Raw genomic sequence first — 144,179 nt, 5'->3', positions numbered from 1 at the left:
GCAACTACCTCTTGTGCGTAAAATAAAGTTCTAGTTTTGCTGTGCTCTTTGTTTAGACAGCGGGAAGTTTGTCGGCCCCAATTTTTGCGCCTGGACTCTCCGCTGTATAGATGAGACAGTTTGCCAGTGCAGTACCACTGCTAGCAAGGGTTCTTTAACATGCCTCGTAATACGCGACTGCACGCCGTTACGATGCTCATCCAGATCGAAACGGGCAGGGGAGGGGAATCGAACTCAGGATCCCTAGCTTCTGCAGCGCCATAGCTTTCGTTCCATGCGTGCTACAAGATGTGGTGGTGGTTTAAAACTTAAAACACACGCCCCCCCCCCCCCCCCCCCCACACACACACACACACACCTTATGAGGAAAATATCAAAATTTTTATTTATTTATTTATTTGAGAATACTGCCGGCCAACTTTTGAGGGCCAAGGCATGGTGGTGGAAAGATAACGCCAGGGAATGCTAGTGCGCGTACATACAGGCATGAAAATAAAACAAACAGGTAACTTATTCATTGGCAACAAAGAAAAGATCATCGATTGCACTAGCAAACGAAGCTGCAGAAACAATAGTTGTCACGTTGTGGGACAACGCATTCCACTCGCACACGGTTCGAGGAAAAAATGAATATTTAAAAACATCTTTCTTGCAACGGAACTCACGGAGTAGTTTTTCATGTTTCTGCCTTGTATCACGGCTATCATTATACTGTAGATACTTACCAAACTTCATACCAACTTTATCATATATTATGCTATGCAAAAATTTCAAACGTTTTAATTTCCTTCTACGTGATAACTCGGTTAGACCGGATGCTGCATACAACGGTGTCACATGTGAATCTTTGCCGTATGAATTATGAATGAATCTAAGAGATTTTTTTAATGCTTCCTAACTGATCAACATGCGATTGTGAATAAGGATCCCATAATATATCAGCATATTCCAGCAGAGGTCGGGTTAGAGATTTATACGCCGTGAGCTTCGTCTCAGAAAAACAGTGGGTCATAGTCCTTCGTAACGACCACAATTTACTGGACGGTTTTGCAATAACCTGCCGAATGTGATGAGCCCAACTTGAGTTTCACGTGATTGTAATACCTAGGTACTTGTACTCATTAACTACTTCTAAAGCGTTTGAGTCAATGGTATAGGAAAAGAAAAGGGGAACCTTTTTCAGCGTTATAGTCATTTGCACACATTTCTTAACATTCAAATTCATTTGCCACTTCTGACACCATGAAAAAATAAATTTAACGCTGTCATCTAAACATTTTTGACCCGACACGCTAGATATCTGGGAAAATAATACACAGTCATCAGCGAAAGAAAGACACTGTATAAAGGGCTTATCTACTCGCAAGTCGTTTATAAAAACCAAAAACAGCAGCGGACCGAGCACCGAGCCCTGAGACACTCCAGAAAGATCAGGTAACTCGGTGGATTCAGCTTTGCACACAAAAACAAACTGTTTACGGTTCGTAAGGTAACAATCCAGCCACCTCAGGAGACATTCATTGCGAAGTACTTGCTTCAGCTTATGTAATAACTTCCTATGCGAAACTCTGTCAAACGCCTTAGCGAAATCTAGAAAAATAGTGTCAACCTGACCGTCATTGTCGATGGCTGAGGCAAAGTGTTGGATCGTGTGAAGAAGTTGAGTCACTGTCGAGTATCCTCATCGGAACTCGTGCTGTTCATCAACTAAGAACGTTTCTGATTCTAGGAAAGTTATGATATGCTTAAAAATAAAATGTTCGAGAAATTTGCTGGCGACACTGGTCTATATAGTTGCAACCACTCTTTTTCTCGCCACTCTTATATATGGGCAGTACGTTAGCTACTTTCCAGTCTAGTGGCACCTCACCCGTTTTTAAACCGAAAAAGTAAATCCAAAAAAGAAACTTGGAACACCATTCAGCATACTTATGTAAAAAAGCATTATGAATTTCGTCCGGGCCGCACGACTTCCTAATGTATAATCGCAAAAGACTGTCGAAAATACCTTCTACTGAGACCACTAAGTCACCGATCCCACAATTGTTATAAGTAAATGACGGCAAAACAGAGTTGTCGACTGTTTACACAGAAGAAAAAAAGTAATTGACCTCGCTTGCGATGCTCTCTTCATCGACAATCGCCCTTCCGCTATGACTAAGCTCCTTAATCGTCACACTCTTATTTGTCAAGTGCGCCCAAAACTTTCTTGGGTTTTCCTTTAGGAAGTTGTGCGTTGTGACATTAAAATAACGATATTTAGATGTGCGCACTAAGGTTCGTAACTCTTGACGTAGATGTGGAAGCTTAAATTTTAAACTTTGTTGGAACCTTTCTAATCGATTTATTTTTCGTTTTAGATGTAAGATATCTCGCGTCACCCATGGATTGTTTTTCTTTCTTTTTGTTGAACGCTCTGGAACAAACTTCTCAATACATGTAAAGACAACCTGCTTGAAAAAAAGCCAAAGCTTATCTACCGACTCCTCGTTTTCCTCGTAAAAAACAGTAAATCTGTCAAGAGCAACTTCCAAGAAGTCGAGAATATCGTCATCGCTTGCCAGGGTGAAATCACGATAACGTTTAACCTCGGGCACTTCGTACGAATAATGCGGAGCCGATAAGTCACACACAACTATTGCGTGGTCAGATATGCAATCCGCGATTAATACATCAAGAACACTTCTGGCAACGACCTCAGATAAAAACGCAAGATCAAGTAATGACTCGCAACCGTTTGACACCCGTGTGGGACATTTGACCACCTGGCTTAAATTATTACTAAAAGCAATATCAACAAGCAGTCTTGAATGTTCACAGCTCCCTTTGGGCATCACGCGGTCCCAGTCTACGTCTGGCAAGTTGAAATCATTGGCCAATACTACTCGTGAAAATTGCTTAGTTTTGAAATGAAGAAACTAAAATAAACTACGTAAAACATCGATACTATAGCTTGGGGACATCTGTACATTCCTCCTACAAGCATTAACTGGCTACCAAAGCATATAGTAGCCCAAACCATTTCACAGTCATAGTTGTGTTCAATGGACGTGCACTGAAGTGTCTCCTTGACCAGAAGAGCGACCCCTCCCCCTCTCGAACCGCGTTCACGCCTGAAAACTTTAAAACCATCAGGGAAAACACTACTATCAGTTATTTGACTATGCAACCAAGTTTCTGTTATAATTACAACATAAGGATCAAATGCCAAAGGAGCACCTTCCAGCTCCACCGCCTTATTGGCAGCACTTCGTGCATTAAGGTTTAGCAGTCTAAAAGGGCGATAAGTTCTTCCCCTTGCTTTGGTTTAAGCTTCGGAGCGCTACGCGCATCGTCCAGCCTAAGTCTTCCTAAGAACGGCCGAAAAAGGCGGCCCTCCGGCCACAAGTCAGGACAGACCAGCTCGTGTCGTACCTTGAGGCCAGCTTCGTGCATTCGAAACCTTGGATGTCCAACACAGTTCCCACGATTTTCGAGACTTCTTCACAAGTTGTCTCAGGTTGTAGCCGAGAGCCGAAAAGAGCCTTCTTCCTCGGAGGCTAAGCCACAACACGTGACTTGCTCTCTTTGGCCGAGCCGACTGAAGCTTTCACGCGTCGGCGTGGCACGACCTGCAAGGATCCGTCAGCGTCCACGGGTTGGTTGACGGTCGTCTTAGAGCCGTCGGCGCCTGTGTATCCTCGCTGGTCCGAGAGCGCTGGCACACTGCCCCTGTCAAAACCACGCGAACCATGACGTTCACCAGACAGTTCCAAGTGACGTTTATCAATTCGAGGAAGTCTCGTCGTTTTCGAAGATAATGGACGCTGGTGAAGTTCGCCTTTCGATGGACGTAGAGAGGCTTCGGAGACAGACGGCCAACCTGTGGTCGCCGACAAGGCGGATGCAGTGGGCTGCATTGCTTCAGACTACGTTGGTGCTGGTTCATTCTGTTGCACTTGACGAGGCTCGCGAGCAACAAGGGAACTCCGAAGAAGGCCATGTCAAAGACCTTGCTTACATTCTCTTTATATAATACCTAATATTGGAATGAACAGACATGTTCGGCGCAACGAAGTCACCTCGATATTGTTAAAGTCTATGACGAGGAAAAAATAAAGAAACAGCCCGATGAATTTATCGCTTTTACTATCTATTTAATTCGTATATTGCTACTCGTCTTTGAAAATTTATCTAATTTTTAGGTGAAAACGGATCGCTTGGAACTAGTTTTGATGCCAACTCGTTTCCTAATCTAAATGCATTTAAGAAAATTAAAGAAATAAAATAAAGAGAGGATAGGCACACATACTGGTGTACACAAGCAAACATGCGTGGTAGTCAAGGGAAGTTAAATCCTGTATCTAAAAAACAAAAAAGAAAAGCTTTTTTTTGAAGAGCGAAGCATTTGTTTTTACCGTGTTTCATAATCAGTGCACCGCCTTTTTTACGTGACGCCAGAAACATGAACTGGTGCCTAGCGAATAATTGCGATGTATTACTTGCCAGCGAGCACGACTGGTGGCTAGCAATGGCGCGTCAGCGAAGTTTCTGTCGCAAAAGGATTGCTTTGTGAACGCTGCGTTAAAGTTGGGCGGGACATTCGGAGGCCATGGTTTCTAAAAGCGGGCTCCACGAACGCGACCACGGCACATCTAACGCTGCCGGAAGTCCTCGCCAGATAGAGCTACGTGCCCAACTATAATTCTAGTTGGGCTGGTATATCTCTCTATCCAGCGCCAACTTTAATGTTGCTGACTTGAGCGCCAGCAGCAAGGTCAGCATCGTTATCTTGTTCCTCGCTGTGTTCCTTCCGTCGTCGGACAGGAGGCGCGCGCGCCTTGCTCGCGAATAAAATGTTTCGAGTACCTACTAAACTCATTCGCCATTGCCGTCTGCTCTGCTGCTCGTACATCATGCAAAAGACACGGTGTTCGTTGAAGACACAATGACAGAATTACTTGCGTACACGTGTCAAACATGTTTGCTTCACACACATGTACGATCATGTCTCCAGGCAGTGTTAGCATGATTGTATCGTACAAGGAAGAAACACGTCGCAGACAGTGTCGGCAAGCTCTGTCTTTCGTACAATGTATTTGCAGTGTGACTTGCGGTTTTAATAATTATAGGAGAGCGACAGGGCTCCAATGAAATGTTATAATGGGAAGCAGAGACTGCACGCGGGATGAAATAAATATAATAACACGAATACTAGCTCCAGCTGACTGTGCCATCAATTGTCCGTTCGATCAAGAAGGGCATCTAAATTGTAGGGTAGTATCGAATTCTTGCCGGACATTTTTGTGACACCCAATTCTGCCCTGAAGGAGTAAGAGCGAACAGAGAAGGGCAATTCAAATTTTCTCTCTCCCCCCTCTCCTTTCCGCCAGCTGCCTATAATAATCATATACTACCTTGTAACACTTTCTGTAGTCGGCAGTCAAGCTTTGCGAGAAATAAATGAATACCTGATAAATTTAATGAAAGGTGGAGAGCTGTATATCAGGTGTTGAACGTGTGAATCTGAAATCATGCACAATTTAGAAAAAATACGTTAATAAACTCTCCGTAATAGGCCATAAAGGCATTGCATCATAGGTGTTTTTTTTCTTTTTCTTCTCATTTTTAACGTTTCAGATGTTAGCCATGAAAAAGTGCAACCAAAGCAATGGCTTGAATCACGAGGCATTAAAAAGCTGCCCCAATGAACTGTAGACTCTGAAGGATAACTGAAAGGTTCCGGCATGCTTTTGAACTGTATATAGTTGGTGCAAGCTTCTTCTAAGATGTTTTCAAAATAACGCAAAAAAATATTTCGAACTTGAGGTACGAAATGTTCGATATTTTCATTTTTATGACCTCATAGCGTGCTTGATACTCTGGCACTATTAAGGTTTTGCAGTTTTTGGGAAACCAAGAGGGTCGACACCGAACGGAAAGTTACCACGTCTTAGGGTGAACTTCATGAACATGGTGATTAGTGTGGGGTAACGCGTGCTTAGTACTTGAAAAGATGCAGAGTGTAATTGAGACTTGCCAAGTCTAAGTAACGTTCGTTTATAGGGCAGATTATGCAGAAAAGTCCCACGTCTGTCATTGTCCAAAATTAGTCTCCTTCTGGCCTTGACGCAACATGTATCGCGCGGTGTATACTACCATTATAAACTTTGCCCTTTGATCGAGCCTCATGTACGTAGTAAATAATCGTGCATAAAATCCAAATAAATGTTGAAAAATAGTCCGGTGGCTGAGTACGTCGGCGCACCGCGGCTCGAAGCACAAGGAACCAACGCTCGCGCTGCAGAGCCTATACGGAGAGCAAGTCGATCGTCTTCTTCTTGCGCGGTGGTTGCGGTGACGTCAGAAAGGTGCCGAGCTCTGATTGGCTCTGATTGGCTCTGATGGGCCTCAAAGCAAGCTGCCTCAAGGTCTACCCACTATCCTTCAATCAGAGCCAATCAGAGCTCGGCGTTTTGACGTCACCACAACTCCTGCAAAAGGAGCAGACGAACTTGCACCCTGCATTCCTCGCTGCGTTACGCGCGCTAACGACATCAGGCTATCCATGCGTTTCACTTCAATTCCAACCGCAAAAACTCTACAATCCAACAAAGCCAATCAAGCGGCACCAAAAGTGCATCGTCACGGCGCTCGTTGTCCTAAGTGCGTCTACTATAACCGGCTAAACCAATCACACCCATTAAAACAAAGCGCAGGATCGCGCAGCACATTCTCTGTGCGTGTTTTTGTTTAATGAGTGATATTCGAAACGCACAACGACGACGAGCGCTGTGACGACGCACTTTTGGCGCCGCTTGCTTGGCTCCGTCGGATCGTACTGTTGGCATTCGGTCGGGCCTAGAGTAAAACGGAGTATAGACACACTCAACTCACTGACGTCACGTTACTGCGGTGACGCTGCTGTCGGTACTGCACATGCGGGGACGCTTCACTCCTCCCGAATTCGGTTTCCGCGCACGCGCAGTGCCCACACCTGCTGTGGGCAAAGTGGGCTTGTTTGGGAACGCTGTGTTGGTGTATAGAGGTCGTACTGCACTGGCTAAATTTCTCATCCACACGGCGGAGAGACACACGAGCCGCCCAGTGGGGCCCAGCACTGTCTGGACTCTCCCGTACGCCAAATGACTTTTTGCTCGATGTGACTGCTCCCTGCGCTGGAGACAGACCGGGTCCCTGGAGGGCCAGTACGCGAGGAAGACCGGCAGACTGGTGTCCCTGAGCGAGCAGAACCTGGTGGACTGCTCGGACGAGTTGTACAACAACCACGGCTGCGCGGGAGGCCTTATGGACCGGGCCTACGTGTACATCTTCGTCAACGGGGGCATCGACACCGAGGAGTCCTATCCGTACGAAATGAAGGTGCGCCGCTTGCATCCGCAGTCATTTGATGCTGTGATGCGTTTGACCTGAAATCACAAAAACCGTCGATAGCTAAAAAAGTAATAATAATAACCAGCGACATTTATTTTTAAAGTTCCAAAATCCGTGGAATGCATTATTTAAGGAGAGGTCGCTTAAATTTGACTTAAAAACATCATGCAATCGTTCCGGGTAACGAAGAAGATAATAATTATTGTTTTTCGCGCTATATTTGTTCACCTGACCTGAGGTCGCACGTCACCTGACTTGAGGTCGCACGATGTGGTCACGTGACGCGATGGCACAGTATCACGTGACGTCAATTAACGTTCACGCATTTCCCTGGTAGATTGAACGGGGAGATGCACGGACGTACAGGCGGATGGACGGAAGAACCGACAAAAGTTTGGGACTACAGGTTGCATATAAAGCATTCCATGTTTAACAAAAAATATTCCTGGTTGCTTGCCGTGTTTTGGAAATAGGCTGCGTCGACAGCCGAGGCGTTGCACAGTCTGTTGTACACAGACTGCGCGCAATGACACCAACCTTGACGTCAGGTAACGTCACAGTGTCGCGTGACGTCACGTAATTTCACGGTGTCACGTGATGTCACGTGACTTTTAACGATCACGTTTTCCCGTGAAATTTAGCGCAGAAATTTCTCAGCCACGACGACCCTACAGGGAACAATTGTGCATCCTCTGCGAAACCCAATCAATAACAACTGCTGCGTTAAAAGAAATAGCAATTTTGTTTGCAGGCGTACTTTACAGGTGTCATTCTAATGCGTAAGGACTAAGGGCTAGATCTAAAATTGGCAATTAGGAAGCGCACTGGAAAGAAACACGTGGCCTCAACTATTTTCCGTCTTTTCCGCATGAAAGTAGAAGAGAGGGTTTTTGGCATGAAAAGCTCGTGTACTAAACAAAAATAACATAAAAAAGAACTCGGTCGGCACCGGTTCTTGTTTTGACTAGACGACTCTTTCGGCTCGACGTAACGCTACACGAGAGCCGAAGGAATCATTTAAGTAAGAACCGCGACTGTGCTTGTTTGCCGTGCGGTTTGTGGCGTTGGTGAAACGACTCCTTCAGTGGGGCAGAGCATCTAAAACTGTACATAGCTTGCTTTGATGTCAGATCACATTCCATTGTGATAGCCACGCTGCTGAGTATGTACCTTTTGCAGCATACATTTTGCACCACAAAATTTGCTTTTCCCGGCAAGAGCAAGTAGGACATCTTATACAATCTTGTGCGCAACAAAGACGAGGACAAAAGCAGAGTAGAGGACGCAACAAGCGCCTTGTTGTGTCCTCTACTCTGCTTTTGTCCTCGTCTTTGTTGCGCACAAGATTGTATAAGATGTCAAACCAACTCGCCCAAACAACCACTCTTCTTAACAAGTAGGAGTGATCAGGAGCATGGTGCTATATGACGTCACTTGCAAGCCACATGTAAGCATTGCAGTCGAGCGTGATTTGTGCTGTTTTCCTTGGTCTTGGGTTTCTTCCAAATGTCCTAGGTCTGTGCTCTCCGTACGCGTGACTCAGAGTAAACATGCGAGAGGCAAATGTATTGTCTGATAACTTGCAGAAGCTTTTGTTATCGCCTGTCAACAAGGTCGATTTCGATACTGTGTGACTGTAGGACACGGGGGTTGCTAACCTTAAAGGACAAAAAGCCAGCAAAGAGGATAGCGACGTGGAAGCGACGCTGCCCCGACTTAGAAAACTGCGGAAATCAGTTCGAAGTCGCGTTTTGTATATTAATCCATGTTTGTTTCAAAAGAACATCCTTTTGTCTGTATGTGCCTTTCTGAGTTCTCTGAAGGCAGGGAAAGACGGAAATGTTGATTTACATATATTCTCGTTCCATTTAATTCTAAAAAGCTTAAAAATAAAACACAAACAACGGAAGGGGTACGTGTGCCAAGGGAGCGCATTTGTTCTTTCATCGTTTGCCTCCTCACGTCTGAAGAAAATAAATTCTACATTCACAACAGATTCTATGCATTTATACTTTCGTACTCTCGAATTATAAAATCAAAGTACTCCGTTAATCATGCACAATTGATTTCAAATATAGGATATAACTTAATCTAAGGTTCAATACCTTTATTTGCATGTTGGTTACTTTTCTTCCCAGAAATACGTAGTAGTAATTTTTTTCATTGAAATATGGTTTAGAATCATTGCAAAGCAAGATTTATGTTAATAAGAAGGTGACAATTAAGGTGTTAAACTTTTAGTATATAAGAAACCCGAGATAGAAGAAGCGCCAATATACGCAATGCAGTCGTAACAGTTTTGTGTTTCGCTTTCGCGTCGTATTTTCACCAGGTTACCGTAGCCATGTGAAACATTCCTTGCTAAAGAATATCTGTCTTACATTTCATCGGTTTGGGGATTGTCACATAACGAGAGAGGGCCGCTTCTATGCCTGTTGCAGGTTAAAAAAAGAAGGACAAGCAAGAACAAGCCCCTCCCGCGAAGCCCCCCATCCTTTCCACTTATAAACCTCAAAAATTCTGGCACGTAATCAACCCAAGTAAACTAATGATTTTTTTTTTTTTTGAGGTCGATATGTAGTCACAAAAATATTACTTCAGCTGCTTAAATAATGTTTTTGGCATATTCATGCCTGATATAATTATTGAAGAAGTCAAATTTGGGGTTTTACGTGCCAAACCAACGGCGGGCATCTGGCACGCTCCAGCGGAGGACTGGGGATTAATTTCGACCACCTGGGGATCTTTTGACGTGCAACCGAAAGCTCGGTTACACGGCGTCTTCTCCGCAATAAGCCTCCGTCAGATTGCGGGCACCTCGGCCGGGATTCGAACCCGCCACATGGGGATCGGTAGGCCGACGCTTTCGCCTCGGAGCCACCGAGGTGGCTATAATTATTGAAGAGACTGGCATTTTAGCTTTGCTCCCATACTCTCCTCTCTGGCGTTCGCTGCTCGGTAAGTTGAAAAGGTGGAGGGCTCAGGGTTTAGGGGCTTATTCAAAATTGTCAAATTGAAACAACCCCCCCCCCCCCCCCCCCCCCCCCCTAAATCGGATTTCCCAAATTTCTGGTAGGTGCTTCGTGTGTGTTTGTATGTGTGTGCGTGCGTGCGTGCGTGCGTGCGTGCGTACTGCAATACACTATAGGCTTGTATATTTTGTAGGAAATTACTGGGGGTGGGGAGGTTGTGGCACTCATCCTAGGGGTGTGTTAACGGTCTTTGGGGGGTGTCTAAATCGCTGGTTCGTGCCTCCTTCTCTCGGTTTCAGCAAGGCAAGTGCCGCTTTCAGAGGAAGGACGTCGGCGCCTCTCTGACCGGCTACGTGAGAATCGTACCCCGAAACGACGAGAAGCTCCTAGAGAAAGCCGTGGCCTTCCTGGGTCCGGTGTCCGCGGCCGTGTTCGCCAAACTACCCAACTTCCGCTTCTACGCCGAAGGTCTGGGCAGCTCTTTTGTTTTCTTTCTTCCGCTTGTACACCGAAACTATTAGCTTTTGTGCACATGTTTCTTTTCTTTCTTTCTTTTTTTTCGTCTTGCTGACGTGAGTTTTATTAGCATTTATTTCACACCATCAAACTTCTTGTAAACTGTCGGCAAGAAACTGTACTGCACACATTCTGCCCCATATTAGAGCATCTGACATCACGTTTTAGTATGGCCAGTAAAGCGTCTGAGCCTCTCAGACCAAATTGAAAACTTCAATAGAGAGTTTTAGCAGACCGTTCCGATACCTCCAATCGATGCCCCCGATGACGATACCCGATTACAATACGATGCATGCGCAAAGGCGGCGGCGGAGTGTCGGGCATCGCATCGGAAGGCCTACGCGACTGTTAAAAGTAATTTCTTTTGCTCTCCGCGAAAAGGTGTTTACGACGACCAGGGATGCAGCGATTTCGATGTCGACCACGGCGTGCTCATCGTGGGGTACGGAACAACGGAGAAGGGTCAGAATTACTGGCTCATTAAGAACAGGTATTGTGTAATATCTTCACAAAGTGCAAGCTGGTTTTAAAAAATAGTCATGATGTAGCGCCGCTAGCGCAACAAATCGCCAATTTTCTCAGGCGACATAACCGAAGCAACCTCCTGGCACTCCGACCAATTTTCTACTGCATCACTTGTTCACGAACATGTTCCTTTGTGACTAATTGGTTTCACTTAGGCGTAAAGTAGATTGCTAATACGTTGCATTTTAATCTTCAAGAAGTATTAGTGGTTTGTACGCCTCTAGACGTTTGCACGCCGCCATCTTGCAGATGGTGTGTGTAAACCGTCTGATGATTCAGCCTTGCTAAAGCCTGTCCATGTTTGTCAGACTGGCGCTTCCATAAATCGTTTTTCATCCATGGTGGTAAACTTGTAACATATAAGACTCATAGAAAGGCTCCGCCTCCAAATCTAAGAGAAATCACGTCACTACGCAATCAGTACCGGACAGAATTTTCCTGATGTCACAAAAACAAAAGAACATCTGTCACCCCTTTTTTTTTTTTTTTTCAAGACTGACGCCTAGAAAAACAAAACTGATAATGCTCAATGCGCCTGGATCTACTGTTCATTAAAGGAAACGTTGGTAGTCGTGGGCAATGTCTCTCCCGCAGTTCTTATGTTACAACATTTTATAGTGGGATCAGGCCCTCGAGAGATCCGTAACCAGAATATATAGGGTATCTCCAATGGACCTTGGTGTAGTAAAACGAGCCAAAAAACTCGGCGCCGGCGCACAGAAAGCTCAAAGTTGCACCGAATGTTCACTAAGGTGGTGCATTTTACATGTTGAATTATCAAGGCGTAGCTCCCATTCTGCAAAAAATGAGGCCAACAAACTTGCCAGATTCAACAGCGGACTTTTCCCGGGACCAAGACAGCCATGCCTGTAACTTGTTGTGTCATTTCCCGATAGACACATCGAGCAGACAACGCACTTATTTGACTTCTCGCTGATCCTATAGAGGGATGGCACCGCAATTTACGACCATCGCCGACTTGGCAGTCTGCCAACAAATCCGCCGTTTTCTTTGGCAATTTTCTTGGTTAAATATTTTACAGGATGAAAGCTACGCCTTGCTATTTCACCAAGTGCACATTCGGCGAAAGTTGGAGCTTTCTTTGTGCGGGCGCCGACTTTTCCTGCTCGTTTTTCAGCGTCAACAAAAAAGAAAAAAAAAAAAAGAAATACCCGCGCGTTCATTGTTTCGCAGAGCACCCGTAAAGCTAATCATTGCGACCTACAGGGGGAGTATCACAAATGACGATGCCAAAAATAGCTCTATAAATGAAGCCCGCGTCACTGAGTATAAAGTTCCACACGCTCTCATCATGCTCACTGTCACCTCGCAGGCTTAATTTTTACGTATTCGGCTATTTTCGAAGTCGTCATTAGTCGAGCTCTCTACGTAGATCGCAGCCGACCAAGTGCCAATCTCTTTCTATTTATTTTTTGTAAATTCGTCTTTTGTTTTTTTTTTGCAGCTGGGGCACAAAGTGGGGGGATCACGGTTACATGAAGCTTGCGAAGGACGCCAACAACGTGTGTGGAATCTCCAGCCTGGCCAGCGTCCCGCTTGTGTGACGCACGCAGACGGTCGGCTATGCCTCCCTGGTGCTTCGGCCGTGTGGAGTGCCAGGAGCAGCCAGAACCTCAAAAATGAACACGTCCACGACCGTTTCTGAAGGGTCAATAGCAGCTGAACCCGGATCGCCGGCTTTTTCACTACGTCCTCTGGATGTCGCTTTTGCTGGTTGTACGTGTTGTGTTGTAACTAGTAAATAATAAATAACACGATCGGACCGATGCAGTACCATAAACAATCCGTGGAAAGTTTCCAACGCGGAATACTCAAAAAGCAGACAAACTGGTGTGAAACATTTCATTCATATTAGCACGGATTAACAGTAAATTGATACAATGGTTTAGGCCCTGTTGAATGCGTAAATAAAAATATAAACTAAAAACTTTGTTATTAAGGACGTGCTGTTGTTCTTTCTCTGTGGGTATAATAAAGGCCTCTTCACACATGCAGCGGAGCGGTACAAGCATAGCGCTGACCTCACGCTAAGCGCGTGCTGACGGGAGCGTTCACCAACTTTGTATCGCGCACCGTCAAAACTGTTGCTCATGGCAGACGATGAGTAGCTGGCGACACATGAGCAGCGCTACATCAGCGCTTCGCCGCATGTGAGAACCGGCCTAAGACTGTTGAAGTTTTATAATGACTTATGTGTCTACGGGGGGACCATTATTAGACTATCAACGTTATCACCATCACAGAAGAAAAAAACGAATCTTATCAGAGCGTGCACGAGCACCCACAACCAGGGGTCTACTCAACCTTCTCATTCGGTAAACCCAGGATACTACACTAGGGAGTTTAAACTTTTCAAAGGGTGTTACAGGGGAGTGTGTGCCGTAGTTTTGTGTATTCGCATCTCCAGCTCGTTGCTCGCCCTCTCGTGGTGGGAGCGGGAACTGCTTTAGCGAGAGTTGCCCGGTTTCTCCGTTCGTTGTGCTGCAGCCTGTATGGAAGTGAACCTTTCTGCTTCACCAGTTGTCCAATGCTAACGATACGTGATGCAGTGAACAGACTTGAAAGCGTGCATAGACCTTTGCATCGCTTATCACCCGGGCGAAAGATGCTTAGTCACTGAGCTGGGGACGCATTTGCGACGTTTGATATAAAGCACGGCAGAGTTACAGCGCATGCTCAGAAGGCGTTTCACAGCCCAGCAGACAAAGATGGCAGCGCGCAGAAGGCGACTTTTGAAAATGTCTACTTCGAACTGGAAAAGCTAAAATCGGCAAAACGACGGAGTGTAAAAATTCAGGAAAATAAATTTCCTGGTAAATTTTGTTTCGAAGAGAACTACGCTACCGGCCGTTTGTTTTTCAGAGGATTTGATCCAGAAGGATTGGTGGCAAATTTGGAAGTTTTTCCTCTCGTCAGCGGTCGAGACTTTGACAGCACTCCCATTTGCTATATCTATTAGTATTGTGTTTTATGTGGCTGCGTCATAGCTAGCTCTCTTTCGTTGATTTTATACCGTTTTACTTGATAAGTCGTTAATAAATAAATAAAAAAAAAGCCACACTTGGCACTCGTGATGATAAAATACCAGCTTTAAAGGTTCGCGCGTTTGAGATTAGATCATAAGCAATAGGTAATATAAATATCTTAATTTTATTATATTGTGGTAATATATAAGGCTGCGAATAAACGCCAGAATCACAAAAATCATTTGTTGAACACAACTATTTTTATTGAAAATCTCCGTTTTCAGTACATAAAAAAGTAGTAGGATATTTATCAAGATACGATAGCCATAAATATTGATTGTAATATATGTTGTTCCATTCGTTACGCGCTGCCTTCAAAAATTATTTTTGTTTTGTGTGTTTGGTTCCGCTTTAGGATTTTTAAGATTTTCATAGTCAGAACACCGTTGTTTTGAATTACGCGTTTCTTGGAAGTGTTCTAAACTCCTCACACATGATGACATTTTAGAAAATCTGGATTGCTTTTGAAACTTTTTGGCTAAGGGGCCGGATCGGGACCTGTCGCTGTCTCGAGGGCCAGAAAATAAATAAGCGAATATGAATGAGCGAGAACGAAATGTGTAATCCTAGATAAGCATATAAATACTACATTAAATTTTCAAGTGAAAATTAAAAAAAAAAAAGAATCTATGTTAGATAAACACATATACTTTATTTTTGAATAAATATTTTGCTAATTATGATATTGCACAATAATCGGGACCCAGAAAACTCGTCTGGTATCAGCCAAAGCGCATAGAAACTTTGGCATGTTCACATTTTGCTCATGTGCAGCGCATTAACAGCTAGTGACTCGTCGCAACTTTGAAAGGGCTGACCAACTACACGCTAAATAAATATCCACACAACCCTCCAATTATTTGGGCATGTTCACACAGGGGACAAGACAATATGCAATAAACGCTACACATTTTACATTGTAGGTTTACATTGTATGATTTTTAACCTGTACCTTACTTGAAGTGCATTTTCTATGTACTTGTAGATTAACTATATTTTTCTGGTACTTTCCGAGGAAAGTACAACTCCCGACTTCAAAGTACATTCCCCGAATTTGGTTTTGTTAGATTTGTATAACAAAATTATGCCTTTGTCAACTCTGAACATAAACTGAGATGAATATTCTACTCTCACCAAAAATGCGAGCACACGACGCATCGCTCCGCTTGTACTGGAGCGGCTTTCCCGCATCATTTAGAACTCTGGCTACTTCTCGCTCGCTCTAAAAAAATTAAAACACATGAAAAGGCGTATTAATTGTTATCTGAAAACGGGATGTCTTTCGAGACGTCGTCTGGTCATTATTCTGGGTGGAATTAAAACGGCCATAGTACCGGTACAAAAAAAAAAGAAGAAGAAAGGTTCTTTTTAAGTTGATCGTACTAAATACTTAGTCAGCAAGAGTAAAATTATCTTCAGCCAATTGACTTTATCCAATATTAGTCGCCATTTTATAAAATAAGATGTGCCCGCAATTACCCTAGGGCAATGCATACCAGTTAAAGCAACAACAACAGTGTACAGGGGAATGAAAGCGCATCAAGATTATGCTAAAAAGTACTTGTAACTAACCTTGAAAGTACACTGTATTTAAAGTATGTTACTTCAAGTACATTGCGCCCCGTTTTCTCGCTATACTTTACTCGGAGTACATATAACCTCGCATTTGGTTTGTACTTTACTTCAAGTACTTTTTAGCTGCACTTCACCCAACACTGATAGTTACCCAGATAAAATAATATAATAATTATAATAATTCTTTATTTTTTGTGCTAACAAAATCAATTTTCTATCTTCAAAGCTGTGCACGTAATTTAGTAAGAACAGCCATAGATTCCTGAAACAACACAGCACAACACAAACCTTCTGGCCCTATTTAGGCGATAGACATCCATTCGCGAACAAGCAAGGTACTCCCCAAGGCACATGAAAATATCCAAATGCTGTTTCTCATTGAAGGTCAACTGAATCGGCGACAAAGGAAATACAGGAGACTTGCAAGATGGATAAAACGTTGATAAATTTCGACTGACCCTTGACGGAACAAAGACGTCTATGTATCGTAATAGATTTATTGAATTCAAATGGCCGGGGACAACTTTGTGAATAATGTTAAAACCTATAAACTGCCTCCTCGTGTCAAGCTATATGTAACGCTTATCGTCTAAGTAACGTTTCATAATGATAAAATACCCTCTTCCAATATAATGGTCCTATAATATTCTTATCATTCGTTTCTGTAAGTTTTCGATTGCAGTTGCCCGGTGATATAGATAAAAAAAATTCAGGGTAACCGAGCCGAAGTGTAACCGTGATCCCACTCTAGTGACTTAAACAAAGGGCGATGAAAATTGGCGACCTAATCGAGAAGTTCCGCCTAGCACGCTCTAAGCGCAGCATTAACGGCTGTGGGCACGTGTTCTTTGAAAACCAGTGCACTATCAATACGAACACCAAGATCGCTGACAACTGATACGCGGGGGATCGAGGCGCCTTCAAGACTGTAAGAAAAAGAAATTAACTCACGCTTTCAGATAGCACGTGTTTAAATTTCTCGGAATTAAGTGCCAAGCAGTTTTCGACGCACCAATTCGAGACACGCTCTAACAGCGACTTCTAAGAGTGACTTCACACTTAGAAACAGCTTACCATCATCAGCAAGGAGAAGAATATTTGCATCACTATTACAGGAAACAATATCACTTATAAATAAATGATCGAACCAGGGGACTAAGAATAGTGATGCTTATGATGACAACGTCCAATGAATAACATGATGAGAGGACGCCCATTACGATGGCAGTTTTCTCTCGTCTTTGTTTTTTTTTTTTTTTTCTTTACGTTTTTGCGTTGGTAGCTGCGAGCTTGTTTGGAGCGGGCCGCGGGCCGCGCTTCATTGGAAGGACCACGGTCAGTCACGGGCCGATCGAGAGACCATCGCGGGCCAGATTTAACGCGCGGGCCGGGGTTTGGAGACCCTTACCGCCGAATTCAGAAACCTCACTCAAACTGCACTCAAACTGAATGGCCCCTCCACTTCCTCGAGGAAGGCCCGAGGGCCGGCGCTGGCCAATCGCGAGGACGGATCCGCCGTCGCGATTGGCCAGCGCCGGCCCTCGCGCCTTCCTCGAGGAAGTGGAGGGGCCATTCAGTTTGAGTGTAGTTCGAGTGAGGTTTCTGAATTCGGCGGTAATCTAATCACCCAGAAACTCATTAACCGAAGTTTATTATTTTCGATAAAAGAAAAAAAAACTCTACTAACCACCCCCCCCCCCCCCGAAAAAAACACACACACACACACACACACACAAAAAAAAAACACATTTGTGAGTGTTTAGACAGAATACATCTGTCGCAAAAAAAAAAAAAAAAAAAAAAAAACAAATTCCTGGCCAATTTTATTCAGCTCGATAATTACGCAGTGTGACACATTTTTCGTAAGGAGTGAAATCAAAAGTAATATCGACATTGAAACATAAAAAATAGAAGTTAGTTTCGTTTTCGCTGCTGACTTAAAGTGTGCCCCACGGCTTAAATATAATCCTAAACGCCTCATCTGTTCTCGGGAGAATGAGGAGACCTCCCTGCGTCATACCCCTCTTCCTCGTAGATGTAGGAATAATTTTTGTCGCTCAGTAAGGCCGCCGTACACCACGCAGGCTCAGCAACCGGTATTGCATCACGCATCTCGGAAATTGGAAAGTAGGGGGGGGGGGGGGGTTGTCAATCACTCCTCCTAGCACGGCAAGACAGCGATGACTCATCTTTCTTCACCGGGTAGATCATCGCTCGACCATTGGTGCTGCACATCGAATACTAGACAGGCCATGACACCCTACCCGCACCTGCCAAGGTGCCTGAACCCAAGTCCGGTTCACAGTTCGCCTATCAATCCACTGGGCTCGGGTTCCAAGTGGGTGCAACTCTAGCGTCATCTTCATGAGCATCCCGGCGGAAATGCGCTTGCAGTGGTTGTTTTTCGAGTAACTCAACGCCGAGCGGTGGACCTGTGGGAAAACAGCCTATCCAGAAGTCTGCGTGACTTCTTGGGCTCAGCGATGAGTCGTTATCACAACCCCCTCGTCTCTACACAGAGCGCTGGGATGCGGAGGGAGACCGAAATGCGACACCGGAGATAGACGCGTCGACACGGTCCGTCAACTAGATTCTCGGGACGGGGAGCTGAGTGACCCATCCACTCGGAGCTTGGTCCAAGTGCTTGCCCCGAAGAGACAAACAAAATCAGTCGGCCACAACTGAGCTTCCCTTTTTATTCATTCTTTTTTTGGTTCAGGTTCGTTCACTTCGTCGATGTGTCCGCGCGCACTTCTATAGGGAGAATTCACTGGCGGCCATAGCTGTGTGCGCGAATGCTGAGCGCGTGCCGATGGCGAGCTTCCACAGTTCTTTTGCAACGTGCATTCCGCACCATCAAGAGTGCCGGTCTTAGCAGCGTATTGATGTGAGCTCGTTCTGAGCATGCGCTCTAAACAGCACCCACAAATATGGCGTCCAGTGAATACTCTCTATAGACACAATGGTGTCGCGATCACGAACGCATGCAGGCTTTTGTTTGGATCTGCCATCACGAGTTTTAGTGACGCAGTACCTCGTTGAAACGCGGGTTTGGTGCCGATGTCTGAAATGGAGCCCTTCGTATGCCTGCGTGATGGCAAACATACCTGTACTTTTATTATTATTTTTAATAGGGAGTACACTCCCTATTTTCGCTTTTCCGTGCGTCAGTTCTATAGGTCTAACGCATGGAAAAATGAAAATACAAAGGAGTTTGAAGTTCGAGATTATATATGACGTTCAGAGATACCCAATGTATACGCACGTGGCCAATGGGCCAAGCTTGGCACCTTCCCTGACGGAGGGTACACCGTGTGCTTATCGGAGATGGGTACACCGCGTGCTTATCGGAGATGCGTACACTTACGAGTGTCTTGTGCGCTTGATTGTCTAGTGTGGAGGCTTGCTTCTGCCAGCTCTTGTGTTCTAACAGGAAACTCACACCGGACGTAAGCACGAGCAGCGTTATAAGTTCTGCACCGCTACGAAGAATGGCGTTGTCTCATGTTGGCAAGCGCGAGCTTCATCAGTCATAAGTTGCAAAGAGGCTATCACCCGCTTTATTACAGTATCTATAGACCTTTCCAAAAAAGAGCGTGTGGCCGGTGCCATCTTGAGTGTTCGTGCGTATGGCGCATGCTTTCCTCGCTTTCCGAAGCGACGAACACGCACGTGCTGGGCTGTGAAAATCGCACGCTGGGCTGTGAAAATCGCACGCTGGGCTGTGATTTTGTAAACATTGGAAAGGTTTATATCTAGTACAGGCACGTAGCCGGGATTTTGTTTCGGGGGGGGGGGGGGGGGGGCGCCCATGACAAAATGCTGCATGAGGGGGAGGGGGAAAGGAGGTCCCAGCAAAATGGAAGATTTCGGGGGGGGCCCGGGCCCCATGCCCCCCCCCCCCCCCTGGGCTATGTGCCTGATCTAGTACTACTATAGACAATTGCAAGCATGGTGCCCCGACTGGTGCCCCATGCGCTGAAGCGTGGAAGGGTTTCCCAGGGATTAAAATTAGGGGGGGTGTCAAAATTTCTAGGGGGGGGGGTTGGGAGGGGCATAGAGAATAGAGGAGTCGTTGCGAATTAAGAGGGTGCCTTCAGAAAAACAAGGGGGAGGGTGTACAGCCCCCCCCCCCCCCACCTCTTAGCGTGTGTGTAGGGAATTCACTGAGCACGTGCAATGTGCGCGTGAACGTGTAGGGCGAACCAACGTACGTAGCGCCCGCACGAGCAGAGGCATGCGACGGGCCATCAAGGTCGGCATCCGACGGGCCGGATCTGGCTGGCGAGGCAGTCTCATCCGGCGCAAACTCGAAAAAAGCCCTCCTCCCGCCGTGCCCACTGTCCCCGATGGTAACCCTGACTAAAACTCTCGCACGACGTGTGCGACGATAGACTCAGCGTTGAAACTTCTGGAGCTCCTTCTTCGGACCAGTTTTTTATCTGATCTTTGGACCAGTTCAACCAGCAGAAATATACACAGAATCCGTTTTTCTGCACAAGGTAACTTTGCTGAGGCGGTTCTGTTAGGAATAAACAACTGCAAACGATGGTTGGGCACTCGGGGACATACAAATAAGATACGCGAAAAATTAAAATAAAGTACGCAGCTTCTCAAAAACGCAACTTTAACGATGTCAAAGGCATCACTGATGACACGACACAAGTTCCATGCGCGTGTCTTTTATTAATTTTTTTCTGGTCTGATTACCGGCAGAAATGGCTCGCACCGAACGTACTGCGCAAAATCTGGTATCCACATGCTCTAACAATTCCACCAGTTTAGGAATTATACGCGAGCTCCTCAACTGATCGATGCCCAACCCAAGTTCCGGCTCATTGGCACTCTTGAAAGCACGTTTCTGCGTCTCCTTCCGCCTTTTACGCCCGATAATTCTCCACACACTGTTTCTCGTCTTCTGTTCGGCGAGCGTGGCTTCGTAACACGGAAAAAAGTGACGCCACGATCACACTGCTAATGTACATCATACAAAAGACAGTCTACAGAAGATTCTCACATGCACAGTTCGTACACCGGACGGGCCATCGTACCGCATCGGATGCACAAAGACGGTTCCCTAAAACTCCCTATACTAGGGAGATTTAGGGAATTGTTTTTGCACATCCGATACAGTACGATGGGCCCTCCGGTACAAACTGCGCATGCGCTGCCACAGAAGACTCCCATATGTACAGTGCGTACCGGAGGGCCCATCGTACCGTATCGGAAGTGCAAAAGCGGTTCCCTAAACCTCTCTACTGTCTGATGCGTGTTCCTTTTTTGTATGACGCTGACATTGGTCGGACAAAAACTGTCTAGAGACATGCTCAAAGCACGCGTATGTAAGAAGCAGACGTGCTCCGAAGGTGCTTGAGGCTTATCCGCAGACAATTCCGTCATCAGGTCTGCAGAGGACACAGTGTCTTTTGTACGCCATATGTGCAGTACGTGACACAGCGGCGTAAATGGCTAGACATTTTATTTCGCGCAAACAGAGAAGCTTTGTGCTCTTAAAAATGCTGCCTCTTTCACTTCGTGGGCAGTCACGAGGACGATCGCACTCGAACGATTGTGTTATCTGCGGGAAAGCGAGCCTCGACCGGCCACTTGAGCCTGCGAGGAATCTGGCACGATGGCCAAAGACGTGTGTGTGGGCGCTGCCTGCGCGCAGGCTGCTGCATACACGAGGAAAGCGAAGATATCGGAAGGGCCGATAATGGCGTGTGCTAGTTCCAATAGCTAGATTGCTGGTTTCCCCGAATGATTGGAAACGTTCTAGATAAGATTTCGACCAACATCTGCATATCGAAAAAAAAAAAAAAGACATAAAAAAGCGATATTGCTACAGCTTTTTCTTTTCTTTCTTTTTTTTCACAATGAATCCGCGAGAGACCGTTAGAGATGTAGATATAACGTACCTTGGGGGCCGGGGATGGGGGGTGAGGGGGGGGGGGGGGGGCTCACAAGTGCGCCGAAATAAATCTCAGTGGCCCAACAAGTAAATGATATACACACTGCACGACACAATTGAACCACGATGTCAGCGCTTTTTTTTTTTTTTTGCACTGGTGAAGTATAAGGAGTATAAGGTTTACTGGTGAACAAGCAACCTTATACTCCGTTTCACATGAGAGAGTTCTAGGGAACCGTTTTTGCACGTCTGATACGATATGATCGATCCTCCGGTACGCACTGCGCAGGCGCTACCACAGGACACTCGCATATGCGCAGTTCGTACCGGAGGGCCCGTCGTACCGTATTGGGTGTGCAACAACGGTTCCCTAAAACTTTCTATTAAGTCCGAATGCAACCAACACTACGATCGGAGGGAGTCAATCAAGCAGTGCCAAAAGTGCATCGCCATGGTGCTCGTCTTCTTTGTACGTCTGCTATCACCGGCCTAACCAATCACGCGCACGGAACACGACGTGATTGCGCTTTTATCTATGCGTGATTGGTTCATCGAATCGTAGCGTCGGCTGCTCTCGGTTTTAGCGTGAAACGGAGTAAAGATAAGATTTTGACCATAATTTGGATCAGTGGTTCTCAACCACTGATGTTTCGCGGACCCCTTGTGGATCGGCGGAGATGATGGAGGACCCCGCTCTTGGTAAAGGGAGGGGAAACGTATATGTTAAATATAATAATGATTTAATTAATGGATATAACTAAGGGCTGGGGTGAAATAGACTTCTTTTATTGACGTATACACGCGAAAACTCGTCAAAGAATTGGACCGTTTATTCTTAATATGAAAATAGACAACTTGTATTGCCAGGAAACAGCGCTTCGCGGACCGCTAGGATGACTTTGCGAACCCCAAAGGGTCCGAAGACCCCCATTTGAGGACCACTAACCTTGATATTGAACAGTTGGAAAGGCGATATTGCAGCGGTATTTTATATCTCCACCACACTGAATTGGGTGGAGACGTTAATTTGGTATCCTTCCGGAGGGGCTCGAAAATCCGCCGAAATAAATTAAAGTTACCTATACAGCACTGCGCGACACAGTTGAAACAGATCGGCGCTCTTTTGTACTTTATTCATAAGGCTCCGTGGGCAAAAAAAAAAAAAAACTTTAGCTGGGACTGGGACGCCACATAAGCACATCTCACGTCACTAATAGTTTTGATAATAACCTTTCAGTTGAGAGATAAACAAAAACCATAAAACCAGAGATTGCGCGTCTGTGCTGAGTCACATTGTGATCTGTACACGTGGTGACGTGAGGCGAGCCCAAAAAAATGGGGCACGCGAATCAGAGCTGCCGACTTTCGTGACAACACAGTCAAACTGCAGACAACAGCTGTTTAAAAAAAAAAAGTATGAATATACACATTTTAAAGTGAGATTAAAAAATAGTCCAACGGCGTGCGAATGCCCTTGCTTCAAGGGAAGAAGCATGCGCAAAACACCCCAACATTTATGATGGCAGCTGCCAGAAACCCTTCAGTTAGGTCGTACTCTGGCCACTGTATAGGGAGCACTATAAAACTTAATCATCAACTATCTCTGGCCCTAACTTATGAGCAACGACATTTGATCTGACATTTTGCCACGCCTGCAGTTTTCGAAAAGTAATTTGTTTGATCCAGGAGTTCACAGACTGAAACACAACCTTCGCGTTCCAGTCCTTGTTTGGATCAGGGGTTCTACACAAACTGGAGGATACGCGCCAGGGAAGAATGGAAAGCTTTTCATGCTGATATACTGTCCGCTGTAATATAAGTGAAAGCTCTGCAAAGTTTGATTTTATACTCCTCGCATAATATTTTGTCGATTTATGAAAGTCTTTGTTTAAAACGGCATGTCCACTGTCATCGAACTCGTTGCTTCTAGCTGTGGAAGCCTTCTCTCCCTCGGCAGGAAATCGGCAACTTCTGCTTCGGAGCGAACTTAACATTGTGAAAAGCACTGCTATGCGGACGGTTTATGCAGGGCCCTTGTCAACGCAGGTGTCCAAGTATATATATTTCCTCTGGAGCATACACTGCCGTTAAGCGTGTTTTCGCTGACTGACTCGACAAGTTCTGCCATCAAAAATGAAGACTTTGATTGGATCGTCAAGCTTCATCTGTCAGTGTAGTTCACGCGTGAAATGACACTTCAACGAGCGAATAAACGCACGTATCAAGCGCGTGCACATCGGGACGGTACATTTTTGGAAAAGTTAAGTTTCTTTTCATTTGGAAGAATGGCGCGGGGTCACGGTGATTTGCTTGTGACCCAGCAACCCAATAGTAGTCAACTTTGTGTGTGTGGCGTATGCCGCCCCTTCCTTCGCTTTCTATTTCCCTTTCTGGTTTACACCTGCAAACTTTAGCTTGTAATAATAACTCCGTTACTCTAACACGATGCGCACATTGACTGTCTGATCTCAAGTGCCCGAGTCGAAGCAGAATTCATTGTGGGACACGTCGGCACTCACGGAGATGTCCGACTTGAGGGGGTTTACTTCGCAAGCTCGAATGTAACTTCTAACTACCAGTTCCGGTATATGGAGGTTTCGCACTATTGAAAAGGAATCTACACTCTATGAAATGCGGAGACGACGAAGTGATCTCGGAGTGAGGTTTCCCCACTTCGAGCTCCGCGAGAATTCCTTGAAATTCTGGTCTAAAGACCGAATCCACCCTGAATTCACACTGAAGAACTTACCGGTACACCACCCGCAAAACCGCCGTCGAAATTCCGGCGAAAGAAGTGAGTCTCCTTGATTATTCGAACACTTTCCGCCCAGACCACGCAGTCCGCCGCTAAGACTACATTGAAGCACAGGCCCTCGCTGGCGCGGCGCGCGTTGCGCACCAAGTTCGCCAGCGTAGCTCGCCGCTAGGCACCCAGAAGCCCTCCAACTCAGGCTCTATCGACGACACTCGCCGATCGGAACCCCTTGAATTCACCCCGACCAACGTTTTTCTGCCGTCATGGCTCACTTCGCAAACGAGCACTCCCAAGCCCCGTGGAGCAGTCGCCTGCCCACCATGGCTGATTTACGCGACACCACGCCCTGGAAGAGCGCCCCATCAGCCCAGAAACGATTAAATCAATACGATACCGTTATAATCAAACCACAGACCGGAATTGACCTCCGTCAAGTACCCCAGACCGAACTCGGCTTAGCCGTTATCACGACCGCTAAGCTCACCACAGCCGAGCGCGGAGAAACCTACATCAAAGTCAGAAATCAACAAAACTTGATCGCCGTGGACACATACAAACCGAGTGCCCGGGACAAGATTCGACTGATTGAATCGCTCCCTATACAAGGCAGAGACACGCGACCCGCACCTACTTGGCCATGAACAGGGACCATGCCCGCGGTGTAGTACATGGTGTTCAGGGATGGTCGAACGAGCGGCTACTCGAGAACATCGGATGCAACGGAAGAAAACTCATATCCGCCCATACCATCGGCAACAGCAATACCGCTCTACTTACCTTCGAAGGACTCTACCTTCCAAAATACGTCACCATAAACTGGGTAGTTACAGGCGTGTACCCCTATAGGCCTCGAAGCCTAATATGCGGCACGTGCTTGAGCATCGGACACAAATCCGAGGTCTGCCCACAGAAGAACCACCTCAAGTGCTGCCAGAAATGCAGCAAGGAATTTCCACCCGACACCGAAATTGACGGGAACCACCAATGCACCCCATACTGCAAGAACTGCGACGAGGACCATTCTCCACTCGACCCCAGTTGCCCGGCCCGGGTCTACGCCGACAAACAACACAACCAAGGTATCTTATACCGCAAGAAAAGACAACTACTTGCCTCAAGGCCGATGCCCCGACGCCCAAATGCAAGGGCACCTCTCCAATTGCGCCACTACCTAGAAATAGCCAACCGGTATGCAGTACTAGAAGACGAATACCCGATGCTACCGCAGAAACAGGAGCAAACCAACCCTCCCGGCACCGACCGCAACGCAGGCCAGGACAGGCCCAGAAGACCACCTACCCAGAAGCCGACCCACACGTTGGGGGACAAACTTCCAAGAACCAACAGACGCCCCAGGGCCCGGGCCAGGAGCCTGAGTCTGCCGAGGAGGAGTGACCCATTCCTTCCTCCTCAAGACGACCCCAAAAGCACGTTTACCAAAACACAGTCGTACAGGGAAGCCCTCATCAAAGCGCGCAAGAACCCCACAATTTGCAATCAAGCCCGAGCGATCGCTATGGGGATCCAACAGAGACACACACAGACCCCCAAACCCCTAATAGCGCCAACATCACGAAACGAACATCACTCCATGAATCAGGAGAGCATGGAGGAAGCGGACTCGGTAACGACACCGTCACAACCCCAGCCTGCTAGAGAGATAACCCTAACCGCACTTGTGCAAATGGTGCACCAACTAACAATTCAAAATCAACAAATGCAACTACAAATGAACCAAATGGAAACGAAGATTAATCTTCTCATGAGCCGCAAAAGAGGCTACCAAGACCAAGAGCCACAAGAGGGGACCAAAGTGCATATCCAAGAGACCACTACCCCACAAGAACGAGGACATGAATAAAACAACACAAAGCAACAATAGCACCACAATATGGCAATGGAACTGTAGAGGCCTTCGAAGAAAAAAAGCCGAACTCGCTCTTCGCATACAACAGAAACAACCCAAACCCGACATTATCCTCATACAGGAAGCCAACGGACACCTCAACATCCCAGGTTACCAAAAGTTCACTCAACCCAGCATCTGCGTCACACCTAGGAAAAACAAAAAGCTACAACCGCCCAACAAAGCTATTGCCCCAATAACCACGACAGCTACCTACGTAGCGAGGCAAATTCCATCCAACCAAATCAACACCGATCACCTCAACGATCAAAACCAAGAAATAGTAGGCATCGAGTGCCAGCCACCAAACCAATCCCAACCAATTACATTATTCAACGTATATTGGCGACCAAATACCAAGATCGCGAAAACGCAGTGGATCCGAGACCTGGCTCAAAAAACAAAAGGTCATCGAATCATCATCGCAGGTGACTTCAATAGTCACCATCCACTCTGGGGATACGAGAATACAAATCACAACGGCAACACACTACACAATCAAACAGCACAACACAAATTTCACCTAATCAACAATGTCACTGCCACTACAAGAATCGGCAACAGCGTTGAGAAGGACACCAGCCCGGACCTCTGCTGGTCGAACAACCCCACCGGCATAACATGGTCAAATACCGAAGAAACCCTAGGTAGCGACCACTACATTCTCAAATCGAGGTCGCCCAACCCACGACCAATCGCAAGAAGTCTGACAAATCAAAACAAAACCTTCCCAAAGCGACCATCACCAAATGGGAGAAAGTCCAAAGTGACTTAGAAAAAAACGAACCCCCCGACAACTTTAGCGCGTGGGTCAAGGGCATTGCAGAAAGCATCAAGAAACACACTGCCACACCTACCAAGACAGAGGAGTCACCCAGCATAGATAGACATTTACTCAATCTATGGGATACCAGACACAAGCTGGTTAAGAAATGGAAAAAGAAAAAAAAACAAATCGGAACCTCAAGAAGGTCATTCAGAAGATCACCGAGGAAGCTGAAAATTACGCCCAGAAAATCGCCGACGACCAGTGGATTGAACTATGTAACGGATTCAACGGCCAACTCCACACCGCCAGAGTCTGGAGCATACTGAACGCACTGCTCGACAAAAAGAAGCCAAAACACTCATTAGAAAAGATCAAACTTAAACAGGGCTACACAAATGAAGAGTTGGCGACCAAACTCCACACACTCTTCTACCCCTATTCTGTACCATACAACCCGGGACCAGGTCAAACCGCCCTCACTGATGACACGCGAATAACCGAAACGCAGGAAGGATCAGACAGCCCCTTTAGCAAAAACGAGCTGTTGACAGCCCTCTACTCCATCAAACGAAACACCAACCCCGGCCCAGATAGCATAACGTATACGATGCTTAAGAACTTGCCTAAGAACTACATTGATGCCCTCCTTAATCAGATTAACCAAGCCTGGGAAAGTGGCAACATTCCCCATGAATGGAAGACCGCTGAAGTCATCCCCATACCCAAACCAGGCAAGACACCCACCGAAATCACTAACCTAAGGCCCATCTCTCTCACATCTTGCGTCGGAAAACACATGGAAAAGATGGTCCTCCGACGACTGGAGTGGCACCTGCACAACCAGGGAACCTTCCACCAGATCATGACCGGATTCCGTAGACACGTGTCCACACAAGACACGATGCTTCGAATCAAACAAGACGTCTACGACTATCCAAGCACAGCTCAAACTCGCACGATAATTGGCATAAATATCCGCAAAGCATTTGACAACGTCAGTCACCAAGCCATTTTTTACAAAATCGCTGAAATCAGCCCAGGCAAACGATTAGAAGCCTACATCAGAAGCTTTCTTTCCAACCGCACCATACGGATCAAAATTGGAGAATATAAAAGTGAAGAGAAAGTAATTACCACCGGGGTACCACAAGGCGCCATACTATCACCCACGCTTTTCAACATTGCCATGAAGGACCTACCTCACAAACTTCACGATATCACGGACCTCCAATCAGCAGTATATGCGGATGACATCACGCTATGGTGCTGCAGCGGCTCCCCAGCACAGCAAGAACATACATTACAAGAGGGCCTAGACGCTGTCCATAACTACATCCACACACTGGGACTGTCCTGCGCCCCAGAGAAAACCGAGTATGTCGTCGTCCTCAACTCCAACCAACCGCAGGCAGAAAAAACCCTCGACCTCATCCAACTGAATCTATCAGGACACATTAAGGTATTTAGCGCACAAAGTAGAAAGAAGAAGGACAAGACAGAAAAGAGCGCTTGTCCTTCTTCTTTCTACTTTGTGCGCTAAATACCTTAATATGTTAGACTACCAACTAGCCCAAATGTCAACTTTACTATCAGGACACGCCATCCCAAGAAGGAAAAAAATAAGAATATTAGGATTTTGGCTAGACCAGAATGGCAAAGCCCACGATTGGGTCCACAAAACCCTAGTACAGATACACCAGATTACACATATGATCAGCAGAGTCACCCGAAAAAGGCACGGACTAAAAGAGCACGAAATCAAGAAAATCATAGAAGCCTTCATTATCTCCCGGGTAATGTATGGACTCCCATACTACACCCTCACTAAAACGCAACTTTCGAAAATCGAAATAAGCATACGTAAGGCCATCAGGATCGCCTTAGGCGTTCCAAAATTCACCCCCCTTCACCTTCTACAAGCCACAGGACTAATGAACACGCTAGAAGAAAAGACGGAAATCCACAAAATTGGGCAGATACAAAGGCTCCAAACATCTCAGCACGGCAGAAAAATCCTTCAGGCACTGGGATATGACATCCCCTCACTCCCCCCTATCCCACCGAAACCGCCCCCCTGGGACACCATACCAAACATCATGGTCAGACCCATTCCCAAAAACATGGACCCGGAGCGCCACCAAGAACGAAGACAAGAGAGGGTCCATATGCTCTCAAAACGACCAGAACCCACCAACTGCATCTACACCGATGCCGTCTACTTACACCACACTCAAGAAGGTGCGACGGCCACAGCCGGCCCTACGAAGAAAACAAAACGAAAACACCGCGAGGCCCCATCACCCACTAGCTTGGAAGTGCAAGCCATCGCGGAGGCCATTCAAGAAAACGCCCAGCTACAAAACATCACAATCCGCTCTGACAGTCAGGGCGCCCTGAGAACATTCAGAGAAAACAACCTACCACCTCATATAAAGACTAACCTCTCCAAGATCATGAAAGACCACCCAGACCTCCGAGTCACATTGGAATGGGTTCCAGGCCACACAGGCATCGAAGGCAACGAGCTGGCCCATCAGCTCGCCCGTGAAGCTATTACTGAACCGGGACCTTCCACTCCATGGCCACAAACATACGACCCTTACATACACAGGAAGACACTTCACACCAACAGAACCAACACACTGTTGGAATGGAGAGAGAACAGGACCACCCTCCCATCCCCCTCACAATTTCTGACCCGACTGCACTCTACATTGGTACGAAGAGCCCAGACTGGCACCCTCCTCACACCACACAAAACGCATCATTTGTTGGGACGCGAAGGTCAACCGAAGTGCGCAAAGTGCCACAGATACCCTAATAATAAACATATCCTTTGGGACTGCCCTCACATCCAACAAGCACTACAAGAGACCCTCAAAACAATACCGAAAACACTTCACCCGAGCAGCTGGGAGGAATGGATCGCTCCCCCACCCGCACACAGCACTCTACTCTGGAGTTTGCTTGTTAAACATATAGTAAAATGCCGGGAGTTTATAGATGACGTTCTGGACTAATAAGTACCACAATAAATGTTTAATTCTCTCTCTATGAAATGCCTGCGCGTCTACTTACCCTCAAAACACTCAAAGAGTCAATCTCTGCGATTTACGAAATAAGCTCAGCGAATGATGGGACGGAACATTCGTTTAGACCTAAAAATGAAGCCTGCGCTGTAGCGTTACGCAATGCAAAGCGTCATGCTTGCATTGCGTAATGCCACAGCGAAGTTTCAGTTTTGAGGTTTAAACAGATGTTCCCCCTCATAATTCGCTGAGCTGATTTAGTAGATCGCACAGATTGGCTCTTTGAGTGCTTTAAAAATAAGGAGACGTGCAGGCATTTCTTAGAGTGTACGAAGCATCTTAACCTTCACGTGCACAGCCGCTGAGTACCACGGCTGTTGCGAAGAACGACATCTGCCCGATCTCGCGTTCTTGTTAAGGTTGGTTCACACACTTGCGTGAGCTCAGCAGAGTGTGACTCCAACGGCTTGCGACGTCCGGGGTGGCTACGGCTAGAGCTGCGTCGGCTTCGAGTAAACGGGGTAAAAACCGCTTTTGTTGGAACCGACGCAGCTCTCGGTTGGACTTGACGCAAGTGTGTGAATTGCCCTTTATCGTATCGTATGCTAACTGCGCAGTCGTCCGGCTCCACAAAACAGACGGAAGAACGTGATGCTGATGAATGATGCCTTTTCGCCAGAAAGTTGACTCGTCGTCGTTTCCGAAACTGCCTTTTGAAGCAGAATGGAGGTGGTTTGTTGTTACCATAAAGCATCGAGTATACAAGTTCCTTAATGCAGTTCATGAATTCGAACGGATCCAACAAGTGAAAACAGATAGCTCATTCTAAACGAGCTGTTTGTTTTCATGGTGCTTACTGATATGTTGAGGGCGCTCTACGAAGAATCCCATCTTGATATTCATTTCTCCGTCTTCGCCGTAAGTGTATCACGATATTTTATATATCTGGTGTGTGGCCGGTTATTGATCCAGCATATATTTCCGCTTGCGCGCGTGTCAGTTCAAACTGAACCATCAAGCGTACCCCAACGACAACCGTCGTCCCCCAACCTCACGCTGACCTCATTTTGGGGTAGCGCGAAAGCCTCGGTAAGATTCGCCACAACAAGCCCCTATCATGCATTATCTCGGTTGTTTGTTACACGCATAGAGACATCTCAACAAAAACTATACTCAATAGAATCACCGCGCAAGCAGATATGGAAAGGTTTTGCCGGCATACTTATATGATAATATAGTTAGAAGCACACACGGCTGTCGATTGGAATGCCTTTGTGAAGCCGTCTCCCTATCTAAACACACGCACATTGAACTCGGCAAAAAGCAAAACCTTTCCATGCATGTGCTTCTCTTACATGGTGATTGTCGCGGCGTACACACCTTACGATCTTCCTCGTGACGATTGATAGCAGATCACATAGAGGCAACTAACCGCCGTACAAACGATAAGAGCGAGTGAACGCGGTGTTTCCTTTGTCCATAGGGACAGCGAGACAATGGTACCGACCAGATAACCGTGCGAGCACAACGGAGCGCGTGACTGCGCATCAGGAATAAGAAGCCACTTGGCGCACGTATCGGAAGAGATTTTCGGAAATACGCCCGTCGGCCGTGCGTCATGATTCACGAAACAATGCAGATATTTTAAATGAAAACGTATACGTTTAGAGCATTCCAGGCCTATAGTGAATGCTAGCGTATCGGCTATCGAAATAAGTGTCGCGCTATCGATGCCCATAACACGCCTGACGCGGAGGTGAAGGGTCTTCACTGTAGCCGGTATCGCGCAGATTAAAAATCTTCCGAGGGCGCTATAGTGACTTCAAGAAACGCGGGGCGTGGCCTATGTTCGCGCGCTTTGTGATTCGCTCTTCGACGCGAATGCCCCAATACAATTGGCTGCTGAGCTATAATAAGATGCTCCGGATTCGCTCCCGCCCCGTGTTCCTTAAGCTGCCAGTGACTGTACACGTTTCGGGTGTAGGCGAAGCATGAAGAAGGATTCGTCGAATAGTTTCATGAGAGTTAGTCCATTTACATTTCTGAACAACCAGCAATGATCCAGTGCTCAGTCTAACTCTGAATTGTACTTGTCCCTCATTTTGTCCTTCATTGTGCCTCATGTGCCTGTCCCTCATTGTACCTCCTTTACACGATCATAAAGGAGCATTTTAGCTAAGGGACCAAGCTAAGGGCATGCGTTCGGGTCCAAAGAGTAAGGGGCTGATTCGACGATTGCAAAGGAACAAATCAAATCAAATAAAAAATGTTTAGGTGTGAATAAAGTATCAGATACAGTATTGTAGATACAGCCATAGCCTTCTCGAGGGCTGTGATACAGTTATTAAAATACTTCTGTTGATAGTTTAGTACCGTGAAGGCACATCTGAGGGAGAGTAGATATTGTACTCTACTTTAATTACATCGCCAAAGATTCTATACTCAGAATCTCAAATATATTTGTTAACCTTTGAAACAGCAGGATCGAGCGCTGGGGCGAGACTGACTTTGGACCGCCCCTCGGAGCAGCTTTTGTACCCGCGTGTGTTTCTGGAACATTCGGCTTAGAAAGTTCGGCGCGTAGAACATACGTCACTCGATCAGACGACAAGGTTTTCGAACTTACGAGAATGTCGAGCTGAAAGAATACATAAAAGAGAAGTCCGCTCCCTGGTATCGAACCCGGAGCCCCCGCGCGAGAGCCTCCGCGCGAGAGCCAAGCGCGGTAACCATTTGGCCACGCGGTCGCTGTGCAACGCGCGTTGCAATATCACTGATATATCTTACAAAACATTTCTGGGACAACAAGAGATCGCTTTAGCTATTGGGGAGGAGATCAGCCCGTGGCGCTTTAAGCGGTTAACTTTAGAACTAGATGGATGGGGACAACAAATACAATGGCTCAGCGCTCGGCTGACTTAACCGAACGCGGCGTCAGCGTTCGGCTGGAGTTCGTGTTCTCCGATAAAAGGGAGGAGGGGCCCTTTTGTTACCACTCCGGCCTGCATGAACAATGCAGCATGCACGGTGCCCAACTCAGCACGAAAGCCCAAGTGGATCAAGCTCGCATCCTCTGACGACTGCTTTCGGGAGAGATCCGGCACTTAACGTTAGTTCACTAATTGTTGGTATTTTTTCATTACAGTGTGCCGCGCACTCTTTTAAAAAAGATGACATGAACATGCCCACAAGGCCTGTGGGCATGTGCAAAGGCCTTGTGTTGGGTAAACACCGAGGTGTGGGGGTGACAAACTGCTCAGAGCGCTTCGCCAGTAGTTACATCGCTCAATATCACGTCCTGCGGCGCACCTTAGACGCATCGTTTAACTACAATCTATATTCCCTATATGGGGAGTTCACTATAAACGAACTCTGGATACGGATACGAGTGAATGGATAACAAAGAAAGCACACATAATAGCCACGGCAGTGGTCGCACCTTCTTCAAGTAGGTTGCGTTCAGACAGGCACTCAACGTTGGGGGACACTTTTTTGGCATTTTGAGAGGTCATCCAGCTCGTAGTTCGTTTCCTGCTGCTGCCGAGCCTTGGATTCCTGCTGCTGCGCGGGCGCTGGAGCGAGCTTCTAAAGCGTTTATTTGGCACCATGAAACGGCTTGTAATCAGTTGGGAACAAATTCTACAGTCCGAAGAGTGAACCACTGCCTCCCCTCACGTCACTTTTTTATAGTTGCCAGCAGAGACTTTCATTTTGAAAAAGACGGTGAAGACAAAAATTGTAAATTCACGAACATCGCAAAAAAAAAAAAAAAAGATTTTAACAATAGCTTTTAGCGATGCTTGTTTGTATGTTTAGAAAGTTTTCAGGTAAATCGGAAACTATGAAAAAAATGCCGGAGTACCCTTTTAAGGATTCGGAGATGGTCAGGAACAATAGGAGATTGTCAGTGAGTTCATCTTTGCGTGTCAATGTTGTTGGTCGGTGCCTTCAACAGGAACATTGCAGGTGTCGTCCTATAAGTATAACACGAACCATAATTGTTTACCATTGACAATTTCGTAAAAAAATGGTGTCCACTTGTACCAAAAGACCTGGGAGATTCAATCGCCGCATTCGATATGACGGGGTTGAAAATATGATTAGACCTAACAAAATCAGTATCTCTGTAACACTGAGAATGATGCTTCACGTGCTCACGTCAGGTTCAGGGACAGAGCGCGAACTACTTTTATTTTTCCAAGTCTAAGCATACCCAGCCTTGCTATTTTCCGACCTCCCTCTGTATACGCTGCAGCGATTGGCTCTTCCTATAGTGCTCTGCTTGAAATAGACGCACAGTATTATTTTAAGCTGTGTATACAAATAAAATAAACTGGAGATGTCGCCTGCGTGCCTGGAGTGAGAAAAATATGTGTTGGTGATTTATTTATTTAATCACACGGAGTGTTGGACTCCGTGCACATATTACGTGCACCCGCACAACAATGTTATATTTGCTAACGCGCTTCCCATGACACGTATGTTTTGTTACGCTCAATGATAAAACCCACTTAAAAGAGTTTAGAATGAAGAAAATACGCCCTCCCACTGGGCGGATTTGACACCATCTTAAGAAAAGATATAACGGGTATCAGGAACGTTGACGAGAAAAGAGATTGCTTGACCTCCGGGAATTTTTGATAGGCGAGGTCCACTTGACACTGGCTTTTGGCCTGCTTTAAAATGCGCAGTTCGCCGAGGAAAGGTTGCTGGAAGGGGACGGACTCCGAGAAGAAGCGGCTGGCACGTGTGTAAGCAGGAGCTCAGTGCCTCGGCGTGCCAAGGAAGCTTTGAACACGCCGCGAGACCGGCGAAACTTGCTTTCGACGAGTTGTGCCTTTTTCCTACGGCACTGCGCTTTCGTAAAAATTTCCACGTGTTCTCAATGGCAAGTATCACGCGTCACACAGGATCTTAAAGAACGTCTTCGGCGAATGTCGACGAACGAGTAGAAAACGTGTCTATATCACGCTGGAAAACCGCAGCAAAACGCTAGCAAAACGAAACAATTTACCATGCAAGATGGCCGTCCGACCGGTGGCCGCACTCGCGGAGCGGGGATGCGCGATCCAGCAATTGTCATTGAGATCAGTGTCCCCAGCCAAGCTAAAAAGACGTTCCACCAACGCGCTGAATGAAATGACACCGTTGAATTTCAGAAACAGGCTGTGTAGGGTCGGGTAGGCGGGTGTCGGCATCTTCGGTGTCCATGACGAAACATATGAGGTTTGCTTCGGCTAGAGAGTCTTTTACCTGTATAACAAACTCTCCTTTTTTCTTCGGCAAGTTGAGATTGTTATGAAGGGCCTCTTTTTATTCCCACGACGTTCGGAGAGTACGCTGAGCGAGTGCACCTGACCGTCAAGGGTTCAAGTCTCGCGCCACGACGATGAGATCATCCAGACGACTGCGCGTCTCGTTGCAGTGCTAGTGCTACGCTACTGAAAGAAAAAAAAATTGTTTTGGTTTAACAGAAGATGAGACGAAGTATACTTCGCCGCTGATGCTGGGTCCAACAAACGCATCTCCCAAGGGTGACTCGCAGTCCTCGCCGGCGACCACGGTATCCTGACGCGCCTAAGCATCGTCGCTCGTACAGTTGCAGCTGGAAGCGGGAACGTGCTCCCATGAACGGATTATCCGTGTCTGCGTTTGTGCGCGGGAGAGTCAGGCTTTGCAAGGGAGTATGCGCTGACGACAAGGCGACCATGGGAACAGGCGCCCCGCTGCGAGGCCATTCCGGTGGCGTCTCTCGAGGAACCCCCAAACCGTTTGAGTCAAAACTCACTAAAGGCAGAAAACATGAAACCAACAACCCTCGGAGTGTCCCCGTCTTTCACGGCATGCAGCTGGAGGCGCGGCGCCTGCGTGCATTACCGGATTAGGACAATACCCGACCTCCTTTTCTGCGTTCGTGCGCGCCGTTGTTATGTTTTGGCTGCTCGTCGCCACCTTGGCCCAAGGACGGTTGTGATGGAGTTTCTACTGCTGCCGAGTATAAGTGCGTGGGAACGGGATGTAAGGGGGCCCCTTGTTCGGGAATGCCACTTCATCTGCCGGCGTCTTATTCATTTCTGCGCTCAAACTTTTGTGATGAGCAAAATTAGCACTATATTTCGACAGTAGTTAGTAAGTTGAGTAAAAGTTACCCGAAAAACGTAGTTAACTTAAACTGCTAATTACCCAAATAAAGTTGTAATTAAAAGTTACCAAGTTATTCGGAAAAGTAGTTTTTCTTTTGGATATGGATTGAAACTTGCACTTTTTTTGGTCGCGTGTGTTGTGCCACCAATGACAGAACAATAACGAACCACCGCGCCGTTTTCGAAAGCAAGCTATGGCGCGCGCGATGTAAACAAACCAGAGCCGTTTATACTGAGAGAGTTTGGCCAATATGCGGAGCTTGTCGCCCCCTAGAACCGACGCATTTCGCGATAACGTAAAATGGCTTTACTACTTTGTCTTCTTTATTCCTGAGAAATTGCATAGAATTCCTATGAGTCAGAGCCACATGTTTACGGACGGAAGTAGTCATCTCCCGGTTGTCAGACTATAGGCTGCTGCGGTTGCAAGAAGGCCAAACTCTCTCAGTATAAGCGGCTCTGAAATAAACCGGGCTTCCCCACATTCCGGGAATCACGTGACATTCACGTGCTGCTCAGTGGCGCCCCCTAGCATTATTCTCGCCGCAAGTAGGTCACGTGACGCCACTTTCCCTGCTAAATTTAGTGGAAAATGCACGGACGTATACAATTTTGGGACTGGGGGTAGCGTTAAAAAGCATGTCATGCTTTAAAAAGGTGAGGCAGTAGGCTCCGTCTCCGAGGTGTCACGTTAGAAGTGTTTTCTGATGCGACCCCGAACCAGGAGTACAACGTCCGGATGACAAAGGGGAACTTAGTGCCCCTGCCGAACGCCAGAAATAAAGGAGGACGAAAGCAAGTGCAAGGAAAGACTTCACGAGGCAATGCAAAAAATAACGCAAAATAACGGTGCTACAGGCGGGTTTTAGGATTGTGGTAGGGCAATCGAACTTTCAATCGCGCTTAAAGGGGCACTGACACCCCAAAGGTCGTATTTATTTTTATTGTCTAAAACGATGCAAGTTGCAGTCATAGACACGCAAAAAAAAACCGCATCGCGAAAAAAACTTTTCCCGCGCGCGCGCGCGCCTTTTTATTTTTGGCGTTTGATTTTCCCGCCTCTCGCCTCCTCGCTTCTTTTGATCGGTGACGTCAAAACTCAGGAAATTTAGAAGCTTTGTAGGCGACATCTCTATAATATTTAATTACGGCAATCCTAAAACATGTTTTTTAACGCAATCGCGAACGCACTACGGCCCTTCTTTTTGAAATACCAAAAATCGGGAGTTCGTTGTGGTGCCGTCTCCTGGATTTGTATCCTCCAACGGAAAACAGGCGACACCGCTCAAAACCGGTCCGCCGCAACGCCGCCGCTCACTCCTTTCCTCCTCGCTTTGGGTCGCCATGGCAACAGCAGGGAGTGGTGAAAGAAAGTCGACTCTCAGGTCTCCGCAATTTTTGACGTCAAGGCACCGGCGCCGATTGCGCGGGAACTTCGAATTCGGCATTTGGAAATTGTTTTTTTACTTCACAAATACTGAATTCCCAAATTTCAAATTTTGAGGGTAATGTCCCGGCATCGTTTTCAATCGTTTCGGATAATAAAAAAAGATATGATTTTGATGTGTCAGTGCCCCTTTAAGGACACAATGTGGAACATTTTTTCTGCGATCGCACAACCTTTGACCGAGATTTTCTTGTCAGCTGTTATTTATTAACAGATTTGTTTTGGTGGAAAGCACGAAACGTAAACAACCAGTATTAAAAAGAAATATTTTGAAAGAATGATAATATCAATTAATATTTTTTGTTTCAAAGGGGAAAAAATAGGAAAAAGAGCACATTGTTGGTATGTCCTCCACTAAATTTAGACATGTCTGAAATGTTGAGCAAAAAAGATTAAAAACACAATTTGATTAACTTTAATATGCATCAGTGTTTTTAAACGAAACTTGGTAAGTAGCCAGTGGAAGCACATAAAGAAATGGCCTGAACAATTTAAGTTTGTTTTCTTAAAGAGAAACTGAGATATGGGCAAGACAAATTGAAGTTCTATGTCAACCTAGTATTCCACCTTATTCCACCTACGTGAATTCCACCCGATTAGAATCGAGATTAATGGTAAACGAAAAATACCTGGTTCTGAGCGTGCACTGCGAACATCAACCTCAAACATGGTGTGTCCGGTGAGTTATTTCCCGTACCGGGCGCTTTCTGCTACACTGGAAGCAATTCTTCAAGTGTAACGTTTTCGATCGAGGTGGCCGTTATGACACGAATTCACTGGTCATCAGCAATCTAATTCCTTTCATGAGGTCCCTAATTTAGCTTTTTTAGAAGTAATTAGTCTTATAGTGACAGATTTCATAATGAGGGAATTGAGGTCCTTCAAAATAAATCGCACCAGTTGTCAGATTTCAGAAAACTAAATTCGGCTTCGTGCGCCCCATTCACATGTACAAGATAGCGAAAGTGAGGCGAGCAATATACGATGTGCCTCCCCAGAGAGACGTCTCGACACAGAGTTGCCGGCGCATTTTGTTTTTATTTGTTTGTTTGTATATTTTGTATTTATTTGTGTACTTTGTACAGCCTAAATTCAGCACTCAAAAATACCGTCGAACAGATTAAAAAAAAAAAAGGAAAGAAAATAGGGCTCCGATTGCTAAAAGAAAATGTTGGCGAGCTTACTGTCCTGCACAACACGAGACAACGAGTCACAGCGAACAATGGAAGGGTCCCAGCCAACATGAAAGCTCTTGCTCATTGCGCACTAACGTAATTCCCATTTTTCAGGTGAGCTTAGTCATTCGCTGGGATTGTTTTAAATCTCGCCTTGATCGGTTGATTCCGTGTTCTGCGGAAAGGGAACTCGCATATTTTTCTCGCAAGCAGCTTTCCCCTCTCTCTATTCACTTGTGGTGCCAAATGGATGATGTGATGTCGGTGCAAGGAATGTAATGCAAACCTTGCCACCGACGTCACATCAGATCGCAGTCATCGGCTGTCCAAGCATCGGGTTTCAACGCACGAGCACTGATTCACTTCTGCCAAATCGGAGGGGTATAGTCACGGTTGTTGCCGGGAAACAAGCATGCCTCTTTTATTCCTCGAACCTCTATCGATTGGAATCGCATTCTCGCACCCACAGTTCTTATAACCGACACTGCCGATTTTAAAACAGAGTTACTAATGTCTTAACATACGTTCCATTGCATTTGGTTATTGTGTATTTTTGGCTTTCTGCTCATGTTTAATTTGTTTATTTATTGCGATGAAACCGCTGGCCTCTGTGATGCGCGCGGGACCTAAGGAAATAATAAATGAGATGAAATTAAAATAGTGTGCCTCGCGCACTATTTTGTATTATATCGTTATATTATATCTATTATAATATATATTATATGTCTGGCTGAGAACGATATAACTATTATATCGTTCTCAGCAGACATATAGCACGAAATAATTATCTGCGTGATTACTTCATATATGCATGTTTCCGCTTCCAGCACAGACAGTTTTTGCGTGACCAATGTTATACAGGGAAGGCCTCACATAGTGTCTGCAGGCGCTCTTTTGTACGGGGCCTTACGGAGGTCTGTCGTAAACATTCTAGAGGACGACATTGTGACGTCGGTATGTCCTCCAGTTTTTCAAGATTCGCCGTCGGCTTTCGATGCATCTATTTTTAGGAAACATTTTCATCCGATGGAAAAATGACTTACTACCACAAAAAGAATGCACAAGAAAAAAAGAAAAAAGTATATTGTAAACGACTTAACTTCGCGAGGACTTAGTTTTTGCGAATCTCGCGACTTCAAAGCTACTGCGAAAAGGTTCGTCGCGCGAAAATCTAGCCCTCTAGAGTAAAGAATACATTGTAGTATTCTGCAATACGTTGGGATTTGTCACCTGCCAAGCCAGGTGCACAAGCCCTTGAGGCTTGGTCAGCTCAATAATGGGCTTTGTAGAAATGTATATCTGCGGCAAATAGATATGTTCAATTATATTCTGTTTGATATCTCTCAGGATCGAGAACTTTTGTGCCATTGAAATATTTCCTAAGCCCGCACTGCAAACTTCGCGAAATAATGAGCTTGCGAAAATAAGGTAATTTACTGTAAGTGAGGTTTGCTCTCGTCGGGCTTTTCCTTTGATGTATTCAACGCACGGAGCGCGACACTGTTAGCGCGAACAAGCGATCGCTGGTTCTTCCAGTTTTTCTTTTTGAAACCAAGGGATGTCATCCAAGTTATTATTGCTACGGAAAGAGCTCATTTAGTTCTATAATGTAAGCGATAAAATTTCGTGCTCGCTATTACTATTCAGAAGTAAAATGCGAAAATGCGCCGATGTCGTGTTCGCGCTAACAGTGTCGCGATGTGTATACAGTACACCTATTCAGAATTTTAGTGCCATATTGTATGGGATATGACGGGTGCGAATCCCGGATAAAAGCTCACCCACTTTTGTACGGGTCCGGAGAAATGCTCACCAGTATTTTGACTGAACCGGAGGAAAGCTCACCTCGAATTAATTTATTATGTAAAGTGGTCGATTTGATTCAATAGCAGCAGTGCTACCAAGGTTTTAGGCGCCTTTCACGCGGGCGGTACACCGTGCAACTGAGTTAACACGAAACGATTTTTCGAATTAAAGAAGGGGTGGATCAGCGTCAAACTTTTATCACATAAGTTTGTCCCCCGAATGAGCCGTTGCAACTCAAGAAGGTAGGGCGACGGGCCGGGGAGGAGAAAGCAGACGAAACGCTAAAGAGCGAGAAAGGTTACCCTCTCTCTTCTCCAGCGTTCCGTCTGCTTCCTCCTCCCGGCCCGTCTTACCCCCGCCCGTTGAGTTCCGGCAACCACTGAAATATAAGAAAAAGAAAAAGACCATTGTTCGTTTATGCTGGCAGTGTCACGCAGTGTACACACTTCACATAAGGTCGCTTTGTTGTGGCCGAAATAGTAAAAAATAATAATCAAGAAAAGATTAACCCAAATTTGTCAGATCTATCTTAATTAAATCAGTCTAATATCAGTGTAGTTAGAAAATATTGATTATCTATTTCTATATGCGTTTTTAAATACGGCAAGTTGTTCGATCAATTCTTCCAATCAGTGAAAACAATGCAAAAAAGTATAATTGGAATTTCAACAAGTTTTTGTTAATGAAAACCCCGCCATACTAGAAGAAAAACAGCTTAGCTTTTTTTTGTTTACGAAAAAGTTACATTGGTTTTTCTTTTTCGCGACATAATTTTCTCGCAATACGACGTTGCTTTCCAAGTTTTCGTTAGTCTTTTGCGTCCTGATCTGATTGAAAAAAAAAAAAAAAAAAAAAAAAAAAAAGAAAAGATGGGACGTAACTGACGAACTAAGTCGGAGGTAGAAACGAAGCTCAACGCATCGAGTTGCACCGAAGCGCACTGCTTTTTGCTCGTGTTCAGTCGAATATTGATATTTCTTTTGTGTGTTTTCATATTGAAAACATTCAATAATAAACAAACGGAAACAAATTATTGGGGGGGGGGGGGGGGGGGAGTTTGATTTAAATCAATATAGTAAAAACGGTCTGATTTAAGTCACTATTTCAGTCATCTTGATTTTTATTTTTTATTCTGGCTGTAGCCCTAGTTCTGCTTTGATGTCAACCCATTTCGCGTGAGTGTTACCATATTTCATTCTGACGTAGCATATGAAAATGAACGCAAAGCTTACAAGAACTCTACGGACGCTCTAAACTGTAGGCCTATTGATCTACCAAACTTCTCGGACCTTGGCCCGATAAGGAACATCGATGGGCCTAAAAAGCATTGACCACAATAATGGTTTAGGCGGCACCGCTCGAAAGTGAAACTAAGACATATGACAAATATATATTTATTGTTTCAGATTGGTTTACACGAGGACACATTAATATTTTTGGTTCACTAAAATACACGTAGCCAATGAGTCTCTTCGTTGTTCTCTCGCAAGCTTGCAGTGATTGTTGTTGTTAAAGAGAAGAATGTTTAGCGCCGTCGCACAAATGGACCACACAATGCAAGGAAATGGAGTTCAGTAACCCCCCGTGAGAAAAAAAAAAAAAAAAACAACATATTCGTGCACATAAATTTCCTTAAACTTCAAAGTTTACCGCTTGCGCGCGTACATAAAAGAACCAGCTGGAAACAATGAATAAAACGAACCTTCCCCACGCGACGTATACGCGTTGCGAATCTGTTATTGGCAAGCTGCGCGGAAACTCACGCACGTATGACAAACAAAACGAATTCTAAACAATGAAAAAGAAGAAGACGCTGCTGACTGTTTATCACAAGGGATGACCGACGGACAACGCATCGTGTTTTGCTTCCTTCGAGGGACGTCGCGACTGACCCTTCTGTGGCGGTATCCTCGCGAGCACTCAACGCAAATCACGAGGGTATCGTCGAGCACCTGGAGAACAATCAGTCCCCCCACCCCATATCATTTCGATATCTAGAAGAACGTCAGCTCCCGTTATCACGTTTGAGCTATCACCGCTCAAACTCCAAGCATGCCCTGGCAAAAAAAAAAAAAAAAAAAAAAAAAAAAAGTTAGTTGGAGTAGCCGACAAAGCGACCGAAGGGGTGAGCGTCGTTCAAAGTTTCAAGGACGGTTTCGGCCATTCCGAACCCTTTCCATCTGCGCTCCTTTCTCCGCCTTGGGCATTTGGGCAACACCGGCGACACCACAGGCGACACCATCTGCGAAGTTCGTGTTTTGTTGGCGCCAGCGCACGCGCACACCGGCTTCATTCTCACGTGATGGAGGTGAGGAGGTTACGAGTCACGTGATGCTGATCAGCCTCAAAAAGTTGGCACGGGACGGCTGCTGCGGGCAGTTCGCTTCGGGAGTTCGGTTGGAGTCTTTTGTTGGGTGAGTCAGCGTTGGATTTTCGTTTTACAGAGCTTCATCAGAGCCGTCCAGCTACGCGGAATCTGTCATTGACGAATAGAGGCTTTTTGTTGGGGGAACGAAGCATCCTTTTGCTGGCCTGAACGGTTTTCCCGTGCGGGCTGCAGTCTTTGTGGAAGTTTTTAACCATCGAACGTAGATTTGGGAAGTATTTATTAGTGCCTAAATCTCGGGATTTGCGTTGTAGTGGCGGGAAGTTTCGGAATGTTCCATTTGTTTTATTTCGTTGTTTTACTGTGTCTGTCGATCACCGCGTCGTTGCCGGGCCACCTTCTTGCAAAATTGGGAAATGAAAACGATAAACTGCGAGGAGTAGCGCACGGAAAACTGCTTGATTGCATCACTCGCGCGACGCGTTTCTCGGCGTTCTTCACCGTTTTTTTTCTTTTTTTGTTTCCCTTATTTTTGTTGCAAGTTAAACTTTCACAACAACAGCTTTGTGTTTTATTCGAGGCCCGACGATTTCACGATTATTTGTAATGGAAAAATAAAATAAAAACAGACTCGGGTCGACTAGTTTCCTGTTTGTTGCGTGTCCTACGCTAATTTTGTTGTTTTTCTCTTTTACAGAGTGTTAACCAATTGTGCAGGTCATGCTGCGGTGCCTCGTGCTGTGTCTCGTCGCTGCTGCCGCCGCTGCGGTCAGCTACCAGGAAGTTCTTGGCGCTGAATGGTCGGCTTTCAAGGCAAAGCATGGTGAGCAACCGACTAGCAACTTCTAGTTGTAGGAATTATGGTCTGAGGTTGGGGAGGCTGTTGTGGAAACCCAGGCAACTAACACTTTGTGTCTAAGCGTTAACGGTTGCCGTAGGTTTTGTGTGTGACAGCCATATACTCTGCTTATTTGCACACAAAATCTCCATTTCCTTTTCCTCTACGTAAAACCTCTCTGATGGATATTAGTAGAAATTGTGTGCTTGACCATCTTGAGAGTTGAGAACTTAACTGTAAACAATTAATTTGGGTACGCTACGTTTTGTATACCCTGTTCCACCTTATGATAGACTGCAGCGGATGCTTCAAGCCAATCCAGCGAATCCAGCACTGTCAGCATATCATAGGCCCAGTCGCATAGTTTTTTTCGGGGGTTGCCGAGGTGGCTGGATGTCCATGACTTGAGCTGCGGGACATGGGGCGGAGGAGGAAATGATGGATAGAAATGCATGTGCATAGTAGAGAGTTGGCTGAATTTTGGGGCGGGCTGCAGCCCCATAAGTCTCTCCCCTGGCTGAGTCACTGCACACATCTTATCTTATCTGCGTTGTGTGTTGCTGTGCCCCTCCTGAAGGTCATGTGACACAGACAGCATTAGATTGGTTTCGATGGCTCATAGCACCCGCTGGGGTCCATCGTTAGGTAAAGTGAAGTATATATCAGGTTTCAGGAGAAATTGGAATACATTTTAGCGCTCAAAAAACGGGGACAAAGAGGCGAGAAACAGACAGCACAGTGCGCTTCTGGAGAAAATTATTTTCAGGAGAAAATAAGAAAAGCATTCGGAGGTTAGATTTTTGTTCATTTGGGTGTGTTTGAAATGTGGATATTCGAAAATCATAGTGGCACACAAAAAAGAAGGAAAAAAAAAAAATAACCTGGGAGTTTTTAGTTTTAGTAAGTAAAATGCTGGGTTAGTGCAAGGAGAGACCATTCCATTCCCCTTGTTAAAGAGATGCTGAACCGAAGTCTGCATTTCACAAAACGCGGCGGCAAAAGTATGCAACGGGATGCTACAAACACCAAAACATCGCTCATACAGCATATATCTTGAATGGATGATCATATTTTTAAAAAAAAAGCAGGCACATTTGACAAATATGTTTGTCTTGTTTCTCCGAGAAGGAGAGGGAACGGCCTCGCGTCTTCTCCGCCTCGCTGCCTTGAGCGGGTGAAGCGAAGGGTGGAGGAAGCAAGATATTTTAACGTCGCGCCTCGTCGGCCTCGTTCAATCTCAACCTTTTTTTTTCAAAAATGCAGCCGTCCATTCGAGATATCGCCTTACAAGTAGTGTTGTAGGGATTGCTGCATCCCGCCTACATCTCCTGCATTGTCTTTTTTTTGTTAATCCGAATTTCTGTTCACCATTCCTTTAACCTGACAATTATCAAAGGGCCATTTATCATGAACATCCATTCACTTGTAAAGCACAGCTGGCTGAGGTTCCTTCTTTTCTAAGTTATCGTAGAAGCCACTCTAGAGATGGCATTGTGTTAGCCACTGTTCCGGTGTCGGGCTTACACTAAACACCATTTGGGCATCTTTCTGAGAGGAGGAGGAGGAGGAGGAGGCAGTGTTCTTATTACGTGGGCATCATATGCCACAGGTTTCATACATGTTCACAATTATAATGGCTTCCTTTGTCGTTTGATGTGATTGTGTGTGGATTTTCTTTCTTTATTGCAAAAGGTAAAGAATCAGCAAAATAGGATAATTAAACTCTTATAAATAGCAAATTAAAAAAAAATGTACAAAAGCAATAAACTTAGAATTTGATTGAGCACAAACTCTGAAAACGCAGTACGCTTCTTGCATTGCATGTCGAGTGCTAATGTTAATCCACTGATGGCACTCAATGGCACATGTGCTCCAAAAAATGCAAACTGCAATATCACAATGAGAAGATGCTTGGTGTTGATGTCCACTTATTTTTTGAGCATGTTCACTGCTATTGGGTAAGTTCTCTATTAACAGGTTGTCATTGCCACTTGACATGCACTGTAAGTAGACCACTGCTTTTTTTCTTCTAATCTAACTCAACCTTTTCATGAACCAAGCTTTTGCATCTACTTTCCAACACAGTATGCAGACTGCCATTCATTGCAATGATGATACAGAGATCACATTAGACCCACTACTGCATTCATGAGCTATATGCTGAGGACGTGAATTCCATACTCAGCATCTTGTGCAGGTCTCTGATTCTTGTCCCTGCATGTTCTCTCAACATCTTCATTTGGTCTTCTCCTTTTTGATAAACCCAAATAATTGTAACATTTGTTGTTCTTTGTTCAAAGGAAGATTCATAGGTTTTGTTGGTAGAGAGACTGCATTTGGCACATCAAGATGAGACAGGGCTAACCGAAGACACAGATCTGTTTTCTCCAATTCGCTGAGAAAAGTTCCCCAGGCAAATTTTCAAGCATGTGTTTAAAAATTTGCAAAACAGCACCACCACCAGTGCCTTCCATGTCCAACAAAGATTAACAGATTGGTTCTCTAACTCTGCATTTGTTATATACTTCTGTGATTTCGCGTAATGTGCTCAGCACTTGACTTGTTTCATTTATTTCACTTCCAGGATTTTGACTTGCGAGTTTTCCTCTTTTTATGCAAGTCAGCAATGATGCAATCTATCTTTTTTCTTTTTCATTTGCAGGCAAGTCTTATTTGTCTGAAACTGAAGAAGTGTTCAGGCTAAAGATCTACATGGAGAACAGGCACAAGATTGCCAAGCACAACGAGAAGTATGCCAGGGGGGAGGTGCCCTACAGCATGGCCATGAACGAGTTTGGAGACATGGTGAGTTTTTTTTTGGAAAGCATTAACTTTTCTATGGAGCGAGCCGACATCGTCAGTTTGAAGCGCAAAAACGGCCCGGCCCCTTAAATCCTTTCTCCAAATGTAGCCAGCTCCCAGCTATGAAATCGTGCGAAAAGCCTAGACACGGCATCTAGTTCCCCCAATCCCAAAGCGAAGCAAAGCTGATGAATTTTCGGCTTCAGTCCCATTGGCTGGCGCATGTCGACGAGGCTTTCATTGGCCGCTGTGCGTCAGTTTGAACGATCGCTCACCCGATGGCGCTGCATGTCCGCGAGGCGAAGGGCTGCGTGCGTGCTTTCGCATTCACAACTTGTAAGAAGTGCTTAGGTGTACCTCTAGCCCTTTAAAATTCTTGTTTAGACAAGCCCAAGACTTAAGATATCTCGTATGTCTGCGGCAAGATGTTAAGTACAGACTAAGAATGTTAAATGACTAAGAATATAAACTACTGTAACCAATTTAATTTTTTGAAGGACCTAATTTTGATACTTGAATGATATTGAGAAAACATTATCATGGAATTTGATCTCAGTCGCAGAAGTTTGTGCTTAAAAGTATTCCAGGAACCCACACTTCACAAATTGAGGACTCTTGAGCAGCCCATAAAAATGGAGGTTGTGTCAGTATTCATTTGGAAAGAGCTAATTGTCCCGAAAATAAGTTTGTGGGCAGAACTAAGTTTAGCAGTTTGCGGTTAGGTCCTACACAGAATCGTAAGCTTGCCATAAAATGTTGAAGGTGCTTGTTCTGTCATTTTTAATTGAATAATATAATGTGCAACACCACAAATAGCATCCGAAAGTCAAGTTCGGGATTTTTACATGCCAAACCAATGAAGGGCGCCTGGCGCACCCCAGCAGAGGACTGAGGGTTAATTTCGACCACCTGGGTACCTTTTGACGTTAACTGAAATATACGCAATAAGCCTCCGTCAGATTGTGGGCACTTCGGCCGGGATTCTATCTTGCCACCTGGGGATCTGTAGGCCTGCGCTTTGCCTCAAAGCTACTGATTTAGTTACAAATAGCATTCCAAAGAAAGTAATGAGTACACTAACTCAAATGCCTCCCAAGTCTTTTTCTTTTTTTAATTATTTTTTGTTTTGTGTAGCCAAAGTGCCTCTTTATTCCAAGCGTTTTGGTGCACAACGTTTTGAGCCCAACTTATGAGAGAGTTGCGCCGCATTGCAGATGAATTCCCGATTCTTTTTGCGAGCTTGGAAGTATTGAGCTTTTCTCTGACCTGTGTTTTGTCGCTGGCTCTTTAAACGGGACTCGTGGACTTCTTAAATTCAGTCTCTGGAGGTACCCTTAGCACGAGCAGCACGGTTTGTGACTGTCTTCTCTGCCCCATCCACACAGCTTCACCACGAATTTGTGAGTACCCGCAATGGCTTCAAGCGAAACTACAAGGATCAGCCCAGGGAGGGATCTACATACCTTGAGCCAGAAAACATTGAGGACTTCAGCCTGCCCAAGACCGTGGACTGGAGGACCAAGGGTGCAGTCACGCCTGTCAAGAACCAGGGGCAGTGTGGATCCTGCTGGGCCTTCAGTGCTGTGAGCATCATTATCACTTTTGATGGGAACTGGCTTTTGCCGCACAGTGTAGCCGATGGCCTTGCTGCATACATGCCATCAGCCGTAAAAAGTCCTGAATATATCAGTAATCATATCCATTACTAAATACATGTTTTTGCTTGCTTATCCTTTCTGCCCACACAAGGCCCTTTTAATTGGGCGCAGCTGATGAGTGATTTTAGCTGTGAAAGTTTTTAGGTTCTTGTGCAGTGCTCGTTGCCTTGAGGAGGTTATGAAAATTGTCGAGAGATAAGTAAAAGTCGGCTGGGCGAAATTCATTGGCCCCTTACCTTTTCTTTCGATGCTGTTTCCTTTACAGTGATCTTGGAAATGATTTTAGTTGGTGGCCAACTGATTTTTCGGACTTAGCAGGGACCAAAACGACGTCCAAACAATAGAGCAGTCTGAAAAACCAGCAGATTTAAAAACTTGTCTTTATTACGTCTAAAAGGGCTTAAAAAAACGTCAATAGTGCCTTGCTTCAGGTTACGCCTGCACGCCTTGTTTTGGGTTATTCCTCAGTTTGTGTTTGGCCACTTTTTATTAGCTTGAGAATCGCTACCACCTTTTCTAGCATTGTGGTCGAGTACTTTCTGCGCTTCTTAGTGACACTTCGCAGCGGTGGAAGAACAAATGGGGAGTCATGATGTCCAAGCCAGCGTAGTCCGAAAACATATTCGCAGAGACGAGATGAGAGGCACAAGGTCCATGACTGCAGAATGGCAAATGAACAGAGCTAAATGGCAACGATGATGATGATAATGACTCGCAGCTAGAAAAAAAAAAAAAGCCGTAGCATAGCTTCAGCTAGCAACAGGGTACTCAAGTAGCACTGCCAAACCAAATAAATCCATGTGCAGCCGACATAGAATCTAACATGGCTTCTCGGTGGTGTTTCCCGCCGATTGCCTGCAACGATTTTGTCCGAAAAATCTAACCTTCAGATTTAAGCTGTCTGAAATATTGGTCGTGAATATGCACTATTTATATCGGGTAGGCCACGGTTCCTCCTTTGGGTCCAAAATATCAAACGAGTCATAATCATCAGCATCAGAAAAATTGGTTGGCAACTGTACAAGGACTTTTTTGAAGTTGTAGTGTTCCTGTAATACTTGGCACAGCCATTTTGAGGGACTGACAGCATGCATATATTTCCTGCCAAAACCTGGCTTTGTAGAAGTTTTGCAGTATTGAACATTATAATGAAACTCTCACATATGATGTTTTTTGCTGACATACATATTCTCATTGCACTATTTAGAGGTAATTTGTATTGTTTCGTGCCAAGAAGCTGTTGCTTGATGGCTGTGCGAGGCCAAAGGGTAATTCTTTTTCTTTGTCCATTGGCATTTTTATGAAGGCAGCTATAGACATTTGAAGACAGTCTTAACTCTAGCCAGGACATCTGGGACCTTGAAATCCAGGAATTGTGACCTAGTGTAGGCCCTTCTTTCCCTCTGAACGAGTCTGAAGAATTTGGGAACACAGTTGGGAAAACCAGAAACATTCTGAATTGTGAATATGGTAGATGTCCCGCTAGCAAATCATACCTTGTAAGGCTGATTTACTCATGTGTTGCAAATCAGGTTTGTTGAATTCGGACCCTAATGAAAGATACTAGGTGTTCCTCGGCATTTCGTGCATGCATCCCACACAAAGACGAGGCATGGTGGTCAGGATTTCAAATGCCGTGTCTGACGATGAGTTGCAGAAAATATTGCAGCAGTTCCAACATACCTTGCATTGTTTCTTTTGCTGCTGTTGTAGACCGGATCCCTGGAAGGACAGCACTTCCGCAAGACTGGCTCCATGGTCTCCCTGAGCGAACAGAACCTGGTCGACTGCTCGGCTGACTTTGGAAACAACGGCTGTGAGGGCGGTCTCATGGACAACGCCTTCAAGTACATCAGGGCCAACAAGGGCATTGACACCGAAAAGAGCTACCCCTACAATGGCACGGTGAGTGTGTGTAATTCAGTGACCAGTGCTCCGTCAATGACTGGTTCATCAAGGCAGCGGGGGCTTATAATGTGTTAGCATTAGAGCCCTAGTACATTCTGACCTCGGGCTGGTTTGGAGTATCCAAAGTTTGCAACGTCGCCATGAGATGGCTCTGTAGTGTCGTTTGTGTGTTGCCGAGGGAGACGACCGGGTAACGAACCAAAACTCAAAACTTTATTTTACGTCGTAAGCCTCGTGCGTCTGATCTCCGACGCACCGCCATGCATTCTCCCCCTCCGTCACCCCCTCGCCTTTGGGGCTCTTCTCACACATACCGGACAGCGGGGATGTGGCGCCATCTGGTTTCTAGACACCACAGGCTCCACAGCCCCTCTGTATCTGCAAACTGGCTAGGAAGCCCTTTCTGCAAGCGCTGACAGATGGTGGCAGTGTGCATATTTTGAAAGGCTAGGCATAGCAACGGAGGCTGCACTGGATTGGCTGGTTATAGGGAGTGACGCCATGACGTATTGCGTAGCAACCAGAGGTTGCCAACGATGTCCCATTTCGCTGCTTAGTGGGGGACGGCGGGTGTATCACTGGGGTGCGTGTTCTTCCCTGGCTCATTACAAAGTAATAACCTACCTTGACCCGCCCGCACACGCCACTTTGCAGTGCCCCCGCTGGTGTTCCAAGTACACCGCAGGCTGCAGTTCCGTTCCTCGGCCTGCCATGCCATTCTTGGCGCGCAGTCATCTCGTCGTGTCACCGGGCTGTAAGCCCATAGTGTCGTCGCACCTGTATGGGCAGCAACAGAATGGCTATATCATTTTCTGCGCGTCACATGCACGTCCTTCATGTACACGTTGAGTGACCTGATCTGCTTTCACCAGGGAGAAGAGAAAAGTAATGTGTCATCCTTCCTGGAAGGACGGTTGTTTTCCTAGTCCCTGTCGTCTCTCCCGGGTTTCGATCAGGACCGGGCGACCGTGGAATACTGTGCAGTGCTGTAGAGTCTGCCGTTTTTGGCAATCAGGAACTGAATGACTCATGATGGTCGTTTTGATAAATATATTTACACTGGAGAGCGAATATCATACAGGGGCTGTCACTATGCTGCTGTCGCTCGCGTGCAGCCTAACGCCAACAATAGTGCCTCGGCGCCAGGTCCCTTTCCACGCAGGGCAAGTTCTTTGTCCCGCAAGACAGCATAACGTGGGGCCCTCGGGCTCCGCATTAGTCTGTTGCCGAGAATTGCTATCCGCACGGGTCTAAACGGTTATGAGCTTGTCATGGCCACATGCCGCTCATACTTTGGACACGAGTGCTAAATCACCGATTGGCTTTCACTTGGCAGCAATTGATTAATTGTCAGATATTTGGGTTTGCATATGTGACCATTCAGTGCAATGATGAAAATCAACAAGCTCTTAAGAGTCTCTGGATAACTGCACATGCTTCAAGGATTCCAAACTCTTGTGCATGGCCACAATTAAAATTGCTGGTGCCAGCGAAATAACATCTGAAACCGACGTTCCTGCTAAAATCTAGAAGAAAATCTAGCACTGCTAGAATTTCTTTGTTGCTTTTTCTAGCACACATAGCTAGAAAAAAAAACACCTCCTACGTATTATGTAAGTCGGAGATTATATCTGCACAGTATTTAGACGAAGGAGAGGTCTTAGTGGTCCCTTTAACACTTCTAAGTTGCGAGCTATACTCGTTTTCACCTAAAAGAAAAAGGCAAGTTTTGTGCATTTTTCCTACGTGGCACGAAGTAGTTCGTACGAGATTTTCTTGTTGTCGTAGGAAAAAGTAATGCCTTTGTCCTTTAGAATGTGTATGTCTTAATAAGATAATAAATATCTACTCTAAAATTCGCCTTTGTATATCTTGATTATTAATGTCATAAGAGAAATTAGTAATATTCCGCGAGGACCCAGACTTTTTTTACCACGGTTCTTGAGGTGAGAACAAGTGGAGTTTCAGTGCACGTTGCAGAATGGCGTTGTACGACGACAAGATTCTGCTATAACAGGTGAAATTTGGTTGCATTATAAACTAAAACAATGTAATTGCGGCCAAGTTAACCCTGTCCTTTTTATTCTTTGTGTCTCACTCGGTTACATTGTACAGGATCGGTGGGCTGAAAAAACCATGCATCACCCAGACTAGAACGTTGTGCTTGAAATTACAGTTTCTGAAACTGTAGTCACTGACAGAATGAGAATGGGAGGGAGGGGATTCAGCACGAGCCTCTTACCTTTGACAATGCTTAGGTGTCTTGTGCACCTCTACTGCACGCATGCAGCAAAAGTGCGGCTAGAGGCATAGAGCGCGTGCTGGAGGCTGGTTGTTCTGAAAACATGCCCTGTCATTCTCACTCTTTCAGTGGCTTGAATATACTTTTGCTACATGCATCATGGTCGCCACGAGTACTACTGGCTTGAGAATGAAGTCTGGCGTTTCTCTTTTCAGGACGGCACTTGCCACTTCAAGAAGAGCACTGTCGGGGCCACTGACAGCGGCTTTGTGGACATCAGGGAAGGCTCGGAGACGCAGCTGAAGAAGGCCGTGGCCACCGTTGGACCCATCTCTGTCGCCATTGATGCCAGCCACGAGTCCTTCCAGTTCTACTCTGACGGTACGCCTTTGGCTAATTGTTACAATCTTTGGGCAAAGTTGGTGTGCTTTACTGTGCTGGTGTGCTTGCCTGCGTGTATTTTGAGAACCCCCATACTAAAACATACTTTCTCTAGTGTTGGGGTTCTCGGTATGCAATCGCACCGGCTCTTGCATACTGGAGGCCGTGCGATTTTAGAGCAACCTGTATGAGCACCTTGATGAGGTTTGGTATTCGCTAAAGCGGTGACTACTCATTGTTGCGAAAACCCGAGGATTGCGCAGAAAGGGACACGCAGGGTGTTTATCCCCTTTCTGGTTTCCTCAGTTTCCAGTTCCAGGGAGTCTTTGATAACATCTCATTGCAATTCTGGTTTTTCCGGAGTTTGTGTTTAGGGTGTGCTTCCGTTGTGCAAGTGTTAAGGGGTGTTCAAACGGGGCACTACAAAACTCACCACTCCGACAAATCGTGAAAATTGAAGCGGACGCTCCCGCTTCAATTTTCACGATTTGTCGGAGTCTTGCGTTTTGTAGTGTCTTGTTTGGACACCTCTTTAGGCTTTCTCATTCTGCACTCTGTAGAAATGCGAAGCAATTTTCGGGCAATAGTTCATTTCGCGTGTATGTCCGCAGTCTTGTAATCAGTCGTGTGAAAGCCAGAGCAACTCTTGCCAGGTGCTTCAATTAACCTTTTGTTGCGTACCTAGCAACCAAGCTGTCGCCCACACAAACCGGGCAGCGCGAGCCATGCTCTCGAGCAAGGGCATGCGCGAGGCAGCGAGCTACTGGGAACTGATCTGGGCGCCATACCGGTCCTGCCCGTTCCGTAGCAATAAAGAATGTGATGAATTTAACACCTTTACGACAGTAAAGGTTCCTATGTGGCTAGCTGCAGCTATTACTTGCTGTCTGTGCAGCTTTTTGATAAGTGTTCTGGTGTCTTTTTTTTTATAAGTGACACGAGTCCTGGCTTATACCAGGCTCCTTTAGCTTGTACAGTAAAAGCTGGATAATTTGAACCTCCTGGGGATGTTAAAAAAAAGTGAAATAAACAAAGCTTGACCTAATGAAAGTCAAAGAAAAATGACTGAATCCTGCACTTAATAAAGGAGTGGGAAATGCCGAAAACTGACAACTTTATTCATGAAAAAATCGGTCATCACCTTCTCATCTTGGAGGGCAACTTTCATCAGCTCATATTCGAGTGTGCGAATGTTGCGGAAGGTGTCTTCACCCTCTTCATAGCTGAAGATGTGCACAATATTGAGCACCTCCATAAACTGCAATGCACTCCGCCGGGCAGGTGTTTCCTTGTCTTCCTCGTCGTTCCTGTCTTCCACAGTGGGTTCTTCACCGGCAACCTGCATGATGATGTCCTCATCTTTTGGGGTACCACACACCAGTGCCTTGCCGTGTGCGTCGACGTAATCGGCAAAACTTGCTTCTCGCAGCACCTCAAGCACATTTTCAGAGACAGCCACGTGCTGTTTCTACTTAAGCTTGATCCCAGGCAGGCACCAGCACGTGCATCGCAGTGGGGAGTGTGCCGAATTAGTTGCTCCAGTTCCTCAAGCAGAAAATCAGCCGTTCAGGCATGTGACTAGAACGACCTCATATTCTTTATGAAACCGTGGTCCGTCGGTTGAACTGTAGTTGTCGTGTTTGGTGGAAGGAAAGCTAATTTAATAGCCTTCAGATCTATGTCAACCTTGTGAGTTCAGCAGTCGTCCACAATGAGCGGGGACTCTTTGATTCCTCAATTTAAACTTTCTGTCCAACTTCCTAAGCGACTGCTTGAACAACTCGCTGGCCATCGACGCCTTGCTGTTAGCTGCGTAGTCTGTCGGCAGGGAGCGGATGTTCCTAAAGCATGGAGGCCTCAGCGACTTTCCTATAACGAAGGGGGGAGCTTCCTCGTCCTCGTCGTGTTTTGCCGCAGCCATGACAGTGACATGCTCTTTGCTCCGCTCGCTACCTGTACACTTGGGCAGAAGCTTGAAAAACAAAGCAGCGTAATCGGCGTTGAAGATGTCATGCGGCGAGTAGCTATGCAAGTTGTCCTGTGGGATTTCACTTTTCCACTTTCACGTCTTCACTTTTTGCCAGACACCGCACAATAGACAAAGTTGTGCCTTTTGCAGAAGCAACGAAACCGCCCTTCGGAAGTGGCAAAGTTGTGGTTGTCCAAACGTACAGCGAACTCGGCAGCCTTTGCCACGATGACGGGGCCGCTCAATGGGAGATTCTGGCTTATCGTATGGTTAACCTGTGTGATGAGGGCTCTTTCTAGTCCAGCTGCTTGGCAGATCCAAGTCCTTTTCTGTGAAAAGCTTCAACCTTGTGGGCGTCTTCGATTGCCTTCTTGTTTCGATTGTACTTTGACAACATGCTCCCGGGGATCTCAAACTTGTTTGCCTTCCCAGTCTTGAGTTTGCGCGGAATTTCTCGTTTTTTCTTCAACGTTTTGACAAGGTGCTTTCCTCGAACAGATGACATTGCGAAGCTGAAGGTAGCGCTGCGGCACAGTTTGCAGTCTGATCTCGATGCATCTTGGACAAATATGCTCGGACCCACACACTAACCGGAGACTTAGAAGAACAAAGAAAACAATAAATGGAGATTACAAAAAAGAAAGCGCAATAGCATGTGGAGCGTTTTCTGCAATTTAATGGACGACAGCTCCCGTGCCGATTGGTTGCAAGTACACATGCACTGCATCGTCGTGTGGCGAGGCGGAAAGCAGGGGGAAAGGTGAAGATGAGCTGGAGATGTTCCCAGACCATCAACGCGTTGGTCGCCTTCTCGCAACTCGTGTTGCAAACGTGGGCCATAAGCCGCGTGACCCTGAATGAGCTGTTGGAAACTATGTAAGTAGCACAGCCTCTCTATACGTGTCGTGATAGCTGTGCCACTTATGACTCAGTTGGATAAGCTGCCACCGGCAGTCCACAAAGCTCACGCATGGCGGCTTCATAGTGCGGCACGCAGTTTGAACAATTATCTATGCCGAAACTATTTTGTGAGCGAATTAATGATTTTTTTTTATATGTAAATCTTTATGCAGCGTGGTCAAACCATAATACTGTTTGTTCAAATTGTATATAAAAAAAAGATTGTGTTAATGAGGTTTGAATTAACAATCTTTCACTGTACTATAGCTCATGTTCTTCCTTGTGGTGGTTCAACTGGTGTTTGTGTCCAACCTTACAGTGGCAGTAAGCACAGTGTCACTAACTCGGTCCAGTTAACAATGTGCATCACACTCAAGGTCTGAGGTCACGGTGGTTTGTTCTCTGACCATCCAGGTGTGTACGACGAGCCGGAGTGCGACAGCGAGTCCCTGGACCATGGTGTTCTTGTGGTTGGTTACGGCACCCTCAACGGCACCGACTACTGGCTCGTCAAGAACAGGTTCGTTGCGAATTATTAGTTTGTTTTGCTTAGTTTGTTTTGCAAATGCTAGGGTATTGCAAGTAATTACATCTCAAAACAAGTGTGGTTTTGTGTGCCCTTTCTTCATTCTGGAAAGGTGTGCACGCATTGTTTTTGCAGTTGGAATTTTTATTAAAATGTAATAGCATTTATTTAGACAGCGGGAGGTTACTCACGCTGTAGTGATACACGGCAGCATGTCTGTACGATGCTCATCTAAATCGAAATGAGCAGGGCGGGATATTCCCAAGATTTCTGGTTTCTGTAGCGTGAACTTTTATGTTAATTTGGGGGAGTTTTTTTTTTTGGGGGGGGGGTTTGCAGATTTGGTGTCTATTTTCGGTTTTAAACAAAAAGTCATTGTTTATGAGGGCTTTTTTTAAACAAAAAGAGGACAAGGGCATGGGATTTCGCAACCGCCAGGGAACATAAGTGTGTCCCGAACACTTGAAAAAGGTCCCGGAACCTATCAGGAAACAGTGTGGTTCTCAAAGAAGAAGCTGCCTCGCAAACATTTCAGTGCAGGCTGTGTTTTTTTTATTTTTTTAAATTATTATCTCAGATTTTAATAAGATTCGAATACACCAAAAGCAGAGTTCCCTACTGATAGTCATTGACAGGTTAAGAGTAAGGCGGAAGCTCCTCCACTTCTTCAGTGTTTGCTCGGCTAAAGTGGAAAGAGGTGGCAAAAGATTCTACTTTCATCTTTCCTTGACATATTTTGTGTTAAGGAAAATTCCACAAACTACTAATGACCGTTGATGAGAGTACTTTGCATTGGCAGGCTGTAAAATTGTTTGATTCTGCTACTTCAATTTTATACTCGCGTGGTGAAAACTTTGGAACGAAATGCGAAACCTGAAGTCATATATGTCTTTGTCTTGTACTTGAATGGACATGGAATGTCTCTTGCTGCAGTACCATTTAGTCAGGGTGTCTAGCGACCGGGAAAACCGGGAATTGTCGGGCAAATTTCAATTACCAGGGAAAAATCAGGGAATTGTCAGGGATATTGTCAAGAAACGAGCCCTGTCAGGGAAATGAGTCGGAAACGCCATTGAGTGCTTTGAGCAAAGATTTGAAAACTTGGGGGCAGAGAAATAGGCAATAAATTCTGCTCGGAGCGGAGCGTGGGCTCTGCTCACCCGATGTAGAGTACTACCTGCCACAAAGCAGAGAGCTACCTGACGCAAAAGGAACAGCCGAGAAATCCAGTCCAAGCTTTGGATTGGATTGGATTGAGGGCGCTACACTAGGCTAGATCTAGTTAGACTACTAGATTTAACAACAAATGGAAAAGCCGCAGACCCTAATCCAATCTAAGCCTTAAGCTGAAAGTATCTGAAAGTTTGCATCTGGCGACCATGCTGCCATTCGGTTATTGCCGTGTGGTTGAGCATAGTGTTTCCGGAAGTGGCCTCTTCACTGACGATGTAGGCGGCAAGAAAGTGCTCGTTTAATCTGAACTCGACAAACCCGAATATTTCGGAATATGCAAGTGGAATTAAGCCAGTGCAAAATTATCCTCGCAGTGCTCAATGCCTTGTGTTGTGAGGGTCTTGTATATTTAACCACCTCTACGGTGGTCAGGGAATTTAACCTGAAATCGTCAGGGAAAACCTGGAAAAGTCGGGGAATCTAGAAATAATAATTTGCTAGACACCCTGTTAATGTTTTGATGCAATAATCATAGCAGATTGTTGGGTGGCACTATGTTCTAACAGCATCTTAAATTTTTCAGTTGGGGAACCACCTGGGGTGATGAGGGCTACATCCGCATGAGCAGGAACAAGAAGAACCAGTGTGGAATCGCCTCCAGTGCTAGCTACCCTCTGGTGTAACCTTCCATATCTGCACTTTCACCCCATTGTCATCACTGTCCTGTTGTGCATTCAATAAACATCTCTGTACAGTGCCCCAGCAGTTCAGTTCGTTGTCTCTTTATTGTATTGGGAACTTGCCTTGAATATGATTGTTTTACTTGCATGAAGAATGATTGCCTCAGTTGAGGTAGGGAACCTGAGACGGGAGCCAAGGAGAAAATGCAGCGGCCAACACAAAGTTGTCTGCGGTTTGGCATTAGCAAATGTCTGTGGGTTGTTCCACATTTGTGCGATAACGCAGAAGTGGTTTTGACTTTTGGTGATGATAACAAGCGAGTGATCCTGGGTCATCTCATAATGCATCATGTTTCTTCAGTTTGTCTGTAGATCTCGCTTCCCTCAATGCCTCCATGTTTTCTAACTGTCGTAAAGTTATCATAATCCTCTAGAGCCGAGAAACATGAGGGTCCCATTTAAGATTATAATGACCCCTGTGGTCTACATTCGTAAAAGTTATAACAAGTTGTAATTTCCACTAGTTCTTTTTTTTACTGCAAAGGTTGGAAGCCCAAGTGTACCTGAAACAGAAGAGAGCTCTCGTGGAATTTTCCCCGCCCAGGCGATAACTTCAGATCGCAGATATAAATAAACGTAGCCCAACACGGATATATATACAAAGTAAAAAAAAAAAAAAAAAAATTAGATTGGTTGCAGTGCCTTGGCGTAAAAAAAAAAAATTTCCTTTAGCATAGTTTCAGAAACTAAAGGTAGGTTCTATCCAGACTTGTGCCTATCTCAAATACTCTACTCAAGATACTGTATCTTAAATACATTTTGAAGTATCTTGGTTACTTGCAAATACTTTTGATCGAGAGTATTTGATACTCTATCTTAATTACAATTCTAAGTATCTTGTACTCATTATCTCAAGTACATTTTTGACATTTCGCTATTTTTCGAGTTTTTCAGTATGAAAAGGCGTGGGCGTGGCACGAGGAGTCGTGAACATTCTTTCGAGCAACCAAATCCTGTTGCTAGCTCCAATAAGCTAAGGTGACTTAGATTAAAGGCCGACGTACAACCTCGGTTTTCTGCAGGGAAGATAATCCTGTTAGCGCTCCCCTCTCTTAATCTGCGAGGAAAGTCAAGTTGGGGCAAGCTTAAAAGTGGAGAGGATATAGGAAAGAAAGGGCGGGCAAAAGTGGAAAGCGCGATGTGTACGTCGGCCTTTAAGCTAGTGAAAAAACGCCTTTGTGCCTCTTGTGATTCATATTTTCACCTCAAAATTCCTACAATGAAGGTTCTCCCCTCGCCTTCCCAGGCGCCTTTTGTTTCGTAGAGTTTCCCCTCGAAAAAAACTAAACGTCAAGATTTTTTTTTTTAGTCAGTTTGGCTTTTATTGCTTTCGCGAACACTGTCTGTAAGCGAACATTGATAAGCAGAGAGCAGGACAGGAAACGGACTACGAGCAGGATGTACTCTCAAAATGCTAACAATGCGTCCCCCAAGCTGAGTGCCTTTCTGAACGCAACCTACTTGAAGAAGGTGCGATCACTGCCGTGGCCATTATATGTGGACTCTCTTTTTTATCCATTCACTTATTTACTTATCCCATGTTCGTTTATAGCAAACTACCCATTAAGGGATGATAGATTGCAGTTAAACGATGCGTCTCCTTTCGCCGCAGGACGTGATATTCAGCGATGTCACAATTGCTGGAGCGACCTTTTTTTTTTCTTTTTTTGTCAGTCCGGCACTTATTGCTGTCGCGAACACTGTCATTAAGCAAACATTGATAAGCAGAGAGCAGTACAGGAAACGAACTACAAGCAGGATGAGCTTTCAAAATGCCAGCAATGCGCCCACCAACGCTAAGCGCCTTCCCCCCCCCCCCCCCCCCCCAAAAAAAAAAAAAATATAAAACGCTTTTAGGCCGCCGCCATGTTGCTGATGCTGATGCGGCTGGTGCGACTCTCGCGCCCTGCGGCTGGTCAGGCGGCTGGTGCGACTCTCGCGCCCTCTATCAGCTAGAAATTTTCTGCCACTCTCTGGGACTGTGAAGACCCGCTCAGCGCGGTTCTCTACCTACGTGTATGCGGTTTTGCGTTCGACGTTTTCTCGCCCCTCTTGAAAGTTTCCACTTAATGTATTTTTTACGTGTGCTGCGTACCCTTTCTGTGTTACCTTCCATCGTGACAAATAAGGCTGGTAAGTGCCCGCCATCCAAGGTTTTCTGCTCGACATTCACGGGAAACGAAGGAGGTGAAGGACGTCGAACGACCCTCGACGCGATTTTGCGAACATTGCTCTCCCCCCTCTTACAAATAATCCGCGTAGGCCCTCAGTCGTCTCCAAAAATAGTTGTCCGGGTTGGGGTGGGAAACGGGTCAGTCGCGTTCGTTCCTTTGCCTTGGTGCGGCTGTGAAAAAAGGAAGCTCTCCCCAAAACGTGCCCCAAAATGAAGTCATCTCGGATTCCGTCCGATCGTCAAGATGTGACTGTCGTCGACTTTGACTGTGTTATTTTAGATCTTTTTCAAATAAATTCTTTTTGGATAACGCTGCATCGTGTGGTACGTACGATATATTGTTCGAATGTTAACACTTCTTCAATTGTAGGTCCGTGTCCTGTCCATCGGTAAACACGTTATTTGTGAGCGTGAAAAATGCATGCTTTTCGGCCCTCTTCTGTTGCAATTTATTTTTGACAGCAAAGTGCTTTGTCGTTTCACATGCGGCGAATCCCGCGGCGCCGTTAAAACTTATCGTAAGAAAAAAAAAAAATAACTAGAGCTGTACATTCCAGTCGCATTCGTTCTGTCGCGCCCGTACCCAATAAAAATAGTTTACAGTTTTTTTTTTTGCTTTTTTTTTTGTTTCTTTAAGTGTGGTACAATGCTTTCTCAGTGACCTCAGGAAAATACATGAACCATGAAACACCAAATATGGCGGGAAAAGACGAGAATTTAGCCGCCAGCAGCGTTTGAAACTGCGCCTACGCAGTTTCAATTTAGCCGCCAGCAGCCTATTGAAATCACAGTCCACTCGGTTAGGGTTAGGACGGACGCCGGTGGGAGTCTAGCCTCAAACTACAGGGCTCGAAAACGGTTTGTCGCCCCTGGGGTAGAATGTTTTTTTTTGGAAAGGTGTACAGGGGGCGCTTTGAAAAACGCGCGTAGCGCCGCTAGCGGAGGGGCTGGCGTTCGACAGTGAGGCGTGTTCAGCAGCCTGCGGCGCCTTTTCGCATGCGAAGCTGTGGCGGCGGAAGCGCGCACGGACGAAACTTTTGCTTTTTGAGCCGATACGTAGAGGGTGATGTTGCATGAGTGCTGGGGCAGAGCAAAGAAGGGCGTCTAGCTGTTCTCCACTTCTTATATATTGAGTTTGAGTCGTTATTATTGGTAAATTCTCTAGTTGCGGCCGAAAAAAAGAGTTGGAGCAATTTTCCGAAGAGCAAGACGGCCGCCACCATAATTGCTCTGAGTGGGAAATTTGTTTCGCTCGTCGCTGTAAAGGGGACGGCTGAAACGATGATATTTGGAGGCGAGTGAGATGTTCACTAAGTTTGTGCACGAAGTGTGTCAAGTTTCATTAAGACAGCGGGTGTGAAAGTTGTGTTTCTAACGAATAAAGAAATAAAGCTGTACGGGATATCCAATATTGGACCCACAATGTTGTGTTATAACCGGGCTGTGCAAACTGCAGATTTGGGCACACAGGTGCTTGGACTTGACAGTAACATGATACAGCACTTATTATACCAAAAAGAGGTGGCATAGGGAAACCAGGTAGAAATTTCGTTAGGGTGGCGTAACTCAATGGTAACCTGCAATTTTGACCATGAAAGCGCTGTCGAGAGAATACCACTCGTCGTGGGAGGTGGAGACTTTACAGGTAGGAAGGGACTAGTGGGTCAGTGTTCCCAATTGAAACAACTTTACGCAAAGTGGTTCTAAAGACGAGAAAACAAAGTTGTCGGCCAATACACGGTTTGGCCGTCAAAGGCTTTTGCGGTCAGCTGTTGTGTAATAACCTGTTGCGCGAAGTGCTGATTTTTGGCACACAGGTACTTTGGCATGGCCATAAGTTGACACACTTAATATACCAAAAAAATGTGGCATAGCAAAACCAAGTGGAAATTTAGTTTGGGCGGCGTAACTAAATGGGAGCAAGTTTTGACCGTCAAAGGCTGTCAAGATAATACCACTCATCGTGGGAGGTGCACACTTTACAGGTTGGAAGGGACCAGTGGACGGTACTTCCAGTTCGAAAAATTTTGTGATAGGTTGCTCTAAAGCCGAGAAAAATAATTGTTGTCCACAGAACTCGGGGTGTCAGCGTTTCTACATCTAAAAGGAAGCTGATAAAAAATGAAAGCACACCACATAAACTTTCATACTCAATCGTCGATTCTCCAGTGATTCCAAATTTCGTTGTAGTTTTCCTTAAATTCATATTTGTCACTTTTTATTTTTACCGTTCGAATCTTTCTACATGAAGTACAGATTGTGTGCCATACTTGTCCGGAAATATCATCGACACGTACGATGGGGACGAAACTTCTTTGGAGGGCATTCCTCCAACGAAATTGGAACTGCATACGCGCGAGTGTGGGATGGCATTTCAGTTCGTCCGATCGGCGCTAACACATGTAGGCGTCACTGGTACGAAAACAAACGCAGAGCGCAAAGCGGCAGTGTAGAATACGTCAGCCGTGCCGACACAGTGGCAGATATGATCGGGAGACTAAATTTCTCGCGTAGTATGACACGGGTCCATCGTTGTCGCTGTCCCACAAAACGTCGGCGAGTTGAAAAACTGTGAAACTTTGTCCCCACAAGATACGACGCATAAATATTGAAGTACTTAACGACGCGGCACCGGCAGCACTTCATGCCGCGAACCGAGCGCAACCGCACCGCTCCGATTTCAATGCGCAGCAACGTACGTGGCGTGGTTTCGGTTTCGGTTTCGGTTTTGTTTTCTCTGGGGTTCTCACTGCCTACCTTCGGTAACGGCCGCGCGGCGGCGCGCGAGTCGGTTCCTTTCACACGCACTGTCACCGTTCGAGTTCTCTCCCAGAATGCATCGCACTCACAGAGTGTTGCACGGAAAACTGGACTCAAACGAACTCGCCAAATGCACCGAGTGCAGAAGTCTGATTCTGCCGCCATCTATGTTGTAGAAAAGGTACCGACTTCAAACCGAAACTAGCGCCTTTCTGTTCGGAGTGATGCGTGGGAATGCGAGAATGCAGTCGGCTACCAACGTTTATCTACAAACGTTGGTCGCTGCAACCCGTAGTTTATAGTTGCGATGACTTCAAGCAGCTAGGCTGCCGTAGAGATAATTACAGACGGCGTAAATTTCCGCAACCAGCTGTCTACAAAGCAGCTGGTTGCGATCTTTCAGTTCTTATAACCGTTTACACTGAAGAAAACTGATGATGCTGTCCGAGCAGAAGCTTGATCCGTTTGAGCGTGGTATTGTCCGTGAACCACTGAAAGGGTACGGCTTAAAACTAGCCTGTTGGAATATCCAGCAAAACTGGGACTTTCGATTTGGATCGTCATTATAGGTGGATTAGATATTAGCCTTGGTGAGGGCGTCAAGAACGAGAGCTTTCTCGAACAAAATACGACGGGGCAAGTTAGCTGACGTAGGTAAATGTTAAACATGAAGATGTTGCCCAATCCTCGGGTAAAGTCTCCATCTTTAGCTTTCTCTGATGCTTATTGGGCAGTCAGAGGTTTCTGCTGGGGGAGTTTTTTCGACAAATGGTAAATTTTTCACCCGCACACGGATGGTGATAGACATCTCGGGGGCCGCTGTTGCGTTTGTTCTGAGCATTTCTTTACACACTGGTATATTTCAGCGTTTGTACGGCAACAGAGCGATTTAAAACCTGCAAACAAATCACGGGTTGTCAATTGCTTCCTTCGTGAAATAGCAGACGCTCACAATTCAAGCTCGCGTTTCATTTCGTTGCCCGCGGGACGCAATTTCTATCAAAAAATCTACTTTTTTTTTTTTTTCGTTTGGTTTTGCGACACTTCGTAGCAGACGAACCCTTGTCGTCTGCTCCCGCTCCTCGCCGGCCCCACCGGAGCGAGGCATGACGGGATTGCATTTTGGCGCACTCCCGATTTTCTCGGTGCAGCGAGTGCATGCACGCGTGGGGTGTCAGCGCTGAAACGAACTCGTGGAGTGCCGGCCGAAACGAACCCCTTTTACGCTGCGAGTGGGCACGCGTGGGCACGAGTGCCGTGAAACGAACTCGCTATTAGTCGCACGGAGTGTATAGACATTTTCCACAGGCGCACCGCCATCTTGAATTGTCGTCACTTCCAGTATGGGCGACGAAAAAATAATAAAACGTTTCAACCTGTAACTAGCAAAATAATAGAGGGGAGCCAAAACGAGAATGTGTGACGGTTAGGCTTATATCCTAAATGTCTTCTATTGGCGTGGCGACGGCAAAACAATGTTTTCGCCCATACTGGAAGTGACGACAATTCAAGATGGCGGCGCCCTTGTGGAAAAGGTCTATAGTGTGCTATCTTTCAATGTTTAATAAAATATAGCAAATCAGACCAAAAGCAGGGGTAGGTTATTTCTCGAGATACCACGGTAGTTAAAGCAGGTTGGGAATGTTCCATGTCTTTCAATAGATGGCGCCACTTTTCCAATGATTTGGAGGGATGGGAGACATACCCTCTCCCATCTGGTATAGCCTGGTGGGATGGGGCAGTCGTCCATGGGCAGCAGGGATGCCAGTCGTTGTTTCCTGGCTATCCGCTCCATCTCTTTCTGTTCCTCTGGGTCCGGTGCCACGGGTTTCTCTTTGACCGAAGAGGAGGCGAGTCCTTGTGAGGGTACGTCATCTTGTAGTCTAGCCCTCGCGGCCTCGTTCGCCTCTTCGTTTCCTGGAGGGCTCCAGACATGCACAGCCCTGACCCCAGTATGGCGTGCTCAATTTTATAAGCCTACTTCACCGAACGATCCCGGCCCAGACCCGCTCTGTAAAACTTGCAGCGTACCTGCTACCTGCCAGCACCTCATATGGGACTGTCAGGCCACCAGCAAGGAAAGACAAGCTGCCATACACGAACTGCCCGCGGAAGCCGGACCCACAAACTACCGAGAATGGACAAGACCGGCCAGTGACAACGTCAATAGGAAACAAATATTGACCTCTCTGTTGGGCTACGTATGCTCGGCGGGCCTTCCTCAAATCATTTAACTTCCTCCCATTCCCCTACCCTCATCACCCTATTCCCTAACCCATCAAGGCTAGATGATATTTATCAAGAAGCCTTGACATAACCCTTTCATCAATAAAAAAAAAAAAAAAACGTTTAACCACCTAGGGATGGGAGACTCAAGTCAGGGTGGGGGCAACTCGTGCAACTGCTAGATCGGGGATCACGAAACATATAGCGAGCAGAGGCTCCGGAAGTCTTTCTTTAGAGGGGGGGCTCGAAATCTCCGAAATCCTCAAGGTTAGGTTGGTTTCAGGTTGACATTAATTGCCACATTTGAATGAAAACATATTAATGCACCGCGTTCGCATATTCATGCACATATCCATGGAAAACAAATTAAAACAATGGTTCAGTAAAATAACAGTAAGAAGCTTGCACTGACAACGCATACAATGATCGGATAACCACTGAAATCAGCCGCACCATGTGTTCTTCAGTTTTTCTTTCCTATACCAACTGTTACATGTCAGCTTTGCCTATGCCAAACTGGCTATGTCTAAAAATGAAAACCTTCCTTCATTTAGGGATTCTCGGGGAAGCATGATGTATTAACGCAGGCGTAGACGAACAAGTGTTAAAAGTTTTAGACAAAACCCCGAGACTCGGGGGAAAAAAGGACAACACAACACGGAGTCTCAAACACAGCAAGTCAGGCCATCGGATGTCTCAGCTGGAGGCAGAGGTTGCATACATCGGTATGTACCTCAGGATCAAGTACATCGACCGTGATCGCTTCGGTCTCCTGGCGTCAATGCAAGTTGGGGGGCTTTACAAAAGGAAGGTACTGAAGGATAAGAGCTGTGTTTCAGAATTCGTGTTGTGTTGTCCCGAGTTTGTAAACATGTGTCGCCTCATGCCTCACCACCCTGCGGGCACGACGCCGCATGCGCGCAAAGCTTTCGCCATCGAAGGCGCCTTGTCAAATTTGGGAGCTCGTAGACTTTCGCCTTTTCTAAGCACTCCCGAATCCCCACTCAAGCTCACCAGCCCCCTCCCTCTTCTAATGATGGCCTTTAAGCGCCGCGGTAGTACCGCCTGCCTGTTTTGTCCACGGGCCAAAGGAGCACCATGCATCTTCTGGGCTTCTTGCTTCCAGGCTTGGAAGTAATCCGTTACAAGTAACGGAATTACTTGTAATTAATTACTTTTCTAGTAATTTTGTAATTAATCCGTTACTTTTTTGAAAATGTAATTTGTAATCTAATTTCATTACTTTTTCAGTAACGCGTTACTGAAATTACTCGTTACAATTCTTCCGCCCCGTCAAAGGGAAAAATAGAGAGGAAGAAGGGCGATGCAACGGCCTTCGCGGTTTAGGCATGGTAACACACGACGGGGGTTCGCTCGCGAAGAGATCTAGTGCTGGCGAAGAAAAGGAATTCACGGAAACGGCGACAGCCCAGCCAGAGCCCCTTTCTGGACTTGTTCGTACGGTCAGTCAGGCTGGGAGGATTCGACTGCCTACATGAAGGCAACAAGCTTCGACTTGGAAAACGAACGGACTGCTTCGAGCGCACAAAAGAGCAGAAAACTAATGGCCCATAAAACCATCGAGTGGGAGTCTTAAAGAGTACTGTGACCGTAATGCAGACGTCCGCTCGCCCCCTCCCCCCCCCCCTCCTTTCCACCCCACCCCCTGTGTGCTGTCCCCCAAAAACCAATCTGCATTTTTTTTTTTGTCACACGAGACTGTCCTTTGCTTGTCGATGTTCTGCCTACACACACACACTCCGCAGACAAAAAAAAAAAAAAAAATAAATAAATGGTAACAAGATCTTGACCCTGTTCATCTTTCACAGCGTTGTGAAACATAAATACTGGCTGGACCAACCAGCTTTGTGGTTTCTGTCACTTGACTTCGCTCTAGGGGATGTGTAAGGCACAAACATAAAGGAAGTGATGGCAGCAGCTCATTGGAACAGAAAAAAAAAAAAGTAGCATCAACACTACTCTCAGTTCAAACACTACTCTGTTCTTTCGAAAAAGCCGTGGATAATATTTTTCAGTGCTAAGATTGCTTTTATTGCTCTTATGAAATTATTTTTACTGTCTTTATTTTTTATTACTGCTGTTACATTTACTGCTATACTGTTATTGTTATTACTAGTATTACATTTGGTTACTGTATTGTTTCTCTTCTTTCGAATATGTCGTAGATATTAATTTTCGGTGCTAAGATTGCTTTTTGTTTAGAACTGTTGTGTTTATAATGTGCATGTGTGACACTGTATCACCCCACTCCTGCCTTGGCCCTATATTGGGCTGGCAGTATTGATAAATAAAAAAACTTTAGACAGCAGGCGATGAGGTGGCCGGGGAGCACAGCCAAAATTGCTTGGGACTTCGGAGCTGAACCCATATTCCTAGAAACAAGAATGTTGGGGTTCTCGTCAGCGGATTGTGCCTACGGGAAGTTACTCTGGCATTTTAGGGAAAGGGATCGCAGCCCGAGTTTTCTGAGAACAAACAGTGGCTGACTTGGACACAGTAGGGTGCCTCCACAGGAGTTAAGGCAGCGCAAGGCGGCTGTAAACGCGTGAGATACATTGAAGCATGCTGTTCACCGAAAAGAGTGCTTTTTTTTTTTATATATTTTCTAAACGGAAAAATCAGCTTGGCTGAAAGATTGTGGATGAATATTTCGTGTGAAGTTTCAGTTTTGATTAGTTTGATGACCAAGAAAAACTATCAAGTGGGTTAAGGCCGGATAACAACCTTCCACAAGCGGTACTCTGAAATCTGCCCAAACGCAGGTACCGCATGTACGTCTCACAGCCAGTTGGTTTTAGTGGCTAAACCCGCCCCTATTTAGGCAATATATATCAATCGTAGAAAAACCACATCTTCGGCAGAGTCGTGTTCTAAAGTTTGCCGATGCCATATTTCGAATGGTGTGCGTGCCTCCGCCACCGATGTGCATTCGTCGCATGTTCATGGGATTCAGTTCTGTCCCGGTGGACAGCGCTGGATTGGTTTATATCGAACAGCTGTTCCAGTCCTTTACAGCTTTATAGATCTATCGTCGTAAAATTATTATCCTAGAATAATCGGTAGATATAGTATTGAACCTGTTTTATTTTTGATGGGGCCCGAAATCCCCCCCACAAACATGCAGTAGATATTGCAGGTATTCTGCGTGTTTCTTTAAAGTAACGCAAAAGTAATTGAGTAAAGTAACGAAGTAATTAATCAGTTACCTTTTACGGGGAGTAATTTGTAACGGTAATCCACTACTTTTTAGGCCAAGTAATTGTAATTGTAATTAATTACTTTTTTGAGTAACGGGCTCAAGTCTGCATGCTTCCACACGGAGGAAGCACACAAACGCTCGCCGACGTCGTCTTGTCGGAATCCATTCATTTCGCTGTCCCCTCTTTGCTCGCTTTAACCGGTTGTCAATCAGGCCCATGAGTCCTGCCTGTCATTTTCTTCTGGTTTTGACTTTTCAAGCAAGCCTCTCCGTCGCCCCGGTGCTTTTTGTGCTTGGCGGAGGTGAGGAGGGCGGTAGGTCAGCATGCATAAAGAGTCATTTTATTTATTTCGGCTCAGGAGAGACGGAGGTACAGCAGATAGGCCGAAGGCCCATACCAGATAACCTGCAAACACACAAACTAAAAAAAAAAAAAAGAAGAAGGAGGGGGAGGGGGGGGGCTCGGCAGCTCGGTCCTGAGGACAGGAGGGGCTCAAGCCCACCCTGCCCCCCCGCTTCCGGAGCCCCTGATAGCGAGTTCGTTTCACGGCACTCGTGCCCACGCGTGCCCACTCGCAGCGTGGAACGGGTTCGTTTCGGCCGGCACTCCACGAGTGGTTGCACTCTCCGAGTTCGTTTCAGCGCTGACACCCCACGCGTGCGCGCACTCGCTGCACCGAAAAATCGGGAGTGCGCCAAAATGCAATCCCGTCATGCCTAGCTCCGGCGGGGCCGGCGAGGAGCGGGAGCGGACGACGAGGGTTCGTCTGCTACGATGTGTCGCGGAACCGAACGGAAAAAAAGTAGATTTTCTGATAGAAATCGCGTCCCGCGGGCCACGAACGAAATCAAACGCGAGCTTGAATTGTGAGCGTCTGCTATTTCCCGAAGAAAGCAATTGACAACCCGTGATTTATTTGCAGGTTTTAAATCGCTCTGTTGCCGTACAAACGCTGAAATATACCAGTGTGTAAAGGAAGGCTCAGAACAAACGTAACAGCGGCCCCCGAGATATCCATCACCATCCGTGTGCGGGGGAAAAATTTAACATTTGTCGACAAAGCTCCCCCAGCAGAAACCTCCGACTGCTCAATAAGCATCAGAGAAAGCTAAAGATGGTAACTTTACCCGAGGAGTGGGCAACATCATCATGTTTAACATTTACCTACGTCAGCTAACTTGCCCCGTCGTATTTTGTTCGAGAATGTTCTCGTTCTCGACGCCCTCACCAAGGCTAAGATCTGATCCACCTATAATGACGATCCAAATAGAAGGTCTCAGTTTTGCTGGATATTCCAACAGGCTAGTTTTAAGCCGCACCCTTTCAGCGGTTCACGCATAATACCATGTTCAAACGGATCATGCTTGTGCTCGGACAGCATCATCAGTTTTCTTCAGTGTAAACGGTTATAAGAATTGAAAGATCGCAACCAGCTGCTTTGTAGACAGCTGGTTGCGGAAATTTACGCCGTCTGTAACTATCTCTACGGCAGCCGAGCTGCTTGAAGTCATCGCAACTATAAACTACAGGTTGCAGCGACCAACGTTTCTAGATAAACGTTGGTAGCGACTGCATTCTCGCATTCCCACGCATCACTCCGATCAGAAAGGCGCTAGTTTCGGTTTAAAGTCGCTACCTTTTCTACAACATAGATGGCGGCAGAATCAGTCTTCTGCACTCGGTGCATTTGGCGAGTTCGTTTGAGTCCAGTTTTCCGTGCAACACTCTGAGAGTGCGATGCATTCTGGGAGAGAACTCGAACGCTGCCAGTGCGTGTGAAACGAACTCGCTAATAGACGCCATTTAATTGCTAAATTTTACTGGGAGTCTATGGGGCAAAGGGTCGTTTTATTTCCTAACTCAGGTCATAAGGACCCATTAAGGTGCTTGAATAATTTACAAAAGGTATAAGTGATTACTTTTCCACGGCCACCAGTTTTGTTGCGATAGGTTAAGTATTTTTTAACGCGAAAAACGGTAAATTCCGCCATTTTGGACGTTGCTGCTTGTCTGGCAACCCTACTTTCTCCTCTCGGAGCGAGAAGGAAGCGAGAGAGGCTTGGCCAAGGCGTTCGTTGCAATGGGAGGCGAGGGGAGGAAAGGCGCATGGAGCAACAGATTTGCAACAGAGCGGGCGTCTGCTCTCGTGCAGGCAACATTTGCGCATATCCTTTCCCGGATCCTCTCCCTCAGGCACCGCCATTAAATTGCAAACGCTCTACAGGTTTTGAGTTACACCCACCCTCACTAGAGCCTCCCTATGTTTTTGCACTCAGTCCATGTTAATGTGAAAGGAAGCAGAGTTGCTCGAAAGGTGTTAGGCGAAATGTCATTTAAAATGCCCGTGTGACAGGAAATGTGAGGTGTTATGGAACATCGAATCACTTAATTTTGTACTGTCTCAGCTCATTCTAAATCATAGTGAAAACCCTGCCTACACAAGCCGTCAAATTAGTCTTGTCTACAAAACAAAACACCACGCAGAGAAAATCTTTTATTTGAAAAGAAAAGCAAGGAAAGCAGCGTACAAGAGTTATGGCTTATTACTTCACACGGACAAATTAGAAAGGGTTCTAAAATTATAAGAGCTTCCTTAAGCTATCCTTTGGAAAGAATACCTGACCTCACTGTAGCTTTGCAAAATGTGCACGCCCACAAATAAAAACAACTCAACGCACAAGTGGGTAACTGGCCTGGGTTGCAATTCCACATTGGTTATTTTTGTTTCGGCTCATCCGGATGTAACCCTCTTCTCCCCAAGCAATTCCCCAGCTGAAAAGAAAAAGAAAAAAAGGAAAATTCATCAAAAAGTTTTATTTGTAGCTATTTTTGTAGAAGATCCGTCTGACTGCTACACCGGGATCCTAAATGTGGTAACTGAGCGCTGACCCTGGGCATTTTTTGGGTGTGAAGGCATTCATTAGGTCCTTCAAAAAGACATTCCTACTGGCGCTTTCAGCGCCAATAAAAATGTAAACAACTGTAAATAAATGTCTGTAAATAAATTTCAAAGAAGCTGTCCGGGTCGGTTTGTACATGCGTGTGTACTGCGTTGACTGCATCTATAATGAAAGTGAGCAGAGGTGTTTCGAAAGCCGTGACACAAACGTCTTCCGGCACCCGCTCATGCAGGGTGACATCCACAGACTTGCATGATACTCATTACGAATAAACTTTCTTAAAATCGATTACTTTTTGAAGTAATTTCATAATAATTTGATGACTTTTCTTAGAAAGTAATATAAACCCTCGATTGAACGAAACCCGATTGTACGAATTTATCGATTTAACGAAGAAATTCGGATTCCCCTCGCAGCCTATGTCCGCATAATGACTCTCACGATTTTACGAAGTTCCCGGTTTAACGAAATAATTAACGGGTCACGGTGACTTCGTTAAATCGAAGTTCAACTGTATAAGGCTAATTTCATTATTTCTAGAAGTACTAAAATTAAAATTAACCATTACTATGTTTCTCCTCGATCCCCTTTCTTATGGCGCCCACAAGTTTCTTAGAGAGGAATCCGCTCACCAAGACTCCGACCGCAGGATGGCCTATCGAAATTGGTGTATCAAGATGAGTAGTTTGTAATTCCGTGATTCTAATTCAAGAATTGACAGCACAAAAGGCCCGTTTTCAAACAGGCAGAAAGATTTGTCAAGTGAAAAATCTGAAGTTCCCGTAATTCTTTAGCAATCCTATACTTTTAAATTGACTAATTAAAAAGTTATTGCTGCGAAATAATTACGAAACCACGCGAATGTTATTAATTTTCTTCAGTCGGTCCTTTGGAAGAGATCAAAACGACCAACTTTTCCGAGTGGTGCGTAGTAATAATCGCAGGAGCGATTTTGCCAGTGTTTCGTGGAACACACTGTGCATATCCCGGACACACAGTTCACCACGCACAAAGGGTGTTACATTAAGAACCTTCGGATACTTGTAAACGTGAGCATCGTAAGGGTGTTACACAAACACCCATAGGATGCTTGTGAACGCCCAAAAAAGAGGATGCTGGTGATCTTTGTAGCATCCTGCGGATACTTTTTACGAGCACGTTTACAAACAACAAGCACCCCATACAACGCTCGCTTATACAGGAACAGCAAATACAAACGTAATGGATCACGCACAAAAGAGGAATCATGACTTTGGTGTCTCCGCCACCGCCTTATATGCCCAACAATTCAAAAACACTCATTCGCAGGTGCTCCGCCACCGAAATTACGAAGATTACACGTATGTCGATTAGTTCCCGCATAAATTTCACGTGATGCTTAATATATCCAAATTTAAGAAATGTATCTCAAAGTAAGCCTCATTGGTAGAGGCAAAAAATATTCAAGATCGTCGCTAAAACAAACCTCGACTAAAACGGACGTCAGTGCAGCGGACACCCTTGAAGAAGGGTGTCCGCCTCAGTTTACCGCCGGAATTTAGTATTCTGTTGAGGCTTCGTCTTACCACTCACTATCAAGTATGCAGTAAACTGTGAAGCAAAGGAAACTCGCCTATTTTTAACCAACCAGTAGTCCTTGCCATCTGCTCTTCCGTAGCCAACAACCAGCACAGCATGGTCTAAATTCAAGACGTCGCAGCTTGGCTCGTCGAACATTCCTGCAATTTTCAAAAGATCGTGCATGTTGTCAGCGGACAGCGAGTTAGAACAAGGGTGGCCAAACTGCGGCTCTTCACGAGTCCAAGCGCGGCTCGCAGCTCTCTGATACGCGTAACGTATACGTGTCGTGTGTCTTCATGGTAATGTTGACGAAGTTCAAGCCCGAAGTGGAACTTGCACGCCCTACAAAAGTAATTTAACAGATCCAGCAAAAATCACACCGGGACCGATGATAGCGACGCCCGAGATTGCGAAAAAAATCTAGCTTTTGAGTCACGTGCACCGTGACAACAAATATGGACTAAATTGTTTGAAGAAAACGCAGTCCGCTCGTGTTAGCTTTCAACCGTGAGTTGTAAAAAAAAAAATTAGATTTTTAAAGTTATTGTTATTACTTAGTAACGAGGAAAAACTATATATTCTAGGAAGAAAGGTTTACTGCAATAAAAATAAAATATAATTTCAATCCGCTCACGCGTGCACTAAAAAAACCGAGCGTTCTTTTCTCGTGACTTGGACTTGGAAAACGTTTGGGCTGGCAACAACATAAGATTATTTTTAGGGCGCAGGCTCTAGCCGTAGGCGCCAGTTTCCGGCTTGAGCGGCGTCGTCGTCGCCGTAGTCGGCGTCGGCGTAACCGCGCGTTGCATTATGAAATGTTTCCCATAAGGACGTCACGTGAATGAATGTGACGTCACAGGAAGTTTAGTGGGAAAATATTTGCGCTAATTTTAGCGGAAAAGCTTTTTGCTAAATTTAGCGCGGAAATTGATGCCATGTGGCGTCAACACCAATTCAATTTTCCCGCTTAATTTAACAGGACGATTTTCGCTAAATTTCCCGCAAAATTTAGCGGGAATATTTCCCCATTAAACTTAGTGGGGAAATTTTCGCCAAATTCAGCGGGAAATTTAGCGAAAATTTCCCGCTAAATGGGAGGGGAGCAGGAGGGCAGGGTAAGGAGGGGCCAGACGAGCATACCCTCCCTTCCGTACCCACCCCTCCTCCTCCTCAAAAGCTGCGCTCTAATTCGGCATTACGGAGAATTGTAACCGTCTTTCTTTTTTTTTCTTCACGAGAATAACAAAAATGACGGAAAATTGTGTTTTGTTAGTTCTTTCACACGATTCTTGGTTCCACACGTGAAGGGAACTGCGGAAATTGTTCAAGGCTGAGGTGCTGCAGTTTCCGGTACTCCTTCATGTCCATGTCAAAAAGCTTCTGTCAGACCACGTCTAGCACGCCTCGATTTTCGCTGCACATTCTTTAGCCTTTCACCCGTCTGTCATGAAAGTTAACTAGAGGAGAAGTAGTAAACTCAGCGAGCGCTCACGGCTGCCGTCCATCCTATCGACGGCACGAGAGGGAGCCACTAAAGCATGGGCTGTGGTAGCGCATGCATCGCATAGCATTTGCTGCGCTCCTGGCGTTGTCGTCGTCGTCGTCGATTCGGCATTGCACTTCAATCAACATAAGCAACAGAAAACACGGAGGAAAGATCTGAACGGAAGCCAGTTCGCGCCGCCAAACCGCTAAGCCAAACCTGCTCGCCGAAGGCCCTCGGAACGCTCGGATCCTCCAGTCCATGCTACCGCAGCGCCACTCCGTACGTCCGGGACCTTTCCACACCCGCCGCTTCACCATATAGAGTAATATACACAAGGGAAAGCGCGGAAACTCCGACCGGTTCGCAAGCCAGATACGCCTCCACTCCCGTCCGCGAAGCGGCGCTACTACAAAAAGTAGTCTGAAATATTATTGTTTAAAAATACTCCCGCTAAAAACTGTGGTCCTTTAATAATATCTCGAAAGTTTAACTTCCAAAAAATCTTCATGTTTGTAAGTTGCGTTATAATGACGTTCCAAATTTTCTGGCGTCGTCGTGTTGGCCATGCCGCAAGCGTCGAAGCGTCTGTTATAATACCTGCGTCGGTGGCATGAAAACCGAGAAACCTGCGAAATGTCGTGGTGGTTTCGAGACGGGACATACCCCGTCAAGTCCACTTTCTGAGAATACAAGGTGAGCCACGTATTTTTTCATTTTTGGTGATTGCAAAGCTTGGTTTCGAGTTGTGATACAGAGGGCTTGACAAGTTTCCGACTTCTTTGTATTACACTTCAGTTTTTTTCTGTCTTCAGCCGCTGTTTTGCCGCGTTCGCTGTGAATTCTACGACGTGTTCTCCATCAAATGGATGTTGACCTTCTTTCTTGGACGCCCAGGTTGTGGGTTACGGACACTTCTGCTGTGTTGTCTGGTGTGCGACCAACAAGAAAACTTACAAGAACCCGTGCGTATAGTTTTTCCGGTTTCCACGTTATTTACGGTAACTCTAACTGTCGAAACTGTCTTTGTACGTTTGGCAGCGTTGTAGCTCTCAGAGGAGTAAGGAGAACTTTGTGAATATGATACGCGTCGCAAAGGGCACGCGGAGCGATATATGGAGATATTCTACGCCGAACGCAGAATGAGATCCAGAGTTCAGTATCTGTCGCTTCCTGTTTCGATTTGGATAGGCCTGTTCCTATGTGTTGCTGTCTGGGGGAAAGGGGGGGGGGGGGGAGGGGGTAGAGCGCGTCTGCAAGGATGCTAGAATAAAGTACAGCTACAAGGTCTGCCAGACGAGACCATGTAAGGCAGGACTGAAAAAAACAAAAATACTGTTCCATAATGCCCGAGCAAGGGTCCTTCACAAGCGTCCGTCTCCGCGCGCTAACTAAACGTTTAAGGCGGCGGTCCCACGGCGGCCATCTTGAACAAGCCATTAGTTCAACCGCTATAGTCGGTTACAAGTTAAGAAGGTAGTAGAAGCTCCTCCCCATAAGCGTAATGCGCCCGCTTCAGACGCCTCCGCAGTCGAGAAAATAGTTCGCTGAAAACGCCCCTTCTGCTTCAATGGATAGATATTGACTACAGACAGACCTTGTAGGGGGCGGCAGCTGCGCCACCTAACCGAGGCAAATTATGTACTTTAGGCTTCTACATTACTCGCTCCACAAGGTTGAAGTAAAAAGAAGGCTTCAGTGCAACGAAAATTGTAACTTTTATAAGTAATGCATATATGGTTGTTGGTTTTAGCTTGATAACCTTCCTACACGAATTAGGTACATTCCGTGCATTTGCTGCGTTTGCTAAAAAAAAAAAAAAAAAAAAAAAAAAACGTGCGTTCCTGGTTTTGAAAGCCCCTGCGATTCGCGTTTTGACAAATCCGAAGTCGTCTATTCTTTTCCGTTATAAATCCCAACGTGGAGACAGCGGAATGCAATTCCTCCGATTCTTCTTCGTCAAGAGAGTCTAGTGCAGCCTCGCCATCTACGCCAAGGAGCATCTACAGGAAGCATAAGAGCGGCAATGTCCTCAACCGAGTTGCACGGCAGCGGATAATGAACGCGTACATTCAGGTTCGACACGAACCGCCCGCCCAGCCCGGCCTCACTGTAGAGGAGTCCTGCATCAAAGTCAGCAAACTGCTCGGTGTTGCTGTACGCAGCATCCTCGAGATTAGGAAGCAGGCGAAAGAAACCGAGGGACAAGTTGTGACACTTTCTCGGAAGCGCCCAGCAAGTGAAGGCAAGAGGCGGCGCAAAGTCAGGTGCGGCGACTTCACGTTGTGCGTGCTGAGATCATGCATCAACCATTTTTTTCGACGGAACGAGGTCCCCACGGTCAAGAAGATAACGGCCGAATTCTGTACGAGCACTGAACGTCCCTCGTTGAAGGCCTGGACTGTGCGTCGCCTTCTCCACGACATCGGATTCGAGCATGACAAGAGGGACGAAACTCGCGGCTGATTGAACGAGAGGACATCGTCGCCTGGCAGCAGAAGCACCTGCATGAGATCGCACGTCACCGACAAGACGGTCGGAAGATCTTCTACTTGGACGAGACGTGGGTGACGGCAGGGCACACTGTCTCAAGGGTGTGGGTAGACACGACCGTGGCCTCGTCTCACGACGTCTTCATGCGTGGTCTCTCGACTGGCCTCAAGCAGTTATTGGGGAAGGGCCAGCGTCTTATTGTCACCCACATCGGCAGCGATGAAGGCTTCGTCGACGGCTGCCTGGACCTGTTCAGTAGACAAAAGACCGGCGATTACCTCGAGGAAATGAATGGCGCCCGCTCCGAAAAGTGGTTTGACGGTGTCCTCGACAAACTGCCAACAGGAAGCGTTATCTTCATGGACAACGCTTCTTACCATTCACGGCGGTTGGAAGCAGGGCCGACGACGAGTTCCGGCAAGGACGACATCCGACAGTGGCTGACGTCTAAAAAGATTTCATGGAACCCCAAGATGCTGAAGTAGCAGCTGCTCGACATTGTGGACTTGGTAAAGCAACAGCCCCTAAAGTATCATGTGGACACTGCTGCCGAGACGGCTGGCTGCATTGTGGTCAGGCTCCCATCGTATCACTGCGAGTTCAACCCTATTGAACTGATATGGGCGCAGCTCAAGAACGGCGTTGCTGCCCGAAACACGACGTTCAAGATTGTCGACGTGGGGACACTCCTGAAGGAAGAAGTTGACAAGGTCATCACTGACAACTGAATTAATGCTGTCAGGCACGTTATTGACATTGAAGCAACGTTCCGACGAGGCGGTACCACAAGTGCCCACATCCAGCCCACCGCCATCCAGCTGGATGGAGAGGACACCCCATCCGAGATTGACCTGTCTGGTGTCGATCCCCTTGACAAAGTTTAACGCCACCATTATGGAGAAAGCGTGGAACACCTCGGAACACAAAACGGTCCTCTTAAAGACCACTCATATGCTTTAAGATCGGATTGTTGTTCTTGTCCACCACTGACCTCCCGTGTCTCATGTTGTCATGCTCCTCTGCTTGTTGCCGTATAGCATTTCGATATGCAGCCACCAGACCAACTTTTTTTTATTTTTGTTGCGATAATGTCTAAGCTGGTGTATACATTGCACTGTGCCGTGAATCATAAGTATAAATTTCAACTTCGTGAAAACAAAACTTTGCAGCCCATCTACGGCAAAGACATCAGATGCCATATTGGCCCTTATCGCTGTCTAAACATCTTTGCTACGCAACAAATAGAATTTTGATTGCAAATAAGCTCTTTTTTGTCTAAGAAAAACGACACAACAGATCACCGCCAGTGCTCTGCTTTAAAGCATTAATGGGACGTCTGTGACCATTCACACGACTGAGGCCTCTGGGAATAAAACCGTGTGTTAGCACAGCAGAGAGCGAAATCGTAGTACCATTGTTCTGTTTTGAAGTCTAAAGGGGACGCCTGTGGTCATTCACACGACCGAGGCCCCTCTGAAAACAACAATAACGTGCGTCAGCACTGTGGGCAGCTAACTCTAAATGCCAATGATCTGTTTTGAAGCATAAACTGGAAATCGGTGGCCATTCACACGACCGAGGCCACTTTGAGAATAACCATAACGTGCGTCAGCACTGCGGGCAGCTAACTCTGACTGCCAATGATCTGCTTCGGAGCGTAAACTGGACATCGGTGGCTATTCACACGACCGAGGCCACTCTGAGAATAACCATAACGTGCGTCAGCACTGCGGGCAGCTAACTCTAACTGCCAATGATATGTTTCGAAGCGTAAACTGGACGTCGGTGCCATTCACACGACCGAGGCCACTCTGAGAATAACCATAACAAGCGTCAGCACTGTGAGCAGCTAACTCTAACTGCCAATGATCTGTTTCGAAGCGTAAACTGGACGTCGGTGGCCATTCACATGACCGAGACCACTTTGAGAATAACAATAACGTGCGGCAGCACTGTGGGCAGCTAGCTCAAACTGCCAATGATCTGTTTCAAAGCATAAACTGGACGTTGGTCGCCATTCCCACGACCGAGGCCATTTCGAGAACAACAATAACGTGCGTCAGCACTGCGGGCAGCTAACTCTAACTGCCAATGATATGTTTCGAACCATAAACTGGACATCGGTGGCCATTCCCACGACCGAGGCCACTCTTAGAATAACCATAACGTGCGTGAGCACTGTGGGCAGCTAACTCTAACTGCCAATGATCTGTTTCGAAGCATAAACTGTACATCGGTGGCCATTCACACGACCGAGGCTACTTTGAGAATAACCATAACGTGCGGCAGCACTGCGGGCAGCTAAGTCTAATTGCCAATGATCTGTTTCGAAGCGTAAACTGGACATCGGTGGCTATTCACACGACCGAGGCCACTCTGAGAATAACAGTAACGTGCATCAGCACTGCGGGCAGCTAACTCTAACTGCCAATGATCTGTTTCGAAGCGTAAACTAGACGTCGGTGGCCATTCACACGACCGAGGCCACTATGAGTATAACAGTAACGTGCGTCAGCACTGTGGGCAGCTAACTCTAACTGCCAATGATCTTTTTCGAAGCATAAACTGGACATCGGTGGCCATTCACACGACCGAGGCCACTCTGAGAATAACAATAACGTGCGTCAGCACTGCGGGCAGCTAACTCTAACTGCCAATGATCTGTTTCGAAGCATGAACGGACATCGGTGGCCATTCACACGACCGAGGCCACTTTGAGATTAACCATAACGTGCGTCAGCACTGCGGGCAGCTAACTCTAACTGCCAATGATCTGTTTCGAAGCGTAAACTGGACGTCGGTGGCCATTCACACGACCGAGGCCACTCTAAGAATAACAATAACGTGCGTCAGCACTGCGGGCAGCCAACTCTAACTGCCAATGATCTGTTTCGAAGCGTTAACTGGACGTCGGTGGCCATTCGCACGACCGAGGCCACTCTGAGAATAACAGTAACTTGCGTCAGCACTGCGGGCAGCTACCTCTAACTGCCAATGATCTGTTTCGAAGCGTAAACTGGACGTCGGTGGTCATTCACACGACCGAGGCCACTCTAAGAATAACAATAACGTGCGTCAGCACTGCGGGCAGCTAACTCTAACTGCCAATGATCTGTTTCGAAGCATAAACTGGACATCGGTGGCCATTCACACGACCGAGGCCACTCTGAGAATAACCATAACGTGCGTCAGCACTGCGGGCAGCTAACTCTAACTGCCAATGATCTGTTTCGAAGCGTTAACTGGACGTCGGTGGCCATTCACACGACCGAGGCCACTCTGAGAATAACAGTAACGTGCGTCAGCACTGCGGGCAGCTAACTCTAACTGCCAATGATCTGTTTCGAAGCGTCAACTGGACGTCGGTGGCCATTCACACGAGCGAGGCCACTTTGAGAATAACCATAACGTGCGTCAGCACTGCGGGCAGCTAACTCTAACTGCCAATGATCTGTTTCGAAGCGTCAACTGGACGTCGGTGGCCATTCACACGAGCGAGGCCACTTTGAGAATAACCATAACGTGCGTCAGCACTGCGGGCAGCTAACTCTAACTTCCAATGATTTGTTTCGAAGGGTCAACTGGACGGCGGTGGCCATTCACACGACCGAGGCCACTTTGAGAATAACCAAAACGTGCGTCAGCACTGCGGGCAGCTAACTCTAACTGCCAATGATCTGTTTCGAACCGTAAACTGGACGTCGGTGGCCATTCACACGAGCGAGGCCACTCTGAGAATAACAATAACGTGCGTCAGCACCGTGGGCAGCTAACTCTAACTGCCAATGATCTGTTTCGAAGCATAAACTGGACATCGGTGGCCATTCACACGACCGAGGCCACTCTGAGAATAACAATAACGTGCGTCAGCACTGCGGGCAGCTAACTCGAACTGCCAATGATCTGTTTCGAAGCATGAACTAGACATCGGTGGCCATTCACACGACCGAGGCCTCTCTGAGAAAAGCAATGACGTGCGTCAGCACTGCGGGCAGCTAACCCTAACTGCCAATGATCTGTTTCGAAGCATAAACTGAACGTCGGTAGCCATTCAGACGGCCGAGGACATTCTGAGAATAACAATAACGTGCGTCAGCACTGTGAGGAGTTAACTCTAACTGCCAATGATCTGTTTTGAAGCATAAACTGGACGTCGGTGGCCATTCACACTACCGAGTTCACTCTGAGAGTAACAATAACCTGCGTCAACACTGTGGGCAGCTAACTCTAACTACTAATGATCTGTTTCGGAACATAAACGGGACGTCTGTGGCCATTCACACGACTGAGGTCACCCTGGGAATAACAATACCTTGTGTTAGCACAGTGGAGAGCAAAATACCCGTGCTAGTGCTCCGTTTCGAAGCATAATAGGGACGTCGAAAGTTCCCTTGAAGTCGACGGCCATTATGACTCTTGGGCCGCACTTCGGTGGGTTGGCTAACACCTCGTGGTGGATGAGGAGCAGGCTGCCCTGTGCGCCGAACCGCGGTCTGAAGGGGTGTGGCACAGATTTCCTAAATTTCAGATGTGTCATTTTATTCGCTTGAAATATGTGGTAAAAACAGCACCGATTGCTTGATGTGAGGGAAAGTCGGCTACAACATTGATGAAGGATTGGTGTGAGGACGGCGATGTGGGAAATGCCAATACCAGTAACTGGGCCTAGTTCAGTTCGACTCAAGCTTGATATCGTGTCTTTCAGAAACGCTGCGATAAAGTGAAACGGTCTTCCATAGAGACCTCAGCTTTAAGCCTCCCATTCTAGTGCAATGTAGAGGATTAAATCGAACCTTTTTGGAGCCGATAAGAACCACAATGCACAGATTACAGCCAGACTTGTTGCCGAGGGCAGGGTTGTGAAGTACTGGAAGGTCGTTTTTGAGTACTTCGGTGGCTTCTATATCTGGTTTAGAACAAATGGAGGCATTCCTGGGTTTTTTGATGCCGTAGTCTGTAACAAGCGTAATCCCCTTTTCCGTTGGTGCTGCTGTAGTGCCCCCATCAGCTGACCCGGATGTCAAATATATAGTGCAGGTCACGATTTGGGGTCCCTTCTCGCACTCAGATCAAGTGGGTCGCGTCCTTGGAGGACTGGGGATGTACTGTTGGAGCAGAATTGTAGGATCAGTCTAATGGGCTGCTAAGAAGTTATACCTTACGACGAATCATGCAGAGCCCTTTGAAGGCTGAGGTCTAAGGCTTGCAACGAGATCAGATAGGTAGGTGGTCGCTTCCCACTGTCGGTGTGCACTTGCCATAACACTCGGCTTGGGGAGCCCCACGTTAACCGTTAGCTCTCAGGCCCGAGCCCGCTGTACTCGTCATACTTTTGCACCAATAACGCAGATAACGAGTCCATCTTGTCCAGTCCAGAACCATTTCAAATTTGCCTGATGACTCCTTATCCAATTCCACGTCGTGAACTTTAACAGCAGAGGGACGTGAAATTTATTTTCTTTTTTTTTCTTTATAGTGCATTTTGTCTGGAAATAAGTATCTAAAAATGATGCCTGCGATAGTTTTTAAGTAACGCGGCTCGGAAACAAGCTTTTTGTGCGGTGCCACTCATTTCATCAAATGACATTTCCGCGACAGTTCGTTTCATCAACGCTGCGATGTTTTATCAACAGATTGTTTAATCGACACTCGCTCATCGACATGTCTTGCTATGTTTCGTCGACAACATTTTTGTTTGGTTAGGGGTGCGCTGGTTGGTTGGTGAGCGAGGGTACGGGTACATGCTCGGAGGCAGGATCACCCTTACACGCTGCTGCGAAGCGGCATGCACGGGTGGGCTGGGTGGGTCCACATTTCTGTAATGAACTGTTGGAGACTGTCACCGCAAAGTGTCGTGAACCGGGTGGGTCGGATAGTTTAACATGTGCCCGAGTGATAAACGCAAAACAAAATATTCCTACAGCGTGCAATTTGTGTGTCGATGAAAGTTCACAGCACGGTGTGATAGTATCGATGAAACAATCACTGTCAATGAAACGAGCCGTGAAAAGTTGATGCAACATGTGCCGATAAAACGACAGGGACCCTTCTTTCCGATGGTTCCATAGAAGCTCTGACAATGAGGACTGCGAAGTTGCCTCCAAGAAACTCAATATGTTTTTTACACTAGTCTGTCTTTGCCAAGGTAGACCAGAAAGATGATGGCAGACTTTGAAGAGCTCGTTCGTGGCTACGGCCTGGTATAATGCAGAGATAAACATAAATCAAAAATGTAATTAGACGGTTTGATTTGTTGCTTGATTCAAACATTGTTGATTTTATTGTAATAAAGACAAATCATTCGGCCACTTGCATTCGGACCAAGATCAGGACATTGGAGTATTCGATATCTTTAAAATTTTTTATTTAAATAAATATTTCGCATATAAGAAAGCCACAATTCATGAAGTGGGAAGCTGCCCTTGCAATCAATTTTTATTTACATACTTTTTATCTTTCACAAATTATTAAACCAATGCTGCGATACAATATTGTGGACAAACTTTCCTTCTCAAGTAAATTAAAAAAGTTGCTTCGTGTTTACCGGTAATACCTCAGGCCGCGACGCGACGCGAGTGGGGGTACACGCGTTACGTACCCGGGTTTCGAAGCATAAACAAACGACTGACAGGGCCTCTGAGAGCAAGCAGAATGTTCGGAAGCATTTGAGAGAACCAAATCTGCGTCCCTAAAATTCTCTGATATTTCTTTGAAAAGAAGACATCAGCTCCTTAACGTCCAAAACAACGTCAATTAAATGTTTGTAACATACGCGTCACTGGCTTTATTATTTGTATGCCACATGTATGTAACAGCTCATTACTGCGAACGAGGGTGCACCCGCGGGTACTCTCGCAGTCATAGATTACCGTGCAGCTGATTGCGACGCGGAAACTTTACAAGGACGCCACGCTTCACAGATGAATACATACTGCTTCGAAGGCGTCATTTCAGTAGACAGATTATTTATTAACGACAGCAAAGATCCGGTCGAAATCGGGTTAAGGCACTTGCTGTGTTCGCAGTTCACGTATGCCCCTCCCGCACAGTCCACTACACTTATAAAGACGAGTTTGGTGATCGCTGCATTTTAACGTCGCTCCACGGAAACCACTGCGAAGGAAAGCCAATGCCGTCACGATTTTGAGGCGCAACCTGAAGCAGAGAAGCAGACGGCTTTCGACGTTTGTACGATGCTAGGCCTTACTCCCGCATCGAACTTTTCGATGGCAATGCTATCGCTGGATTCTCACGCTGTCGCGCAGAACCTATTGCGAATAAAAGTGGACGCGGTTACGACTTAGCGACATATGCTCGGGTAACTGAAAAACCGCATTAAAAACAGAATAATTGCTGCAAGATACTGGAGTCGTAGAACATCTGCCCGGCAGCCATGTTGAAAATATTCATTTGCCAGAAGGAGATTGGTTCGGGCAGGTCGTGACGTCACGGAAACAACGGGACGCGACTGGTGGCGGAGGAATACAAGATTCCCTTTGAAGGGCAATTGCCGCTCTACCTTCTTGACTTGTAACCGACTGTAGATGGCGGCACTCGTACGTGTGGCCAGAGAACTGGCTCGCGCCACTGATGTTCCCTCCTCTGCTCTTAATTTCCTCCTTTCTGCTGCTCGCCCTTGAACGTTCAGCGCTCAGCGCGTGCTCTCGCTGACACATCTGCCAGAAAATGTGCCAGGGATGCTAGCAGTACCCAGTTCGCCGAGAAGCGGAGCCCACCTATACTCCGTTTCATACTTAGCGTGCTACGCTGTCAAAGCTACTGGCGCGAGCGCGTGGCTTGTTCTATGGTCTTGTTTGCGCGAGAACGCGTGCAAATGATTAACGAGATCAAGCCCCACGCTCGCGCCAGTAGCTTTGACAGCGTTGCACGCTAAGTATGAAACAGAGTGTAGCTCATTTACCCGAGCGAGAGTGCCAAGTTGGGCAAATTTTGTTCTTTGATACTAGCTTGTTCCGCGCCGCAGGGTTGGCAAAGCGATTTCGTCAGAGGCTCACGAGCTAGTAGCTAGCTTTATAACTAGTCAAGAATTAAAAACATATTCAATAAATCAGTGAAGAATGTCATCAAATGATAAAGCCCATGTATAAGACATGTCTTGTCAGCATTTCGTGACCAAAAGAGCTTTTGCACGACATAAACGCTTAAATTCATTTTCGCTGTAAGTCAGAGCGCAGCCGACATAACAGGTCAATGAGGCCAATCAAGCAGATCCAAAAACACTACGTCACAGAGCTCAACGTGTTTTAGTCCGTTTGTTGTCACCGAACAAATCAACCGGCCCAACCACGCACCGTGGCCATGAGCTTTTAGTAGGCGTGTGTGTGTTTGTGCATCTTGTAGTCTTTGACTGTATTTGGATTTATGATAAAACAAACAATAGCAGAATATTTTTTCAAGACGGGTGTTAACAGAGGCGCTCTATACAACTCATCGTTTTGATGATAGTTTAAATAAACATGATTACCGATTATCTGACCTTATAATTAACCACCCCAATATTGTTGAAATGTACGCCAAAGTTGAAGAATCCGCATGTCCAAGAAAAGGGTAAAAGCATATTTTTTAGCCCCAGTGACCTAAACTTCAGAAGTGTTCCGCAAGCGGGTAGCAGATTTAGATTTTTCTTATAGTGCTTTTGATTTTTTTTCAATAATAATTAATTGCATTGATAATTTGATGTTGAAAAAATATACCAATGTCTTTCGTATATCTTTATATATATATTTTTTGTTTTAATGCAACAGAAATGAAGAATTTTAGATTAACGCTGACGTTGTATGGTAATGAATGTGATCTCAGCAATGGCAATGTAAATTTGAATATTCTTTTTTTTATATAATTGCTTTTTATAATTACGCTGATCCTACACACCGATGACAACTGTAAAAAGGGGCTGATGGCCTTGTCAAGACTTTTAATGTAAAAAGATTATTTGCGCCATTACAACAAAGTCCGGCGTCGTCAGCAGCGTGACCGAGCGATGGTACCAAGATGGCCGACGGCGCAAAGAGCAAAATACGTAAAAAATGTTCGGATTGAGGTAAAATTTCTCACGGAGGGTCCTGTAAACAAAATACATTGATGGCTTTGAAAAGAAACTTTGGCACATTTCGGTTAGGGTGGGAATGGAAACACGGGCCTCCGGGGTGCCAGACGGGCACGCTTCCCCAAAGCCACGGCGGCTCTTTTTTTTTGTTTTTGTTTGTTTGTTTACAAACTCAACAATTAATGATTATTACAATGATAAAACCTCGTACATAGGGCTCGAGCATAAATGTAAAATTCTCTCAAGTTCTCCAAAGCGTCTAATATATTGGCACCCAGTCGGGCGGACACTCTAACGTGTCGTACATATATTTCAGCCGGCGAACAGATTCCGTAAAATACAATCGAACAGGCCGCGCATCCACGGCAGCATGCCTTACAGCCATTCCACTGCGCCATATTGCATGCAGGCCCAGAAGCATCAAAAGGTCAACCGGAATTTCGATGTCTTTGTGAGCCGGAAGGAACCTGAGACCATGCGGCGTTAAGATAAAATCTTTTTTAATAGTTCTCTGGAGAACGTCCCAAAAAAGAAAGCTGTCTAAAAATACAGGTTCCGTAGTTTTCGGCTTTTTGCACAAAAGACAGTCAACGCCCCAGGTGGTGCGGTGCTTGGAGGTAGAAAGCCACACTAACACGAAGCGCAAATTGGCTGTTGTGGGGTTGAGGGTTTGAGGTTCAACTATTTCAGTCCCGTCGTCGTCAGCCGGTCCGGGAGGACGCAGCGAGCGTCTTTAAAAGTAAATCTTCCCTCGTTCCGTTTCGAAACGTCAAAGATTGCCGACGCATACCGTGAGTAAAATGCTGCGGGCGTTTTCAGCAAAATTATATCGTTTTAATTGAACAGTGAACTCCACCACCGATATTTTCCTGTAAACTTCGTGGGAGTTTGTTGCATTCATCATGCGGTGTGAATAAATTAGGGCAAGTTTTCCTACCTGCCCACAGATGCATGAACTGAGGCCATTTTTAACGTAGTGAACATAGTTCTTTTTTTATTTTGGAAAGAGGCATTGGAGCATTTATTATGGTACAGTCACCTGAGAGCTGAGAACTTAGGAAGAGCGAGCAAGCTTTCCCAACTTTGTCTCTTTTCTCTCTGGCACTGCAACTAGTTTCAAGTTGCCGTTTCAGTAGACATACCTGCTAGCAGGTACAAACTGCTCTGAAGCAGGTAAAAGACAGGGGAAGTCAGGACGGTGCTGACTCAGTGTTTCGCGCTTTTCGCAAGGTGACGAATAAGTGCTTTTGAAGGGTATGCGGAATACGCAAACAATTTTTGTTATGCCCGTCGTTTGCGTCTCTCCAGAAAAACGAATAATATGTTCTACAAAGGCGCAATCACAAGCCAAGATCTACGATAACAGTGCGTTTGCTTCGGTGGTCGGTGTAGTTATATTTTACCCTGCTCTCCGCAACACCGTGTCATGACGAAGAGCCGCTGCATGTCGCCAGCTGATCCGGCTGCTCGACGGTGAGGAAACGGCGAGAGTGACCTCTGAAGTAAATGTAAGTCCTCGTTCGTCCAGTTATTCGGTGTCAAAGTGTGGAAGATGTACAACGTGTACTGAGGGCGGGAACTGCGAGCGTTTAGCCGTATATGGCAACTTCGCTGCAAAACTTATGCTGGCAACGTAAGCGATTTTAATAAGGCCACCACCGCGTTGCGCCGCGTTCTCTTTCCCTTTTCTTCCCCCCCCGTGCTAGGCTCACCGTCACCATGGCAACGAAGTGTCTTCTGATTGGACGTACACACGAACGCAGACATTCAAGGCGTTTAGCCGTCGATGACGGAAGCAGGTCGAGGGAGCGTCTTCTCACTTCACTCCGCTACGCTTGGTAAAAATTAATTATAATCTGAGGCCCGAGTTTGTACCGAGCCTCGTCGGAACCGCTAAGGGTTTGCCAGGCGACCGCTCCTCGCGCTCACAGTCACCCCCATGCCGGCGTGTACGGCTCTGGTTAGACTGGTTAGAGTCGCCACGTTTACTTTAGCAGACGATATTCGGCAAATGAAATCCGCTAATGCTGGCTTCAGCTTCTGCGTTGGCGTTTCCCTCTGTTCAAAAGACGCTTTGTTGCCAAGGTGACGGTGAGTCTAGCAGACGGACAATCATATCCGGAACTGAACAGAAGTGCGGTGAGAACAGGTGCGTGCTTGGGCTCTTTCTCCGTGTTTTTCAATGGGCGGAACGTGAATATAAAGAGTTCGAAGTAAGGACTTTACGCGAATGACCGATTTTATCCAGCGCCTAATATTTTTGAGAGCTTTACAGGAGAATCATGTTTTTAGCTTGGAATTTCGATTAGGTTTGTTGTACAGCGACATGGTGCTGAATACCGATGTTCCGGCTGATTGTTGGTTCCCATAGGCATCAGAGCCCGGCTACGTCATTTTCAAGTTTGCTTCTAACCGCAAATGAATTTCGGCAATGATCCGATAGCTCACGTGCCGTCCGAAGCATGGCGACACAGTGCCGGGTGCTGAACCGGGTACTGAGCCGTGTGCTGAGTAGTACGACAAAAAAGAAAAAAAAAGGAACACTACCATTTCATGTTTATTTTCCGTGCTAGGTGTATAAGTCACACGACATCAATTTCCACTAGCTGGGAAATTGACATCATGTGACCAATACACCAATTCAGTTTCTCCACTAAATCTAGCGGTGGAATCAATAAATGGCAGGCTCTTCTTCAGTCTCCGAAACGACTGTTGAGGCGCGCTCACAGCGTACAAAAAACAGTCTGCACATATATTTTAGGCATACACATGTTACATGTATCAAGCCGAAATTCCTCGAACATGCGTTAGGCCTGTCAGCAGACAATTGTGCCTTAAAGATACACTAACACCCCCCCCCCCCCCCCCCCCTCTCGGGCCCATTTATTTTTTGCCAGTGCTAGGCGATTTATTATGGTATCAATATTTTACTACAGCGTCACGTATATTTTTAATAAGGTAAAAGGGCTCGACTGCTCAAAACCGAAACCGAAACTGGGCTGGGGAGGACGAAGAAATATAGAGGATGAGAAAGTTACCGGAAGTCTCGTGGCTGTGCAATTTTTTGTTTTCAGTCATTGCATTTTCAGCTTTTCAGAATCCATAAAAAAGAATGAGTATCATATTTTTGTCTATTTTCAGTAGTGAGTGTGTGCCTTCGATTACCCACGACCTTGGTTCTTTTTGGTGGCTGTGTCTAAACCAGCGAAGTAAAGGGGGCTTAGAGAGATAAACTAATATCCTATTCACCAGGAAAAAATGACCCCCTCATGGCTGCAGCCTTGTTGTACAATTTTGACCACTAGACGCGCAACGGTAACAAATCCTGAAGCTTTTACGCAAAACTGAGCCAATATTTGTATTGCGATCGCTATAAAAAATGCTAGACTATTTTTTTTTTCATTATTGTTAGCCCTAGAGATCAGTGTCTAGCTCCGGTAGAAACCTGAAATACAGTAAAATACAGCACCGCAGCTGACGGCATCTAGCGGGGGCATTGCGAAGCTTCCCGAATTTTTGTCGTAAAAGCCCACTTTGGACTGAAAACAAACGAAGCCTAACTTATCTTGTCGGTACTGTTATTAAAGATCAATAAGCAATTATATGTGCGCGGTACTTAGTTAAAATTCAGAGGTAAAACTATAACATCACGTGTCTAGTGGTCAAAATGTGCAACACGGGGGCGGTCAATTGGGGATCACTTTCAGCTGCCACTTTATCGCTCCAAGACACTGATCTCTATTGTAGTAGGCTGGATCGTGGATCGGGAGCCCACCGGTGGCACCGCCGGCGGCCATTACTTGACACCAAGCAATACACTCAAGTCTATGGGAAAAACAAACAAAAGTAGGAATATTGAAGCTTGTACGCGCAAGTATTTTATGATGTGTTGCGATCATTATATCGGGTGTTTGGAGATCGAATCGGTATTTGTTAAGCGTTCGAACGCCGATTAAGAAAATTAAACGTGCCGGAGTACCCACGGCTGAGCTGGCAAGCTTGCTCTCGTAGTGGAGTAAACAAAGGAACTTGCCGTCAATAAGACCACCCTCAGAGAACCCAGAAGTTGATAAATGTCGAAAAAGTTCCATGTTAACAGCGGCTTTCCGGGGGTGAGGGAATTCCGCGCAGCAAAGCCCTCAAGCTTGTCGTCTGCTAAACCCAACTTGACGAAACCGCCACAGACTCCGCGGTAACTCTAGGTGACTCTTGTCTCATTGAATTGCACTACATTTTTCGCCCAGCGGAGTCACTCTCGACCGCAAAACATTAATTTATAAGGACTGTGAGGGCTGTCAGTTTTAATGCTTGTGCACAAGCTATTTTGCTTGTCCCCTGGACAGCAGCCAAAAAGTTTTAGTGCCGAAAACAGTTTAGAAGCGGGGGAAACGGCACTTTTTCACGCTTTCCCCGTAGAGTCCTGTGCATTAGCTGGTGTCAAGTGATGGCCTCCGGTGGTGCCACTCGACCCTAGCAAGACAAGCCTTGATCCGCAATCCAGCCTACGACAAAAGAGATCAGTGCTCTAAGGTGCTTTACCTCGTCGGTCTAAATTATAGAAAACGGCCCGTGACCACGGAGAAGAGAGTGAGCGCGACTCAAACCGGTCAGTTCTCGATCGCCGTTCGGGCGAAAAGAAAACGAATTTCGAGCAACCAATTTTGTTCTGAATATCTGGGCTCTCATATGTCATGTACAAATAAAAAAACTTGGAGAGCATAAATGCCCTGTCAGTGTCCCTTTAAATTCTGCGGCGAACACTGTGCTTTTTGTATGTAAGTGCGAAGTCGGATCGGTGGCCGAGTGAGCTAGCGCACAACAGCTGGGATCACGTGGAGCGAAAACTTGCGCTGCAGAACCCAGTCAGACTGGGTTCAGTCCCCCAGAGCCGTATATACAGAGTTTGGTCATTCATTGGGAAGTGTAAAACGCAAATCAAGAGACGTTATTTGCCGAAAGCGTGCTGGGTGTATTTCAGAGCGTCTTCACAAATTTGAGTGTGGCCAACCAAAAGCCGCAAATAATACCCTGGCGGTGGTCGCGAGAAATAAACTTAATAAGTGCGTCAGAGTAACTCTCGGTGGTTGGAAATATGGTGCACGTGATGTTTCAATCACGGTCATCTAAAATCGTGGTGGAAGAGTGCGACTAGCTGAACGATCGACGTAATCCGTACGCCAGGCGCCGAGGGCGGGGAATCTGCCGTCCAAGTGGTCACACTGTTTCCGAGCAAAGCAGAGTTCGAGCGGCACACAGACTTGTACCGTACGCATTACAAGTAATCAAATTATTTGTAATCAATTACTTTTTCGAGTAATTTTGTAATCAGTTGATTACTTTTATTAGGCAGTAATCAGAAGAGTAATCTGATTACTTTTTGAAGTAATAAAATTACTTGTAACCGTTACAATTTGTCCACGCCCCCCCCCCCCCCCCCCCCCCCCCCCCGGGCACACGCCTTTTTTTTATGAAACGACAAAAATAAAATTTGCTCTTTTTTTTCTTTTTTTTTTCGAACGGAAAGACGAAAGATTTTTGCGGAGCTGTAGGAAACGAGGTCAATCTTTTTCTATGTACAGTTTCTGTAAAATATCCGTTTTTTTTTAGTTTTTTTTTTTAGTTGGGACTGGGAGTGGGAAGCACCAGTGAGTGACAAAGGCTATTCAGGGCCAAGTTTGAGGAAGCAGAATGTAGCTTTGTGAGTCCTTCGTTCAAACTAGCCCCCTCACGCACACACACAGAAATAAAAAAAAATAACAAAAAATCCTGCTTAGGGTACCTACTCGCGGCCCGTAAGAGAACCAGAACCGAAGAATGCCTAAAGCGGATGCAAAATATAACAAAAGCAGTTGAAATATTTCCACATTTCTCCTACGTGGTCTTTGTGACAAGCAATATGTTTCGAGTTGAGAAGTGGTTGGGGCGATCTCTTCGGCTAATGGATACTACACATGATCCGCTTCGAATCCTGGAGCTGCTGCTCTTTGTATAACATGCGAGCTCATTCACATGTGAATAATAAAATGAGCGACGCAAACTTTGAGCGACAACACTAGCTCAAGCTTAACAAGATCTAGAACCCCCTCCGCTCCCCCCCCCCCCCCCCACACACACACACACACACTGGCGAACGCCCAAATCATCAAACGTCTTCAAACAAATTCTATGCTTATGTCCGCATTGTGAAGGTGCAACGACCACGAAGAGGGAGCCAGTTTTTCTTCTTCAATACTTGTGCAAATGTGAAATATAGGTTGGAAGTAGGTCATTGTTATGAGCGCTAAAGATGTGTCTTCACACAATAAAGTAATCGGAAAAGTAACGATTACTTCTTTAAGTAATGTCCAATTACTTTTGCCGTCGAGTAATCAAGTAATCTAATCGAATACTTTTTAGCCAAGAGTAATAGTAATTGTAATCGATTACTTTTTCTTAGTAACGTGTACAAGACTGGCGGCACATTCGTTTCTTACGTCCTTCTACATGATCATAATCGAAACAGCACGTGCACCCTATTTTCAACCATAGGCAGTTACAACAGTTAACTCTTACGCGCTTATAAAACCATACTCCAAAGTATACAAATGATATAAGTTGTTTCTTGCTACCACCGCCAGGGGATTCTTTTCGGCTTCTGGTTGGTCAAGAGAGCATGTCAAGCCCTATTTCTGGGTCTGGTGCACACCCTGGACCTGCCCGCGCCTCCCATAGACCGAACGCTCTCTATACACGCTCTGCAGTCCCCCACCCCTGGCCCGTCACGACTGCGTGATGCACGTTAAAGACTCCAGGCTAGCGGTATACGTACAACACTGGCTAGATTTATCATCTACAGCTAGGAGACAAGTCGCCCGTTGAGGCAGATTAAGTCCTAGGGTGTATAAACGTACCCACACCGATTTTTTATGTAAAGGCGCTGTGCATATGGCTTTAATGTCTTCTCAATAAAATGACAACTGTCCTTTTAGTACTGCATTGCACACATTATTACACATTATAACACTTTTCTTTCTAACTTTCTTTTAAACGCGTGCAGCATAATAATTCGAACGTAATAAAAACAAATAATACGATACGAACCTCCCATGTAGTGTTTGAAGGAGGGCAGGCTCGCGTCGATGGCGACAGATATTGGGCCAACCGTTGCGACTGCCTTCTTGAGCTGCTCCTCGCTGTTCTCGATGTCCACGAAGCCACTGACCCTCATGCCAACGTTAGACTTGTTGAAGCAGCACACATCGTCCTGCAAACAACGCCACACTTGCACACGCTCGTAAGCTATAACAATACGCTTCTCTACTTAGCCCCCCCTCCCCATCCCCCCCGTTTCCAAAAAAAGAAAGAAGGCTAAAGCCGCGGTTGCACTGCTTGTACATCATGCATCGTATGCAAAATACACGGAGTTCCTCCGCAGATAATGGTGACAGAATTATTCGCGGAGACGTCTCAAGCGCATTTGAAGCATGTTTGCATTACGCATACTACGATGTTTTTGTGTTACCATTGTGATCATCATATAAGAGAGAGGCACGTGCCTAGGACAGTGTATGCTGGCTTTATTTTGTGCGGTGTATATGGGAGCCCGGCGCACGAGGACGTCAAATAAACGTTCATCAAATGCGATCTTTCTTCTGTATACTGGAGGCGCCCAGCGCGAATCGTATGGTCTCAGTTATATGAATGCGCTCTCAACATGAAACAGAATTGGTAATGATTAGGCACGGGGGCAACTAAATATCCGTTATCCGTGAAGACCAGGTTCTGCGATCGCAAAATGCGAGCCTAGAGTGGAGGATTACACTTAGGATTCTCGGGTGTATATATATATTGGGTGCACTTACATTTATCAGTGCACTTTCATCGAATGTGCACTGAGCAGGTCAGCCTTATAAGGCTGACCTGCTTGAGCCTTGAGGTTTCACACAGTATACAGTGTGAAACCTCGACGCGTATTTTTTTTTCTGTAAAAAATTAGAGCAAAAAAAAAAAAAAAAACTCTTCAATTTCGACGTTAGGCCCGTGCGCAGACGACCGAGCTACCGACGCCATTAACTTGTGGCGCCATCTCTCGATAAGGTCCGCGTCTGCTCGCTCTGCCTATCGGGAAATTACATCGCGTCAGTGACTCGGTCGTCTGCGAACGGGCCTAACATGGACTTTGGCAAGGATTTTTACCTAATTTCTTTACAGGAAGAGAACTACGCCTTCAGATTTCACACAGTAATGGCGAATTCCACTGGGCGTTTTGGTCGCGCCGCCTCCGGATCCCCAGTGGAACATGACCACTGCTCCGGCATCGGCGGATGCTTTCCCGTCATTCAGCTGCCCGGGAATCCCCTTTCCGCGGTCGCCGCGGTCATTTCGAAGACGTTTTCGCAATCGCGGCGCTAACACGTGTTCCACGCACGAGCGGCAGGAAATGGCCTAGGCGCTTCTAGCAAAGATTGCCGGAATGCCCGTAGCGCGGCAAATACCTTCTCTTCTCCTTCCTGGAAAACGAACCGGCTGTCGAGCCAAGGGGTAAGCAAGCGGCCATTACGGATTCTTCTGATGTCGAGACAATCGAGGAGCCCAGCCCGCGACGTGCTTCTTCTTCTGAGGCGAGATGGGCGAGATCAGACGAGATGCCCCACGAGAAAGGAAGTCACGTGTGCGCGCCGAGGGATCGCCCGGCTGGCTTCCTGCTGAATCCGCCGAAATCGTGGGAGCGACTTTTCTCGGATCCAGATCGAGATCTGGAGCGGGAGGTAATCCAAAACGACCAGTGAAACACGTCGGTCTCGATCCCGATCGCACAGGGAAATAGGCTCGCTCCAGAAAAGTTGATCCCGGCGCGCTCCAAAACGACCAGTGGAACTCGCCATTACATTCACCTGCTCGGTGCGCTTTGAAAGCTTAAACTTTCTCTGTGCACGCGTCGATTTTTTTCGGCTCGTTTTAGAGCTGAAGGTCCACTTGAGACACCATATATAGTTGCCTTGGAGTTTCGAACGCAGCCATTTCGAAGGTGTTTAGGTTGACGGAATGTAGTCCAATATAGTTGACTATAGAGAACGTCAATTATTCCGTGATATTCGCAGCTCCAACGTCCTATAGATGGCAGGGCGTTAGTTCCAAGATGGCGGAAGAAACGTACATAGATTTTTCATGCGCCTGCTCGCTGACGCTGGTCAGTGTGCTTAAATGAAGGGTGATTTCAGATAAGATCGACCAAAGGATGGCTAGTCGACATTTTCAAATCAACTGATGTTTTTATATGTTATTGTCTAGTGTCTGGTATGAACGAATCCAAACTTAGTTTTGACTAGAAAAAATACTTGGGGACAGGAAAAATCGTAAGGCATGAGGTGGTGGACAGTTGCATTAACGCGCACTGATGGAGGGGGCCCGTTTGAGAGTGAATAACTAAAGCGATAACATTAGGAGAACTCTAATACGTTTTAGGCGCAAACTATGGGTATAGCTTGCTTGTAATATAAAGTAATCATATTTATTTAAAATTTATTTATTTTTCTAAAAATTGACAAACATGCCTGCTCGAACGACAAATGGCAAACTTTGGAGGTCTGTATCTCATGAAATAATTTAATCATTATGATATAATTTGCAGATGTTATTCTACTAATATATAGCTAATATTTAAAAAATAACTAAGGTATCTGTGTGATACAATAGTTAGGATATATTTAGTCAAACATGGAAAAAAAATCAAACAAAGAAAAATTCCGATGCGAATAAAAAAAAAACACCAACCTCGATTTTTTTAAATTTAGGTAACCTGTTATACTCTATTTCGGCATTCATTTCCATTAAAAACATGTTGCATCATTTTATTGAGAAAGAAGATACAATTCCCCAAAGTAGGGTCCTTTTTCAAAGCCTACACTTAGCAGTGTTTTATACAAGAACTGACTCTGAGTTCCAGTTTCATGAAACCAACACACATCTTTTATATATTTTTATTCAGATGTGGCCAATGATAACTAAAGAAATCGTTCACACACTTAAATTAAGGAGAAACTACTGTGTACAAAGAGGTATCATATTACGGACTAGTGATCCGAGAAAAGATCATGCAGCCATCGGCCACTAGGAACTTTGTTTACCTTATTCTCCTGCGACACTATATGCTATTCCCTCTTCCGCTCTACCTTCATCTCTCTCTCTCTCTCTCTCATATATATCCCTGATATATATCCAGAACAAAAACATGTTCAAGCATTCCCTTTCTGCGTGGTAGTTTTCTGTGGCTAGCAAAAATCATTTCCTCGCTAAGCTCACGATTATGGCAAAATAGTTGCCGGAAACCGCAGACGACACTCGTCGCTAGTTCTGGCAAAACGGCCGATACAATCTTTTTTTTCGCATTTCCCCGCTCGCTGTCAAGGACAAGGGGGTTCGCTTCAACCAGCAAAACATGGCCGCCGACGCCTGTTTACTGAGCAGTCATGCCTGTCGCCATCTCACTCGCTGGCGTCCCGGGCGATAATATCAGGCACAAAGGGGCACACCAACCGGCAGCATTATCCCCAAATACTCGAGCCTCGCGTAAATACATAGAGTGTAATCGCTGTCGCCATGTTATCGTAGTAAGACCGCCCCCCCCCCTCCCCCAACGGGGGACTGCAGTACGCGACGGCGTACTAACACAACGGCGACGATATCGACATCGCGGGCTCCGAATTTTCCCATAGTTCTACTCCACGGGCATTTCTCGAAACGCTTGATATTGTGTACGCCCGCCTGGAAGGATTTCAGGCGCGTAGTTAAGATAAGGCGGTTCTCCGCGGCAAAAGAAAGCAATTTCACAAAAGCTTAAAAGCGGCGGCGACGCGTGTGCGGTGAACGCTTGTAGTTTTGGTGTAGACAGGGTGTGTGTGTTCTCGTTGTTGACACCAGCCGGCGATAAGGCACAGCAGGCGGTAGCTCAGTACAGCAAGGGCTAATCCGAGTGACCATCAACGTAACCCCACCGCCAACCCCTCTCGAACCGGTCGCCGACATGGCTCAGGTAGAGCCACTCTATATGGCAGCGTAGCTGCCAGAGTAGCGACACGACGCAAAATTATCTAGATGCACGACGTCAGAAGCGCTGATAGTGATCTCCATTTTGGGCCTGGGAGGTTGCCATGGTAACCGTGCTTCCAGCGACGCCGGGCGGCAACCTTTGTAATCTAGTTGATATCTCCATTCGTTCATTGAAAAGTGGTATAAGACGCTTGTCATCGCGGCACGGCAAGAACCTCTGGAGGAACGGTGCCTGTTTTTTTCTGAAAAGTGAGACGATTTGCAGCCCGGGGACTGTCGGGCGACGAGAGCTGCTATGGTATCGTACGTGCACGGACAAGGCGAGTGGTTTTCGGCGCCGCCGGGATGGCGGCCGCTTCGTGGGACGAACGCACCGTCCTAGTACTTTCGGACTTCGCTCCGATGGAACAAAATCCGATTACGCCGGCCACGACAGGACGATTGGCTCGGGACATGACTGCTGCACGACTGCCCCATAGTGAGCGAGCATATGTTTAGCATCATACTTCTTCAAGACCCGATCATCCCTTCAAGATGAGATTTTCTCACCGACTGGTGAGGAGCGACGTCAACGGGGTTCAACCAAGAAGGACGGCCTCGTGGTCTTTAGGGAATTGTTGACGCCATCGAAAGAGACGGACGTCGCATATGAGATGTTCTTGCCGACATGCCAAATGGTCGTTCGGAAGTTTACCCGCATTCAAAAAGTCAATATTTTTATCTGGTGTAGCACACATAATCGTGTTAAAGGGGCCACGAAATTATTTTTAAACTTCTTCTTGCTTACCTGTAATCCTCAACTCAAAAGAGAACTGTGAAATAACGCAGTCGTGACATGCTAGGGCACTGGTGCGATGACCCCAAGCTTTCACCGTGCTTTTTAAGCGCACCGTAGAACTTGGCATTCGCAAGTGATGATAAGTTTTGTCAGGGCACTCACTGGCCAGGAACGCGAATTCAAATATCCATGGACGAATTGATTGCTGACGAGCGCATACATCCGAGCGACGCAGTTTTCGTGTTTAATGCGTGAGTTGGGGTCGGCTGACGTCATTTTGGCGTTTGTAGGCATTGTAAAGAGGATATTTAGAACCATAAACACATGATGATAACGTCATAGCACACTGACATTAAGGAGCACAAAACGGGCCCAGCTACAGAAAAAAAAATATTGCGCTCGTAAGAAATAAATACGTCTGTAACTTGTTAATTACAAAGACAAACACACCTCTGAGCATCTAAGTTTAATAGTATGTGCTGATGCATTGTTATATAGCAGGTCATTTCATATACGTCACTTGAGCAAACGCCAGTTTTTCACTTGAAAAACAAACCAAAAAACACTGCGATCAAATGCAAGCTATTGCAAGGAAACAAGTTATATCAAAATCTTCAGAACTGCCAATTCCTAAAATTGGCGATTAGTAAAAAAGATTAAAGATCGCAGGAGCTTCCTCGCTAAGAAATGCTGTGATTATTCGGTGACCCAGGGCTGAAACAAATTCCCCAAGGCCCTACATGCGCCGTATACCTTTCGTTATGATTTTCAGAAATTCAGGCTTTCAAAGGGAGCTAGAAAAATGCAAAAATTTTATCCTGAAAGCTATGTGGAGCGCAAGTTCGTCTGCTTCTTTTTGCAGGGGTTGTGGTGACGTCAGAACGCCGAGATCTGGGTGGCTGCGATTGAAGGGTAGTGGGTAGACCTAAAAGCAAGCTGCCTTGAGGCCTACCCACTATTCTTTATTCAGAACCAATCAGAGCTCGGCGTTCTGACCTCACCACAACCCCTTATTAAAAGAAGCAGACGAACTTGCGCTGCGCATATCGTAAAATCGTTGATTAGTATACCTGGGAGTTGTGTGAGTATTTATACAGCGTGTAGTTGATCAGCCATTTCAAAGTTGCGACGAGTCACTCGCTGTAGATGAGCAATTTAGCCAATGCAGTATAACCGCTAGCCTGGGGTCTATAGATCTTTAACGTGCACCACGCAGAAGTAATGCACAACCGCAGGCCGGTACGATGCTCATCCAGATCGAAACGGGCAGGGGTGGGGATTGAACTCAGGTTCCCTGGTTGATTAGTACAAAACGTAAACATCGCAGGAGCTTCCTCGCTAATAGTTTGTGATCATGCGGTTACCTGGGGCAAAAACCAATTCCCCAAGGCCCAACATGCGACGCATAGATTTCGCATCAATTCTCAGACACTCCAACGTTCAAATAAAGCTAAGAGAATGCGAAAATAGCATGCTAAATGTCTTATCGATCCTCAAACACATCCGGAAACCCGAGCACCGCTATGGCGATATTACTAATGCTGTCGCACAGGTGCTAATATCCAGAGCGATCTTGCACAAAAAGGGTATAAAGTATCATTCTTTCAGATCTTCACGTTATACCTACGTCAGAAAGCACGAAGAAGCCCTAAATCGTCGGCAAGCTGCGGCACATCATGACTCCGCGCACCGAACAAACTCGCATCCACCAGCTCTGGGCGCTGCCATCTTACCGATGACATCACGGCTCTTGAGAGGTCACGTGACGAGTCGTCACTCGGTTGCTACGGAAACCGAGCCAGCTCAGCTCGTTGCTATGGTACCGCGTGTGACCAATCGCGGTGAGAGGCGGCACAGGGAAAAGCGTGGCGCTACTCTGGCAGCTACGCTGCCATATCGAGTGGCTCTAGGCTCAGGCTGTGTCATGAACCACGTGGTAGAAGCTCGGGTGCTTTCATATCAGCGCGTGGAGGGACGACAGTGCGATTCCGGAAAGTCTTTTTCGAAGGCCGCTGACCACAATTTTTTGTCTGGAGACTTTCCCTCTTTCTTCCTTTGACGTGGATCAAGCTTTGCCGACAGCCTCAGTTGTGACCTCTCTTTTCAAATGTACGTTTGCAGTGAGTGAGCTCCTCAGCCTCGGACTTGTCACTTGTGCACCCAGTAGTTCTTTCACTTGGCAATTATATGCCATCAGTTGGGGTTTAATTTCTATTATTTATGTATACATTATGAAGACGTCCTGGAGCTCCGAACGAGTGTTTTGTGCAGATTACTTTTGCAAACACAAAAAGACTATACCAAAGCAGCGGAATTTTCGAAGTGTTGGCGAGTTGGACCTAAACTCGTTGAAGCAAATTCTTCCGCCTGACTGTTCCACCAAAGTGAGTGCGACGGACTACCTGTGCTACCATTGCTTCATGCACATCACTAAGGAGAACTCGATGCGAAGCTCAGAGCAGTGCCCTGACATATTTGTGCCAGCTGAAGAAGCAATTGAAGATCTAAATCGCAGCATACTACCTACAGATGTGTCGCCGCTGAGACAACCAAGCGTCGTAAGAAGTCGGGACAGGCCTGCCTATGTCAAGAGAAAGCAGACAGAACTGGAGCAGGTTGCTGTCAAGAATATACGCTCAAGGCTACGTATTGCGTACGACAGGGACGCACCATCGGGGTCGTCCGAACCAACATGCTCCACATGCACTGAGTGGGTGGACAACTTTCGGCAGGCCTTTGAAACCGCCACCTCTCTCCGGGAACGTTGTCAACTGCTTACACTCCTGCCGTCAACACTGACGCAGAATGAGGTTCAAAAGATGATTCCACAGGCCTCAATGTACCTCATCAGTAAATCCCGAAAACTCAAGGAAAAGCATGGCGTGTGGTATGAGCCGGATCCTTACACGAGGTGCAAGGTGAGCCCTGAGAACCTGTCTGCTGCCCTAGAGTACTTCACGAAAGACGAGCTACAATGTTCGCGCCAAAGTCCCAACCAGAAGGACGTCATCTCTGTCATGCTCAACGGAGAGAAAACGTTCGTGCCAAAGCGCTTCATGACACGCTCAATACGAGAGGCCTTCCGTATATACAAAGACAAGCATCCCGATTCCGGCGTTGGGCTAACGAAATTTTATTCGTTGCGCCCTAGATGGGTCCAATGTATTCCACACCAGGAAGTGTGCGTTTGTGTGCGCTGCGCCAATTATTATCTTTGTATTGCCGCTCTAGAGAACGTTACAGGCTCAACATTCAACACTGGTGAAATGAACTCGGCATTTCTGTGCGACCCAGCAACAGAACTGTGCCTTCAAGGAGACTGTGATCACTGCCCAAAAGGCCAGTTTCTTACACTCCAGGAACTTGATATCCCGGAGGATGAAGAGATTGTGCTTGCAACATGGGAGTCCGGCGACCTTGTGAAAAAAACTTTGCAACCTGAGACTTTCCTAAAAGTCATCCAAGTGACGGTTGGAAGTTGGGTACTTCACAACCATATCCGGCAAACGCAAGGTAAAGCGATCTACGATGAAAAATAGTGCATGCAACGCGGGAGCATTGTCTTTCATTTTGACTTTGCTGAAAACTGGACCATCGTGCTTCCTGACGAAGTGCAAGCATATCACTGGAAAAAAAAAACAAGTTTCGATATATACATGTGTAGTGACGACAAGAAAATCTACAAACAGCTTTGCCATCATCAGTGAGGACCTGTGTCACGACGCCGCTCACGCTTGCTTGGCTCTAGAAAAAGTGAAGGAGTGGGTTGAAGACAACGTTGCGGTATACTCGTACGTGACGTACGTAAGTGACGGCGCCGCCAGTCATTTCAAGAATCGCTACCAGCTTCACCAATCTGCAAAGGACGATCGCCCACAAGCCCAGTGGTTATTTTCTGCATCTGGACATGGGAAAAATGCATGTGACGGAGTTGGCGGACTCGTGAAGCACCAGGCCACGCTGAACAACCTGAGAGAACGTTCAGTAAGCGCAATTCAGACGGCCAGGACAATGGTGAGCGTTCTATCAAAGAAACTGAAAGGCGTGCATCTTGTATATCTCGACGAAAATGAGGTTGTTCGGTATCGTGAACAAAAAAAAGAAGAGTGGCTGACGGTGCGCGCCTTCCCTGGCATTCAGTCTTGGCACGCGTGGCGGCTCAGCAAGTCATCAACAGAAGGGACCTGTGACGTATATGTAGCACGGACAGTCGGATCTGCTTGGAAGCAACTTTATTAAATGGGTACAGCGAGGAAAACCTTAGCGTAAAGTGCCGAATTTGATTTCCCAAGGACTGCTCATTTTGAATGCAGGGACATCTTATTTATCACGTTTTTCTTCACGGGGTATTTAACCTACTGTTTTTGTTGGTGGTTACTAATAATTTTTATCTGATCACTATAAAAAAATCCCAAAATGTTATCCTCGAGCAGGATAAAATATATCGGCTCGCCACGATTCATTCATACACCGAGAGCATCGAAGCTGCTCCAGTTAGGCACTATGGCATCCGTCACCTGAAATTGTTTGTAATCGTAAATACACAGCCAACCTAAATATCTTACTATTATATCTTTGTTTTTGTGTGTGGAAGTACAGTTATTTATTTTACTCTAGATGTAAAATATACCGGAAGGTACAACTTCACACTGCATCATCTTTTCTCAAATCATTAGTCTCTAATATGATACCACTTTGTACGCTTATGTAAAATGCTGTATATAGTTTCTCCTCCCTTTTACTGTGTGACCGATCGCTCTTTTTATCAATGACCTCGTCTGAATAAATGTATATAAAAGATTTGTGCAAGTTTCATGAAACATGAACTACCGCTTGCGTCGCAAGTGGCTACCGGCCGCTCCGTTTTTCCCAGCCTGTCGAGCTTGCTCAGGTCACTAGTTATAGAAAACATAAATGTTGAACGGAAAACTAATTTGGAGATTTAGCTAAGGCTTTCGGCTGTACAGTTGAACGTCTTGGAGGAAACAAGTTGTCTTACAAGAAAATTTGAAAAATTTTAACAGATCTCGCGCCTCTTCGTCCTTTTGGCGTTCATCTGGAGAATTGGTGGTTAAACGTTTCATTGATAACTTAAGCATCGGTTTAAAGGGAGGCTTTGTTCATTATTTTTACGAACCGGAATTTATCTGGAACATCAAAGACTGGAGCGCCGCCTGGTGCCGTTTACCATGAAAAGGGTCTATAGGGAGTATATTCACTGGCGGCCATTGCTGGCTGTCGACACGGGCAAGTGATGAGCGCGTGTTGACAGCCAGCTTCCACAGCTCTTTTGCAAATTGCATTCCGCACCATCAAGATTGCCGGTCTTGTATAGGACACTGCTTCTTGTATAGGACACTGCTAAGTGTAGGCTTTGAAAAAGGACCCTACTTTGGGGAGTTGTTTCTTCTTTCACAGTGCGATGATGCAACATGTTTTTAATAGAAATGAATGCCGAAATAGAGTATAACAGGGTACCCAAATTTAAAAAAAATCGAAGGTGGTGTTTTTTTTTTTATTCGCATTGGAATTTTTCTTTGTTTGATTTTTTCCCCATGTTTGCCTAAATATATTGTAACTATTGTGTCACTCAGATACCTTATTTATTTTTTCAATAATAGCCATATATTAGTAAAATAATGTCTGCAAGTTATGTAATAATGATTAAATTATTTCATGAGATACAGATTTCCAAAGTTTGCCATTTGTCGTTCGAGCAGGCATGTTTGGCAATTTTTAGAAAACTAAATAAATTTTTAATAAATATTATTACTTTATATTACAAGCAAGGTGTACCCATAGTTTGTTTGTAAAAAGTTTTAAAATTCTCCTAATTTTATTGTTTTAATTATTCACTTTCAAACTTGCCCCCTCCATTCAGTGCGCGTTATTGCTACTGTCCACCTCTCCCTGCCTTACGATTTTTCTTGTCTCCAATTTTTTTTTCTGGTCAAAACTAAGTGTGGATTCGTTTATACCAGACACTAGACAATGTCATATAAAAACATCAGTTGATTTAAAAATGTCGACCAGCCACCCTTTGGTCGATCTTATCTGAAATCACCCTGAAGTTATTTGGCTACAGATGCCAAACGGTCAGATCAGGAACGTATCACATGTGACAGAGATGTTGGCAAACGTTCGAAAAACAAATATTTTTTTTTTTTTTAGAAGCGGTGGAAAAATTACAAAGGTCGTTACGCTTTGTGGAAGGCGAGCGTCTTTTGGGCGCCGGTGACATCATTGTGTGTGGCAAAATAGTTTTGCGGGTGGTGAAAATATCGTGGTGTTTGTGCTGTGCCTGGTGACCAGTGCTCTGAAACGTGAGTCGCGCATGGTGACCCGCAAGTTCCTGCAGAGCACCGTTCCCAGTAGTGATATCTCTGTGTCAGAGGCTCAGAGCTCAATGCACACCGTCGCGGTTTTAGTGCATTGCTACACGGGATCAACTTGCGCCATGGTTACTAATGAGCAGTTTCAGCATAGCGTAGCCCCAGGCTACCGTGCGGTGAGGTAGGCACGTAGACGCGCTTGAAAATAATACAATAATTTTTTCATTTTCCTTTGTAATTAAGTGAAAGCAGGTAAGCGTAGTCTGTATTTTGGAGGTGCTTGGAACAATTTGTCATGTTCCTTGTCACAGATTTTCAGCGCCTAAAATGTAAAACCATTCCCAATGTCTGTCGCTTAGTACACCGTCGCGCGAGCAGTTCTCTACTACATACTGGAAATAATAAGGTCTTCATAGATCATACGCAAGACCTTTGCACTACTAGCGAGGGCTTTTGCAGTCATGTTGAGCACAGCCGTCGGTCTGGAATGTAAATTCTTAATTAATTGTTTACTTATTGCACATGTAAAATGGAACGCTTAGATACACAAGCAAGAATGTTTTTAGGCACAGGACACCCTTAACTTGCTCGCAAACGGCACCCACCTTGCTAGTGTAGGGATAGCTCTGTTCGGTGACGAGACCTCCTCCGGTCTTGATATACTCAAAGGCAGCGTCCACGTGACCACCGCAGCAGCCCCGGTTCCCGAAGTCTCCGGAACAGTCGTTCAGGTTTTGTTCGCTCAGAGAGACCAGCTTTCCTGTCTTAATGAAATACTGGCCTTCGAGCGCTCCAGTCTGTCGAGAAAAGGCGAAACAAAATCCAGTTGCCTGAGGGCGTATTCACTGGCGGCCATAGCTGTGTGCTTAGCTGCTTAGCGCGTGCTGATGGCGTGCTTTCCCAGGGATTTTGAAATGTGCATTTCACACCATGAAAATTACTGGTCTTAAGAACCTATAATTGTGAGCTCGTTCTGAGAATCCTCAGTGAGCAGCCTACTCAATATAGTGTATAGCCGTTTCCCGGTGTGTTTTACAGTGTACAGTGTAAACAGACTGTTTTAGTGTTCACAAATATGAACAGCTGCTTGCGTCCCAAGCGGCTTGCGGTCGCTCCGTGTTGCAAGCCTGTCGTGCTTGCTTACGTCAACAGTGCTAGGAAGCAAAAATGCTACACGGACAGCAAAGTTGGAGATTTAACGAGGGCCTTCGGCTGTACAATTTAAGGTCTTGGATAAGGCAAGTTGGTTTAAAGGAATATTAGAAACATTTGAACAGATCTCGCGCTTCTTCGTTCTTTTGGCGTTCATCACCAAACGCTGTTTACAAACATGAACTACCGCTTGCGTCGCAAGTGGCTACCGGCCGCTCCGTTTTTCCCAGCCTGTCGAGCTTGCTCAGGTCACTAGTTATAGAAAACATAAATGTTGAACGGAAAACTAATTTGGAGATTTAGCTAAGGCTTTCGGCTGTACAGTTGAACGTCTTGGAGGAAACAAGTTGTCTTACAAGAAAATTTGAAAATTTTTAACAGATCTCGCGCCTCTTCGTCCTTTTGGCGTTCATCTGGAGAATTGGTGGTTAAACGTTTCATTGATAACTTAAGCATCGGTTTAAAGGGAGGCTTTGTTCATTATTTTTACGAACCGGAATTTATCTGGAACATCAAAGACTGGAGCGCCGCCTGGTGCCGTTTACCATGAAAAGGGTCTATAGGGAGTATATTCACTGGCGGCCATTGCTGGCTGTCGACACGGGCAAGTGATGAGCGCGTGTTGACAGCCAGCTTCCACAGCTCTTTTGCAAATTGCATTCCGCACCATCAAGATTGCCGGTCTTAGCAGTCTGTTAATGTGAGCTTGTTCTAAGCATGCGTTCTAAACATCGCCTTCGAATATGGTGTCCAGTGAATAACCTCTGGGAGTGGACCCGAATATACTACAAATACAAATTCGCTCCGATTGAGGGGAGAGCAATTAGAGACAAAGGCAGCTAGCATTTTCATCTACCACTAATCCTTCCAATCAGAGATCAGCGTTCTAATGTCCACCGCATGCTCTCCTCTTCTCCTCTCCTTCAATTTCTTTACGTATACGGCGAGCAAGTTTTCCGAAATGCGTCTTTGGAGCATCGAAACGCAAGGAGGAGCATGCCAATCAAAGGGAAACATAGAGAATGCTCGGGCAACGCGTGATAAATATACAGCCAAGTTCACGGGATCATTGGTCGGGGGCAGAACAAAAGCAGACAAACTTGCAGGCCGTATAAATCATTCGCGGCAAAGACTTTTGACGAGTGTCACTTATGTTTCTACATGAGGTGCGTTTTCTTGCTCTTTTTTTCAAAGCGACGAACATGCGCGTGCTGGGTTGGGATGATCTCAGGGTGGGATGTGATTTTGTTAATTAATGTAAAAATTGTGTCGTGCTCACGAACGGCAGGGAGGTCTTTCAATTGATCTGCCTCCAACCATAGCCTCCTCTATTGGGGAGGAGATCGAACAGTCACGCCACTAGCGGCATGCTGCAGCTGTGTGGACAACAAACCTAATTTTATTGTTTGTTGTTGATCAGAGAAATCGAAGATGACGATTTGAAGGCCGCTCCTCGTGCGTCTAAAGCGCTGGTCAAAGCGAAGCGCTCGTGCCCAGACCGTGTCAGTCAAGTAAAAGAAAAAAAAGGAAGAAAAGAGGGAAGGGTGTATGAGGGAGTGCGCCGGTGATATCAAGATCTGGACGCTGGCACTAAGGAAAGGTAACTAAATCTATATGAATATGTCCAGTTTGGCCTCATAGATAAAATCCAGGAGACCTTTCAAGACTCTTCGTCTGCCACTCTCGGAGCCTGGTGGATGTGTCCACCCCTCCATAGATGCGATGTCTGTTGGTCAATGTTTTGCCCTTGTGTCTTTGTACTCTGGACACTCCCCCACCAAGTGAAAAATGTCTGCCTTGACGCCCATGTTGCACTTGGAGCACGTTCCGGATCTTTTTCCTTGGCTCCAAGATGCGATGCGCGCTGGTGTTAGTGCGGTGTCCGTCCTCACTCGAGTCAGAACTCTCGCCCGTCTTCCAAAACCCGTGCAAGGGAGCGGGTCTGGGTTTTCGGGGAGCTTCTCTTCGAGTTTTGCTAGATAGTCTTCTCAGATCTTGGCCCGAACCTCGCCTGGATCATATTCTTGTGGTTCCCAGTTGGCCTGTGCCCGATCGCGAGCGTGGCCGTACCCGTGGTCATGTTTTGATGCAGGTATGTCGTCCGAACCGCGGGAAAGAATAAGTGACGCGCGGGCCAGGCGATATACCTGTTCGTTGCCGGGTATGCCCGCGTGACCGGGAACCCATGCAATTCTAGTGGTGGTGCCTCTTGAAGCTAGTTGAGAAGCAAGTTTCTTTATCGAGCGGACTATCCGGCTTGGACTGTTCCTTATTCTACATTCCTTCACCGCCTCTTGTGAATCTGTAAATATCCGGAGATTCGTTGTTAGCGGGTCGGGGAGTGCGAGGACCGTCTCGAGGGCGAGGCGGATTGCTCTGAGTTCTCCCCCTTTGGTCGAGGCGCCTTCGGGGAGCTGCGGGTAGCGCTGATTTGTAGGGCAGGGATGGCTACAGCTGCCGTCTTCAGGGTGACGGGGCCGTCTAGCGATGCGGTGTCCGTGTAGGCAGCCATGATGCAACTCGGATCCCATGCTTCTACCGTCTTGGTGTGCGCCTTGGCTTTAGGTGTTAGCTGCTTGGTGTCCCCTCTGCGTCTACTAGGCTTGTTGTCGGTGATCTCCGCGAGGTCTTCCCATGGTGGAAGTTGCTCGGGTAGTTCTGGGAGGTTCTCCGTGGGCATGTGGAGAAGCTTCATAATCTCTCTGCCTTGTCCAGTAAGCTTGAGGCGCTCACTGTGAGCAACCGTGCGGGCCGTCACTACATCATGGAGATTGTTGATACCGGCTTGTTCCAGCAGTTTGCCGAGGGGGGTAAACTTAGGAAGGCCGGTAATTACACGCATTGCTTGATAGTTTAAGGTTTCCAGTTTCTGCCACTTTCCCTTGTTGAGCCAGTAGTGGCGGGCTCCGTAGACCACGCGCGAGACTACGAGGGCTTTGACCTTCCGTTTGTCTATGTTTTCAGTCGCGCCTCCTCTTGCGCTGCCTATACGCCTGACTGCGTTGAGCGCAGAGTTGCAGTACTTGATTGTAGAGAAAGCTGTACCAATGCACGAGGCACGTGCAACGTGCAGCCCTTAGGAAGATCATGGCGGCACAGCGCAGCACTGAGCTAGATTTCAGACGCCATGTTCTCCCGAGAAGTGGCGCGCTGCACTTGTCTTGGACATTTCCACAACAACGAATGACGCCACTTTTCTTAGGTAAGAGGGGCTTTACACGAGTCTAGAGTGCCTTCATACACACGCGCGCCTTTGCTTGAGTGGTGACATCTCAGCCATTTTTCCGCTCAATTGTTTTTCATGCCTTTTTAAGTGCGCGCAATCCGGTGTCACTCAGCTCGAGCACGTAGCTTTGGCTAATGCATAGACGCCATTTTACCGCCCAAGTCATGCACCGAGTGCGCGAGAGCGTCACGCGCTGGCACATTCAGTGCAACAATGGATGTCTTCACCCTGAGACAGACAGACATGCAGGCACCCTACAAGAGTCACGTAACGGGCGCCCCGCTGCGGTGAGACGCCTAAACGCACTTGTCCCGAGCGATAGAATGTCCACTCGTGCTTCTAGCGTTCCTCGTGCCACCGCTTGTCTTGTCATCGGGTTTGAAGACCATGATTCGGGTCCTCGCCGCTGCAAAAACTGTGCGGTGAACACCAGACTCCCAGAGAAATGCTTCTATGTTACCAGATCCTCGCGCTCCAAATCTGCGACCAGGCACTCTATGGCTCCTTCATTGAACTGCTAGGCTTTGTGAGTATAGAGGTGGCTATGCTCCACCGTATACGCTTCGTGCCTTCGTTAACACTTGGGCATCTCGTTTCGGCAGTTAGCTTCGGGGTTAGCGCTTCGGCGCTAACCCCGAAGCGCTTCGGCGGTTAGCGCCGAAGCGCTAAAGAACAGAAGCTTCCACTTAGAGGAACAGCACACAAAGAACAAATTTAATATGGCGAAGACATACTTTACAGGGCGAGGACCAGCGCACCCTGGTGGTGCGAATGGGTAACTGTTACATTGCTTCAGACATACCTACTTACCTGCCTACTTATCATCGGTTGTGTTGACAACAAGTTCGATGGTGCGTTTAAAAAGCGCAGGGGAAGCTAGGAACCATCGCGTTCTTTAAAAGGGGGGGGGGGGGGGGGGGAATGCAACGATTTCCGGACTTCGGTCAAACATTTGTGGAAGTTGCCCTCTGATAATTTTAAAGTAAAGAACAAAAAACCGATTTCGCCTGCGTGTCCTAACTGTTGTATATATATATATATATATATATATATATATATATTGGCATTTCTGGCGCTCCTCAACTCACTCCCAGTCAGTGTTGCGGAATGGGCACCCCCCTTCCATTCCAATTCCATTCCGGGGAATTAGAGCTTGCGATAATTCAATTCCTTTCAACTCCTAGGAATGGGGACACTGGGCCCATTCCCACTCCTGGAATGATTGAATCGTTCCATTCCATTCCTCTAATTCCTAAACGTAAAAATTGTTAGAGCTGACATTATCAAACGCATAAACAATTGCAACAAAATGCAAAATGCCTAAAAAAGCACTGATTTTACTCAGTGGAGCACTGGTGGCACAAAGTGTTTGTTTAGATTGTACTGCAAACATCGAGAAAGCCCTTTGATATGTCGATGCTTGTTTAAAACATCAGTCTTTCGATCACGTACGGCTCCCAACAAACAGCAAAACGTAAATCCACTAATTTTGTTTGGCAAACCTTTTTTTTGCATTTGTCGTCTAGGGCATACGCGGCCAGCGTGTTTGTTTGATAAGACCATGAAAATATCCAGTTCATGCGTGGCGCAGAAATAGGCTATATTAAGTACTGTATTCTTAGAATACCTGCACAACAATACGGCTAGAACGCTGCTCGAAGCGACTCTATGTACAGTGGCAGGAACACATCCTCTGACAAAGTGCAACCTCTACGGCGCAGCACGAGAGACCATGTCACGAAACAGTTTTTCTGCAGGTCTAATCAGTTCGGTCACGCGACAAGAGCGGTGACGACAATCTACTTCACCTTACGATGGACCGTAACAGACAGCACGAGAGCCATCGAAACCAATCCAGTGCCTTCTGAGTGTCGCGTGACCCTGGGGCGCATCAACGCGCCGTGCGTGTTGTCCACCTCACGGTGCTGGATTGCCTGGGGTGACTCGTAGCGTCCGCAGCGGTCCCTCACAAGGTGAAACAAAGTAGGCAGAGTCTAAATTCAAAGGAAATGAGCGGGAATCCGCTAGCTTGCCTGTAACCGTAATCTACTTGAATGTAAAACATATAACACAGAAAACAAGCATCGGAACAACGACCAAGTAAAAGGCGGACTTACACGTAAAAATGCAGAATAATAATAATAAAAAAAAAAAAAAAACAGTGTCTGAGCAAAGCGCAAGAGGAAAAGAGAAAAGCGAATCTTGCTTTGTTTTATTGCCGAAGCGAACCCACAGTTCGCACTTCAAAGGAGTGCGCGCGAATGAACATGGAAGGCAGCAGGTTTGGCCGCCTGCTAAACAACGCTCCTCGAACTATAAGAAAACAAGAACTGATCATCTTTCGGCGGCGCGCGAGTCAACGAGTTATCAGAGCTCTGCGGGTTGTGAGTCGTCCCCCGCTCTCAGATCTGTCTGTGCGTGCGTGTATTCTCCATGCCTTCGTTTCTTTTGCTTGGTGCTTGGTTTCTTGTTTCGCTCGCTCTCGTGTAACGCCAGTAAAGCCCGTCGCCTGCGCGAAAGGCGCCACCGCCACCCCCCCCCCCCCCCCTTCCCTCCCCCCTCTGCTCTTTGCTTTGAAGCTTCTTTTTTGTATTGCATTTTTTGCGTATAAGTCTGTTAGAGCTCCACGTGGGTTAGCTGTTTCCCGCCCGCTCATTTTATTTCTGAGCAACTGGCTCGCTGACTGGCTCAAATTCGCTAACCGTAAACACTAAAAAAAAAAAAAAAAAAAAGAAGAAGAACTGGGCTTATTCCATTCCCATTCCATTCCGAAAAAAGGCATCTAGTTCCATTCGCATTACATTCCCCTCAACGCTGCCGCCATTCCATTCCCATTCCATTCCGGTGTCGCAAAAAATTGGAATGATTCCGGAATCATTCCAACTCCGGAGTGGCAACTCCGCAACACTGCTCCCGGTCATGGTATTGAATCGAACCCGAACCGTAAACCGAAAATCGATAAAAAAACTATTTTCGCGCGAACCGGAGTTGAACCGGAACGAAATAATTTCTTTGTTCCGGAGCGGAACCGATATGTTTTCCGTGAAGTTTTCGGTTCATACGCGAAGTCAGGTCACGTGAAAAGTGCGTGGCGAAAAACACAATAACCTAAAAAGTAAATCGAAAATTGCAACAACAACGAAAAAATATTTTCGCGCAAACTGGAGTTGAACCGGACTGAAATGATTATTTTTTCGTTCCTGGAAAACTGATCAATTATTTTCGCGGTGTTTAAATCATGCAGGAAATCAAAAAGCGAGGAAAATAGAAGCGGAAAGCTCTGTAAAGGTTAATTATCAGGTTTTCACATAACAATCGTCTTCATAATTTAAAAAGTTCGTCTCGAAATTTAAAACGGAATGCGCACAGTAACTATAAATTCTCCGGGACTTCTGGTCTCATGTATTTCTTTAACAAGTGACCACATTCGTTCCAACCTTTTCTTGGGGACCGGAAATGGTTCATTAAAGACAATTTATCACAAGGACATACCCAATTCGTACGTCAGTAAAAGTGACCAATTAATGAACCTGCTTGGTGGCAAAACGGTGAGTTGGGCTAGTTAAATTTTCAACTCACACCAAACGCAAAAAAAAAAAAAATGCGAGGACAGAGAGAGGTATAGACAACATGCCTAGAGTTTTCTATACCTCTCTTTGTCATTGTTTTCTTTTTTTGCGTTCAGTTCAATATCTGTTTGGAGTTTCTTGTCTTCAATTTTGTAGAGTTATGTACAATTTACTTTAAACGCGTTGATTTCATCAAGGCGTTCAATCTCAACGTCAGCCAGGTATACTGCGTCACGATAGACAACGGTGCAACATGGTGAAAGCTGTGTGTCTCCTCGGTGAAATGGACGAAACATTTTCTGACTCCGAAGAAGAGGTCGGCTCCAGTAACCCTAAAGTTAAGTCTCACGCTCTGCGGTCTCTCGTGGAGAATCCTGAGAGCGCACTCTCTGATGATTCCGGCTTGCTAGAAGGGATGAGGTGCGCCGCTCACACGCTGCAGCTGGCAGTTAGTAACGCCTTGAAAGGCTAGGAATGCGGGCACACTGTTGAAGAAAGCCGTAAGCTTGTTAAGAGAGTACGTGTTCAATCTGTTCTGTCCCTGATCAGAAAGCTAGGGTTGAAGAAACGAGTGCCTTTTTTTTTTCAACGCTGTGAATGTCCACGCTGCATATGCTCACGCCTTGAACTAAGAGGCTTCGCTGGAGGTTTCAACTCAAAAGAAGAAAGCTCCAGGTGGGCTGAAGGCGTGTTCCCGGAAGTCGAAATGCTCGCAGTATCGCTTCGCCCGGCAGAGTGGCGACGAAGACATTGCAGAAGGAACAGCTCACTGTAGGAGAGTTTTACGGAGCATGGCTGAGCGGTCCCATGGAACCTTCGAAGATATCGTCGCCGTTATGAAAGGCCTTGGTCCAGTCAATGAAAAAAAGGGAGCGTAAACTCCTTGACACGGATGTTTTCTGTGGAGCAGTGTCCATGGATCCCCGCTACCGCCTTCTTTCGCCACTGAGCAAACGTACCGGGCCACGTTGCATTTGACAAAGACTTGGAGGCGGATCACAGCTCTGCAATGGGAGTAAGATTCTACCATTTCTTCCGAAACTACGGCGGTTCCAGAAAATCCGGAAGTCGCCCTTGCAGCGCTCCTCAAGGAAAGGGAGGTTGAGGCTGGCGTACACGTTCGAGGTACCAGTAGCCCACTTGATATACCTTTCCTCCTAGAAATGCTAGACAAAGAGGCGCAGCTTTCAAGGGAGGCTAACGTGTTGCAGCTTTGGGAGGAAAGAAGGGAACGCACTCCAGAACTCTACGTATTGGCGTAAGTAACTCTGTGAGTGACTGCGACCCAGGTCAGCGTGGAGCGAGCCTTTTCCGCGCTGAAGTTGATCTTATAGTCTCAGAGGTGCCGTCTTTCTCCGGATATGCTTGACGACGTCTTGCTTTTTGGCCAGCTGCCTGACATTGAACGGCGCTTTCACGCACGTCCTTAGGTGCCCCAGCACTAGCTCGTTCGTTCCACAGTAATGTGAGCCTTTGCTTTTTATGTGCAACTCTTTTATAAAATATGCAGAGTTTATATTTTTTTTTTGCCGTCAATTGTTTTTGTAGCATATAACTATGAACCGGTTCCAACCGGTTTGAACCTTTATTTTTTCACTCCGGAGTTGTAGCGGAGCTGAACCGTTTTTCCTGAACCGGAACGAAAAACGGAACGAAAAACATTTCGGTTCGACACCCTGCTCCCAGGACGCTTCTTCTCCCTCTCTCTGTTGACAATAGCGGGCGTTATGCTACAGCTTAGTTCCGAGCGAGGTCACGTAAGCTTTTCGCCCTAGTACCTTCGGCTGCCACTCACGGCTGCAGGTGGGGGAAAAAGCTCGACTTTTGCTTTGCAATTATGCAGCGGAATCGCGCCATTTTTTAATAAAGGAGATGTTTTCTGTATACTCCGGGACACGATAAAGAACGTAAAAATGACGAGATGCAAAATATTTTTATCTTAAAACCGTTGCCTTAAAACCTTTTTTTTTTGTGGGTGTGGAATTGACTCACAGCGCTGAAAGCCCAGCAAGATCCGCAACGCCTTTGATTCTTGACTGGCGTTACAGCACCCTTCACTCTCCAGTCCACTGATTCCGGCAGGGGGGAATCCTGCGCGTCAGCAGGCGGCTCTAGGCGTGGTGAAGGCTGCCCAACAAACTTCTTCCCTCTGTAGCCGTTACGCAAACGAACGAACTCTTTTTGCGGCTGCGGAGGAAGGATAAACACATATATGACGACCATTTCTACTGTCGGAAGTTTTTCGGTACATTTAACATTGTTCTTGTCGATGTTCGGCAGAAAGCATGTCGGAAGCAAGCATTACAACAAATTATGTTTTATCAGCTGCAAAGAGAAAAAAGCACAAACACACATTGCAGAGTTACACAATGTTTAAAACCACTTATAGAGAGCATTCTCGTTTCATTTTTCTCAAAATACACCCGTTAGATTTTTTTTTAAGAGTGTTTTTTTGTTGTTTGCGTAAATAAATACTTCATTCCAGTAAGCTGAAGCTCCGTGAGACTGATAGACGTGCTGCGCTGCGAAGTTCTACACAACAAACGCGTGACCAAGAATTGAAAGGAAAAGGATGGGTTACATTGAGATGAGGAGAAACACAACGAACACTAATGGGCGCAGACTATACTCCGTTTCACCTTATGTTCCCTATTGAAAATTCCATCAAGATACGTAAATTGGGACACTGACTGCCAGTCAGCAGCCTTGGTGGAACATGATGGACCATCAGACGTCATCTGATGGTCCATGAGATGACGTCTGACTGCCACTGCCAAGGGAATTTCATCAACAAGGGCAGCACTTATACAAGAGTAAAGCTAAACGCACTCATAAATATCGCCAAATGCCTCGATAAAACAAAATGGTCGAGAAAAAAAAAAGAAAAAAAAGCAGGACCACAGCGGATCGAACCCGCGACCACTTGCGTACAAATCGGACACCTTAACCCCTATACTATGCCATCGTCTTTTCTCTTTTTTTTTCTTTATTACATGGAAGTTATAGAACAAGAGAGAGTACATCAGCCAAAAAGCATCCACACAGGCAAACGAGCACAGTAATATACAGATAAAGATGAAATGCTGTTTACAGAGAGGATTCAATCCACAGTCAACAATAGGCCTCTTTAACGCTGATGTCTTGATTAGATTATTATACAAAACTTAAGAAATGATCATCAAATCTTTCAAAACCTATTGACACACAGAACGCATCCAAAGTCCTTAAAATCACAGAGCTATATACATATATAACGGAGGGGTTGACAATGGGCAAACAAGCAAAATCTTAAAAAATCTGGTAGACCTGTGCAGGCGTCTAACAGTAGAAACCAATCAGGCTGGGATGACTGTGCCGCGTAAACACTGCGCAGCTGAGCCATATTCTCCACAAAAATAGATTTTGTGGTGCGTGGCGCTTCCGCGTTTCTACCTATCATTCCACATCTCCACAGACTGTGGAGGCCTAAAATTACAAATATGTCGTAAGGAACAGTTTCCCCTTTTGAGAATGGAAGGAAACAAATAGTTTGATCAGTGATGTCGAGGTCTTTCTTTAGTGTTCGTTGAAACACATCCCAGAAAAAAAAGGCGTCATTACAGTAAATGAAGCAGTGTTCTATGGTTTCTGGCTTATTGCATAGCCTACAGTTAACCGTCCACGGCACAAATATCCCTCTACTATGAAGCCAAGTTTTAACGGGCAAGGTCGAAGTGTGCAGTTTGAAAAAAAAAAAAACGACTTGGTTGATGGTGGAACAGACATCTTCTTTACTCTGTAAAGGACATCATCTTGGGGATCGACAGGAAAGTGACTTCGGTAAAGCGGGATGGGAAAAATGCTTTCGATTATCGCTGCTGATAGTTCCTTGCGTGTAACATTAAGTAAATATTTTAATGAGAAACGTGTCTTCAAGAATTCAATCGTGTCCGCTACCTCTTTTAGGAAGCCCCAAGGACTTCCCTGAAAGGAATCATCACTGGATACAATTAAATAATTTAAACTTGTGGCCAGTCGTAACTGAAGAACGGTTTTGAGGAAGAGATGGTCGGCATTCTTAAAAAAAAAAAAAAAAGGATACTAATTGCCGAACAAATAGATGAGACAGACTTAGTCCCCCTGCCTCCAGGGGAAGGAAAAGGTTGTCCCTTCTGAGAGGCTCCCACGACGAACGCCAAATAAATGTCGCAAAAATTCGATAAAATTTTTGAATGTTTTTACGCGCACAATGCATCACCTGAAGTACATACATTAGCTTAGACACTAGGAACACATTGCACACGTTTGCCCTGGTGGACATGGACATGTCACGTCCTTTCCATGCTTCAGCTTTCCTCCTCAACGAGGTTTCCATTGACGACCAGTATGATGAGCTACTCCTCATGTGTGAGAGTGGAACTCCCAGGTATTTCAGCGGACCACGATTCCATGCAATACCGGCAAAAAATGGGGGCGTGGTAGCCCATGAACCATACCAAAATCTATTACATTTTTCCGTGTTCATTGATGCTCCAGTAATACTACAGAAATGTTCTGTAACATGTATGGCCTCTTCCACACTCTTCTTATCAGCACAGAAGACGGCAACGTCATCGGCATAAGCGAGTACCTTTACCTTAGCATTATTAAGAGCAAATCCTTGAATACTCTGACTTGCAAATATGCTCCGGCACAAAGGTTCCAAATATATGGTGAAGAGAAGAGGTGATAATGGACAGCCTTGGCGAACGGAAGCTTTTATGTGTATTTTATCGGAAAGCATGTTGTTCACAATTAATCTTGTAGTGCTATTATGATAACACAGGTTAATACCTTCGGACACTGTTTCGCCTACGTTGATGTGGCGTAGGAGTGCAAACAAAAATGCGTGGCTCACACGATCAAAGGCTTTTGACAAGTCAATTTATATCAAAGCAACTTGTATGTTACTGTCAGAGGCACACTCAAGAACCGAGCGCGCAACGTGGATATTGGTTTGAATATTTCTTCCTTTTATACCACATCTTTGGTGCTCACCAATAAGGTCTTCGATTGCTAGCTGGAGTCTGTCATTCAATATTTTAGCAAAGATCTTGTAATCTACATTGCAAAGTGATATCGGCCTATAATTTTCAACTTTTTTCCTCAAATCCACGTCTTCCGTCTTGGGTTTTAGGACAGTATGGCAGTCGTAAAAGGATGGAGGAAGCGTCTTCCATTGGTAGGAGTCATGAAAAACGTCAAGTAACACTTGACTAAGTTTGTCTCGGTATTTCTTGTAAAACTCTCCGCTAAGCCAATCGGGTCCTGGTGTTTTGCCATTTTGTAGAGAGTCGATTGCGGCCTTGACTTCATCTAAAGTTATAGGGCCTTCTATAATATTTTTATTGTCTTCCCTAAGTGCAGGCATTAATGATAACAAGTTATCTACATTCTTTGCATTGCCTGTGTGAATAGCCTTGCCAAAAATGCTTAAGTAGTAGTTTTCAAATGCTTTAACAATCAAGGTTGGTTCCTTGATAGTTATGCCTTCTTGATCTATTTCTAATATTTCTTTCGATAGGGCATATCACCTCTCATCATCCAGGGATCGTTTGGTGGGTTGCTCGCCAAGCAAAAACTTTTTCGTGCGAGAACGTATTACTGCTCCACGATATCTTTCTGCCTCGAATTTTTGAAGCTGTGTCTTGGTGACATTGATGTCGTCGTTGTAAAAACCGGCATTGATGCTTTCCATCTCATGGAATAACGAAAGAGTTTTATAGAGTTCGCGCTGTTCCTGTTTGTTTTCGTAAGATATTGCTGTAGAGCGTTCAATTGTCAAGTTTTTTTACCTCTTGCTTAAAACTGTCCCATATTGCAAGAATATGGATATTACTATTTTTAAGGCTCTCCGACAGAATTAATGAAACTCCTTTTGAAAACTTCTCATCCTTTAAAAGCTTCACATTACGTTTCCACAGTTCCCATTTGGGCCGAAAAACACGGAGAGTTTTGGTCCCGAAGCTAACAGAAACTAAACAATGGTCAGTAAAGAACACCGGTTTAACGCTATAGTTCTTCATTAAATTAAATTCATCGCCTGACACATATATTCTACCAAGACGAGCGTGTGAAACACCTTGAAAGTGAGTGAAGCGTATTGATTGGTCTTTCCGACATGCCACATCTACAAGGTTGCGCCCCTGGAGTATGTAACGCAGAGCTTTTGTCATACCGTGTCTGCTGTAGCGCACGGTCTTCTGCGCTACAGACACAAATAAATCTCCCATTAGTACAACTGTTTTGTCGGTGTTCAGAAAATGTGCTAGAAACTGGAAGTAAGAAGTCCTTCCATTCACCGTATTAGGAGCATATATACAAATAAAACGCCCAGTTGATCTGTCTTAAAGAAAGGTCACATAAAATGAAACGCCCTTCCTGGTCACTGGTCAAGGAAACACACGAATAGCCAAGCCTTTTACGAAGAAACAGAAAACAACCGGCAGAAAAACCTACTGCCTGACACACATATTTCGAAGTCTTTCCGAAAAGGCTCTAAAGCCTCTGCCACGTCTTCATCTGATGGGAATTTTGCTTCTTGTATTGCGGCTATGTCAACATGCTCGTGATTCAAGAGCCTTAGAAGTTGGTACTGTTTCCTTTTAGATCTAAAGCCTCTCATGACCATCTTCAAGCGTCTTATTGCTACCTGTACTTTGTTTTCGATACGGCTGGTGTCTGGTTCCTACCTGTTTTCTATCTTTTCTCGATTTTGCGACCGCCCCTTCATCAGCTACAACGGTGTCAGACTGATAGCCGAGTCCTTCTGAAAGATCTTTCGGCTTCAGCGCGTCTGCATCCAACCTGATGGTCGTTGGTGCTACCTCAAAGGTGGTGGTGGTGTCGTCTCCACTTGCTGTAGCATCCTCCCCGACGACCGTGGTTGTGTACGAGTTGTCGTCATCATCGTCAGGTGGGGGGGATGGTTCAGGGAGGAGTTCTGGATCGTTTTCCGTGGTTTGGGTGTCGGTCACAGCTGCTGGTAGGTCACCTTCGGCTTGGCTCGTAAAGGCTTCTGGGGGTGGTGTGTGCCCGGAAGCATCGACAACCTCCGAGACATCCATCAGGAGCTCAGACCGTTCCTCTTCATCCTGGGATATCGTTCCGCGAAGCTTGCTTGCATAAGTTGTGACGCAGTCGTCTGCGGTGTGTCCGTAGCGTTTACATTCCGAGCAACGCGGTGTTCTGCACTGTCGGCGGACGTGTCCTACCCTGTTGCACATGAGGCACCAAGGGGGGTCTTCCTGGAATAAGGATGAGCGATTGACATCCATACACTTTGAGTAGGAATGGAATTCTCTCCGTGGTGATTCCTTCATGCAGGGTAATGTTAACTTCCCTATTGAGGGTGTCCATGTGCTCCATGCCGGGACACCGCCACTTCTCTCGGCTGATGTTACGGACTGTGCCGTAAGGCGCCAGAGCTTCGATGATACGCCTATCTTCGAGGTAGTCCGGAAGCCGAATAAGCTTGATCTTGAGGTCCCGGGTGTCTGGGTCAAGGACAAGGTATTTCTTGCCTTTCACGACCAACTCACCACGACTGCAAAGCTTCTCTTTGGCGAGGGCGTTGACGCAGGTCACCATCCACACATGACTCATCTGAAATTGTCCGGTGGCTTTGACATCTTTCAGGTCGATAACATCTTTGATGGCGCCTCGAAAGTCCGGGGCCGTGTATGGCCTAGCAGTCAGATCGGCGTGGAGAAATACGAAGTTGAGGACGATGTTGCCGGTTGGCAGACGTGGAAGTATGACCTTATATTCGTTGGAGACGACATCCGAAGACTTAGAAATAACTCGGCCAGTGGCCGATGCGGTGTTTCCACCAGAGAGCATATTTCCACGGCCGTTCGCAACGGCGTATTCTTCTTCCTCCCCTATACTATGCCATCGCTTAGGAAACTCGATTTGACCATTCGTTTTATACGAGATGCTTCGGCTGCAAATGCAGTTAAGCCTTAAGCATGTTATGCAAAGCACTCGTACATCACTCGCCGTACTTCAGTTCTACTCACCTGCCATGTTTACTTCGTTTCAGCTTCGGTCCAGACGCAGCCAAAGCTACAAGCGCGAGCTCCGGGCTTTCAGCATCCCTGCCAAGCACGCGCGCTCGTGCAGTGCAAGCACTGCTCTGGGCCACATGCCTGCGCTTGTAGCATCGGCTGCGTCTGGACCGAAGCTGAAACGAAGTATAGAGTACTTTCGCGCCGTAGAACGATCCTTTTGTTCGCGCGTCCCCGGCCCAGTACACCTTGTCGTCTTCAACTACACCGCTAAAGTCCCTTACATCGTCGGAACTCACAACAGGCTTGGTCTTGTCGAGTAGAAATACTACTAAAACATAAGACATTGTAGAGCCCGGGCAGGATCGACAGGTTGGAGCAAGCGGGCAAACAAAACGAGTCGAGAGCGATCGTTTATGAAAGCTCGGCGAAGCCTCTATGGCGAAGTGAAGTCAGCGAAGTGGCGTGTTCGGCGGGCTTCTGATCAAGGTTGTCGGTCCGCTGCGTGTCATATCTCTAACATCAGCGGTTTTATGGGCTCACGTCCCGAAATCGTTTTCTTGTGCATAGATTATTTTTCGTATTCATAGATTTGACGAAATAGTGGTATCCGAACGAACTTTACGTCCTTTGACCGTACGTCTGTCCGCACGTCAAAGCTTTTTGACGTACAGTCAGAGCCAATCGATGTACAATCAGAATCGCCCTCAAGACATCTTGATGTCATTTCGCGGCGACCGAGTGCCACCAGGAAACCATCAGAAAGCCGACAAGTGGAGTCTGACTGGAGTTTGACTGTCGGTCAGAGTAACTTGTTGGCCAATCAGACATGCTTGACGTACAGTCAGGCACAGTCAGCGGTCCACTAGAAAACATTGACTGCCAAACAGAGTTTCATTGATGGATTTTTCCTTCGGGTTGTACCGCAGCGAATGCTAGAAGCGCAAGCTTATAGCGTTGGCAGCTGCCCTTAATGCACGAGAGCTTGTGTCGCCGAGATGTGCCCTAGAGCAAGGAGCTAGCGCCTGTAGCCTTTTCTGTGGTACATCATAAGGTGAAACAGAGTATAACAACTGTTTATTCTTTTCTTTTTTCTCCTTTTCTATGTGTTTAGAAAATTTTATTCACAACAGTGGTGTCATGCCCAGAACAAAACCAAAACCCGAAAACGCGCTATGTACAGTATATAAAGGCTTTCAAGCTAGCCAACCCCGTGCCTAAGGCGCGGGCGCGCACCCGCCTCTCGGCAAAGCGCCCGTCCCCGCGATCACTCGCGCAAAGAGGCCCCCCAACCGGTACCGCGCTCGCACGTCCCGCCCCTGCGACGCCTCAAAGAGAGGGCCGCATCGCGTCCCGTTTCCCCTTTCTCCGCATATGAGTTTCCCGGTGCGTGGGTTTGGAAAAGAACGAAAGCTATGAAATAATGATAAATGTCTTCATGAAGATGTGTGGACTTTCGATTTTTGTGGTGTTTTATTCCTTTTCTGATAAACGTTCGGTTTTTGCGGTGTCAGAGGGGACCTTGAAGCTGGTGCTGGTGTCCGCCTCGTTATACTGTGTACTGTCTCAGCAGTTAAATTTCCTTTTCGTTCCGTGCAATGGATGGATCACTGACACACGTGCCGTGCTTCCCTGATGCCATGTGGAAGGCTTTTATGATTTCGCGTTGGTTTCTATTTTTCGATCTGTCCATGACTGATGTATTTCCAAATAGCGTTTCGCAGCTGCATCTTGCGCAATGCGCTGATAAGTTGCCAGGTGCATGAAATTGCCCGATTGCATATTTATGCTCTCTGAGTCTGTCATTTAAGCACCTCCCCGTCTGCCCGATTTATGAGTTTCCGCATGTCAACGGTATATTGTAGACGAACCCTTCTACGCAATCTACGAACTTGCTGTTGTGCCTTACCCGACACGACCATTGACCCGATGTGTCGCCTTCCTCTTTGTTAACCTTTTTGCACAGTCGTTTTGGCTTAAAGGGGGCGGATAGAGCCACTTTGACCTCGTGCGTTTCGGCGATCTTTTTCAGGCTGTGCGAAAATTTATGAATGTATGGCATCACTACCAGTGGTTTTTTGACCGGGTCCTTTTCCTTGATTTTGTGATTGCCTCTGAGTGTTGCTATGCATTTTTCTGCCACTGCTCCTAGCAGAGGTTCTGGGTAGCCGCTTGCTTGCGTTGCCTGTCGGTGCGTATGGCAGGCCATAAAGAAATCTTGCCACCACAGAATGTCAGAAGGCGTACAAAGGCAAATCACCCGACTACAAGCAAGTGGCTACCCAGAACCCTTGCAAGTAGCAGTGGCAGAAAAATGCATAGCAACACCCAGAGGCAATCACAAAACCAAGGAAAAGGACCCGGTCAAAAAAACACTGGTAGTGATGCCATATATTTATAAATTTTTGCACAGACTGAAAAAGATCGCCGAAACGCACGAAGACAAAGTGGCTCTATCCGCCCCCTTTAAGCTAAAAGGACTGTGCAAAAAGGTTAACAAAGAGGAAGGCGACACATCGGGTCAATCGTCGTGTCGGGTAAGGCACAAAAGCAAGTTCGTAGAATGAGTAGAAGGGGTCGTCTACAAAATACCATTGACGTGCGGAAACTCATACACCGGGCAGACGGGGAGGTGCTTAAATGACAGACTCAGAGAGCATAAATATGCATGCGGGCAATTGCAAGCACCTAGAGACTTAGCAGCGGATTGCGCAAGATGCAGTTGCGAACCGCTATTTGGAAATACATCAGTCATGGACAGATCAAAAAATAAAAACAAGCGCGAAATCATAGAAGCCTTCCACATGGCATCACGGAAGCACGGCACGTGTGTCAGTGATCCATTCATTGCACTGAACGAAAAGGAAATTTAACTGCTGAGACACCACACAGCATAACGAGGCGGACACCAGCACCAGCTTCCAGGTCCCCTCTCACACCACAAAACCAAACGTTTACCAGAAAAAAAAAAACAAAAAAAACATCACAAAAATCGAAAGTCCACACATCGTCATGAAGACATTTATCATTATTTCATAGCTTTCGTTCTTTTCCAAACTCACGCACGGAGAAAAAAGGAAAGGATAAACAGTTGTGAGTCTGCGCCCATTCGTGTTCGTTGTGTTTCTCCTCATCTCAATGTAACTCATCCTTTTCCTTTCAATTTTTGGTCACGCGTTTGTTCTGTAGAACTTCGCAGCGCAGCACGTCTATCAATGTACAACCAACTAGCCCAAATGCAAGTTCAAGCTTTATTAATCTCCGTGAGACGTGAGAATGTGACGCTAGTGGTTGGGATAGAACACGAAAGTTTGTGAACATGACGTTACCTTTGATTAAAAGAAAACAAAAAAAAAACGACCCCATTTTTCTATCAGCCGACGTCCACTTTGACGTAATATTGACGAAACAAGAAATGGAACTGTAAGCGCCTCTAGGATTTATTTCAGTAAAAGAACGGCAAGAAAGAAAGCCTCATTTTTTTTCTGCCAAGTGTTTAATTGAAGTAAATGGGAGTAAAACAATAATGTCCGAGACGACAATTTAGGTAGCCGTGCAATTAAGCAACAATGCCGACCAGCATTTTATTGTGAAAAATTAAAATGTCCTAAAAAGTGAAGTGCACGTTTCCATGGGTAAATGAGACGAGAGTAACATGCACGACGAAAACAACAACGGTTTTCTCCACACGTTAAAAAGATGGCCGAACACGACCAGGCACCGGCCAATCACAACGTCATAAGAAAAGCGCGCAACACCGCGATTGGCTGGCACCTGGTCGGGTTCGGCTATCTACCCGACACGTTGCAAGGCTCGTCTGTCGTTTCGTCATGCATGGTCTCGCCCTTTAAATGAGGAAGTTAATGAACTGGCGACTATCGTTACTATAAAGAAGACCTGAAAGTTGCAGACCAGTTAATCCCAGTATCATTTTTTTTTCTATTGTGAATGAGGTACTTTACGTACTAACTGTTGTGTGCATGCGGGTGTCCAAAAGAAGACGAGTTTGCATCTTTCGGAAGAAATCTCTATTTTGCAACTGAGGAAAAGATTCTCCGCGGCGCGGCAGCTCGCTGCTCCTTTTTTCAGGGGCGCGATAGTAGCAGACGGAAACTGAAACACGACACTGACTCACCAGATCACTGAACTCGTTCATTCCAAGATAAAAGGAAACTTCACCGTTGGCATATTTCTCGTTGTGCGCGGAAACTTCCTGTCTCTTTTTCATGTACACCTTCATTCGGAAATGCTCCTCTGCCTCAGACGCATATGACTTCCCTGGAGAAACAAAGAAAAAAGTTTTAAAAACAATATTCTTCTTTTTACTATATGCGTTTGTTTTGCTACGTAGCGTTTTGTTGTTGCTGATGTTTTTAACGAGGCAATGTTGCAATTTTTGAAAGAAAGACAACGCCTTATTGGTTCTTGTACACTCTCGTTTGCTCATTTCAGAACTTACCATTTTTTTATGCAAAATATTTAAGCAATTTTCTGAAATTTTCAACGAGGAAATAGCGGTCAGCGGAGGCCGCGAATACATGGAGACAAGTAGAGTCGCTGCCGGAAACGAACATTTCCTCATTTAAATTTTTCTAACATCGCTTACAACATTTGTATTAAGCAACGGTAAGTTTTGAAACTTGAGCATCTGGATCTAATTGTTAGCGCTACATTTGACAGAAAAATGAGCGTTCAACGACACCGAACTTATTTTGCACGCTAAGAAAAAAAAAAAAAAAAAACACGAGTGTCTTTTTTCTTAAATAGATTCTGCGGCAAGTACTATCTTTCGGACACTATTGGCCTAAATTTTTATAAACTTTTTAAAGAAAAACGTTACCGTATTTGGCTTTGAAGGCCTCCCACTCAGCCTTCAGGTTTGCATCATCTCCGACATCGTTCGCTGCCACGACAAAAAAATACACCACGAAGAAACACAGCATCGTCGGTCAATGCGCTTGAAAACCTATGAGGACAATCGTGATAGTGTCAGACGAATTGGAAGAAAAAGGTCATCATACAGATTAAAAGTATCAAGAACCAGCAGTTTTATTTTTAACATAGAATGTGTTTATGACTTGGGTTTCAACGAAAGGCCTGACACTTGGGTGGAACGAAAACCCGTTACACTCAGGTCAGGAAGACAAAGAGCATGCTTAGCACATCGGAGGCTATGCATAAGCAAACAAAGCATAGAGAAGCATACTTTATAATGCTAAATCATAATTAAGCAGATTTAATCGTAATTTATTTGCGAAATGTTTACATGTAGTTAGTTTATCTCTTTATAGTATTGAGAAACGCAGTCATAGAAGCAGTAAGATCAACTTTACGCTCATAATTGTTTTTACCTCGGAGTAGGAGCATTTCTTTTGTCTTCGCTCGGACTAATATACTATTTTATTATTAGTATTACTTTGTTTAAGGACTACTTCATAATCATGTGCTTGGTAAAGCGTTTTTATTTGACTGTCTACAAATGGGCGCCTAAAATAATAAGAAAATTGTTATTGGGATTATGCCCCAATAACAATTTACTTGAATCCATACAGAGAAAAGGCTTGCGTTTCATATACAACAAATTTCAGAGACAATACCCGGTTTCCGAACTATATGTGTGTTCCAGCATTAGCCCATTAACCCATAGACGCATGTTTCAAAGATTAAAATTTTTGCTCGACCTACTGAACAACCGATTTAATATTGACACCTCTACATATATTTCACCTGCTCTTCATAATTACCCCACGCGAAATTTTCCTTGTAGATCATTACAAGAATACAGCTGTAGGGTCGATGTATTTAAGTTCTCATTTTTCCCAAGGACCATTCATGATTGGAATGCCCTACCCAGTCATATAATAAATGCTTCATCTGAGTCATCGCTCATTGCTAACCTTCGCAGTTTCTGTAACTCCTGCGATTGACGGTATTTCTTGTAGGTTGTTTTGTCGTTGTTTTTTTGCTCTAATTTTTATTCAATACTGTATGATGATGACATTGATTGCCTTATTCGCGTGTGCTAAAACTACTAGAAATGTATGCCTTTATACAACATTATGTACCCCCTCCTACCACATCTCCCGAAGGAGATAGTAGTATCAATAAATAAATAAATAAATAAATAAATATTTCTCATGAAGTTTTGGTTTAAATTACAGTAAAAAAAAATGATTTCCTTTTAATTCCCTTTACTTTATTTTTGTTCCATTGTAACGCTTAACTTTGTGCCCCCAGTGTTCACTACCCGTCAGTGCGCATTCCATTTCACAAGCTATACGTAACAATACGAAAGACATGATCAACGTTTATATTAATCCAGATGACCAACTTTTCTAACAATTCCTGCCATATATTTTATTGGTTTGTCTAGTGCGGAGAAAAACCACAGAGTTAACATAAAAATCTAAAGGAAAAGGTCCCATACATTCGTGCCGCTTCGGAACGGCGGGCATAGACGCGGACATCGGCGGTTCCAGATGGTGGTCCCCCAATGGGCCAATATAGCTGCAACGCTTTAATATGGAGCAGAAGTAGCAAACCACCGCCAGTAAGGTATGTATCTCGTTCTTTCTTAGCTTACTTTGCAAAAAAAACAACAACAACAACAACAAAGAAACACCGGAATTGCGCATTGTATATAAAAACAAATACAGTTGACAAGCGCACGAGCAACTTCAACTTGTCACTGCAAATCGAACACGCGCCTAACCTTTCGTCCGCTTTCTTTCTCTGCTGTTCGCTTTCTTTCTCGTTCTTTCTCTCGGGACCGCCGATGTTAGCGTTCAGGATTCTCCGCGTTCTGCTCCCGTCATTCACCCCCCTGATATTAGGGAGTTTTCGTAGTAGATGGTTTCCGCTGTCCCGCAACGGTTCCCCGCACGCCGCTACGAGATCCGGGACTCTGCAGGCAAGGCTAGCGCCGCGCATGCGCAGTAGTGGCGTCTTCGTTGCGGAGAGCGTAGCGGAGGTGGGAAGACGGTCTACGAAAACTCCCTATTGTGGACTTTTAGCAAGCCGTTACCGTGTTCCGCGTACCGCACTACCGGAGCCTTGGAAGCGTGCTTTTATGCGCGCGCCCCGCGGTCGCGGTATCACTTAGACGTGCGTTTAAATGCATGCTTCAAAGCCTCCAGTAGTGCAGTACGCGGAACACAGTAACGGTTTGCTCAAGGTTCCTATTAAATGGCAACATAACTGGGAATATAGGAGAGCGCAGAATGCACATTCTTTCTGGCAGCGCGTGCTGTGCAGCTACGCTAACTTTCATTACCGCGCTAATAGACCGCGAACGGCATCTCGAATATTCGCAAAACTATTGGTTGTTACAGGAAGCAAGCCGACTGGTGACGCAGCACTCCAGCCGAATATAGGAGCCACATTCGACTGCTACGCCCTCGGTACCGTTTGCTACCGTTGGTAATCTTGTCCGAAGAGACAAACCAATTGTGCGCTTTTTATTAACACAAGATGTGTTTTATCTGTCGAGCTTTTTTAAACATTGACCCGCTCGTGCTTAATACCAAAATAAGGACACCCCGACGAGAATCGAAGCAGCCAGCAAGCGATTATTAGTCGGATATCCTACCGACTGAGCTCAGCAATGCAGTGAAAACAACTGCGCAGAGCGCAGGTGCGCGAGGAACAGCTGAGGTTCAAAGAGGGTGGTTTGCATTCGTTGTCAACATAATCAAGATTGCGTTTTTTTGTTATTATTTTTTATCTGGGAACCTTACGCTCCTGATCCCTATCTTCATTTCTTTGTTCTATCAGACCCCTCTAATTGAAATGCAGTTAGTTGATTCTGAATCAAATATTGTTTGATATGGTCTCTGTAAGTCAGATCTTAAAATGCGATCTGTTCGTCTTCAAACGATGTAGCAGAAACATAAATAGGTAAATTTGGCTGGCGCTTACCCCACCTGGCCGGTCGTTTTCTTGGGTAATGCCTCGTCGAGTATACAGTCAAGACGGTGTGCTGTAAACCTTAAAAGAACACCTACAAGTGGAACCCACGAGTGCTCAATTCTCGCCGTAAACTGGCCTTATATAAGAAGCGCTCCTAAAATTGGCAGGTAACGATGAACAATAAATCGAGTGTTTCTGCCAAACGGTTTCTGGCTTTGATGACGTTCTCTATTCCTACTATCAGATGCTCCCATAAATCGATCGAGGTAAGGAGGGAACAGGTGAGCCATTTTCCGATGGTGCCTAAACGCTTGGATCCGCTTTCTTGGGAGAATTATTGCTTTCGCGCAGATGCCAACACTCAGCAGCACACAACTGCGCACCGCAACCTCAGCCCTGAGCTAACCTCGATGTTGTGCACAACCTCCGCTTACCGCCCTTGTTTTGTTGTTGCGTTTATTTTTCTTACTCTCCTGCAGGATACATTGTTCATTCCACACTTCGCGTGGACGGAAATCGTAACACTCAGCAATACACAGATGCCGTACACCGTAGCCTCAGCTAACCTCAGTATTGTATACAACTTGCAATTCACCTCATAGTTTCTTTCTTAGTTGACTCCCGACTAGCGCATTGTTGACTCCACACTTTGCCATGATGTATGTTCTGCACTGAATGCTTCCTACGTACATCAAATAAATGGGCAGCTCAATTATGCTGTTCTGTCTTAATGATTGGCATGCCACAACAATTGCATGTCCAGAGAGCGATTGATATTTCTTCTCCAGAAGCAAAACGGCACTATGATCCGTTTTTGTTCAATAAATTACAGGGTGGCTTGGTTGGTTTAAAAAGAGACAAAATTGCTCAAACACTGGTTAGAAGGATCGATAAGAAAGGAATCCGCCAACCCCCCCCCCCCCCCCCTCCCCCGTCTTCTGTGCTCAATTTTCGATTGTCTTGTGTTAAATTGGTTTGCGATATTTACCCTGCTTTCCGCTATTGAGTGTTTTTATATGTTTCGTTTTACTCCTTGTAGTGAAAACACTCGAATAGCTTTAAAAGGCAATTGTTATTGACTATGTTAAGGTGTTTCTCAAGCTTGCCTAGACAAGCAGTTTTTGCTTTTGTGGGCCAGAACGTTCTGTATCAATATCTATTAGTGAAATCATCATTAATATTGCTATTATTAGGATGCTTATCTTGCTTGCTGTCTTTTATAACGGCAGTAAAATGTTACAGTTAATGAAAGGTGTGTGCTGAACTCATTGTTACGGAAAATGAACGTGTAGGTCATTGGTGTTCCAAGGTTTTGCTCACTTTAATCAAGGCAATCTTTGGCCAAGCTTTTCACGTGGTTTGCAAATCCCATTGTCAAGCATTTACCCGGAGCTTAGGTGCTGGTGAGCTACGCAATCATCTCGTCTCATTTATTATTTTATATATTTTTTGCGTTCATGCAGAGCTCGATGGCACCACAGTAAACTGTTAGCTGCAGCGCGTGAGCAGGTACGACCATGTTTATATTGAAACTTGTTCAATCATACTGCATCGCGTCGCGTGGTTTACGTGATGTGATCCCGTGACGCTAAGGACGCCACTTTCATGCCGCTTTTTTGTCTGTTTTTCGAGTCCCTTTTTTTGTCGACCTTTTTTTACAGAGCCTCCATTATTTATTTATTTATTCATTTATTCCAGCGATAGCTGTTAGTGGGACACTTCGCGGTTTCGCGCCCTCGACCGCGCTTCATATCGACGCTGGCCGTTTTCGGCACTCCGCCAAAACATTCCACGGGCCGCTCATCACCAGATAACAAACAAACAAGATAACATGCATGGTCAGTAAAACAGTACTCACCGTGCAATATGGCAGTGAACTGGGATAGGTGCCCATATGACCCAGAATTATCACAAACAACAATTCTCGGGAGGTACGCAGATAAGACAGCCTTAGAGTTTCACGATGCATTCTGTGTCAGAAAGCAAGGGGAAAGCAAGCCTGTTAGTGCCACGTCAATGCACCTGACAAACAAAGAGTTTTATTTACTAAAGGAATAGCCAGAAAGATGGTATTTATTGCGTGTGTTTGTTTCAATAAACCATCATTTGAAAGTTCACTTCGTCTTGTCTACTTCCTCGTCCCTGTTTATTCGGTGCTTTTCGTTTAACACGTGTGATTGTTTGTACCCAAGTGACATACGAAAACACGCTCTGCTTCTACGCAAAAAGCTAAAATGCTCTATACTTAATACACCCTCATTGGTTCCAAAACACTATGGAATATTCGTCCGGTTTGTTACTCGGTTTAATACGAAACGCCTATGCGGACTCTATGTGCGCGCTCGCACCTTTGCCGTTCATTCAGTCCGTCTGCTTCAAAACGACACCCTAGTGGCTCCTACGTCACTCCTCAGCTGTCGCTGTGTTTCACTTTACGGGTTGCGTTGATTTCTTTGTTTTTATTTATTCATTTATTTATCATCTATTTCAATACGCTCAGAGACATCGGCGTTACAGACGTTAGTGGGTTATAAGATATATATATATATATAAAAGAACAACAGTACAAAACATTGTACACCTTAAAGAGGCTCAACACAGCAACTACGGTTACTAAAACCGGAATTTCTAAACTTGTTAGTATACATTCTATCCCAAGTGTGAGAAGGTGATTCCAGTAGGTGTTGGGAATAAATAAATTGTATAAACAAATTGGTCCTGCAACGCGAGGCACCAACTTCGTGCCTATTGTCGATGCGCGATGAGAAGTACTGTGGAGGTGTTATACATTGTATGGGAACAAGCACAACTGGCACACTTTTCTAAATGAGAAAGGATAGGTAATGGTAAGCGTATTTTTGATCTCTGTCACACTAGAGATGCGGTGGTAATTCGAAAGTATAATGAGCAATGAATGATTTTCTACAGAGTCTATCTCTGAAATGAGAAACTCAAGACCGCGGGGTCCTAGATCAAGGCAGCATATTCCGCTTTACTAACGCGGGTTATATACATGACCAACTTCAAAGACCCGGAAAAATATTATTCTAAGGCAATCAAGTATGCGATTAGCATTGTTCACAATTTAGTCTACGCGAGTTTTGCAAGACAAATTACAAGTAACGTGAACATCCAGATACTTATACGAGGACGCATGTTCGAGACAGCAATTACCGAGAGTGACCAGGACGTAAAGTGCTAAGACGGGACACACGTATGTATTTACAAGTATATAAGTTGAATTTCGCACACCACAGGTCATACCACTCCGAGATGAGCTTAATGTCAGTTTGAAGGAAAAAGATGGTATCATCATTGTTATTTTCCAGATAAACGACGGAGTCATCGTCAGTCAACAAGTCAGTCAACTAGGGTTTCGTGCTCTCGGGGTTTAATTTTAATGAAATTCATGGATCTGTATGTTTGGTGCCTTGTTTGTTTGTTTGTGTGTTTGTTTGTTTGTTGTGCGTATTAGTTGGCAAATTTGGTGCAATTAGGTATAAGCTTACACAAGCTCGAGCCAAAGCACCTGGACGCAGCAAGGCGGCAGCGGTAAGTCATGTAACCAGACACCGCACCGGCTACACCTGAGTTATAGTCGGTTTGATGTAGCACTCTGGTGACAGAAAAAGAATCACCTGAACACTCCTGTAAGTGTTACCTTGATCCGTCAGCGTGGCATTGGCTTGTCAAGTAAAAGCATATTGTAACGCATGCAGTATTGTTCATTATGTTTCAGAGTTGCAAGACCAGGAACATTGCACAGGATCGCCCGAGAACCCTAGTACGTAGCCTCAGCATGGCAAGTAGCAGTTTCGCAGAACTCACAATTTTTTGTTTTGCTGTGCGTAATGTTTCAGAGCTGCATGACCAGGAATCTGTTACGGAGCTTTGGATGAAGGATATTGCTTGATTAGAAGAAGAAAATCGCCGGCTTCTCTCGGATCTGCGCTTTGCTCGAACCGGTCTTAGGAAGCAAAAGTTTGAAGAGGACGCATTTAGGGATAACGAAGGTTTGGTCAGTTTTTATACGGGGCTTCCAAAATCTACAGTCCTTTTTGCTGTCTACGAGCTGCTGCAGCCTCACGTCAGCCATAATGCTCACAACTGCCTGAGCAACTTTCAGGAAATGATCCTTTTCTTCATCAGGCTTCGGATGAATGTGCCCCAACGGGACCTCGCCCACAGGTGAAAATGGTCGAGCTTCACAAATACCAGCTTATCGGTTATGATACTTACAGGGGTGGATGCAGTTTTTTCCAGATTAGGGAGGGGGGGGGGGGGGCTTATCAAATGTTTGAGAAGACACACTCCCCTTTTTCCGCCCTAAATATTTCCACGTGCGGAGAGCACTTCTTGTGTGGAGGGTTGTCACGCGCTTCTCTCAAGTTGGCTCGAGCCGTAATGCTTGCCCTTCGCCAAGTTATGTTGCATACCAGTTACCAACCGAGCCATATAACTAGTAATTTGTTAGATTTAATAATTGAGAATATTCTCAATTATTAAAATAGGAATTCTCAATTATTCTCAATTAGAGTGAGAGGCTCTCGCTCTGGTCTTCGGCGTAACGAAGTTTAGAGACTACCTATTTGGACATGAGTTCACCCAGGTCACGGATCATCAGCCACTCCTGGGGTTGCTGAGATCCGACCGCCCGACTCCCGCTATGGCTGCGGCGCGAATTCAACGATGGGCGCTGCTTTTGGGAAGCTTCCGCTACAAGCTACAGTCCAAGCCTGGCCAAGAAATGCTAAATGTGGATGCCCTGAGCAGGCTACCGCTACCGGCAGTAGCAACAGCAGGAGCGGAAACAGGTGCTGAAGGTGAGCTTCCCGAATATGTGCTTGCTATGGAGCAGTTAGAGGAGGGTGTCGTGACAACTAGGGAGTTGAAACAAATGACAGCAACAGACTCAGTGTTAGCGCAGGTCAAGAACTACATCATAAATGGATGGCTCAAATGTGAGAAGAGCCTAGACTCGAACCTTCAACCGTTTTACGGAGGAAACTAGAACTGTCGGTGGCACATGACCTGGTATACTTGGGCCACCGCGTCATTGTGCCTAGGAAGGCTAGGGGGCGCCTGCTATTACTGCTTCATGAGAGTCATCAGGTAGCGTCGGCTATGAAAGCGATAGCAAGATCTCAATTTTGGTGGCCTGGACTGGACAAGGAAATAGAGCACACGTCAGCGACGTGTGACGCCTGTGTCAAAATGTTGCTCATGCCAGCGTCAAAGGCACCAGTTAACTGGCCCGAAGCACACGAAAACTGGTCCAGAGTACATGTTGATTTTCTAGGCCCTTTTAGAGAAAAAATGATATTGGTAGTGGTCGACGCACACAGTAAGTGGATTGAGGCCGTTCCTATGAAACAGGCCACAAGCGCGAATACTGTGTCGTGTTTGCGAGATGTGTTTAGCCACTTCGGGATACCCCACACCTTGGTCTCGGATAATGGTACACCTTTCACCAGTGCCGAGTTCTTGAAGTTCACGTCAAAAAACAACATAAAGCACATCAGGACCGCACGATTTCACCCTCAGTCAAATGGTCTGGCGGAACGCGCGGTAAGAACTATAAAAGATGGGTTGAAGAAAATACAAAACGACGACATTACAACCAGCCTGGCAAGGCTTCTTTTTAAATATAGACGGACACCATCAAGCTCGGGAAAGTCACCATCTGAACTGCTGCTAGGTTATCAAATTCGCTCGCGACTTGATACATGTTTCCCATCACACTCCACAGCAAATGCACAAGACACAGACTGTGCGATCCAACCTGGGGACCCGGTGTACGCCAGAAACTATGGGACAGGAGACAAGTGGCTTCCTGGAAAAGTAACGGCGACAACGGGAGCACGCATGGCAACCGTCGAAACTCCGTCCAAAGTGATAACACGCCATGCGGACCAACTACGTAAACGGCCGCCAGACAACAACGAGGTCATCCCGGCTCCTCCACGGTCGTCACCAGGCCCATCAGCCAAGTCGAAGGTGCATGGTGATTGCAGCCCACAATATCCACCGGAGACCTCGACTGAAGTCTGTGAAAGTGCACCCCAACGACGCTCCACTCGCGTGCGGAAGCCGGTACAGCGCTTTCAATGTTAAGGGGAGAGGAATGTTATATACTAGTCGATGTCGCGAGATCTATAATATTTACAGAGTGGGTCCTCGCGAAAAATAAAGAAGACTGCTGTGTTCTGAAACCGCTACACGTCTTCATATTGTCTCGTCGGCTCCGGAGTCTTGGTTTATAACAAGTGCCTTAAAAAACTGTCTAAACATCTTGTCAAACAATTTTTTTAGGCTTGGAATTTCAGTTTACAGTTTCTCGGATTACGGAGAAGTGTCTGGACGTGGCCTACGTACGACTTTCAGACTGTGTTAAACGTCCAGAGCGTAAGCACTTAAAAAACACACACACACACACAAAAAAAAAAGCACATGCCAATAACTTTTTGGATGAAATTTGGCAGAAGGGTAGTAGTGGTGATCTTTGATTGCTTCGAGATATGTATTGAAAGATCGTCGTCACTCGTGGCACCAGCGCTCACGGGGTCTATTTACAAGCGCTACAACACCGTTCATATTTTATCGTGATTTCTCCTCAGGGTGTCATCACTTTCATATCGAAAGGCTGGGGTGTACGGGTTAGTGACAAGCTGATCACAGTGTCTTGTGGAGTGCTAGACAATCTGTTGCCCGATGATTCTGTTTTGGCCAGCAGAAGTTACAGCATTGCTGATGCTGTTGGAGTTCATTGCGCACGGCTGGAGATTCCGTCTTTCGCAAGGGGACAACCAGAGCTGCTTCCATCTGGTATCAAATCAACAAAAAAATTGGCGAATGTTTGCATTCATTTTGAACGTGTTATAGGGCTTGTCTAAACCAGTGCACCATCCTAAAGAGTACAATCCCAGTTGACTTGCTTGTGGCTAGGGGTATTGATAATTCCACTACTCTCGACAAGATAGTGGCGGTTTGTTCTGCTTTAACATTCTCTGTGATTCCGTTGTTCTGTTTGACTAGAAATATGAGACTAATCTGCAAAGGTTACTCGGAATGGACAAAGCATCACTGTGATACTATTTTGAAAGAGACAGCCACTTGCAAGACAAATATGCGTACAAACCATTGCTGTGATATTTGTGAAGGATGAATGACAACATTTACAAGATATGAATAAATGTTTTCATTGTTCAAACAAAAAAAAGGTGCTACATTTTTAGACAGCCACAAAGGTATCCACAGCTAACCACATATTTGTTTCAAGTAATGCTGCACTTTCACAGGAAACTCACACTAGGTTTTTGAAATTCAGGAAAAAAAGATAAAGGATCCCGGTGTTGATTCAGATCCATAGAAAAGTTAGTGTTGTGATGGCCTAACGTAATTTTTGCGAACAGTCTTCGTGCTTTAGGGGCACGTTTGATTTTAACACATCTAAAATGGAACCACTTCCCAATGTAGCTTTCGCCGTCGCACGGCATCATGTCGTCATACTCGGGCCCGCCACAGTAGCAAAACGAATCTTGCTCATCGGAGTTGCCATTCATGAGGTTATCCACTGCTGCAGCCTGTTTACCTTCTTTGTTGGCTCAGTACTTAAAAAAGAGTTCTTTTTTAAGCCGAAGCAGATCAACTCAGAGTGGATCTGCCGAAGCAGATCCACTCTGTGAGTGTGCCCCTTATGGTCCGGACAACAAAATCACAGTACATTCTCTTGCTGACTACCATCTGCATTAGCACTTGATAATAGTAGCAGTGGTCGCGCTTTAATTGCGACTCTCCGTCGATAGATGTGAGGCACCCATCACGTGTTGCTGCAATTTGTGCTGGAAAAAGCTTCCATGTTTTATAAGGTTACTTAACCTCGAGGCGCCCCGGCCCACAACAGAAGCAACTTACAAGGCCATCGGGAGTGGATGCAACGAATGGGTGTTCAGTCGAGACGTGTACTCCAGATGGCTCACACTTCAAGTGCTCGTGTCACTCACGAGAAAGGCACCTGTAAGAAGCCTTTGCGTCAGGCTCATGGTCCTTGCCCCACTGAGTCTGTACGCTCCAGATTGTGCACTCTGTCGGGTAAAAGATGCGTCGCAGGAGGCTCATGAAGTGGTTGGTTAAGGATGTCACGCAAACAGCTCTGGCATTCGAAGCTGTGATTTGTCCTGCGCAAAACTAGAACCACTTTGCACTTGCAGCTTGCGTCTTCGTCTGATTTTCCATTAATGCAGACAGCTGCAACGACATGCCATTATCAGAGTATCACGCTTTATTCTTGTCAACAAAGGCCCCTAAATGTTGGAAGTTTTAAATAAATAAATGAATAAATAAATCAATACATCCTATCTTGAATTCTAATCTACAGGGCAGGACCAAGGAACTAGAGCATCACCGCCGGTGATGTCCTGGTCCTGCTTGGTCCCGCCGTGTGGATTAAGGGTCTGTGAAGTAAACATATTTTGATGCACTTTTTGTTCTGAAACAATTAAAGCAATCTGTAAATACCTCTGGCCCAATGATCAGCCGACTTGCAGCGACGTCATAATGACCTTGAACCTCGTCTCATGTGGATGGGCAGGTGTCCGGGGGGGGGGGGGGGGGAGGCTGCTCGGGACGCGGCCTGAGGAAACTTTGTGGCACGGGAGTGTAGTTCTCTGCGTAGGGCTCCACCAAGGAAAGAAGCGCAGGGCTTGGTCCCCCTTGGTAGCTTGCCGCAAGGAACGACCTGAATCCACCAGGCGATGCATACGATACCAGGCGATGCAGGCGATACCACGGTTACTTCTTTATCCTGTTGCGGTGGCTCTGTGCCTCGACCAAGGAGGCGCGTCTTAGTCCTGGACGAGGCGAAATCGATCTTAACAACTAGCTGGCGCTCCAGCGTCTGCAGCTATGGTGTCAGCAGCCATGCATTTGCATTGTACGTGCACGTCAGCTCCTCCCTCCTCTTGATTACAGCCTCAAGGTAGAAGAGGATGACCCCTATGTAGGAGCAGGCCTCCCCAAGGCCCACTATGCACATACAGTGTGCCAGAAGCACTTCCCCAATTCGCTTGAGGAGGGGTCATAGTTGAAGGAGATTCTCTCTAAATGATTGGGAGTGCCGCACCTGAAAAAGAAAATTATTACTCGCCGACACAGTCGCTTTATGAAGTTGAACCATACAAAATAAGCTTGCAAAATGACATCAGGCAAGAGAAAACTAGCTTTAGAACGACAGTGCTGATGGCCCCCTGAATTTACGTTATACTGCCATTTCCCGGGAGGAGTAATTGTGTTGTATGTATGTTTAAACAGCCGAAAGTCAGTCAGCCTTAGTGGGCGTCTGGTCCGTATTGTAAAAAACAGTACAAGTTGGTCCCAGCTTCCCAGCTTCATGCTGGGTTATTGCTCCAGCATGCCCAGATTGCCGTGCTGGTCAAGCTGGTCCCAGTACAAGCTGGTCCCAGCATCTCAGCTTCATGCTGGTCCCGGCATCCCAGCTTCATGCTGAGTTATTGCTCGAGAGTGGTTGGATGCTGGGTCGTGCTGGATGAATGCTGGGCAAATGCTGGGTCATGCTGGGTGAACTGGTCATGCTGGTTAAGCTGGTGGACTTCCCCACCAGTTTAACCAGTCTAAATTAATACACAGGATAAACAAGCCAAACTTTTCAGAAAAGCCAGCTCGGCATCTAATTTATTATATTCGTACTAGCAGCCTGCTCGCATGAGCTCAGATGCTACATATCCTCTGCGCTGACAAAGTACTAACCGACGCACAGACAGTTGCTCTCGGTGCAAAACAAACAATGCTATTAAATCTAGATTGCTAACTCTCAGCACGAAAAATACTAGACACATGCCAAAAACAGGCAATAACAATAAAAAAAATACTACACGGATGAGAGAAGCGAACCTGGGTCCCGCCAGTAATGGGGGGCGAAGCGGCCGCTTGCGTAGTCGGCAGAGGCGAGGAAATCCGTGTGGCTTGGATGGCATTAGCGATACTCCTCGGTACCACCGTCATTCACGAGCACACACATGTTCGAAGACAAGAAACGACGCCCCAGTTGGGGCGTCTAAATTCTTCCCGCGCTGAGCGGACTGCCGCTCGCTGTCTCCTTAAATCCCGCTTCGCTTGCACCGCCGTTCAAGTAGTCTCCAAACAAACGCGCTCACAGCCGTCCCTTCGAAAATCTGCCCAAGATAACCAAACGCGTCTCAAATTCTCCGTTTCTACCACTCTCTCCCTCTTTTCTCGCACACAAAGAAAGCTCGCAGCGCGCCTGAAGCGCCCGGTAGTCTACCAAAAACGAGAGGACAAAAAACAGGACGCGGCCTCGTCCCCGCCCCAGCCGACCTTGGCGCGCGCGCTCCCGGCAAGACCAGCTTAACCAGCTCGAACCAGCTTGGGCCAGATTCCGAACCAGCTCGAACCAGCTTGACAAGCTTGAACCAGCTCAAGTACCAGCTTGCCCAGCTGCAGCGCCAGCTCGAACCAGCTTGACAAACTTGAACTAGCTGCAGTACCAGCTCGAACCAGCTCAAGTACCAGCTTGCACAGCTGCAGTGCCAGCTCGAACCAGCTTGAACCAGCTTGACCAGCTTGAACCAGATTTAGTACCAGCTCGAACCAGCTCAAGTACCGCCCTGCCCAGCTGCAGTGCCAGCTCGAACCAGCTTGAGCCAGCTTGACCAGCTCGAACCAGCTTAATTACCACCTAGACCAGCTCGAACCAGCTTAAAAACCAGCTTGACCAGCTTGATTTTCTTGCTGTTTTTTCGACAGCTGAACACGTGTTCAGCTGTAGATCGTATATTTAGTCGCTGCAGCACCACTGCCATTTTGTGTTCCTTAAGACGCACCACGCATTAGGGATACACGACCCTGTGCCTGTACGATGCTCATCTATCGAAACGGACAGGGTGTTTACTGAACAATGGGTCCCTGGGATCTCCAGAGCGAGCTTTCGCTCTACAAGCTCCGAGCTTCGGTGCGTCAACACTCGGCCACCGATTCCTCTCCGCAAAAAAATACGTTTTTTTCTTTTGTCAATCGCTATACGTTTGATTTTATACGATTTATGATTTTCTGAATGTATGATCCGAGAGCTTTCGATGACGCATGTCCGTGCATAGCACGACCACCAGCAAGCGGATATCGCTTTTAAACCTTGTCACAGTCGCAAGTGCCTGCGTGAAACGCGAGGATGTTTCGACAATAGCCGGCCCGGAACTCTGAATTTGTTAAGTGGTGGATTAAATCCAGATGTAAGACAGTATTTTCTTCGCTTACCTGGCCAACTATGCAACGTTGCGGTCGCCCAGCACTTTTGATCTCGCTTGCTGAACCCAGCCGCTCAAGGGAAAGTTGTGGTCCTCCATCGATTTGAAGGTTTTGAACTGCTCGCGCGTTGCGAAGCTCGTGCCATTTACCAAATAGTCTCTCACGTCTGCAAAATTATACCTTGGGCTACAGATCAGCGTCGCTGGACAGTTCGTCTTCCACCAACGCCAGCGGGTGAACGTCTTCACTGCGTTGGACTTTCCCTGCGTAACGAAGAGCCTCCGGTCCGCGCAGAGACTGCGTGTACGCGCTCACGCGCATGGAGCTAAGTGGCTAAACTAGCCACGCGAAACCATGGCCTAATCGCACTTGAAAAAAATAAACTTGCGCGGCGTAGGTGTTTGAGGAAAATCGGTGTGGCCCGTCGGAAAAAAAAAGCGGCTGCTACAGTAACCGTCAAAATGGCGGACAGGATAAGGTTGCCAGCCACATAGCGTTTGACGCATAGCATGTATAGGGGGCTATATTACCCATGCGACTTTGGCCGGTGTATCGATGGAACCTTTTAATATAAATCGGCTGAGGGCATTTTTTATTAAAACATATAATCAATCCCTTCTTCAGATCGCTGGTTCTAACTTAGATCTTCGTGGTATAAAAATGTCTAATGCGCCAGGTATGTACGCTAAAAGGTGAAACCTTATTCGCCACAGTAACGCGGGGTTGTCAGGATGGCAAAATTTAATCCCTCGCCTCGAAGTTTAAGTTACAAAGGGGTGAAGTCTTCGCCCACCATCGCCAACACAAGCAAGCTGCTACGACGAAAATTCAGGTGAGCCAAGTCGCTTCGATCGCAGAGCTACCACGCCAACTTTCTACATGCTGAAAACATTAGCGGTGCCTGTACCTCGCCCTACTCGGTCGTCTACTAGTACACTTTAGTACCGTGCCATGTGCCAGCTCGACGCACAACGCTCGGGATTCAGCAGGAAAGTATTGGACTCAAAATGGGCTGCCTTGATTTTTATTCACTACGTTTCAAACCTGCGACGATGTGTTGGCGTGAGCGAGCTCCCAGAGGCTTGACCTTCTGCGGGGAAACGATGGAGGAACTGCGGTCCTAATGAACATTGACAAACGCACAATGTCTGGTTCACGAGGTAGCATACACGTTTCGCTCAGAGCGTCCTGGGAAACACGCTGAAGGCTGATTCACACAGTTGAGATGGGCCGACCGAGTGCGAGGGTTGCTATGGCAACAGCTCCGTCGACTCCAACAAAACGGTGTAAAAACCGGTTTTGTTGGAGCCCACGCAGCTGTTGGCGGAACAACCCTCGCATTAAATCGGACTCCGTACAAGTGTGTGAATCGTCCTTGATACGACAGTAACAACAGAGTCACCCGGTCAACAGCTCCATCGCGCCAACTTTCGACATCACGTAATCACAGAACCCAGGCATCACGTAATCACAGGGCAGGTTATTGCCATTTTAGATTCTATTGTGTCCTTCTCCCCAGCACTGACCTTTATGGAAGCTCATCAACGCCCGTTTCACCGGCTCGGTATCTGGGTAAGGCTAGAGAAGGTCAGCAATGGCGGCTGTAATCTGGCGCGTGTGCAAAGCGTCTAGCCCCAGAGCACTTGGTCGCCACCATTTCTATGCTGGTGTGGGCAAACACATTCAAGGCTCGTTTCACGAGTAAGATGCATGCGCTTGCACGCCTGGGGTGCCGCCAACCTGGATTACCCCTCGCTGCATAAACATACAAAACGTCTAATTCGTTTTTGTTTTTTGTCTTTTCTAGACAAATTAGCCTGCATTTTTTTTTTTACATTGTAGAGCACTCGGTATCTTTATGTTTTAGTGTGCTTGTGTCACATTGAACAATATCTACATCGTAAAAATGGATCCCCCCAAAAATAGAAAAAAATTGGTGTGTGTACGTTTATACAGCCGGAAGTAGTCTTGTTTTAGTGGGCGTCTAGTGCTTCAGCTGTAGAAAAAGAAATTGGGTTGTGTTTATGCTTATACAGCCCAGAACTTATACCCTATTCACACGAGCATAAAGGTCCCTTTAGCTAAGGGGCCTTTATGGCGAAAGGCGAATCAGTTCGCGATCCTCCGCGCGTGGCATAGGCTCGCGATCTACTAGCGCGGGCTGATTCGCTGGCTGCAAAGGGACCTATGTTAAAGGTACCTTTATGCTGGTCGTGTGAATGGGGTATTAGTCTGCCTCAACGGGCGACTTGTCTCTCAGCTGTCGATGAGCAATTTAGCCAGTGCAGTACAACCGCTAGCCCGGGGTCTTTAACGTGCACCACAGAGTGGTGATACACGACCGCACACCGATACGATGCTCATCCAGATCGAAACGGGCAGGGGGGCGGGGGGTATCGAACCTAGGATCCCTGGCTCTGCAGCACGAGCTTTCGCTCCCTGTGCTCCTCTCACGTTCACAAATATCCGCGCTTGCAATTTGCCACGCTCCAGTCCCGGCTTTGCATCCCTTATCTACGCGAGGTAGAAGCGTTCGAGCCGTCACAATCTGGCGTAAACAAGCGACGCATCCTAGCAGATCCAACTCGACCAACAGCCGATCGGCCGGTCTGGACCGGCCGGTCGGCAGGTCCAGACCGGCAACCTCGTCACGCATGCGCACCACCGACTTGAAGAAAATGACGTACGCGCTTCTGTCAACTTCCGCCAAGATCTCCGAACTCCCGCGGATCAAGTCAACACCCCCTAGACAGTAGGCCTCCGAATGGTCTCCTCTCCCTCTATGAAACGTCATCAGAGTCGGATCGCGCTAACTCGGCTATTGGGCCCGAGTCCGACCTTCGACACGCTGATTGGTTACGAGCAGCAGCCGAACAATGACGCAGCACTCGGGCCCAATCTCACGCCTCGATCGATTTGACTGGATGACGCGTGCGGAGGCCTTGTGTCTAGGTGATCAAGTTCGGAAAGGAGCTTTGCTCGGTAGGTGATGATGGCGATTAAGAGGATAAGCGTCTGCGGGTCAAGGAGGGTAAAACATACGAATGGAGTGCTCAGAGAACTAGAAAGAAACTCTGTAACAGGCTGAGCTAATTGGTTCATACTTCTGATAAGGCCAGCTGAGCTGTGTGTGTATTTCTTCCAGTTCAGTTGACCTTATCTGAAATTCTTTATTACCTGGCACATTATGCTGCTGCTGTAGACAAAATTCTCATATTGTTTGCAAGAGCAAATAAAATAAGTCTTGTCTAGTGGAGAACGAAAGACAAACCCATAGAAGAACGTTTTATCCGTGGACCTGGAAATATTCGGGTAAACGAGGCTTAAAATAAAATCGGAATAAACAAAGCTGCACAAAAATAATTGGAGTTGTGTGGATATTTATACAGCGTGTAGTTGGTCAGCCATTTCGAAGTTGCGATGAGTCACTCGCTGTAGGTGAGCAATTTAGCGAGTGCAGTACAATCGCTAGCCTGGGGTCCCTAACGTGCGCCACACAGTAGCGATACACGACCGCACACCGGTACGATGCTTATCCAGAACGAAACAAGCAGGGGTGGGGAACAAAGCTGCACATTTACTCGAATAGCAAACACATAACTGAAACCTGAGACCACGGAAGAAGACGCATAAAGAAAGACACACACACACACCGTTTGTGATGTGCGTTGTTGTGTGCGTGTGTGCAAGAGCGTGTGTAGTCTGTATATTACGTTCTTTTTGCGTCCCTTCTATTCCAGTAGTGTTAGCTTTTAGTTATGTCTGACATTCGCCAACTCGCCGCCCGTATTCACTACTTTTGCATCGAGTCATACGCTTCACGATTGAGGCATTGGCCGTATATTTGTCAAGAGTGGGGCCAACGTACCCTAAGAAAAAGTAAAAAAAAAATAAAGTAAAAATAATTAAAAGCAATGATTATGGAAGCTGTATACACTCTGCGATTAGCTGATGCTGCGGTGTGCACCGTGTGTGTGCTGTTGATTGTTCAGGCTTGCTCCCACGTGAAGATTATCTCACTTCAGGCAACCCAAGCATATTCAAGTACCACCGAAAAGCCATACATGTTTGTTTCTCTGCCGTTATCTTGTTCGGCTTATTCGAGTGCGTAATCTACGGTAAGAGCAAAACATCACTAAAGGCAAAAAAACTGCTCAGCAGAGACATTTGATACGGATTGTTTATGCTCACGCGCCTTTATTAGGAGCCCCTTCGATTGAGGCCAGTTTACTGGAGGATAGAGAATTGGTGGGCTCCATTCAGGCGTTCCTCAACGGTGTGGAGCACTGAGTTTCGACTGAGTACTGATCGTGATAGTGCCTGGGAAATCAACGTGCCGTGTGGTAAGCGCCAGCCAAATTTCTTAAAATCTGTTTCATCAAAAGTTTAAAAAAGCGATAGAGTCAACCTTGCGACATTGCTTAAAAAGACAGAGAAAAAAAAGTGTTACTCGGTTTTGACGAGGTGAACTATTTCAGAAATTGTTTGTGATGTCTCCGAAAATTATCGCAACATCGATGAAGAAAACAATTTTTTTCGGAATCGCCCCTGCAAGTTGGGAAGTTCGCTTACTAACAATTCAT

At 46.1% G+C, this 144,179-nt stretch overlaps 4 protein-coding genes across 4 annotated transcripts in view; 3 read left to right on the top strand and 1 right to left on the bottom strand.

The window, feature by feature from the left end:
- The window catches only part of LOC8037446 (procathepsin L-like), a 15,185-nt gene extending 1,997 nt beyond the window's left edge, over nucleotides 1–13,188 (top strand). Inside the window, exons 4-7 of the mRNA XM_040211906.2 lie at nucleotides 7,168–7,362; nucleotides 10,646–10,814; nucleotides 11,244–11,352; nucleotides 12,853–13,188. Of these exons, the coding sequence (XP_040067840.2) occupies nucleotides 7,168–7,362; nucleotides 10,646–10,814; nucleotides 11,244–11,352; nucleotides 12,853–12,952 (573 nt within the window). The 3' untranslated portion in view covers nucleotides 12,953–13,188. The remainder of the gene's footprint in view (nucleotides 1–7,167; nucleotides 7,363–10,645; nucleotides 10,815–11,243; nucleotides 11,353–12,852) is intronic.
- Nucleotides 13,189–43,012: 29,824 nt separating this feature from the next.
- Nucleotides 43,013–58,438, top strand: LOC8037445 (cathepsin L). The gene is made up of 8 exons (XM_029983119.3): nucleotides 43,013–43,364; nucleotides 43,974–44,099; nucleotides 46,777–46,919; nucleotides 48,302–48,499; nucleotides 50,288–50,479; nucleotides 52,940–53,105; nucleotides 56,389–56,494; nucleotides 58,257–58,438. The coding sequence occupies exons 2-8, from the start codon at nucleotides 43,997–43,999 to the stop codon at nucleotides 58,354–58,356; spliced, it is 1,008 nt and encodes a 335-aa protein (XP_029838979.1). The 5' UTR covers nucleotides 43,013–43,364; nucleotides 43,974–43,996; the 3' UTR covers nucleotides 58,357–58,438.
- A 12,873-nt stretch (nucleotides 58,439–71,311) lies between these two features.
- LOC120841081 (procathepsin L-like) lies at nucleotides 71,312–125,351 on the bottom strand. Its single transcript, XM_040211908.2, has 7 exons — nucleotides 125,249–125,351; nucleotides 124,544–124,686; nucleotides 114,374–114,568; nucleotides 105,040–105,231; nucleotides 93,377–93,539; nucleotides 73,306–73,411; nucleotides 71,312–71,565 (listed from the first exon to the last, which is right to left on the bottom strand). Exons 1-7 carry the CDS (start codon nucleotides 125,349–125,351, stop codon nucleotides 71,463–71,465), a joined length of 1,005 nt encoding a protein of 334 aa, XP_040067842.1. The 3' UTR covers nucleotides 71,312–71,462.
- Nucleotides 125,352–143,842: 18,491 nt separating this feature from the next.
- The window catches only part of LOC8033703 (procathepsin L-like), a 12,920-nt gene continuing 12,583 nt past the window's right edge, over nucleotides 143,843–144,179 (top strand). The window contains exon 1 of the mRNA XM_042291950.1: nucleotides 143,843–143,939. The gene's annotated coding sequence lies outside the window, so the exon portion shown is untranslated. The remainder of the gene's footprint in view (nucleotides 143,940–144,179) is intronic.

This window comes from Ixodes scapularis, unplaced genomic scaffold, assembly GCF_016920785.2.
Source record: "Ixodes scapularis isolate PalLabHiFi unplaced genomic scaffold, ASM1692078v2 PGA_scaffold2__306_contigs__length_199485367, whole genome shotgun sequence".
In the NCBI taxonomy this organism is placed as follows: Eukaryota; Metazoa; Arthropoda; class Arachnida; order Ixodida; family Ixodidae; genus Ixodes; species Ixodes scapularis.
The sequence above is the reverse complement of the archived record's forward strand: the minus strand, read 5'-3'. Positions and strand labels throughout refer to the sequence as shown.

Coding starts and splice junctions, on each gene's coding strand:
- LOC120841081 (XM_040211908.2), bottom strand. CDS start 125,351: ATGCTGTGTTTCTTCGTGGTGTATTTTTTTGTCGTGGCAGCGAACGAT. Junction 114,569..124,543: donor TGAACGAGTTCAGTGATCTG/GTGAGTCAGTGT, acceptor CTTCCTCCGCAG/CCGCAAAAAGAGTTCGTTCG. Junction 73,412..93,376: donor CTTCAAACACTACATGGGAG/GTTCGTATCGTA, acceptor TGAAAATTGCAG/GAATGTTCGACGAGCCAAGC.
- LOC8037445 (XM_029983119.3), top strand. CDS start 43,997: ATGCTGCGGTGCCTCGTGCTGTGTCTCGTCGCTGCTGCCGCCGCTGCG. Junction 44,100..46,776: donor GGCTTTCAAGGCAAAGCATG/GTGAGCAACCGA, acceptor TTTCATTTGCAG/GCAAGTCTTATTTGTCTGAA. Junction 50,480..52,939: donor GCTACCCCTACAATGGCACG/GTGAGTGTGTGT, acceptor TTCTCTTTTCAG/GACGGCACTTGCCACTTCAA.